Source organism: Odontesthes bonariensis, chromosome 22 (assembly GCF_027942865.1).
Source record: "Odontesthes bonariensis isolate fOdoBon6 chromosome 22, fOdoBon6.hap1, whole genome shotgun sequence".
Classification (NCBI taxonomy): Eukaryota; Metazoa; Chordata; class Actinopteri; order Atheriniformes; family Atherinopsidae; genus Odontesthes; species Odontesthes bonariensis.
Genome location: NC_134527.1, coordinates 1,495,966 through 1,640,144, shown reverse-complemented (window position 1 = coordinate 1,640,144; position 144,179 = coordinate 1,495,966). Strand labels below are relative to the sequence as shown.

Here is a 144,179-nt window from a genome sequence, read left to right as displayed (position 1 = left end):
AGATTTCCATTTCCTGCCATGGAAACGTGCTTTTTGTCCCCAGACAGGTCCCCACAATGCTAAACTCTAGCTTTTTAAGTTAAACTTTGATTTGGTCAGGGGCTATACTTCATATGCATTCAGAAATCAAACAAATTTGCAGCTAATAGCACATGACATGGCTGTGGGCTGGAGGAGATGTGACAGGAGGGCGGCAGCCAGTCAGTATTTATGCTAACAGATTCCTTTTGAAGTAACTGTACTCACAGGTGCCACATGAGCTCGTTGAAAACTATTTCATGGGAATTTTCAGCAGTGATGAACACATTAGTTAATGGAGATGGGCTAGAGGCGGGATTCAGTTCGGACTGGTTGCTAGTCCAACCAGTGCATAGAAGCAGAGGTGGGTAGAGTAGCCAAAAATTGTACTCAAGTAAAAGTACTGTTACTTCAGAATAATATGACTCAAGTAAAAGTAAAAAGTATTCATCCAAATAATTACTTGAGTAAGAGTAAAAAAGTGCTCGGTGAAAAAACTACTCAAGTACTGAGTAACTGTTGAGTAACGTCTGATTTATTTGTTAACACAAGCATTCAATCAGACAGACAAAAATACTAAATAATCATCTTTAGGCAAATTAGAGTTCATCCAATTGATAAAATAAATGAATTAATTAATTACAAAATAGCTTAAATTAAAATAATCCAGGTAAATTCAAGAACTTTAATAAAAAATAAGAGACTTAGGAAATGTTTAAAACATATGTAACCCATATGTAACCTAAAAAACAAACATTCACCTATCCATGGGGGAAAAAACGAGTTTAGGAAACTTAGCGCTACATGTTTCCTCAAGTTAGATGTTGAGTTTCTGCTGAAATGTGCGTTTGTTTTGGTTGACGCAGAAGACACATAATGTAGCTGCTGTTTTTTCACTCTTTGTAAGGTAAACATGCTTTCAGTATGAGGCCTCGTCTGCGTCTTCATTTCCCACCGTTGGTTCTGACATTTTTCATCTGTTTCTTTGTTTGTTTGCTACGACTGCTAATGCTAAAGCTAACCCGTCCCGCCGCTGAGATCGAGTATGGTCACGTGACCAGACTGCACGGCTGCGTCTGATTGGTGGAACACAGTCAGGTGGTAGAGCCTTTGGCGGAAGTCTCTCTCTCTGTCAGAATAAAACATTAAAATGAGGCGTACGCGGGGGATAAAAATAATGAGGCGTAGAATACCAAAGAGGTAAGAAGAAAAGTAACCAGCTCATTGTAGCCTAATGTAGCGGAGTAAGAGGACAGTTTCTGCTGCACACATCTACTCAAGTAAAAGGAAAAAGTATAGAGATTTAAAACTTCTCCTAGAAGTATAATGTTTTCAAAAACTTACTCAAGTAAATGTAAATCGTTACTACCCACCTCTGCATAGAAGTTTGTTAAATTATTTGGATTTGCAGAAGTAAAGCCATAGCATGGCTACCTCAGATGTGACCGAAGCTTAAACTGTTGCATCATCAAAGTGAGAAGGATCAATCAGCTGAGCCAAGCCAGAGGAAATGTTCCATTATGATTCCATTACCCTGAGAGGCTAACAGTGAGTTAGCCACAGTATGTGAACTATAGCCGCTTTCGGACAGACCGTTCTAAGAAAGTAGTTATCAGAACTACCCTCCTCGAATTTCGTTCTGATAACTATCCTTTCCCAGCGGAACTGTTTCAGTCTGCATTCGCACATGAGTCGGGACCTGATAGGGACTGATGCGCCGCGCGCAGCCGTCTGCTTCAGTGACGTGTTAGCCGTTAGCCGTTAGCCGTTTAGCGCTACATTCAAACACAAAACAAAACGGTAAAAGTAAGGAGAGAAGAAAAAAACACCACCAAGAAGCTAATATGGAGAGCGGGGAGTCCACTGTGTTTATGGTCTTCATGATGGTGATATTAATCATGGACAATCACATCAGGCGTCTAATAGCGAGGCTGGAAAAGCTCACAGAGAGAGTCAGGAGATACTTTTTCATTTCATGAAGGAAGAAAGGAGAGCAGAGCGCTGCAGACAAATGAGACCAGTGTAAATTTAACTTATTAAACACCCGCCGGTTGTGTCCGTGTATGAGGAAACATTTCAGCCGTGATAGCATGACATGGGGCGTAGCTACCGACCACCACACACCTCCGTTAGATTCGTTCTATAGAACCATGAAAAGACCCGACCTCGGAGAAGGAGCTAAATAGTTAAAGGAACTAAGGGAGAAAGCCCCGAGTTCCTGTATGTCCGAACACGGGAGAAAACGGCCCCGCGGATTAAAAGGTTATTAGAACTGCCAAAGGTTCCTACAGTCCGAAAGCGGCTAAAGAGTCCTGCCAATCAGGTTCTGAGGTCGTCACACGATGAGGACATTTTGTCCATTAGTCTCCTGGGACTGACAGGTTCCTGCACAGACTAACACCTTGTTGCAAAAGAGAGAGGCCTTTAATATGTGGCATTCCTTTTTAAATGCCACAACAAAACATGGGTGTCACTGCTCATACCTTGAGTTCTTAATGCAGACTACAGTGGCCTGCAACAGGATTCATCCCCCCCCCCCCCCTTGGCATTTTTTCATGTTTTGTTGCCTCACAGCCTGAAATTAAAATGGATTGTTTGAGAGTTAGCAGCATTTCATTTGCAGAACATGCCTACAACTTTGAAGATGCATTATTTTTTTAATTGTAAAGCAAACAACAAAAGAACAGAAAACTTCAGCGTGCGTAACTGTTCACCGCCCCAGAGTCAGTCCTTTGTGGAGCCACCTAAAGGCTGATTTAAGGCTGATTTAATGTCAGCCTTAGGCCAACATTCCTATCTATCTGTCGAGGAGACGGAGACCACGAAGGTTGTGATTGGTCGGCTAACGATATCATTTCCGGAATCCCTTTTCCGGTTTAGCTCCTTCCTCTCAGAACAACAACACCGCCATTTCTGAAAGAGTTTACTGTGTGCCGGTCAACATTTGGTCAGAATTATTTGCATTTCTACATCAACGAGCTCCAACTCCAACAACAGTCTTTCTCTCTCGGTCGCCATCGTTCTCTGTGAGGAGTGGAACGGAGCCGGAAGGTGAACAACCAATCAGCCACTTTCACCATAGACGTAAGAGATTGGGTCGTCTAACGTAGCGCCGCCTACTGATCGGGAGGTGAACTGCCTTTGGTATCCGACAGCCCGACGGAGAACTTTGAAAGGTTTAACAACCTCTGCGTGACCACGGAGAAGCATACTGAGGCCTTAAAGGGACAGTTTGCCTCTTCTGACATGAAGCTGTATAACATCCCATATCAGCAGCATCATTTCTGAACATCTTCTTACCCCCTGCTGCGTCCTGTGAGCAGAGTTCCAGCCTCGTTTTGGTGTTGATGAAGGTAGTCCGGCTAGTTGGCTGGGGTTTAAAAAATAAAGCGTTTTGCTTCTCAGAACAATATGCGTTCAACAGAGTAATACATTTGCATCACAAAATGGTTCTCCAGGAAAAAGTCAGACCTCACAATCTCTTGGCCCTATTTTCTCTCCCTTCGTATCGCTGCTTGCTGCCGCCTGCCGACAGCCGCGCCTGTTACGGTGTTTGCTGCTCGGAAGCAGGGGACCGCTCGCTCTGCACTTCGGTCTGCACAGTCTGTTTTCGGTGGGCGAAAAAGTTCAATTTTACAGTAACCATAAAGACTTTTTCTTTCAAAAGTAAGAGGACACGTACAATGTCTCCCGAGTCCTTTTTGGACCTTAGAATAACCAAACCTTAACTGCAATTTTATCACACCATAAAAACAGATTGATGTTATAACACCCTGGTGATAGACCATGAATGGTCAATGGGTGGTTTATGATCCACACAATACCATAAAGCACACAGTGTCACTCAATGCTCTTTTATAGCACATTTACATAAGATGCGTCATATACAAGATGCGCTATATTTGTTTGGAAATGGAGAAAAATGAGTAAATGCCAGCTGCTGAACATCAGATCACAAGTCTTTGGTCTGGAGAAGTTAGCAGTAAACATATGTACAATAATAACTGATACATTCAAAGGTTTGTGCATTACTGGTGACATTATGTATGTTTTTTAAAAGAAAAGAGATTTAAATAACCCCAGCAGCGACACAAATGGACAAATAACTTTTCAAGAAGGCAACTGAAATTATCAAAAAAGAAAACGATGGTGTCACTCAATGTTCTTTTATAGCACATTTACATAAGATACATATACATGATGCACTATATTTGTTTGGAAATGGAGAAAAATGAGTAAATGCCAGCTGCTGAACATAAGATCACAAGTCTTTGGGTCTGGAGAAGTTAGCAGTAAACATATGTACAATAATACTGGCATTACTGGTGATATTACACATGTTTTTTTAAAAGAAAAGAGATTTAAATAACCCCAGCAGCTACACAAATGGACAAATAACTTCTCAAGAAGGCAACTGACATGATCAAAAAAGAAAACGATCAATAAATCAGGGATGAGGGGAACAAGAAGTGAGCTAATGAGAGGGAAAGACGGCGATCATTGCTCCTGCAACAATCCGAATTGCACAGCGTGGATTTTTCCACATTTACTATTTAGTTCAGCTTGGTGTATTCGTCTGTGTGTGGTTCTGTCAGCTTTGTCCCTCAAAGAGCTGTTTTTCCTCGTCGCCTTTTCTTTTCCTAGAGAGGGAGAGAAAGAGAGGGAAAGAGAGCGAGGTTGGAGGATGGGAGGAAGGTGGCGGTGGTGGGGGGGCTGGAGCCAGCAGTCTGGAACAAGCATGACAGAATTTGAATTATAGAAGCAGCACAGCAAAGAGGAGAGAGGGAGGGGATGGGGTGATGGTGTTTCAGTGTGTGTGTACGTGAGTCTGTATCTGTGTGGCGAGGAAACACAGAAGCGTTTCAGCAGCCGAGGCGCTTATTCCGAAGGAGTCGTTGAAACGCTGTTTCAGAGCCGTGTTTCACAGCTAATTTTTCATTAATTTAATTTACAATAAAGACTGTTTGGTACTTGTTTAAATAACTAGCATCCAAACAAAACCCCATTGATTAAAGCTCTGAGGTACCAGTTGTAATCACCATCTTTTCTTAGCATTATGCCAACTTTATTCAGTGAAGTTAGATAGTATTTCCATCTTATTCAGGTTTTACCAAAAAGCTTTTCAGTTGTATTTCTCATCGATTCACACGAGGACCTATACAGCTTTCATTAGTATACATTCAAACTTACACTCAACACAATAGTGGTGGCATATTGGTGGTATTGTTGGAATTCAGAGTCTTGCCCAGTGACATGTTTTTGGGGGGCATTTTTTTCTTTGAAAGTAAGACAACAATCCAAGTAGTTCTGATGTTTCAGCACTCATCTTTAATTTTTAACTGTATCCAAATCTGAATTGTAGTCACATTAACGCTGAAACATGCAGAAAGGTGATATTTTAATTCTACCAACGCTGAACTGTGATGGCAATATGTTAGCTTGGAAGAGCTCGACATTAATGGGCTTCCCAAGCTCAGGTCATTGGTCCCACTGTGAAACGTGGAGGAATTTGAAATGAAAGTTAATGACCAAAAGAGACGCTTCAAAAGAGTGAAGAAGCCATTTATGTTATGGATCCCATGTCTAAAACTAGCTTTATATGCTACAGCAGGCTACGTTATCAACAGTCCTTCATGAAGCAAAATAACAAACCAATTCAAAGAAAAACAAGCCATTTCCAGGCCCTTTACTCAGAGTAACCCAACAACCCCATGAGAGTTAGCACTTGGCGACAGTGGAAGGAAAACCTTCCTTTAAACAGAATGGCACCTCCAGCAGAGTGAGTCTAAGGGTGGGTGGCTGCAGAGGAGTGCTCAGTCTATCTGTCTAAACAGCCTAAAACAGGCTGGACTGGATTCAGTGCCAGCATTGCACGCTACAAACTACATGCTTTACATTTTTTTGACTGATTTTAAAGGTAGAAAAGTTGTCTGCTCCCAAACCCATATTGGTTGCTGGCTAACCAGCCAGATAGCTAAATAAGTTGTTTTATTGTCATTGCATATTTCTGCACAATTAGATTTTGTCTGGCACCAACCACCAACTTAGCAGCATTATCAATAAATGATTAAACAGCATAAGCAATTAAACAAATTCAACCGTTGAAAAAAGAAAACAATAAAAACTGTCGTCCTTATGAGAACAGTTGTAGCTGAGGATTAGCTTAGGGTTAGGTTAGCTGAGGGTTAGCTTAGGGTTAGGTTAGTTTAGGATTAGGTTAGCTTAGCGTTAGGGTTAGCTTAGGGTTAGGTTAGTTTAGGGTTAGGGTTAGCTTAGTTTAGGATTAGGTTAGTTTAGGGTTAGGTTAGGTTAGCTTAGTTTAAGATTAGGTTAGCTTATGGTTAGGTTAGTTTAGGGTTAGGTTAGCTTAGGGTTAGCTTAGGTTTAGCTGAGGGTTAGGGTTAGCTTAGGGTTAGGGTTAACTGAGGGTTAGGGTTAGCTTAGGGTTAGGGTTAACTGAGGGTTAGGGTTAGCTTAGGGTTAGCTGAGGGTTAGGGTTAGCTTAGGGTTAGCTTAGGGTTAGGGCTAGCTGAGGGTTAGCTTAGGGTTAGGTTAGCTGAGGGGTAGCTTAGGGTCAGCTGAGGGTTAGTTTAGGGTTAGGTTAGGTTATTTTAGGATTAGGTTAGCTTAGCATTAGGGTTAGCTAAGGGTTAGGTTAGCTTAGGTTTAGGGTTAGCTGAGGGTAGCTTAGGGTTAGAAACCAGAAGTAACTTGTCCCAATAGGTTGTCTGTTGTAATGTGGTGCTATGAGCTCTATAAAATACCAGCCTGGTCATTAAGAGTTTTATATGCAAGGAAAAGGACTTTAAATTTTAGTTTTGGGTTCACATCAAAACAATGACGAGAAGTTCAAACTGTGAATAAGACCTCTGTTCCTGTTACAGTTCACACTGCAGCGTTGTGGTTTAGCTTGACACTTTGCACTAATCTACACTAAAAGTAACACAATCAAGGACTAGTTTGTTCTTCCTCCCACTGAGACGGGATCCTGAGCTCTAAAATACAAGATGAGTGGATTTCTTTTCTGGGTCCTTGAAGATGTTTCACCTCTCATCCAAAGGGTTTCAGCTCTCACTGAAATTCTTGTAAAGTTTTAAATATAGCGACATAGAGAGGTTCTCTTTGAACTGAATCTGGAGCAATTCACGGTATGAGTGATTTTCATGTGTTTGGGGCCAAAAACTTCTTCTGTTGTGTGTGTATTTAGAATGAGAAAATCTAAAGTTCTCTGGGGCTTTATGTATGTAATTCATGCTTGAAATTTTACTGACTGGTTCAGAGACAGTTGCATAGCTATTTACATTCATGCCATGCTGCCTCATGATGTTATCTAAACGATGCACCAAGTAAAAAGACTCCATCACTAACTCTCTTCTAAATGAACTGACCCAAAGCTAATCACAAGTGATGTTTCTGTCCTCTGATGACATCTTCAGATTGTCACGGCTAACCAGACGTTAAACTCGCTGTGGAACACAGAAGTCGGCCTAATTACCACCGGTGTAGTGAGACAATCTGACGAAAGCTGGTTGCTCCTGCAGCTCCTTAAGAGAGCAGGTGTGAAGGCAGGAAACCTGCCCAGCCCCACCGAAGACCCAGAAACCGCAGCAAAACATCACCGCCAAGCACGATCGTGCTGCAGATCACATATGTGCCAATGGTCATGTAGGCGTAGAGCAGAGATACTCATTGTGCGGCTCCTCAAGCTCTAATTGCTGGCTCGCACTTGCATAGTAGTTTATAACAATATGGTTACATATTCTTTATTTTTATTTGTTTTTATTTATTTATTTTTTATCTATTTTTAATTTATTATTATTATTTTTTCAAATAACATACAGCGAATACTGCACAGTATTAAGTATTTTTATTAAGTTTTTGTAGTATTAAGTATTTTTATGAAGTATTAATTAAGGCTTAATGGTGTTTCCTAAAGGGGGAAACTGTTAAACCTGGCAACGCAGCCCGCTTAAACCACAGAGCACGCTAGCTCCTTTAGCCAGCGCGAGATGCAGGCACCATGGATCGGTTTTTAATTAAAAAAAGGGCAAAAACCAGCACAAAAACCAGCACAAAAACCAGCACAGAAACCAGCACAGAAACCAGCACAGAAACCAGCACAGAAACCATGCTCATCCTGAATGTCTCATTATGATTACAACAACAAACTACAAACACAACATGAAGAAAGTCGAGGACATGCACGCCAGCTTCCGCTCATCCCAGTATTAAGGTAAATGTGGTCTGAATTGAAAATGTATTGGCTGTGTTGTTTCTTTTTTCTGTGGGATATTTTATATGTAGAAATGCATATTTACAAAAAGGGGACTTTAGTATGTTGTGGTAAAAGTGGCTCTTCCCTTGATTTTGCTGCCAATGTGGCTCTGGTGAAAAAAATAGTGAGTATCACTGATGTAGAGGGTAGCTTGAATGTTTCTGGCTGTGATGCCGGACAATCCAACTGTCAATGAGAGTTGAACTGCAGCTCATAGAGTTTGATTAGGACTGAGTAACAGTCTGAAAAATGCAAAAAGATCAAACTTGGGATCATGTGCAGAACATCTAGTTGAGCATGTAGATGCATTTGAACCCCAGCTGTTCTTATCTGGTCTTATTTTGGTTGGAATATTATGTTTCTGTGCATTTTAAAAGTCAGATTTTGGTCTGACTAACAACCATTTTTCTCCCAAGTGTCATGTAAACATGTTCAGTGATTGTTATTTTCATAAGATTTTGCACATTTGAAAGCAAATGTTATCCAGCAGTTCTGTCAACAGAGTCATTGGAGCCTTAAAGGGACAGTTCACCTCTTTAAAGGGACAGTTCGCCTCTTCTGACATGAAGCTGTGTAACATCCCATATCAGCAACATCATTTCTGAACATCTTCTTACCCCCTGCTGCGTCCTGTGAGCAGAGTTCCAGCCTCGTTTTGGTGTTGATGAAGGTAGTCCGGCTAGTTGGCTGGGGTTTAAAAAATAAAGCCTTTTGCTTCTCAGAACAATATGTGTTCAACAGAGTAATACATTTGCATCACAAAATGGTTCTCCAGGAAAAAGTCAGACCTCACAATCGCTTGGCGCTATTTTTGCCTCCCTTCATATCAGCTACCTAGCGATAGCCGCACCTGTTACGGTGTTTGCTGCTCGGTCTGCACAGCAGGCAGTGATATGAAAGTAGAGAAAATACTGTAGGGCCAAGAGATTGTGAGCTCTGACTTTTTCCTGGAGAACCATTTTGTGATGCAAATGTATTACTCTGTTGAACGCATATTGTTCTGAGAAGCAAAACGCTTTATTTTTTAAACCCCAGCCAACTAGCCGGACTACCTTCATCAACACCAAAACGAGGCTGGAACTCTGCTCACAGGACGCAGCAGGGGGTAAGAAGATGTTCAGAAATGATGCTGCTGATATGGGATGTTACACAGCTTCATGTCAGAAGAGGCGAACTGTCCCTTTAAAGAGGCGAACTGTCCCTTTAAATGGACACGCTCATCAGCCGTTAAGCTGCGTGTTCACTGCAAGAACGTTCTCCAGAAACCTGTAAAGGAACCTGCCGTTTCCTGGAGGAGTCGTTGGAACCAACAATCCTAAAACATTGTGAAGGGACATACCTTTACTCCTTTAGTTTGCTCAATCACCTTCCAGCTGACAGATACATGAGAAGTGAAGTACAGAAGTAAACAGCTTGGCTATTTAACTCTGTCTCTCACTATCTGCTCACAGTCAGTTCTGACAGCCCAGCAGGACGGAGCCTGCAGTTGTTTTGTAGTTGTAATTTGTCGGTATACAGCATCAGTAACACACACAAATCCATCAAAGTGCTGCAATGGCTGCCTAACACCAGAGCTGTTGTCTCACAGAGGACCTTCACACGGGCGTGGAGGTAAGGTGGAGTAGGTGTGTGCGTTGGAGGAACATTCCAGAGAAGAAAGAGAAAGAGAAAGGGATAGACATGGTTGTAATGACTGCATGCAACTCGATACTCTTGCATACTGAATATTCCCCCAGAGGGCTTTTTCCATTACCCCTAAAAGGGGGAGTCATTTAGCTGATCCAGCCCAGCTTTCCTTCTCTTTCTTTCTCTTTTCCCCTCTTTTCACTCCCTCCCTCTCTCCCTCGTCTTTGCCGTTTTTTTCCACAGACGCATTGTGCAAATGTAACCTTTTGCGAGGCCCAACCCCCCTACCCTACCACTCCCCATCCCCAGGAAGTTGGCTAGCCACTTTGCTGCCAAGAAATATGAAAAACTGGCAGGCTGCCCGTTTCATCTGCAAACACACAGTGAAAAGGGAGGGTGGATGGAAGCAGCGGGAGATGGAGGGGAGGGAGGGAGTGGAGGTGACACACAGGCGAAGGAAACGCCGCTGCCATGCTTACCACAAAGAAAGAAAAAAGATATTCAAAAGCAGAGCAGAGAGAAAGCCGGCTGCAGGGAGATAAGCAGGAATTCTTGCATGAAAAGGGGACTGAAGATAAATCATGGGAGGACGCTTGCTTTGCAGCGGATACACCGACATCGATGAGCGGTGTGAGCCGGGTTTACACATGAACGTGCACAGACACATGCAAATCAACCGGCTATCACGACCATTTCTTCATCCGAGTTACTGTGAACGCAAAATTTATTCCAACTATTAACGGGATTAGCTTTAAACTCCACAGCAACGACTGGGGAAATGTTCTTTAGTATTAATGCAGGAAGTTAAAGAAAGAATCTCTGCATCCCAACATAAAAACATCAGCTCAAAGTGAAGCCACCAAAGATAAGAACCGCTCATCAATGGTTCCTTCCTGCTGAAAGGACGGGGGTTGGATCACAGATGCTGCAGTCTGTTGGTTTCCTGGGAAACTTTTTATGTGTGAATTGGACTAATTTGGAATTTGATTCATTTAATTTGATTGGATTATGATTGTAACACAATGAATCGGCCTTGAGATGACATTTGTTGTGATTTGGCGCTTCATTGGCACCAGGAAACACTACCCTGATCCGCCCTCTGAGGACATCACCTCTTTCCTCCCAGCTCCTTATGCATTTATTTGTTTCCTAAATTGTCTTTTTTACCCCATTTGTATCGGTACCTAACTTACTGCACTTACTCTAGCACAGAGATCCTCATTGTGCGGCTCCTCGAGCTTTAATTGGTGGCTCGCACTCGCATAGTAGCTTATAACAATATGGTAACAATAACAATACATTTTTTCAAATAACACACAGCGAATTCTGCACAGTATTAGGTATTTGTATTAAGTTTGCGTTTTTGTTGTATTAAGTATTTTTATTAAGTATTATTTAAGGCTTAATGGTGTTTCCTAAAGGGGGCACACTGTTAAACCTGGCAACGCAGCCCGCTTAAACCACCTCACACTTGCACGCTAGCTCCTTTAGCTCCTTTAAACACAACATGAAGAAAGTCGAGGACATGCAGGCCAGCTTCCGCTCATCCCAGTAGTAAGGTAAATGTGGTCTTAACTGAAAATGTATTGGCTGTGTTGTTTCTTTTTTTGTGGGATGTTTCATATGTAGAAGTGCATATTTGCATATTTGTTTCAGAACTTAATCACATTTTAACTACTGATTTTATCTATTGTTCTATTTTCTTTCTTTTTTGTTTAAAATTTAAATCATGCTTTTTATTTCTACTGTTTTAATGCATCTGTAAAGCACTTTGAAAAACCTTGTTGTTGAATTGTGCCGTACAGGTAAACCTGCCTTGCCTTACAGCGCCTCTTCCTCCGAATGTTTCAGATGTCTGCGCTCGTATTCACAGCGAAGCCTTAAATTCAACATCCTTAACTCCCGTTGAGCCACTGCTCAGGCCAGAGATATTGTTAAATTTATCTAATAAACTGTGTTTCCATCCTTGATCACATTCAAACACTCAAAGGACTCTTAGTGGAATTCCAATAAAGCTGAAATAATAAACATCGTCCATAAGAATTAAATGTGAATTCATTAGAAACAGTCGAGCTGTTTGAGGTTATTAACACAAACTGTACGTTCAGAGCGGAGAACAATGAAAAAAACATCTTTATTCTGCTTTGACTTGGTACAGTTCTGTGTGCTGCTCTGATCATTGTCTGCCTGGAACTACTTAGTTAACCCAGCTGTGGTTAAAACTAAAGCTTAAACTAAATAAAATAGTTTTATTAATGGTTCTTTGTCATCTTTTCAAGAATCTGACGCTGACTGAAGTTCCCCACAGAATTCTACTGATTGATTTTTCAGAATAAACATCAGAACTGAAGTCCAGCCTGCTGTAAATTCGGCCTCTTTCACACCGTTTCAGCAGATTTCCCTTCAGAGTTACAGCATCCTGCAGGAATTCTGGATATTGTTCCCTCCGGGCTGCCTAATCAAGTCTTCTCCACATTCAGCCCTAATAACTCGAAGAAAATTGATTTATTTAGGATTTCTTTTCAGTTTCCAACACGGTTCATTCACCGCTAGAAAACAATAATTTGGACTCCTTATCTTCAACAACAGATCAATCTCAAACCTTTTCATCTCAGGTGCTGGAGGAACCATCTCTGCACAGTTGATATAATTTATGAATGATAAGAGTATTTCAAACAACTTCCAGGCTGGGTTTGAGACAGGCAGCACTTGTTGGGTTAACCAAAGCTCTACTGCTGCATACAGACGGAGGATTTAATAGATTTAATCGCTGCTTTTGATTCTGTTTATCACAATATCATCCTGGATTGGAATAAAGGACTCAGCTCCAAGTTTATTACAGTCATTCCTCTATTGCCCCATTTCCAGAGGTGGGCAGTAACGAGTTACATTTACTTGAGTAAGTTTTAGAAAACATTATACTTCCAGGAGTAGTTTTAAATCTCTATACTTTTTACTTTTCCTTGAGTAGATGTGTGCAGCAGAAACTGTCCTCTTACTCCGCTACATTAGGCTACAATGAGCTGGTTACTTTTCTTCTTACCTCTTTGGTATTCTACGCCTCATTATTTTTATCCCCCCGCGTACGCCTCATTTTAATGTTTTATTCTGACAGAGAGAGAGACTTCCACCAAAGGCTCTACCACCTGACTGTGTTCCACCAATCAGACGCAGCCGTGCAGTCTGGTCACGTGACCGTACTCGATCTCAGCGGCGGGACGGGTTAGCTTTAGCATTAGCAGTCGTAGCAAACAAAGAAAGAAACAGATGAAAAATGTCAGAACCAACGGTGGGAAATGAAGACGCAGACGAGGCCTCATACTGAAAGCATGTTTACCTTACAAAGAGTGAGAAACAGCAGCTACATTATGTGTCTTCTGTGTCAACCAAAACAAACGCACATTTCAGCAGAAACTCAACATCTAACTTGAGGAAACATGTAGCGCTAAGTTTCCTCGTTTTTCCCCCCATGGATAGGTGAATGTTTGTTTTTTAGGTTACATATGGGTTACATATGTTTTAAACATTTCCTAAGTCTCTTTTATTTTTCATTGAAGTTCTTGAATTTACCTGGATTATTTTTAATTTAAGCTATTTTGTAATTAATCAATTCATTTTCATTTATTTGATCAATTGGATGAACTCTAATTGGCCTAAAGATGATTATTTAGTATTTTTGTCTGTCTGATTGAATGCTTGTGTTAAAGGATAAGACCGGTTTTTTGACATTGGGCCCTTGATTTCACATTATAACATGATGTTCTACTCACCCCTGCTTGTTGTTGGTCATTTGGAGCTGTTCCGAAGATATTCGCGAGGCGTCTGGCTGCTCTCTTGAGATATTCGGCCATGAAACGGTTTCCTATGGGCAAGCTTATACAGGCACAAACTATGCTGTTTATAATTTATTAATTACTCTACACTAGCACTGATAACGTGGAGGTGCGTCGCTTACTTAAAAAAATCCGGGTTACTAATTTTGAATTTTAGCCGAATGAATAAATAGGCAGCAGGTCTGTGGGCTGTCTGTGGCAGTAACACGACGAGGACGTCAGTAACACCCACTTTACGACAAAAAAATCAAAATTAGTAACCCGGATTTTTTTTAAGTAAGCGACGCACCTCCACGTTATCAGTTCTAGTGTAGAGTAATTAATAAATTATAAACAGCATAGTTTGTGCCTGTATGAGCTTGCCCATAGGAAACCGTTTCATGGCCGAATATCTCAAGAGAGCAGCCAGACGCCTCGCGAATATCTTCGGAACAGCTCCAAATGACCAACAACAAGCAGGGGTGAGTAGAACATCATGTTATAATGTGAAATCAAGGGCTCAATGTCAAAAAAACGGTCTTATCCTTTAACAAATAAATCAGACGTTACTCAACAGTTACTCAGTACTTGAGTAGTTTTTTCACCTCTTACTCAAGTAATTATTTGAATGACTACTTTTTACTTTTACTTGAGTACAATGTTTGACTACTCTACCCACCTCTGCCCACTTCTGTAACTCTGAATAAACTTAATCTGGAAAGGCTCAGCTGACTTGTGCTACACCACCTGTTGTCAGTTCCTTCTGTTCTCCGGTTACATGGTAACTCTTGGCTTGCTTATTCAACCATAATGTACATTATCACATCAGTGGAATAAGTAGAATAGTAGTAGCTACCTCCCCCATCTACAGCTGGTTCAAAATGCTGCAGCTAGACTCATTACTGGTGCAAAAATAATAAGAATTATTATTAGTAGTAGTAGTATTTGGTGGTAATATGGGGAGTTTCATCTGAAAAAGAACCAGCTGTACAAATGTTTATAGATGGTTAATTCTAAGGTTATATCACCTCAATAATGACCTTAGTAATAGTAATTTATACTAATAGTAACATAGTTTTCAAGCCTGCAGTGTTGTGGTACACATGTGTAATACTGATCCAGTTCTAAAGCTTCTCTGGACCTTCTTCTCATCACAGAAGTCACACAAACGATGGCTTCCACTAACTTTGCAGCAAAATCTAAAACAGTCAAAGAGCAGATAAATGACACAGTATGCAACACAAACCTCATAAAGCTTTACAAACACACTGAACTCAAATTAAACTTTAAATGCAACAGCATAGCTTCAGCTCGCCCACCAACCAAGTTAGCATTAGAAAAGAGGAACACTATTTTCTTCTAGAAAAGAAGAACAGAGAAGTATGAAAAGTCAAAATACAGCCTGAAAAAATACGCTCTTTTGGGCCCTGGTCTGGCCCAGTCTGACCCAGTCTGGCTCTGTCTGGCCCAGTCTGGTCCAGTGTGGCTTAGTCTGGCTTGGTCTGGCCCAGTCTGGTCCAGTGTGGCTTAGTCTGGCTCGGTCTGGCCCAGTCTGGCCCAGTGTGATCCAGTGTGGCTTAGTCTGGCTTGGTCTGGCCCAGTGTGGCTTAGTCTGGCTCGGTCTGGCCCAGTGTGACAGTCTGGCCCGGTCTGGCCCAGTCTGGCTCGGTCTGGCCCAGTCTGACCCAGTCTGGCTCTGTCTGGCCCAGTCTGGTCCAGTGTGGCTTAGTCTGGCTTGGTCTGGCCCAGTCTGGTCCAGTGTGGCCCAGTCTGGCTCGGTCTGGCCCAGTCTGACCCAGTCTGGCTCTGTCTGGCCCAGTCTGGTCCAGTGTGGCTTAGTCTGGCTTGGTCTGGCCCAGTCTGGTCCAGTGTGGCTTAGTCTGGCTCGGTCTGGCCCAGTCTGGCCCAGTGTGATCCAGTGTGGCCCAGTCTGGCTTGGTCTGGTCCAGTCTGGCCCGGTCTGGCCCAGTGTGGCTTAGTCTGGCTCGGTCTGGCCCAGTTTGATCCAGTGTGGCCCAGTCTGGCTTGGTCTGGCCCAGTTTGATCCAGTGTGGCCCAGTCTGGCTCGGTCTGGCCCAGTCTGGCTCGGTCTGGCCCTATTTTTCATTCATGTGCCCTACTGGAATAGTGATGACATTGGTAAATTATTGGAAATGAAACGTGCGCCTATTCCACACAAGAAATGTGTAATAATTGTCATCACTAGTATGCCATTTTGTCTGAAATATTTCATTAAATGAAATGTATATATTATATATTAAATATATATCATATATATGTATATATTACAGTAGTTTTCTTACTTCGTCCTCTGTGGAAAGCATCAATTTTATGGCCGGTAAGAGCAGGCATGTTAATTTGATTTCAGTTCAGGAGGACCTGATGTTTTCTGCAGTTAAATAGAAAAAGATTGCAGAGTACGTCAGTCCCAGCTAATTATTAGCATAATCTACTTTTTTCTTCTATAAAAGAAAGCACTCCCAAAATGAAAGGCTCAGAGTTAACTTTAACCCCGATGATTGTTCACCAAATGACAGATTTGATATCAGTAAATATATTCGTCTGTATGGATATTTCTCCTGGATTTATGAGCTGCATCAACAGACCAAAGCAAAACGTTTAATCATCGGCCTGTTTTATATCCTGCTTGACAATATCTCAGGACCTCACAGCATTTTCCTTTGAGGAGAAATAATTAATAAATATTCATAGAGTTATATCTTCATAAACTATAAAATTTATTCTGCTCATTCAAACAGACCCTGGAACTTTCCTGGCACACGCACTCGTGTATCTTTCTGGGAGCTCTTCCTGTGGTTTTGACGTCTCCAAGTGATGCTCTTCCTGTCTGTTGCCTAGCAACAGCAGGGGAAAAATAGATGAGGTGATGAGTGAAGGTGAGCCCGAGGGAGATCGGACGAGAGGAAAGAGAAAGCAAATAGATGGGAGGAGGGAGAGTGAGGCACAGGGTATTATTTTCTTCTTGGCAAGCTTTCGTGGTTTGTTCCATTTCTGTTCTGAAATATTCTCTTTAAATAAAAAGAAAGAACAACAAGCAATCTGCGGCTGAATAGGAACAAGAGGCTAAAAGTGGTTTCCATGACACATTTAAGCATCTTCTGCTCTGTATTGCATAAAGGTTTAATCAATAATACTAATTATCTTAGATCTGGTGCATATTTCTTAAAGTAGATTGAAAGTATTGTATTTTAAATACCTTTAAATATTGGAGAAACATATATCTGTTTACTGTGTGTACACATTAAATATGTTGTTTTCTCTAAAAACTCTGTATTCTAAACTATAATTTGTGCTTTTACATATGAATGATGCCTAAAATAATTAGCGAGTTAACTCGTTATTATTGCGTTAATAATATTTTATCACACATTAACACAGTTTTTTTTATTATTATTATTTTATTTTAATTTTTTACAATTATTTTTTAGGGCTTTTGTGCCTTTAATGGAAAGTTCAGAGAGACAGGAAGCAGGGGGCAGTTTTGGATTCTGCGTACAAATGCGATTAATCATGATTAATCAGGGAAATCATGCGATTAATTAGATTAAACATTTTAATTGTTGCCCAGCCCTAAAAATAACACATGCTGAAACCAGAAATTTCATAAAAAATATTATTTTAAAAGTACAACTGGACAGATAAACTGTTATATAACATAAAATGTTTTAAAATGAAATGTTTTAGATTATTTTAGATACAACACAGAACCACACAAACTGGGCTCACTGGGAAATATGCACAACACAAAAATAGTTCCAGTTAAGTCGGAGGACACTAGCTGACATTCAAAGTTCATTTAATATAAAAGAATTTCCCATTTTCCCAATTTTCTTTAATGGCAAAACCTTAACATGCAGTTTTTAGCAGTGATTCAAACAGCAAGTGAAAGCAAATAAGTGAAATATCTGAACATTTTCAGAGAAAAATGGCGGTTTTGGAATTAAACTAAAGATCAGATACAGACTCTTGCTGTTTAAAAGTAGTAATCCCCATTTTATCAGCTTCACAAAATGCTTTAAACCTGTATATATGTATATATGTATGTCTGTGTGCACTAAAAAAAAAAAGGAGAAAATCCTCTCCCAGAACACAAAGAATAGATTAGAATACAGTTTCACAAACATCTGTGAAACTGTGTTGAATCACAACATGAGACAGGAATCCAAGAACAACCTTCTGATGATATCTTTGTCTTTGAGTGATTATCTCTGCACGCAACAACCTGGAACGTTTTCACGAGTCAAGGCAGATGGTCCACCTTTCTGAGTCTGACCCCATTAATGCTCCGGATGGGGGACAGAACCCAAGTGAAGATTAACTGGGATCCATTTGTTCCTTTCTATTCTGACACAGAGAGAGACTTCCGCCAAAGGCTCTACCACCTGACTGTGTTCCACCAATCAGACGCAGCCGTGCAGTCTGGTCACGTGACCGTACTCGATCTCAGCGGCGGGACGGGTTAGCTTTAGCATTAGCAGTCGTAGCAAACAAACAAAGAAACAGATGAAAAATGTCAGAACCAACGGTGGGAAATGAAGACGCAGACGAGGCCTCATACTGAAAGCATGTTTACCTTACAAAGAGTGAGAAACAGCAGCTACATTATGTGTCTTCTGTGTCAACCAAAACAAACGCACATTTCAGCAGAAACTCAACATCTAACTTGAGGAAACATGTAGCGCTAAGTTTCCTAAACTCGTTTTTCCCCCCATGGATAGGTGAATGTTTGTTTTTTAGGTTACATATGGGTTACATATGTTTTAAACATTTCCTAAGTCTCGTTTATTTTTTATTGAAGTTCTTGAATTTACCTGGATTATTTTAATTTAAGATATTTTGTAATTAATTAATTAATTTTAATTTATTTTATCAATTGGATGAACTCTAATTTGCCTAAAGATGATTATTTAGTATTTTTGTCTGTCTGATTGAATGCTTGTGTTAACAAATAAATCAGACGTTACTCAACAGTTACTCAGTACTTGAGGAGTTTTTTCACCGAGCACTTTTTTACTCTTACTCAAGTAATTATTTGGATGAATACTTTTTACTTTTACTTGAGTCATATTATTCTGAAGTAACAGTACTTTTACTTGAGTACAGTTTTTGGTGACTGTGAGGAGGTAAGCGATGGAAGCAAGGAAGCACAAACGAGAAGGATCCCAACTGAGTGAATCCCCAGAGTGACAGAGTGAGAGAGAGGAGGTCTAAATGAAAGAGAAGGGATCACCAGAAGGGAATATGTGTGGTGCCAAAGCTAAAGGGGGAGCGGGGAGAGGAGGCGGAAGGATCAATATCTAATTTCAGTGCTGAGCTCACAGTGGACGCTTTTCCAATAAGGCTTGGACAGAACACCAAAGTTTGACTAGGTGTGTATCCATGTCTACCTCTTTGTCTTCCGTCCGTCCGTCCGTCTCCCTTTTTGCAGCCAACTTCCATCTGTCTGTGTCCACCGGCTGACTTAAAACAGCTACTTTTATGTCACTTATTGTATTTCTAACCAGTTTTATTGGCCCAAAACATACTTGATACATACAGAGGTGAGTAGACCAGCCAAAAATTGTACTCAAGTAAAAGTAAAAAGTAGTCATCCAAATAATTACTTGAGTAAGAGTAAAAAAGTGCTTGGTAAAAAAAAACTACTCAGGTACTGAGTAACTGTTGAGTAACGTCTGATTTATTTGTTAACACAAGCATTCAATCAGACAGACAAAAATACTAAATAATCATCTTTAGGCAAATTAGAGTTCATCCAATTGATAAAATAAATTAAAATGAATTCATTAATTAATTACAAAATAGCTTAAATCAAAATAATCCAGGTAAATTCAAGAACTTTAATAAAAAAAAAAAAGAGACTTAGGAAATGTTTAAAACATATGTAACCCATATGTAACCTAAAAAACAAACATTCACCTATCCATGGGGGGAAAAAACGAGTTTAGGAAACTTAGCGCTACATGTTTCCTCAAGTTAGATGTTGAGTTTCTGCTGAAATGTGCGTTTGTTTTGGTTGCCACAGAAGACACATAATGTAGCTGCTGTTTCTCACTCTTTGTAAGGTAAACATGCTTTCAGTATGAGGCCTCGTCTGCGTCTTCATTTCCCACCGTTGGTTCTGACATTTTTCATCTGTTTTTGGCTACTTGTACTTTTATGAGTATTTTTTTCAAGTTTGTAATTTTACTCATACAATTTATACCATGTAATCTACTTCGCTACTTTTAAAATAAAAAGTCGCTACTGAGTTCTTCCACAATTTGAATTAATATTCAAACAGTCAGATTTTTTTTTTTTCCAATGCAAATCCTTGTTGGCCGACGCGTTCTCGGAAAGCGGAAATTTTCCGTCCCGCCACTAATTCGACTGCGACTGAAATCGAGAATCGTCAGACCAGGCAACGTTTTTCCAATCTTCTATCGTCCAGTTCTGGTGAGCCTGTGTGAATCAGAATCAGCTTTATTAGCCAGGTTTGAGTAAACAAACAAGGAAATCCGGTTAAACTTCACTCTCAAAGTACAACACTCAACAATAACATAAAAGAATAAAATTAGAACTACAGAACAGTAAGAATAGAATTTGAGTACGGGTGGTAAAAAAGGCTGTGTATGAGAATAAATACAGTATGTACATTTGCATTAAATAGATGCTATTTGGGTGCTAATTGTAGTCTAGTACTAGAGTAGTAGAGTACTTTGTATTTTTACTTGTAATTGAGTACAATTTAAGCAATGTAACAGGACTTGAGTACAAATTTTCAGTACTAAGTAAGATACAAAGCCTCTTCTGGTCTAAGAGGTGCTATATGCAGCGCTGAATGTGGTTTGAAATGAAAACAGGTCTTAGTGGTCAACAAGACAAGAAAAGTTTCTCTTTAAAGCTCAGACTCTCCATTTTTAAAGGTTTCTTTTATTGAACTGTGCAGCTTCAGTATTCAGGACTCTGGTTGGTTCCTTGTTAATTGTAATTTGCTGATACTTCAGTCTTTAATCTGCCCCTGACTAGTATCACGGAGCCTGTACAGCTGTGTTAACATGGAGGCATAATGCAGATTGAACAGGCTGTTGAACGGCTCCTCACATATATCCATGTAATCAATAGATAATTATGTTATAAAATTATTACAATGCTTGAAATTGCTATGCACTCACTCTCCAATAAACTAGTGAGTGACAGTTAAATTGGTGAATAGCAATTAAACACGAGGCTAATGTGCCCTTTTATTTCTTAATAATGTAATAACTCAGAATTACTTCAAAGCTGTTTGCTGTTGGAATCTATTTTACCGCCGGAGCCACTGATGGCAAAGGATTTTACTTTGGAAGCTTCCAAACTCAGTGAAATGACCATAAGAACTGGTCAAATTTACCAAATGTTTACTTTATATTAGGGCTGGGCAACGATTAAAATGTTTAATCTAATTAATCACATGATTTTCCTGATTAATCACGATTAATCGCATTTGTACGCAGAATCCAAAAATGGATCCAAAAATAGCGTATAGCTTTTAGCATTTAGTTTTATTTTAAATGTGCTGCCATATGAATGAAAGTGCCATAACATTTGTTGTGCAAACACACTTTTAACATCAGCATCTTTCTGTAGTTTTTATGTAGAAGCCTCGCTCCACTGTCTGTTTCCTTGAATGACTTGCTGCTATCAGTTGTGTGTTTTGCCTTTAAGTGATATTTTAGACTGGAACTACTACGCTGAGAAGACAATTCAACTTGGCAGTGTTTACAGATGACTTTGGTTCTGTCGACTCCGCCGTCTGGAAGAACTTTAAAATGAAAATGGCCGAGTAAAAGTTCCGTACCCTTCTCCATGTTTGGTGGATCCATTACTTTCTTTTCCTGTTCCACAGCAGACAGCAGCAGACTTTTACAAAATAAAAGCCTGTGAGTAACGGACTTTTACAAAATAAAAGCCTGTGAGCAACAGACTTTTACAAAATAAAAGCCTGTGAGCAACAGACTTTTACAATAATAAAAGCCTGTGAGCAACAGACTTTTACAATAATAAAAGCCTGTGAGCAAAAGACTTTTACAAAATAAAAGCCTGTGAGCAACAGACTTTTACAAAATAAAAGCCTGTGAGCAACAGACTTTTACAAAAATAAAATAAATAATAAAACAGGGGTGGTTTGTGGCATAGTGGGTTGAGCAGGCGCCCCATATACAAGAGGCTATATATCCATTCAATTCAATTCAATTCAATTCAAAAATACTTTATTTATCCCAGAGGGAAATTAAATGTTGATGAAGCTCAATTAAATCAAGGAGTTATTATAGATGCTGATGGCTGTGGGCAGGAAAGATTTCCTGTAGCGGTCCGTTTTGCATCCAAACTGAAGAAGCCTTTGACTGAAGAGACTCTGTTTTCCGATAACAGTCTCATGGAGAGGATGTTCAGGGTTGTCCATAATGCTCTTGATTTTATGCAAAATCCTTCTTTGCATTATTGTCTCCAGAGGTTCCACAGTCGTCCCCAGAACAGAACCAGCCTTCTTTATCTAGTATTAGGTCCGCATACTAGATTCTCTGAAATGTTGGGTATGCATCATGAGGTTACTACTCATACTCAAACTACCCAAGATGCAACGTAACGTGACGTCGCCGATCGTCATTTCCTGTCAAAACATCAGTTTCAAGCTAGCTACAACGAGGGTAGGTTCACTTCCTGTTTTCAAAACAAAAGCACCAACTGTATCGTAATGGCTTTCCCTATGATAAAAGGCAACGGGTATTTTATTTTGTGAAAATAACCGGAAGTGCGTTGCTCACTGCGGCTAGCTTTAGTAGCGCCGAATTCGTGGGAACAAAATTGTAAACAGCCGGTATTTTGTCAGGTTTTCAACACGTTGGGGATCTAACGACTACTTTCTCTCCTGAAAATGTTTCAAATGTTGCTAAAGTTTACAGAGTTTAGAGCTTAAGGGAAATCAGCTTCAGGCCGGCTGATTTCGGCTCGGGCAGGAGTGAAATGCATTGTGGGTAAAAGCTCTGGATACTGTCTGATCGATGAGTATGTAGTAGGTAGTAGGCGGTTTTGAACACAGCCAAGGTTAAATATGGAAATCTGAAGGGTTGTTGTCCAAATGAGAGAGTCCTACAGGGTCCAGGAGGTTTTCCGCAGAGGAGGGAGGGTCACTGGCTGTGGTGCAGAGGTCCAGAGGCGAGCCGGCAGGTTGTAAGTTTGAGGAAGTTTCCACAGGCGTCTTTTCAGGGAGGAGTCCACAGGACAGAGCAGAAAGGAAAGCACACTGGAAGGAAGAGGAGCAGAAGTCAGGAGAATGCAGGAAACCTGGATAAACATGTAGAACAAGAATCGGCCCGATTACCGAGGAGGGTGAGGCTGGCTGGTCCTGTAAGAGGGAGTCCTGATGAGCTGTGATGGCGAACAGGTGCGAAAGCAGGAGGCAAACTCAAGACTCAGAAACCAACACACCACCACAAACAAGCATGATCATGAAACAAATCTCCCTTTGAACAGGAATAAACCTCCATCAGAACCAGAACCAGGAAGGGCGGCCATCTGCCTGGACCAGCTGGGGGCTGAGAGGACAGAAAAGAGGGGACAACAAGCAGCGTAACACCAGGCCAGAGACACCTGCTGAGAGAGAGAGGCTGTGTTCGAAACCGCATACTGCATACTAATTAACTAATTACTACATACTGCATACTACATACTACATACTACATACTACATACTGCATACTACATACTACATACTGCATACTACATACTGCACACTACATACTTCCATACTGCATACTAAATACTACATACTGCATACTACATACTACATACTGCATACTGCATACTGCATACTACATACTACATACTTCCATACTGCATACTGCATACTACATACTGCATACTACATACTGCATACTTCCATACTGCATCCTACATACTGCATACTACATACTGCATACTGCATACTACATACTACATACTGCATACTACATACTGCATTCTACATACTGCATACTACATACTGCATACTACATACTGCACACTGCATACTACATACTGCATACTGCATACTACATACTACATACTGCATACTACATACTGCACACTACATACTTCCATACTGCATACTAAATACTACATACTGCATACTACATACTACATACTGCATACTGCATACTACATACTTCCATATTACATACTGCATACTACATACTACATACTTCCATACTGCATACTACATACTGCATACTGCATACTACATACTGCATACTACATACTGCATACTTCCATACTGCATCCTACATACTGCATACTGCATACTGCATACTGCATACTGCATACTACATACTACATACTGCATCCTACATACTACATACTACATACTGCATACTACATACTACATACTGCATACTGCATACTGCATACTACATACTGCATACTACATACTGCATACTACATAATGCAGACTACATACTGCATACTACATAATGCAGACTACATACTACATAGCTCAGTTCCCCCCAGCTGGGGCGCTGGTGAGGTCTGCAGGTTGTGTCTCTGCAGTCCTCAGCAGCAGTGCAGGATGGAGGGATGGAAGGGGAGTTTACTACCCTAAAACATTTATTAGAAAATGCCCCAACGCCCTGCTGTGCAGGAGCCACAACTGCGGAGCGTCAACTTTTCCTTATTTCCTCTTCTTTGATGCTTCTCAGCTGTGAGATCCTGGCCCAGCATCTCTGTAAGTGTCCCCCACACAGGGACACATCCCCTCTGCCAGGGTCTTCAGATAGAAAAACACCAAAAAAAAGTCTCCTTTTTTCAACACATTTAAAACTGTTGGATTTCAGTCAGAGTGTCACTAGCATTAAAATATTAAATTTACTTTCTTTCTAGTCTAAATGATATTACATGTGCTCCTCCGGACATTAAAAACCTCCTGATCCCAGAGATGATACTGAGGACACGACCTCTTTGTGTTCAGTGTTAGCTTCACAGGTGTTAGCTTCACAGATGTTAGCATCACAGGTGTTAGCCTCACAGGTGTTAGCCTCACAGATGTAAGCCTCATAGATGTTAGCCTCACAGATGTTAGCATCATAGGTGTTAGCCTCACAGATGTTAGCCTCACAGATGTAAGCCTCATAGATGTTAGCCTCACAGGTGTTAGCCTCACAGATGTTAGCCTCACAGATGTAAGCCTCATAGATGTTAGCCTCACAGATGTTAGCCTCACAGGTGTTAGCCTCACAGATGTTAGCCTCGCAGATGTTAGCCTCACAGGTGTTGGCCTCACAGATGTTAGCATCACAGGTGTTAGCCTCACAGATGTTAGGCTCACAGATGTTAGCCTCACAGATGTTAGCCTCACAGGTGTTAGCCTCACAGATGTTAGCCTCACAGATGTTAGCCTCACAGATGTAAGCCTCATAGATGTTAGCCTCACAGGTGTTAGCCTCACAGATGTTAGCCTCGCAGATGTTAGCCTCACAGGTGTTGGCCTCACAGATGTTAGCATCACAGGTGTTAGCCTCACAGATGTTAGGCTCACAGATGTTAGCCTCACAGGTGTTAGCCTCACAGATGTTACCCTCACAGATGTTACCCTCACAGATGTTAGCCTCACAGATGTTAGCATCACAGGTGTTAGCCTCACAGATGTTACCCTCACAGATGTTACTCTCACAGATGTTAGCCTCACAGGTGTTAGCCTCACAGATGTTAGCCTCACAGGTGTTAGCCTCACAGATGTTAGCCTCACAGATGTTACCCTCACAGATGTTAGCCTCACAGATGTTAGCATCACAGGTGTTAGCCTCACAGATGTTACCCTCACAGATGTTAGGCTCACAGATGTTAGCATCACAGGTTTTAGCCTCACAGATGTTACCCTCACAGATGTTACCCTCACAGGTGTTAGCCTCACAGATGTTAGCCTCACAGGTGTTAGCCTCACAGGTGTTAGCCTCACAGGTATTAGCCTCACAGATGTTAGCCTCACAGGTGTTAGCCTCACAGATGTTGGCCTCACAGATGTTAGCATCACAGGTGTTAGCCTCACAGATGTTAGGCTCACAGATGTTAGCCTCACAGATGTTAGCCTCACAGGTGTTAGCCTCACAGATGTTAGCCTCACAGATGTTAGCCTCACAGATGTAAGCCTCATAGATGTTAGCCTCACAGGTGTTAGCCTCACAGATGTTAGCCTCGCAGATGTTAGCCTCACAGGTGTTGGCCTCACAGATGTTAGCATCACAGGTGTTAGCCTCACAGATGTTAGGCTCACAGATGTTAGCCTCACAGGTGTTAGCCTCACAGATGTTACCCTCACAGATGTTACCCTCACAGATGTTAGCCTCACAGATGTTAGCATCACAGGTGTTAGCCTCACAGATGTTACCCTCACAGATGTTACTCTCACAGATGTTAGCCTCACAGGTGTTAGCCTCACAGATGTTAGCCTCACAGGTGTTAGCCTCACAGATGTTAGCCTCACAGATGTTACCCTCACAGATGTTAGCCTCACAGATGTTAGCCTCACAGATGTTAGCATCACAGGTGTTAGCCTCACAGATGTTACCCTCACAGATGTTACTCTCACAGATGTTAGCCTCACAGGTGTTAGCCTCACAGATGTTAGCCTCACAGGTGTTAGCCTCACAGATGTTACCCTCACAGATGTTAGCCTCACAGATGTTAGCATCACAGGTGTTAGCCTCACAGATGTTACCCTCACAGATGTTAGCCTCACAGATGTTAGCATCACAGGTGTTAGCCTCACAGATGTTACCCTCACAGATGTTAGCCTCACAGATGTTAGCATCACAGATGTTAGCCTCACAGATGTTACCCTCACAGATGTTAGCCTCACAGATGTTAGCATCACAGGTGTTAGCCTCACAGATGTTACCCTCACAGATGTTACTCTCACAGATGTTAGCCTCACAGGTGTTAGCCTCACAGATGTTAGCCTCACAGGTGTTAGCCTCACAGATGTTAGCCTCACAGATGTTACCCTCACAGATGTTAGCCTCACAGATGTTAGCATCACAGGTGTTAGCCTCACAGATGTTACCCTCACAGATGTTAGGCTCACAGATGTTAGCATCACAGGTTTTAGCCTCACAGATGTTACCCTCACAGATGTTACCCTCACAGGTGTTAGCCTCACAGATGTTAGCCTCACAGGTGTTAGCCTCACAGGTGTTAGCCTCACAGGTATTAGCCTCACAGATGTTAGCCTCACAGGTGTTAGCCTCACAGATGTTAGCCTCACAGATGTTAGCCTCACAGGTGTTAGCCTCACAGATGTTAGCCTAACAGGTGTTAGCCTCACAGGTGTTAGCCTCAAAGGTGTTAGCCTCACAGGTGTTAGCCTCAAAGGTGTTAGCCTCACAGGTGTTAGCCTCACAGGTGTTAGCCTCACAGATGTTAGCCTCACAGGTGTTAGCCTCACAGATGTTAGCCTAACAGGTGTTACCCTCACAGGTGTTAGCCTCAAAGGTGTTAGCCTCACAGGTGTTAGCCTCAAAGGTGTTAGCCTCACAGGTGTTAGCCTCACAGATGTGAGTCTGTTGCAGAGCCAAATATTTGATTATGATCAGGATAGCTCACATCATACTCAAACTAAGGGTTACCAACCTTATTGGTGGCTAAAATTAATCTAATCATTCTCACGCTGGTATTTTTGGCAGCTCAGGTGATGTGATTAAATCAATGGTTCCAGCAGGTGCAGTCACTGAGCCTCCTTCGATTCTTCTCCTGTAATGAAGCCTTTTGCTTGCTCCAAACATTTCCTGTTGCTTTAGTTGTAAATTTGCTGATAAGCGGTGTGTTTTCTCTGATCTTTTTTCCTTTGTAAGAGTTACTTACAGATCCTGAGTTGTTTTGGCTTCAAGCACTCTGATCTTGGGGTGTATTTGCAGGGGCTGGACAGTCACGGGAACTTGAAAATTGTTTCAAATCTACACTGCTTGAGGATTTTTTTTCATTATTCATTTTAAAAAAACAAAGACTTAACGGTCAATGTCTTAAAGAGTTTTTTATTTGAGCATAACAGCCTCCTTCATTAGAGAACCATGCTTATTAGAGTTGGAAACTATCTGCCAGGAAAGAGCTTCTTGCTCATCACTTGTTTTCATTTCAGTGAAAAAAGGATGATTTTATGTAATCATATATCATGTCATATTTATTTGAGTATTTCACCTTTAATAATAGGCTCTGCTTCAGAGTTCAAGCCTATATAATCTCTGCCAAAAGAGAGAAGGATTGAATCTCCAGATCTAAGTGAATCTGGATGTGCACACAGTTTCGTATGTATCTTTAGGTAATGAGCATCTTTTGTGTCGTTTTGGAGGCCTTCTGGTAATTAACAGGAGTGATTATCAACAGAGAGATGTCCTTTTCTTCAGCCCTGTGCAGCGTTGGCTTCTCCTGACTTCAAGCCTGTGAGCAACAGACTTTTACAGAATAAAAGCCTGTGAGCAACAGACTTTTACAGAATAAAAGCCTGTGAGCAACAGACTTTTACAAAATAAAAGCCTGTGAGCAACAGACTTTTACAAAATAAAAGCCTGTGAGCAACAGACTTTTACAGAATAAAAGCCTGTGAGCAACAGACTTTTACAAAATAAAAGCATGTGAGCAACAGACTTTTACAAAATAAAAGCATGTGAGCAACAGACTTTTACAAAATAAAAGCCTGTGAGCAACAGACTTTTACAGAATAAAAGCCTGTGAGCAACAGACTTTTACAAAATAAAAGCCTGTGAGCGACAGACTTTTACAAAATAAAAGCCTGTGAGCAACAAACTTTTACAAAATAAAAGCCTGTGAGCAACAGTCTTTTACAATAATAAAAGCCTGTGAGCGACAGAATTTTACAAAATAAAAGCCTGTGAGCGACAGAATTTTACAAAATAAAAGCCTGTGAGCAACAGACTTTTGCAAAATAAAAGCCTGTGTGTAACAGACTTTTACAGAATGAAAGCCTGTGAGCAAAGACTTTTACAAAATAAAAGCCTGTGAGCAACAGACTTTTACAAAATAAAAGCCTGTGAGCAACAGACTTTTACAGAATAAAAGCCTGTGAGCAACAGACTATTACAAAATAAAAGCCTGTGAGCAACAGACTTTTACAGAATAAAAGCATGTGAGCAACAGACTATTACAAAATAAAAGCGTGTGAGCAACAGACTTTTACAGAATAAAAGCCTGTGAGCAACAGACTTTTACAAAATAAAAGCCTGTGAGCGACAGACTTTTGCAAAATAAAAGCCTGTGTGTAACAGACTTTTACAAAATAAAAGCCTGTGAGGAAAGACTTTTACAAAATAAAAGCCTGTGAGCAACATACTTTTACAAAATAAAAGCCTGTGAGCAACAGACTTTTACAAAATAAAAGCCTGTGTGTAACAGACTTTTACAAAATAAAAGCCTGTGAGCAAAGACTTTTACAATAATAAAACCTGCATTAATGTGCGATAAAAAATTTATCAACGTTAAAGAATTAACGAGTTAACGCAATAATAACGAGTTAGCTCGCCCAACCCTATATATATTAAACAATATGATATATATATATAAAAATATGAATGTGTGACACTGACAGTAGCAGCATTCCACTGAGGTGGGCTTCTTCCAGGGTCCTGGTGGACTCCATGTGGGCTCGCTATAACAGCCGATGCAGAAGTATTTTCAGTTAAATTAGTCTTATCTGTCATTTTCTCAGTCAGTGGTCTTTAAACTCAGGCTCTTCAATTTAAAGTTTTCAAAGAAACAGCGAGCAAAATGCTATTTTAAAGCAGCAGCGAGGGAAAGCCTCCCATAAGAATCCTCAGTTAGAAGATCCCAGGCCATCATATTGTTTAATGTTCTGAAGGGAAACAAAAAGTAATGAACTGATCTTCATCACTGAGTGTTCAAGCCGAGCCGACTGCGGCTGAAGTTTTGTCTTTTTTAACTTTTCTATTTTTTTGTTTTTGGCACTGGAGCTCCCCTCGCTGGTGACTGATGGAGCCGACTGATGGAGCCGACACATGTCGAGGTTTACCGGTTCCAAAGCTTTCCCAGAAACTGATTTAACCAGGGACAGACGGGATAGGCTTGAAATCCTGGATATTACATTTTTATGATGGAGGTTTTGCTCTGGAGCTATAAATGGAAATATATTCATAAAAAAACAGCAGTTTTGTGACAGTACATGCACAGGTATCTAAATGTAGTGACATGTAGGTGCCAAAAGGTTACAGCTTCACAGCAAAGCAAAGTAGTAGTGGTGACATTAAACCTCCCAAACATCAGTCAGAGTGCTGTACTACACTGCCCTCCTGTGGTTCTCTGACGGAACTGCAGCTCCATCATGGAAACGCACCTTTTGACCAGTGCAAACCATTTATTGCCATTTAAAAATGTGGAATCACCATTCTGGAGGGTGCTGAATTATGGGGTTCCATTTATAGGGAAATTAAATCACATGTGTGATTTAATATGTTGTTAACACACCAGCAAACTGCCAAACTTCTGTTTTTTTAGAACATTTTTTAGAGGTGTTCACACTTTGATTAGCATCATCTGGTCATTACCGACCGGCTTAGTTCCTATAAAAGGCAGAAAGGCTGTTCTTAACTTTTCACACAATACTTCTGCAGTTTGGCTCAGATTTTCTTGTTAAAAAAGATAAAAACTTCCTGTAATATGTCATTTGCCTGGTTTAAACAGCTGGGAAAGACCAAATGATTATGTTTTGGTAGGAAAAACCTTGAAGCTGAAAGAGGATGAACTTTATTTTTAATGTGACTGGAAGTAAGACTTGAAGTTCTAGTATTTAGATCAATATATTGATAGAACTCAAATTACCAGACAAATATGGGTCTGTTCAAAGTAGGGCTGGGCGAGTTAACTCGTTATTATCGCGTTAACTGGTTAATTATTTAACGCCGATATATATTTTATTGCGCATTAACGCAGGTTTTATTATTTATTTTATTCTGTAAAAGTCTGCTGCTCACAGGCTTTTATTTTGTAAAAGTCTGTTGCTCACAGGCTTTTATTCTGTAAAAGTCTGTTGCTCACAGGCTTTTATTTTGTAAAAGTCTGCTGCTGTCTGCTGTGGAACAGGAAAAGAAAGTAATCGGCGGATCCACCAAACATGGAGAAGGGTACGGAACTTTTACTCGGCCATTTTCATTCTAAAGTTCTTCCAGACGGCGGAGTCGACAGAACCAAAGTCATCTGTAAACACTGCCAAGTTGAATTGTCTTCTCAGCGTAGTAGTTCCAGTCTAAAATATCACTTAAAGGCAAAACACACAACTGATAGCAGCAAGTCATTCAAGGAAACAGACAGTGGAGCGAGGCTTCTACATAAAAACTACAGAAAGATGCTGATGTTAAAAGTGTGTTTGCACAACAAATGTTATGGCACTTTCATTCATATGGCAGCACATTTAAAATAAAGCTAAATGCTAAAAGCTATACACTACTTTTGGATTCATTTTTGGATTCTGCGTACAAATGCGATTAATCGTGATTAATCAGGGAAATCATGTGATTAATTAGATTAAACATTTTAATCGTTGCCCCATCCTCCATTTTGGGTTAAAAATGAAAAAATAAAGAATTGCTAAAAGCTCAGAATGGTGCTAAACTGCAGGAATTAACAGAAACTTTTTGATATTTGACAAAAATTTGGATAATTCAAACATTTTTGATAAAACGTCTGTTTATTTACAGCCAGAATAAACCTCATGAAGTGAACTTTGAATCAGAATCTCTTTATTGGCCAAACCTTTATAAGCGTCGCTGCTGCAGCTGAACTGCACCCATCTGTGCTCCACGGCCGTCCTGTTCAAGGTCACAAAGCCTTTATCAGCTGACACAAAGATAGACCCTGAGTGGGTCACATGGGTAAAACAAAGACATTCAGACCTCCAGCTGAAACCTCCACTGAACCCGACCAAATCATGGATCATATCCAGAACAGCATAATAAATCATGGAACATATCCAGAACAGCATAATAAATCATGGAACATATCCAGAACAACATAATAAATCATATCCAGAACAGCATAATAAATCATGGAACATATCCAGAACAACATAATAAATCATGGAACATATCCAGAACAGCATAATAAATCATGGAACATATCCAGAACAACATAATAAATCATGGAACATATCCAGAACAACATAATAAATCATGGAACATATCCAGAACAGCATAATAAATCATGGAACATATCCAGAACAACATAATAAATCATGGAACATATCCAGAACAACATAATAAATCATATCCAGAACAACATAATAAATCATGGATCATATCCAGAACAACATAATAAATCATGGAACATATCCAGAACAACATAATAAATCATATCCAGAACAACATAATAAATCATATCCAGAACAACATAATAAATCATGGAACATATCCAGAACAACATAATAAATCATGGAACATATCCAGAACAGCATAATAAATCATGGAACATATCCAGAACAACATAATAAATCATATCCAGAACAGCATAATAAATCATGGAACATATCCAGAACAACATAATAAATCATATCCAGAACAGCATAATAAATCATGGATCATATCCAGAACAGCATAATAAATCATGGAACATATCCAGAACAACATAATAAATCATATCCAGAACAGCATAATAAATCATGGAACATATCCAGAACAACATAATAAATCATATCCAGAACAGCATAATAAATCATGGAACATATCCAGAACAACATAATAAATCATGGAACATATCCAGAACAACATAATAAATCATATCCAGAACAGCATAATAAATCATGGAACATATCCAGAACAACATAATAAATCATGGAACATATCCAGAACAACATAATAAATCATATCCAGAACAGCATAATAAATCATGGAACATATCCAGAACAACATAATAAATCATGGAACATATCCAGAACAACATAATAAATCATATCCAGAACAACATAATAAATCATATCCAGAACAACATAATAAATCATGGAACATATCCAGAACAACATAATAATTCATGGAACATATCCAGAACAACATAATAAATCATATCCAGAACAGCATAATAAATCATGGATCATATCCAGAACAACATAATAAATCATGGATCATATCCAGAACAGCATAATAAATCATGGAACATATCCAGAACAACATAATAAATCATATCCAGAACAGCATAATAAATCATGGAACATATCCAGAACAACATAATAAATCATATCCAGAACAGCATAATAAATCATGGAACATATCCAGAACAACATAATAAATCATGGAACATATCCAGAACAGCATAATAAATCATGGAACATATCCAGAACAACATAATAAATCATATCCAGAACAGCATAATAAATCATGGATCATATCCAGAACAGCATAATAAATCATGGAACATATCCAGAACAACATAATAAATCATATCCAGAACAGCATAATAAATCATGGAACATATCCAGAACAACATAATAAATCATATCCAGAACAGCATAATAAATCATGGAACATATCCAGAACAACATAATAAATCATGGAACATATCCAGAACAACATAATAAATCATATCCAGAACAACATAATAAATCATATCCAGAACAACATAATAAATCATGGAACATATCCAGAACAACATAATAAATCATGGAACATATCCAGAACAACATAATAAATCATATCCAGAACAGCATAATAAATCATGGAACATATCCAGAACAACATAATAAATCATGGAACATATCCAGAACAACATAATAAATCATATCCAGAACAGCATAATAAATCATGGAACATATCCAGAACAACATAATAAATCATGGAACATATCCAGAACAGCATAATAAATCATGGAACATATCCAGAACAACATAATAAATCATATCCAGAACAACATAATAAATCATATCCAGAACAACATAATAAATCATGGAACATATCCAGAACAACATAATAAATCATATCCAGAACAACATAATAAATCATATCCAGAACAACATAATAAATCATGGAACATATCCAGAACAACATAATAAATCATGGATCATATCCAGAACAGCATAATAAATCATGGAACATATCCAGAACAACATAATAAATCATATCCAGAACAACATAATAAATCATGGAACATATCCAGAACAACATAATAAATCATGGAACATATCCAGAACAACATAATAAATCATGGATCATATCCAGAACAACATAATAAATCATGGAACATATCCAGAACAACATAATAAATCATGGAACATATCCAGAACAACATAATAAATCATATCCAGAACAACATAATAAATCATGGATCATATCCAGAACAGCATAATAAATCATGGAACATATCCAGAACAACATAATAAATCATGGAACATATCCAGAACAGCATAATAAATCATGGAACATATCCAGAACAACATAATAAATCATATCCAGAACAACATAATAAATCATGGAACATATCCAGAACAACATAATAAATCATGGATCACTGATGTCACTGCTGATTCCGGGGCAACAGTTTTAAAAAAACAGAGTTCTTGGTAAATAACCTCATCATCGTTACTAGATATTATACAGTATTTACAAATGTCGATATGCCAAATCCCCACCTTCATGGCTTGCATTAAAAAATGATATATCCTCGTTACAAAAATGTCTGAAACATATAAATAATCCCCATGCAGATAAATTATACACACTCATAGAAAATCTTAACCTGTCCTAACCGCTTGTAACTGTTTAGAATGGACTTACCTTTTATTTTCTCCTTGTTTTTTATTTATTTTTTATTATTATTATTATTATTTATCCCCTTTTTTTATCTTGTGCATTTAAGATCCTTCAATTTTTTTTTTCTATATCTGGAGGTAGGAAAGAAAAAGAAGAAAGTGCAGAGGAATGTGGGGAGTTGTGTCAATCAACAGCCAGCAGAGGGCGCTGTGCGAGATCTGTGTCGTTAAAGCGCAGAGGAATGTGGTGTCCTGGTGCCAGCCAGCAGAGGGCGCTGTCATAGCTTCTTCGCCCTTGAACCAAATAAGGAAATGACGTGCCGCCCGTTCAGCGATGGTCTCAAATAGAAAAGTGAGTTCCAGACACCGGGCGGACGAGGGGTAGCGGGACCTGCCGGCGACAGAGGACCAGGTTAGTGTCGTTATTTATCGGCCTGAATCACAGAGTTTTACGGGGGATGGCGGCTCTAACCAGCTGATCGGCTCAGTTAGTCAGATATTAATAAGTTTGCGCGTCGCAGGGCCTCCAAAGCTTACTTATGTTGTAATGAACATAAAAAAAAACGAGTTTTAACTGTGAGGGTGAAAGCTGACCTACTGTTTAAAGTCTGCCTTAACAGATAGATGTTATTTAGATCGAAGTTAGCTTAATGTGTCATTTCTAGGTTATGCGTGTCCTCAACTTTCCACGTGCATTGAGTGAATATGACGTCACTGAGCTTTGGGAGCTGGTTTTTACTATGACCATTAAAAAAAAAAAAAAAAATACTATCAGAGCATTTATACCCGTAAGCTGTGGCAAGATATTTGTAGATTTATTTTAGATAATATATGCTGTGATTTTAAGCATCATTTTTGGTTTTATAAAGAGTGATGCTCCCACTGAAAAAGAATATATTTTAATTAATCTCATTTTAATTCTTGCTAAGTATTACATCCACAAATGTAAATTCGCCAAAGTGAAACCCAATTTTTGTGCTTTCATGATAGAACTCCAGAAGTATTTCAAGTCAATTTCCTCCTCTAGTAACAAGAAAGCTATCAAAACTATAAATCTAGTCTCCCACTTTGAAATCTTTAACTCAGTGTAATCCTTATTGTTCATGTCCCCTGGTATATTCTCTCTCTCCATTTATTATTTAAACTACTTATGTATGTATTTATTTTGGTATGCTTATTTGTTCTTCATTTATTATTAATGATACTTGTCATGTTTTTGCACTGTTTTTGCATCTTGTAAAGCAAAATAAAGTTGTATTAACAAAAAAAAACTATCAGAGCCTTTAACAGTTAAATGGTGTGAATCCCAGTCTGTGTGCTCTGTGCTGTGAGATGAGGTGTTTACTACAGACATATTAAACCTGATTAAACACACTGGTGTATGGATTTTTTGATCATGCTAATGATGGTAAAAGTAGGCTCAGAAATCCACCTTCCAGCCTCTGCCGGTTCCCTGTGTGTTGTGGAAACGTGTCACCCCTGTCCCGATCACAAGATGGTCGATGACAGCTGAGCGGCTGTAATGTGGCCACTTGGCTGTGAGCAGGTCTGCTGCCTCACATGCGCAGCAGCTGATGAGCACCAGGTTCTCTTAAAACAGCAAAGGAGCCCTTTAATTACGGCAGAGGATTGAGTTTCCACAGCTGTGGAACAGTTCCAAACTTTACTCGTATGAATAAACAGCCAGCAGTTTACAGATAAAAGCTTAAAAAGCAAAGAGATTCATACTTTAGCTCTAACTTGGTTTCATTATTTCAGGGTAAGTTTGACTCTTGGATATAATTTCCACTTCTTTACATTATAAATTAACTCAGAAGGTTCTGACCTGGGATTTTCAGCCTCATGTCATATTAATAACGAGGGTGCTTAGTGTATAAAGCTTGTCCAGTGACTGAGTCGTGTTTTTACTGTGAAGTGCAACAGGATGGGGGACATAGCAGAGGACCAGACCACCTTTTACTCCAATGCTGAGGACTACTGGAAGGACGTCCCCCCCACAGTGGACGGCATGCTGGGAGGTTACGGCAGCATCTCCAGCATCGACATTAATGGATCCAAGGCTTTCCTGAAGAAGTTCCTCGGTGTAAGATGGCAGCCACTTTAAATTAGAATACAGTTAATTTCTCAGATCTGTTCTTATTATTATTAATTATTGTATTTCTGCTTTTCTGTGGGTGATATGAAGCTGACATTCTCCTGTAAAGATGTCCTGAAAGCTGCAAACTTAAAACTTTGAGTCACATTTAAAAGTCTACGTTACGTTACGTTTCGTTAAGTTACATTACGTTACGTTACATTACGTTACGTTACGTTACGTTATGTTACATTACGTTACATTACATCACGTTACATTACATTATGTTTCGTTACATTACGTTACGTTACGTTACATCACGTTACGTTACATTGCGTTACGTTACGTTACATCACGTTACGTTACATCGCGTTACGTTACGTTACATTGCGTTACATTACGTTACGTTGCATTGCGTTACGTTACATCGCGTTACGTTACATCGCGTTACGTTACATCGCGTTACATTGCGTTACGTTACATTGCGTTACGTTACGTTACATTGCGTTACGTTACATTGCGTTACGTTACGTTACGTTACATTGCGTTACGTTACATCGCGTTACGTTACATTGCGTTACATCACGTTACATTACGTTACATTGCGTTACGTTACATCGCGTTACGTTACATCGCGTTACGTTACATCGCGTTACGTTACGTTACGTTACATTGCGTTACGTTACGTTACATTGCGTTACGTAACATTGCGTTATGTTACGTTACATTACATTGCGTTACGTTACATTACGTTACATCGCGTTACGTTACATCGCGTTACGTTACATCGCGTTACGTTACATTACGTTACGTTGCGTTACATTGCGCTACGTTACATTGCGTTACGTTACATTGTGTTACGTTACATTATGTTACGTTACATCGCGTTACGTTACATTATGTTACGTTACATCGCGTTACGTTACATTGCGTTACGTTACATCGCGTTACGTTACATTGCGTTACGTTACATTGCGTTACGTTACATTACGTTACGTTGCGTTACATTGCGCTACGTTACATTGCGTTACGTTACATTGTGTTACGTTACATTATGTTACGTTACATCGCGTTACGTTACATTGCGTTACGTTACATCGCGTTACGTTACATTACGTTACATCGCGTTACTTTACATTGCGTTACGTTACATTGCGTTACATTACATCGCGTTACGTTACATTGCGTTACGTTACATTGCGTTACATTACATTGCGTTACGTTACATCGCGTTACTTTACATTGCGTTACGTTACATTGCGTTACGTTACATTGCATTGCATTACGTTACATTACATTACGGTCATTCTGCAGACGGTTTTATCCAAAGCGACTTACAATAACTTACAACATCGGTAGGCAGAAGAACTTCAGGTCACAAGAAATCATAAGTGCATCCTTCCAAAACCAAACAGCTAAGAGCATAACTAGTGCTAGAGTAAGTGCGGTAAGTTAGGTGCCGGGACAAATGGGGGAAAAAAAGACAATTTAGGAACCAAATCAGTGCGTAAGGAGCTGGGAGGAAACAGGTGATGTCCTCAGAGGGCAGATCTGGGTAGTGTTTCCTGCAGAGATGGGTTTCAGCCTGCGGCCAAAGATGGGCAGAGACTCAGCTGTCCTGACATCATCCTAAGATCGTTCCACTGCGTAACATAACGACACAGTGACCGTCCTCTCTGTGAACATTAGCTGTGAACATTAACTGTGGAAGAACGGATACTCCGCTGCCATCTGGGCTGCACACACCCACATACCAAGCCTGTGAGCAGCATGTTCTCTGCTGGGCTCTTTGCTACAACTCATGTTGAGCTGAATATTTCATCTTCTATCCGAGCAAAACATTAACACATCTTGATTGTGAGTCTTATTTGAGACATTGTATTAATCCTTATTCATTCCCGGGCCAAAACATGCCACATGGCGATACTTTGTTGGTCCCCATTTAGCTCTAATTACGGCATGCTCTTGTTATGTCGTCACTTTGATAACCACATGGCCTCTGGTAGCTAATCCAGGTGGGAAAACGATGTTTTACGCTCCTTCACTATTTGAACTCAATGAATCCTGGAAAAGAAGGTGATCCAGTACACTCAATACACTCTCTGACCTCATTTTTTTGAGCCTGGAGCTGACCAGCTGAAGCTGATCGTTCCTTTAGTCAAACCCAGGTGGTAACAGTTTTTACTCCTCTTTTTTTAAGATAATTACAGAAATCTGAGCCAGAATCTGATCAGCAGCTCGTATCTCAGCCATTTTTTCCCAGCTAACTGTGTTGTGTCCTCTGCAGGACGGGGAGGGGAAGACGGGCGCAGACTGCGCCCTGGACTGCGGCGCGGGCATTGGGAGGATCACCAAGCGCCTGCTGCTGCCGCTGTTCAAAGTCGTGGACATGGTGGACGTGACGCAGGAGTTCCTGGACAAAGCCAAGCCGTACCTGGGAGAGGAGGCCCAGAGGGTGGGGAACTACTTCTGCTGCGGCCTGCAGGAATTCGTGCCGGAGGGTGGACGCTATGATGTCATCTGGATTCAGTGGGTCATCGGTGAGTCTGACGCAGTGACAGGATGAGTCTTTGGCTGTGTTTGAAACCGCATACTGCATACTGCATACTGCATACTACATACTACATACTGCATACTGCATACTGCATACTACATACTGCATACTACATACTGCATACTACATACTGCATACTACATACTGCATACTGCATACTGCATACTACATACTACATACTACATACTGCATACTGCATACTGCATACTGCATACTACATACTACATACTGCATACTACATACTGCATACTACATACTGCATACTGCATACTGCATACTTGCAAACGGCATACTACATTGATCAGACAGTATGCAGAGTGTTTACCCACAATGCATTTGGCTCCTGCCCGAGCCGAAATCAGCCGGCCTGAAGCTGATTTCCCTTAAGCTCTAAACTCTGTAAACTTTAGCAACATTTGAAACATTTTCAGGTGAGAAAGTAGTCGTTTAGATCCCCAACGTGTTGAAAACCTGACAAAATACCGGCTGTTTACAATTTGGTTCCCACGAATTCGGCGCTACTATAGCTAGCTGCAGTGAGCAACGCACTTCCGGTTATTTTCACAAAATAAAATACCCGTTGCCTTTTATCATAGGGAAAGCCATTACCATACAATTGGTGCTTTTGTTTTGAAAACAGGAAGTGAACCTACCCTCGTTGTAGCTAGCTTGAAACTGCCGTTTTGACAGGAAATGACGATCGGCGACGTCACGTTACGTTGCATCTTGGGTAGTTTGAGTATGAGTAGTAACCTCATGATGCATACCCAACATTTAGGAGAATCTAGCATGAATCCGGGAACTTCTCGCTTACTCAAACTCACATACTAACTCAGAAAGTTAGTAGGAGTAGTAGGAGAAGTATGCGGTTTGGAACACAGCCTTTATTTTCAGCTCAGTGCTGGTAAAACCTGATGTCTGATTCTTATTCTGTGGTTTTGCTGCTGCTTCAGCAGAACTCCTCAGTCCTTCTTCTTTAAACTTTGCTGTTTCCCCCTCAGGCCACCTGACAGACGATCATTTGATAGAGTTCCTGCGCCGCTGCCGGAAAGCGCTGCGGCCCAACGGCCTCATCGTCATCAAAGACAATGTGTCGTATGAAGGCGTGGTCCCGGACGAGGTGGACAGCAGCATGTGCCGCGACCTGGAAATAGTTCGCAGCCTGGTGGGCCGAGCGGGCCTCCGAATCATCAGCGAGGAGCAACAAACTAACTTCCCAAAGGAGATATACCAAGTGCACACTCTGGCTCTCAGATAGAGGACGAGGGCAGGAGGGAAGGCTTTTCTATCATTTTTACCAGCCAGGAGCACGGTTACGCAGCGCGGCTGTTTTTCTAACTCTGCTGCGTCATCGACAAACTTCCAGTCGCTCTGCGTAACATTTCTCTGCTCCGCACAAACATTAAATCCCTTCTTAAAGGGATAGTTCGCCTCTTTTGACATGAAGCTGTGTAACATCCCATATCAGCAACATCATTTCTGAACATCTTCTTACCCCCTGCTGCGTCCTGTGAGCAGAGTTCCAGCCTCGTTTTGGCGTTGATGAAGGTAGTCCGGCTAGTTGGCTGGGGTTTAAAAAATAAAGCGTTTTGCTTCTCAGAACAATATGCGTTCAACAGAGTAATACATTTGCATCACAAAATGGTTCTCCAGGAAAAAGTCAGACCTCACAATCTCTTGGCCCTATTTTCTCTCTCTTCGTATCACTGCCTGCTGCCGCCTGCCAACAGCCGCGCCTGTTACGGTGTTTGCTGCTCGGAAGCAGGGGACTGCTCGCTCTGCACTTCGGTCTGCACAGCTGCAGGTAGTGATACGAATTTAATTTATTATTTAATAAATTATTTACTATTTATTTATTATTTAATAATATTTTATCATTTAATAAATAATATCAAATAATAATAATAAACTACTACTTATTATATTATTAAAATAACAATATATTTTAATATATTAAAATAATATAATATTTGATCAAATATTATAAAAAATATAATATTTTCATAAAATATATTTTATACATGGCGCTAGCCGGAGAGAAAATAGGGCCAAGCGATTGTGAGGTCTGACTTTTTCCTGGAGAACCATTTTGTGATGCAAATGTATTACTCTGTTGAACGCATATTGTTTTGAGAAGCAAAACGCTTTATTTTTTAAACCCCAGCCAACTAGCCGGACTACCTTCATCAACACCAAAACGAGGCTGGAACTCTGCTCACAGGACGCAGCAGGGGGTAAGAAGATGTTCAGAAATGATGCTGCTGATATGGGATGTTACACAGCTTCATGTCAAAAGAGGCGAACTATCCCTTTAATGCAGACCGTCGTTAAAGTAGAGCACTGAAGTGTGTGCACGTCTGTCCTGGAGGAACTGTGTGTGTGTGTGTGTGTGTGTGTGTGTGTGTGTGTTTTCAAGTTTGTACAGTTTTATCTGACAAATAAAAAGATTTATATTGTTCTTACTTTTCATAGTGAACAGCAGATTAAACAGATTAAACAGCTCACGTTCTCTCCGCTGCAGGCTTCATCCAACATGGATGTGTGCACATTAAACCATCTGATGCAGGCTGCTGTCGGCCTGAGGCGTTAACCTCAGGAAAGATGCAGTAAAAGATCAACTGATACACTGATGGCGAAGTTTGTGAACCCTAAAACTTTATTATGCACCGACCTTTATTATGGACGTTCCTGGGCCCAAATACTCTGGTTCTGACTTTAGATTCCGGCTCCACGACATTTTTGTTGCCTCCTTAACATGATAAAAGTCCCAAGGTGGCGTTCCATCCTGGTACCTGTAGGGGGAGCCGTCCTCTAACGGTGCTTTCAGAGTCCACCGCTCATCTGTTGATGATGAAATGGATCCGTTCTAAAGATTAAGTTCTGCACAAACCTGTGAATGATGCACTGATCTGAATCAGGTGTGTTGAAGCATCTGAAACCTGCATTAAGGCTGAAGCTTTATTTCTATATTTCTGCTCTAAAGACGACAAAAAGATCAAATGTCACAAACAGTGATTCAGTATTTCTTTAAGAAATATTTCTGTCAACTTAAACTTGAGATTCTGGAACAATCCAAATGTTCTACTTTGATGTTTTATCCCTTTAAAACTCCTGAAATGAGAAACATTTGAAGGTTAAACCATCAGTTTGATCCAGCCTTGTTGGGGAATATTTCCTTTAACTACATTAAGTACATTTCAGAACTGCTCACAGAATATGTTCCAAATCGAGCTCTAAGATCATCAGGTGCTACTTTATTAAGTGTTCCTTGGATGAAATATAAAAAGATGGGTGAAGCTGCTTTCTGTTTTTATGCACCAATAATCTGGAACTTTCTACCAGTGTATATTCGTCAGTCAACAGATATTACAAACTTTAAAAAGCAGCTAAAAACACATCTATACACCCTCGCCTTCTACTAGTTTTATGGATTCTATTATTATTATTATTATTACTATTTGTATATTACATTTGTTGTTTCTCTATTGTGCTCTATTTTGTTGTTCTTGTGGTCGTTTTACTTTATTCATTTTGGATATTGATCTTATTTGTAAAGTACTTTGAGCTACATTTTATGTATGAAAGGTGCTATATAAATAAAATTATTATTATTAAATAAATAAATACATCAGACTCGTTGCAGCAGGTCAACGAGGAAGCAGTGAGACCAACACCAGCTGAAACCTCTCTGGGACAGTTTGCAGATTAAGATGGTTTATTAGAAGTTAAATCAGAATCATATCAGCAGTAAGTTTTATACACGCCCCCTGCTGACATATTAATGGGGGCATCATGTAGATCCAGCAGAATGTGAGCGCAGGAGTTCTGAGGTTTGATCAGGCCCAGGTCTCCCTCTGCAGCCGGCCCGTCTTCTCCATGGCCGCCAGCAGCTGCTCAGCTTCCTCGGCGGACATCCGCCCCTCCTGCTGGAAGGCGTCCTTCAGAGCATCGCACACGCTGGCCGGCATCTCTTTGGCATTGCTGCGCGGGAACAGGCTCAGTTTTATTCTTTCATCTTTATTTCCTTTAGTAGAAACAAGTCTTACACGCAATTTAAGGATGTATTTGAGGATGGCCTGACTCGATGAGCTTCATGAATAACAGGAAACAGAAGCTTTAATGCTCTGGACTCACCCGGCGATGTAAAAGCAGGCGCCTTTGTTGGCGATCAGGTCCCACAGCAGCGCGGCGTTCTCCCTCACACGGTGCTGCACGTATACCTTCTCCTCCTGAGCAGGGTCACAGGTCACAGGTTAGCATACAGCTTAGCATCCTCACAGCTTAGCATCCTCACAGCTTAGCATCCTCACAGCTTAGCATCCTCACAGTTAGCACCCTCACAGGTTAGCACCCTCACAGCTTAGCATCCTCACAGGTTAGCATCCTCACAGGTTAGCATCCTCACAGTTAGCACCCTCACAGGTTAGCACCCTCACAGGTTAGCATCCTCACAGGTTAGCATCCTCACAGGTTAGCACCCTCACAGGTTAGCACCCTCACAGGTTAGCATCCTCACAGGTTAGCACCCTCACAGCTTAGCATCCTCACAGTTAGCATCCTCACAGGTTAGCATCCTCACAGGTTAGCACCCTCACAGCTTAGCATCCTCACAGTTAGCACCCTCACAGGTTAGCACCCTCACAGCTTAGCATCCTCACAGGTTAGCATTCTCACAGGTTAGCATTCTCACAGGTTAGCACCCTCACAGGTTAGCATCCTCACAGGTTAGCACCCTCACAGGTTAGCATCCTCACAGGTTAGCATTCTCACAGGTTAGCACCCTCACAGGTTAGCATCCTCACAGGTTAGCACCCTCACAGGTTAGCATCCTCACAGGTTAGCATCCTCACAGGTTAGCATTCTCACAGGTTAGCATCCTCACAGGTTAGCATCCTCACAGGTTAGCACCCTCACAGGTTAGCACCCTCACAGGTTAGCATCCTCACAGGTTAGCATCCTCACAGGTTAGCATCCTCACAGGTTAGCACAGTCACAGGATAGCACCCTCACAGGTTAGCATCTCTGAGCAGCATTGAGCGTTTCCATCCCGTGCACAACAGGAATATTCTCACCTGATCCCGAGAGAAAGCAGTGAAGAGTAGCATGTGCTCGGCCTCCATCATCCGCTCCCACTCTGAGCTGAAGTAGAAGTCTTTGGACTCGGAGCGGCAGCCGAAGAACAGCACGTTGGCTGAAACAGGGGAGATGATGGAGGAGCATCAGATGGTGGAGAGGAAACTGACGCGCACAGCAGAGACGGAGACTCACCCTTTTTCCCCTCTACGCTCCTCTCCTGTAAGGCCGCCCTGAAGGGCGCCACTCCTGTTCCAGGCCCCACCATGATCACAGGCGTCTCCCTTTCTGTGGGGAACCTCAGACTTCCCTTCTTCACCCACAGAGGAGCAAACACCTCCCCTGAAATAAAACCGGCAATTTTAAATCTTTATCGACTCAAACAGAGAACAGTTTTCACTCTCTGGTCAGAGAACTGGTCCAACTGTCGCCTGTTTGGATGAAATCAGTCAGAAATCAGAGTATAAAAACATCCGATTTCACTTCTATAAGCTGTAACAGACCTTGTGTGGGGTCCAGCGAGGCCAACCAGGTGGAGCAGAGGCCTCTTCTGGGTTTGTGCATTTTGGTTTTGTACTGCACCACAGCCACGAGGATCTGCACCCTGTGCGGATGAGCCTGAGCAGAAGAGGGTTCCTGCTTCTTATACGCGCCGACACATCGTTCTTTACAGCAGCTGTTCATGTGTTACCTTCAGAGAGGAGGCGATGGAGAAGGAGCGGGGCTGGATCTCAGGGAAAAGGTCCAGGAGATAGTCCACTTTGAGTTCTGCTGTGGTGTGTGGAAAGTCTGCCAGAACCTGCAGCAGAACCACAGACGGAACAGGGATTTACACTCTTTTTCCTCCTGGGACCGACAGAACAGAATATCCGGGGTCCACACCATCATCCTCTGAGGCTGAGAGCTCTGTTATCATCCACTTATAGTATAAACGGCCACAAAAAAGATGGCAGAAAGTGAAAGAGAACTAGAAACAGCAGTGAGAATGCTTATGAGCTGAATGGGGACAGCTGATCGTGCTAAAAAAGCTGAAAATAGTTCAATTTTAGCAGGAAAAACTGTTGCTGAGGTATTGGTTGAAGGGATTTTGGGATTTTTGTTACTACCAAACTTAACATTGGAGTTACACTGGAAAAAATCTAAATCTGACCAAGTATATTTGTCTCATTGAGTCTCTCATTACACTTAATGTAAGACACAACTGCCTAACAAGCACCATTTCAGCCAGATATAGGGACTTGTTTGAAGACAAGACATCTGGAATATCTTGTTAAGTGAAAAAGTCTTGAAAACAAATTGTTTTGAGTCGGATTTCACATGAAACAAGCTTTTTTTTTCATTTGAAGAGGTTTTTAAGCTAATTTCAAGATCAATTTTAACTCAAAAGTCCTAAATATCACATCTTATTTCAAGAAATCTTTACAAGCCGATTTTCACTAGTTCCATTGGCAGATTTTTTGCTTATTTCAAGCAAAAACGTCTTTTATTTGTTGCTTTTTTACTTATTTTTGGAGGGACATTTTTTCCAGTGTAGTCAGAGAATTTGAGAGGTTGATCTCAGTTCAAGGCTCATAGCTGAAATTCTGTAAATGTGAGCTCTTTAGTAGTTACATTGGCCGAAAGAGGACAATTTTTCTTACATTTTAATGTATAACTTGCTTCTCTAAGTTAAACTGTATGAAAATTGGAGGTATTTGTTTGAAAAAACTGAAAAATTTGAAACTTATCAGCACGCACTCAGCTGTGTGCTCATTCATAAAAATCAAGAAGGAGCAAAAATGTTCATGTTTTTGAAACTGTCATATTTCAAAGCTGGCTGAAGATTTGAAAAAGCTGAAACAATTGGTAATAGCTGAATGTCTTGTGACCCATTTAAAGTTTGAATGGTGTCTCCAGCTGAAAGCATGCAGAAGTAGTTAGGTTGGAAAGAGGGAGATGATTTGGAAGAGCTGAAAGCAGTTTCCATTCATTTGAATGATGGGAAAATTTTAATAAAAGTTGAATATCTTAAAAAGTGTAAAAGTTAAAAACAGCAAAAATGATAGTTAGGTGCCAAAAACTGGCGGAATAATAATAATAATAATAAAGAGAAACAGGAACTTAATAACTATTAAAACACTGTGCTGAGGGTATTTCTATGCACTGAATCGGATCCGTCACCTCCAGGGCGGTGCGCCTGGGGCGGTTGCAGTAGCTGAGCAGCTCGTCCTGGCCCGCCGCCGAGCTGAACTCCGCCAGCTTCTCCCGCTCCAGCTCGTTGGTGGCGAAGGTGGACAGCAGCTCAAAGAAGGAGCGGCGGGGCACGGCGGCGATGTCCAGGTAGCTCTCCACCAGGTGGCGTACGGTGCAGGGCCGAGGAAGCCGAGCTGGAACTGAGAGGACACCAATAAAGGTCAAGGTCACGTTTATTTATACAGCACCTTACAACAACCCGGGCTGGCCAAAGTGCTTTACATAAATAAATAACAATAAAATCCAACAGATGCATTTAACAAAGAAATTCAGCAAGAGATAAAAACACCCAGGTCTGAAAGTCTGGGAGAAAAGGTGGGTTTTAAGAGTTGTTTTAAACATTTCCAGAGTTTCTGATGAACAAATATGCAGCGGTAACCATGGTAACCCATTCCAAAGTTAAGGGGCAGCCGCTGCAAAAGCTTGATGGCCTTTCGTTTTCAGCCTGCATTTAGGCACATCCAGGTAAAGTTTGTTTAAAGCAGACGTGTGGTCACCGTCCAGCCAGAGATTCACTTCTTTTCTTAACTATTGGAACCAATTCAATTACAATTCCACAAGGCAATGAGCTGAATTACATCGAATACTCCAAAACATATCAACATGCCACAGCCTGAGTTACAGTTAATTACTGGATACACACACACAGCCCTGGTTGCTGTGCCACGTAAATGAGCTCCTAGCAGTGACAGAAAGCTCATTTCCAACCTCAGTGTGCTGTAAACCTAATATTACTTATAGGGCTGGGCGAGTTAACTCGTTATTATCGCGTTAACTCAATAATTATTTAACGCTGATAAATATTTTATCGTGCATTAACGCAGTTTTTATTAGTTATTCTATTACTGTAAAAGTCTGCTGCTCACAGGCTTTTATTTTGTAAAAGTCTGTTACAACAGGCTTTTATTTTGTAAAAGTCTACTGCTCACAGGCTTTTATTCTGTAAAAGTCTGTTGCTCACAGGCTTTTATTTTGTAAAAGTCTGCTGCTCACAGGCTTTTATTTTGTAAAAGTCTGTTGCTCACAGGCTTTTATTTTGTAAAAGTCTGTTGCTCACAGGCTTTTATTTTGTAAAAGTCTGTTGCTCACAGGCTTTTATTCTGTAAAAGTCTGTTGCTCACAGGCTTTTATTTTGTAAAAGTCTGTTGCTCACAGGCTTTTATTTTGTAAAAGTCTGTTGCTCACAGGCTTTTATTTTGTAAAAGTCTGCTGCTGTCTGCTGTGGAACAGGAAAAGAAAGTAATCGGCGGATCCACCAAACATGGAGAAGGGTACGGAACTTTTACTCGGCCATTTTCATGTTAAAGTTCTTCCAGACGGCGGAGTCGACAGAACCAAAGTCATCTGTAAACACTGCCAAGTTGAATTGTCTTCTCAGCGTAGTAGTTCCAGTCTAAAATATCACTTAAAGGCAAAACACACAACTGATAGCAGCAAGTCATTCAAGGAAACAGACAGTGGAGCGAGGCTTCTACATAAAAACTACAGAAAGATGCTGATGTTAAAAGTGTGTTTGCACAACAAATGTTATGGCACTTTCATTCATATGGCAGCACATTTAAAATAAAGCTAAATGCTAAAAGCTATACACTACTTTTGGATTCATTTTTGGATTCTGCGTACAAATGCGATTAATCGTGATTAATCAGGGAAATCATGAGATTAATTAGATTAAACATTTTAATGGTTGCCCAGCCCTAATATTAGGTGAGACCAACACAGGGAAGTTGAGTGTTTCATCTACAGAAAATGATTTGAATAAACTGGGTGTTTTGTCCTGAGTTGGAAAACCTTCAGAAATAATTAGTTTTTAGCGCTTTAAAGACCAGGCGAAGCATCAAAATTGTGGAAATATCCCTCAGATGTACCTGCAGCCTTGTCCGCGGCACTGAGAGTGAAGCTGGCCTCTGGGTCCAACCGCAGCAGCTGACAGAACTGCTGCACATCCTCGGCTGCATTACAGGGACGCATCATCACCACGTCTCCAGCAGCAAACCTGCTCAGAGAAATCAGAGCTACAGAGATGAGGGCTCAGCTCCAGCAACACTTAGGCTGTGTTCTAAACCGCATACTTCTCCTACTACTCGTACTAACTTGCATACTAGATTCTCCTAAATGTTGGGTATGCATCATGAGGTTACTACTCATACTCAAACTACCCAAGATGCAACGTAACGTAACGTCGCCGATCGTCATTTCCTGTCAAAACGGCAGTTTCAAGCTAGCTACAACGAGGGTAGGTTCACTTCCTGTTTTCAAAACAAAAGCACCAATTGTATCGTAATGGCTTTCCCTATGATAAAAGGCAACGGGTATTTTATTTTGTGAAAATAACCGGAAGTGCGTTAGCTCACTGCGGCTAGCTTTAGTAGCGCCGAATTTGTGGGAACAAAATTGTAAACAGCCGGTATTTTGTCAGGTTTCCAACACGTTGGGGATCTAAACGACTACTTTCTCACCTGAAAATGTTTCAAATGTTGCTAAAGTTTACAGAGTTTAGAGCTTAAGAGAAATCAGCTTCAGGCCGGCTGATTTCGGCTCGGGCAGGAGCGAAATGCATTGTGGGTAAACGCTCTGCATACTGTCTGATCGATGAGTATGTAGTATGCAGTATGCAGTATGTAGTATGCAGTATGTAGTATGCAGTATGTAGTATGTAGTATGCAGTATGCAGTATGTAGTATGCAGTATGCAGTATGTAGTATGCAGTATGTAGTATGCAGTATGTAGTATGTAGTATGCAGTATGTAGTATGCAGAATGTAGTATGCAGTATGTAGTATGTAGTATGCAGTATGTAGTATGCAGTATGTAGTATGCAGTATGCAGTATGTAGTATGGAAGTATGCAGTATGTAGTATGCAGAATGTAGTATGTAGTATGTAGTATGCAGTATGTAGTATGCAGTATGCAGAATGTAGTATGCAGTATGTAGTATGTAGTATGCAGTATGCAGTATGTAGTATGCAGTATGCAGAATGTAGTATGCAGTATGTAGTATGTAGTATGCAGTATGCAGTATGTAGTATGTAGTATGCAGTATGTAGTATGCAGTATGTAGTATGCAGTATGTAGTATGCAGTATGCAGTATGTAGTATGTAGTATGCAGTATGTAGTATGCAGTATGCAGTATGTAGTATGCAGTATGTAGTATGTAGTATGCAGTATGTAGTATGCAGTATGCAGTATGCAGTATGTAGTATGTAGTATGCAGTATGCAGTATGTAGTATGCAGTATGCAGTATGTAGTATGTAGTATGCAGTATGTAGTATGTAGTATGCAGTATGCAGTATGTAGTATGCAGTATGTAGTATGGAAGTATGCAGTATGTAGTATGCAGTATGTAGTATGCAGTATGTAGTATGCAGTATGTAGTATGCAGTATGCAGTATGTAGTATGTAGTATGCAGTATGCAGTATGTAGTATGTAGTATGTAGTATGCAGTATGTAGTATGCAGTATTCAGTATGCAGTATGTAGTATGCAGTATGTAGTTTGCAGTATGCAGTATGTAGTATGTAGTATGCAGTATGCAGTATGTAGTATGCAGTATGTAGTATGCAGTATGCAGTATATAGTATGCAGTATGTAGTATGTAGTATGCAGTTTGCAGTATGCAGTATGTAGTATGCAGTATGTAGTATGCAGTATGTAGTATGTAGTATGTAGTATGTAGTATGCAGTATGTAGTATGCAGTATGTAGTTTGCAGTATGCAGTATGTAGTATGCAGTATGTAGTATGTAGTATGTAGTATGCAGTATGCAGTATGCAGTATGTAGTATGCAGTATGTAGTTTGCAGTATGCAGTATGTAGTATGCAGTATGTAGTATGCAGTATGTAGTATGTAGTATGTAGTATGCAGTATGCAGTATGCAGTATGTAGTATGCAGTATGTAGTTTGCAGTATGCAGTATGTAGTATGCAGTATGTAGTATGCAGTATGTAGTATGTAGTATGTAGTATGCAGTATGCAGTATGCAGTATGTAGTATGCAGTATGTAGTATGTAGTATGCAGTATGTAGTATGCAGTATGTAGTATGTAGTATGCAGTATGCAGTATGCAGTATGTAGTATGCAGTATGTAGTATGGAAGTATGCAGTATGTAGTATGCAGTATGTAGTATGTAGTATGTAGTATGCAGTATGTAGTATGTAGTATGCAGTATGCAGTATGTAGTATGCAGTATGTAGTATGCAGTATGCAGTATATAGTATGCAGTATGTAGTATGTAGTATGCAGTATGCAGTATGTAGTATGCAGTATGTAGTATGTAGTATGGAAGTATGCAGTATGTAGTATGCAGTATGTAGTATGTAGTATGTAGTATGCAGTATGTAGTATGTAGTATGCAGTATGCAGTATGTAGTATGCAGTATGCAGTATATAGTATGCAGTATGTAGTATGCAGTATGTAGTATGCAGTATGTAGTATGTAGTATGCAGTATGTAGTATGGAAGTATGCAGTATGTAGTATGCAGTATGTAGTATGTAGTATGTAGTATGCAGTATGTAGTATGTAGTATGCAGTATGCAGTATGTAGTATGCAGTATGCAGTATATAGTATGCAGTATGTAGTATGTAAGTATGCAGTATGTAGTATGCAGTATGCAGTATGTAGTATGCAGTATGTAGTATGGAAGTATGTAGTATGCAGTATACAGTATGCAGTATGCAGTATGTAGTATGCAGTATGTAGTATGTAGTATGCAGTATGTAGTAGGCGGTTTTGAACACAGCCTTACTTTCACGTTAAAATCTGGAAGTGCTCGACGTTACTCACTCAATGTTGGAGCCGGTGATGTCGAACTCGATGAGTCTCACGTCCTGGAAGTGCGACGGCTCCGTAACCCTCCTGTTGAACAGCATTCTGGCAGGAAAAGGACGAGCCTGGGAGGGCACGGTTTGCTCCACGCTGATCCTCAGCCGGTCATCCGTCTTCTCTGTCTCATCATCCAGGAAGAGGAAACTGCACGTTGGAGGGAGTCTGCGGCAGAAAGGGCGAGTTATCCAGTTACCGACGACATACTGACAACACGGGCTGTTAGAAGTGAAGAGTGAGGCGCTGTGAGGCATCACTCACGGCTCATCCTCCCTCAGAGGGGCGGCGGCGGCCAGAGACGGGTACAGAGCCAGCACTTTGTCCCAGAACGCTGCGAGCCACGGGTCGATCACTGCGTCCTGCCTGTTTAAGACATAAAGTAACAAATCAAATCAAATTTATTTGTAGTACATTTCATGTACAAACAGTTCAAAGTGCTTTACATAAAATAAAAGCATTGCAGCAGGGAGTGGAAGAAGCATTAAAATACAAAAAAGAATTTAAAGAGAAACAAATAAAATCATTTAAATGATTAAAAGAATATAAAGAGAAACAAATAAAATCATTTAAATGATTAAAAACGAGCAACAGTCCAGATAAGTTCAAAGATAGCGTGCAGATTTCATGCATAGACACATGAGAACAGAAATGTCTTTAACCTGGATTTAAAAATGTCTCCATTTGGTGAGAGTTTAATCTCCACTGGCAGTTTGTTCCACTTGTTTGCAGCATAACAGCTAAATGCTGCTTCTCCATGTTTAGTCTGGACTCTGGACTGGACCAGCTGACCTGAGTCCTTGGATCTAAGAGCTCTGCTGGCTTTATATTCTCTGAACAGATCACAGATTGTAAACCATCAGCAGGCTTTTAAAATCTATTCTGTGACTGACTTGAAGCCAGAGTAAAGATTTTAAAGCTGTGAACCAAAGACACAGCAGACATGTTGTCGTGAATACTTCCTGAAATAATCCTGTAATTTACTCCATCACTGTAACGCTCTTTTAACTGGACTTCCCACAAAGAGCATTAAACATCTGCAGCTCATCCAGAACGCTGCTGCTGGAGTTTTAACCCGGACTAAGAGATCTGAACACATCACAGCAGTGTTAAAATCTTTATTCTGGCTCTGGTTTTGGCCTTTATTCAGCATAAAAGTTGAATCTAAATGGGATCTGAATAAACCCCACCCCACAGTTCCTCTCCTGCTGCTGACAGATGATTGGAACAGTTGGGACCCGGATCTTACCCCAGGTCATGCTGATCGTCTGCCAGCCCCACAGGCATCACAGAGCTGGCCCCCAGCTGCAGGAGACGCTTGTGGAGCTTCTTCGCCACAAAATTGAACCTAAAACATAAAGCGATTGATTCTTTTACAGAAGTCTAAAATCTAAATCGTACTGAATATACGGCAGAGCTGCAGATGCAAAAAAAAAGGACTGACTTTGGATAGGAGGAGTCCCCCAGGCCCAACACTGCGCAGTCCAGCCGGCTCAGAGAGCCGACAGGTAAAGACTTCTTAAAGAGAAACCTCCAGAAACTCTGTGAAGACACGAGACACACAATTACTTTTTAACACAATGGATTTAATTGTGTTAAAGGGATAGTTCGCCTCTTTAGTTAGCCAACTAGCCGGACTACCTTCATCAACACCAAAACGAGGCTGGAACTCTGCTCACAGGACGCAGCAGGGGGTAAGAAGATGTTCAGAAATGATGTTGCTGATATGGGATGTCATACAGCTTCATGTCAGAAGAGGCGAACTGTCCCTTTAAGTCACACAGCAGTGGGCCCGACAAAAAGACTGATAATGGGGTGACTTATGGGTGGTTCCTCTGTTATATATCCTTCATTCCTTCATGTCCACCAACATGATGCCTCAGTGAGTCTAATCTCCAAAGAAAACGGTTTTCTTTATTCATATCTCGTACAAACAAACATTTTCCCATCCTTTCAACATTATTCAGCATGAAGCAGGTGCTCATAATGGCTGACTGGTGTTTATTACAGTAAATGATGCTCCTCCCTGTGCATCGCACCTTTTCTCTCTTCTTGGTCTGTTTTTACCTTCATATTGTCCGGAGGGTCTCCTTGTCCAGCGGTGGCACAAACAAACACAACCAGAGACTCTGAGATCAGGCCGGCCTGTGAAATGGAAGAAAATACGCATGTCAGCATGTCAGCATGTCAGCGTGTCAGCGTGTCCGTGTGATTCTCATCAACAACCAGAAGCTGAACTCCTCTCTGGACCTTAATCCCTCCCAGGCACCGGCTGCCTGGTGTCTGGGCCCCGTGAACATGACCAAACAAGAGCTTTCCTTCTTTGGGACACTTTACCAGCCATCATAGCTGATGTTTGTGGCTCTTTCTGCCTCTGGTTTGGTGTTCAGCAGGTGAAACGCAGCTCAGTCATGTTTAGATCATGTCATTGACTCAGATCCTGCATATTAGCTGCTTTGTGTTTTGGTTCTTCTGCCCTGTGAAGCTCATTCCTGTGGACTTTGGCTGAATCTCAGCAGCCAGCGTTTCCCTTCAGCTGCTTCTGCCTCCTGTGACCAATGACCCAGTGCCACTGGAAGCCATGCATGTTTATTTCACCACACTAACTCTACATGTTATGCATGTGATGTGACAGATTGTGACAGATTCATTAGAAATAGAAAATAGAAAAATACTTTATTTATCCCCCAATGGGGGAAATTCAAATTAGTCAAGTAACTCAAAAAATTATTTATATTTACAATGATTGTATATTAACAACAACAATAAAACCAATTCTAATAAAAAAATACTACAACTAATAATAATAATAAATGACTAAATAATTTTTTTTTAAAAATCAAATCAATTTGAGAAGAATTAAATTAAATTATTAATATTTACAATGATTGTATATTAACAACAACAATAATACCAATTCTAATAAAAATACTACAACTAATAATAATAATAATAATAATAATAAATGACTAAATAAAAAAAAAAATCAATAAAAAAAAAAAAAAATCAATCAATTTGAGAAGAATTAAATTAAATTAAAATATTTACAATGATTGTAAATTAGAACATAAATAAATAAATAAATGTGAGAAGAACTCAGCAGTCACTGTTAAAAAGCCTTATGGCTGTGGGAACAGAGGACCTCCTGAACCTCTCAGTCCTAATCATATTTTAACTACTGATTTTATCTGTTGTTCTTATTTCTTTCTTTTTATGTTTAAAATTTAAATCGTGCTTTTTATTTCTACTGTTTTAATGTCTCTGTAAAGCACTTTGAATCACCTTGTTGTTGAATTGTGCCGTACATTATGGGATGTAACAGAATGTCAAAGGTTTTAAAGTGTGAGCACTCGGGTAGATCTGGAGGTGGTTGAAGAGTTAGATATGATCAACAAACTAATGTTCGTGGCACTGAAATCAAATGTTGAAACTAAGTAAAAACACATACCACATTGTAGCTATCCAGAGGCATTACTCGGACCTTCAGCCACCTCCTCTTTGCCTGCCGCGCGATCCTTTGGGCCGTGTCCTGAGCTGTGCCCGTCTGGCTGCCATACAGGATGAGCAGAGCAGGAGGCGCCATTATGGCTGAAAGAAACTGATCAGACAAATCAAATGTTAGCTTAAAAAACACAACGTCATGGTCAAAGAAGCCATCAGGTGCCCAGTTTAGAAAGAGAAGAAGAGGAGAAACGGGCAAAAGATAAAGGGATGCAGATTTCTATGAGTGACATGAGTGACATGAGTGACGTAGGCTATAGGCTATCTGTTAGCCTCTCGCTAACATGTTGCTATTAGTTACGACTGTATTTGATTTTCAGTTTTGCTGAACTAGAATTAGAATTGAGGCATCATGTCATGCAGCTAATTTCACCCAAAGACATTGGCAACCTGGTCTGGTTTGTGTTTGCAACACAACAAAGTTAATGTTAATGCCAGCTGCAAACAGGGTGAAAACAGCTGCTACAGTCTGAGCTCTGTTGGTATCAGAACTGCAGGAATCTGTTTTTATGCTCCATAGAGTAGCATTTATTTATTTTTTTAGCTTTCTTCGGGTTATTTTTTAGGATTTTGAGGTTATTTAAGGATTTGTGATTGATATTTATATTCTGTATTTTGTTTATTTATCGTGTTTTTTCTCAGTTCCTTTTGTACCTTTTTGTATTTCAGATTACATATAATAAAATAATAATAATTATATAATATGTTGTTGTGTTGGTAAGTCTTTTAATTTTTTTTTGGGGGGGGGCAAGAGGATGGTTCGCCCAGGGCGTTTAAATCTAGCCAGGACCGCCTGTGGGGAGGACGCGTTGTCAATTCACTGAACACACTGTGCGCATATTTCACTTGATGACATGTTAATATAATACATCCATGCATGTAACATGTCATGTTAATATAATACATCCATGCATGTAACATGTCATGTTAATATAATACATCCATGCATGTAACATGTCATGTTATGTGCAGGAGGAATTGTTACAGGTCGTGTAGGCTAATGTTTTTAACAGGATAGTAGCATACAGTTATAGTATCATACAGTCCAGATAACATAACATGTGACATAATAAAGTCTCCTTTTTGCCCAGAAAGTTATTTTTTAAGCCAATAATTACAATAATTATTCTGACAGTATATCCCGTTTACAGTAAAGGTATTTATTAACTTTATCACTGTGGTTAGCCTAGCTAGATAACCGACCATCAACAAAACATAATAAAACACATTCTTCCGTGTTTTAATTTTCTCGTGTCACAGAAGAAGAGAGAACCGGAAACTTACCGCTGGTGTCCTACCGAACTATGACTATAAATAATGCTAAAAACATCTATAACTTATACATCTAATATAACTAATCTAAGTTACAGCAAGCGAATTCTGATTACGACTGTTCCCACCGGTTTACGGCACACTTTACGGCAGGTCCGTCACGCGGTGCGCGCTGCTATTGGCTCTTGAAAGCGCATTTAAAGACCTACGCAAAAAATCGGAGATTTTTGGATTTTGCTCAGAACTGCATTTATATAGACACACAGATACGCACGAACACGCACATTCATATTCAAGATTAGAACATTAAAACTTCAATATCAAAACCTTGCTTGAAATCATAATTATTTAGCCCGCTGCTTCCTTTAAATAATGATCCAAACTTAATATCTCAAACGAGTTTTTAAAAAACTGATGCTTTTCATTGCAACATTTCATCGTTTATTAAAACTGATGTACTGAATTACTTTTTTCCTTAGCAACAACACAGTCTTGATACTTTTTTAATGGAAATTTTTTTTTTTTTAAAACTCATAAAAATGGAATTTAGGAACCGTGTACCTGTAAATATTCCATAAAATTCCATTTTTCCACATTCAGCGTGGCTCTTTTTCCAGGTTCAATTCTCAAGATGAACGTTTCAATTTGTTTCCAGATGTTGCCGTCTGTGCAGCACACTGAAAAAAGTGAGTTTTTGGTGAAGTAAACTCTATTAGAGTAACTGTCATAACCTCTACCTTGTATTTCTAAGATTCAGTAAGAACTCGAGCTTCTTACGTAAAATTAAACATTTTATTAACGTAATACATGAATTATGGGGGAAGAGTAAGTTTTACTTAAGTTTCCTCATACAATTTAAATGTTTAATAGTTGTATGTACATAAACTTAGAAATACGACATAAACTTTACTCTGAAAGTGTATCGTTAAAATCTACTAAGTTACTTTATAACAGCAAATACTACATATATAAAAATTTACTTAAAATTTTGAGTAAAATGATGTTCCTGCCAATGAAAAACAAGTAGGCTTTATTTCATTTGTTGAAATAAATATAACTTAAAACTTAGATGTAATTAAGTAAATGTTATTTTTTATGGTAAGTAAAATTTACTTGATATTGCAGCATTAAATATTACTTAAAAAAACATTTGTAAGTATTTGCATTAAGTAAATCTTATGAGTTGTTTTTTTCAGTCTTCAACAACAGAAATAAAGACACTGGCCACAGGAATCTGACACATGTATTTATTTATTTATGACATTTTCTGATGACATGAAATGTTCATAATGAAGTGGAATCTCCTATAATGTGAACGATTGGTACTGATGCAGAGCCTGAAACATGCTGAAGAGGTAAGAGCACTTGATAGACTTGAACAGCATTGATGTGTTGATACATGCACTAAACAGTATACGTGAACTCAGAGGGATCAAATATGTCAGAGACAGAAAACATAAATGAAAGTGATCCATGTTATGCTGCAAACAAGTGGAACAAACTGCCAGTGGAGATTAAACTTTCACCAAATGTAGGCATTTTTAAATCCAGGTTAAAAACATTTCTGTTCTCATGTGTCTATGCATGAAATCTGCACGACATCTTTGAACTTATCTGGACTGTTGCTTGTTTTTAAATTCATTTAAATGATTTTATTTGTTTCTCTTTATATTCTTTTTTGTATTTTAATGCTTCTTCCACTCCCTGCTGCAATGCTTTTATTTTATGTGAAGCACTTTGAACTGTTTGTACATGAAATGTGCTATATAAATAAATTTGATTTGATTTGATGTTTTCATTGCCTTTTTTCTCTAAAACTACCAGGCTGAATTACATGACGCTCGTTGGAGAGTTGGAGCCCATTTAATCTGAGGCAACATGTGAATGTGTTGCTGCAGCTTCATTAAACTGGAGAAAATAAAGAGTCGATATTAAAGCAGCAGAGGCTGTAATATCATTTAAAAAAATCTGTTTTCTTCAGTATTTCTCAGTAGATCACAGATTTCATGTTGAATGGAAAAATGCTGCATATCGATCTTTCTGTGGGAGTCTTTCAGCCGAAGCTGTTCTGGTTCTGACTTAAAGAATCCATCAGCTTTTGTCCATGTGAGACTCGTGTTTATACTGCAGGAGCAGAGCTGAGGCAGCCCAAATAATCTGAAGGTTCCCTCATAAATTCAAACTTCTCTCAGGATACGAACTGGATGTTATTGATCATTGTGATTGTCTGATATGGGATCTGAATCACTCCGTCACTGCTGGAATTAAATCATTTTAAAGCAGATTTTTTTTTTAGCTTTATCTGCAGAGCAGTTGTCTTTTAAATGTATGCATGCATGTATTTACCTGGGTGTGTTCAGCATAACTGTGAGCAACAACGCTGCATCATCAGGTCAGACAAGGTTAAAACATCACCCTGTGTAAGACTGGTGCAACATACTTTAATTTAATTAAAAAAAACAATAAAAACACTCATTTAGAATATCTGGACACCAGATTATTGTTGAAAAAAAAGAAATAAAACAGTATCACTGAGTATTCAAAGGAAAGAAATATGTGGGCCTACTCCTTAAAAGTCCTGGATTACTATAAAGGTTCATTAAATCCTTCTGATTGGGTGAACACAGTCTGACATGTAACATTTTGGATAATTAACTTTAATATCAGGTTAGCATTAAGCTCACATGGTGAATATCTAGAAAGAGCTTTGCATTTCAGATTGAAAACAGGAAAACTAACGCTGATAAAGTGGAACAGAATCTTAGTCTTAGTGTGGTTTCAGCAGTTTCTGCCCCGGCCACAAACACCAGCCAAGTTCCTGCCCCGAGGAACCAGGATGAGAAGGAGGACAAGCAGCGAAAGGAACTGCAGAGCAATAACGTGCGGTTTGTATTATTGTTCTCAACCAGCAACGAAAGCAAAAAAAGCTTTAACAATCTATAAACGACATTTTATTCAACTCACATTAATGTTGGACTCGTGCTGCTTTGGTTGCCAATGCAGAGAAACGGATATAAAAAAAGACATCTACAAAGTAAAGGCACTAATTATTTGTGAATGTACAAGTATAGCAAGACCTAATCCCAATTATTCTCCTCGGCCCTTCAATTTAGCCCAAACCGCTCAGTTTCAAAGGCAAGATGCCCTTTTTTTACATTTAGGGATCACCAAGTATGGACCACTGAGCCTGGCAACCAATCAGAGCCATTCTGATGGTACAATGATCTCTTAATGCAGGGAAGTCCACATCCAGTCCTGCAGGTTTTAGACGTTTCCCTGATTCAACACACCTGATTCAGATAAAATGAACTCTTCAACAGATTGGCTGTGTTCGAAACCGCCTACTTCTCCTACTAACTTTAACTTTTTTTAAGTTCCCGGATGCATACTAGATTCTCCTAAATGTTGGGTATGCATCATGAGGTTACTACTCATACTCAAACTACCCAAGATGCAACGTAACGTGACGTCGCCGATCGTCATTTCCTGTCAAAACGGCAGTTTCAAGCTAGCTACAATGAGGGTAGGTTCACTTCCTGTTTTCAAAAGAAAAGCACCAATTGTATGGTAATGGATTTCCCTGTGATAAAAGGCAACGGGTATTTTATTTTGTGAAAATAACCAGAAGTGCGTTGCTCATTGCGGCTAGCTTTAGCAGCGCCGAATTCGTGGGAACAAACTTGTAAACAGCCGGTATTTTGTCAGGTTTTCAACACGTTGGGGATCTAAACGACTACTTTCTCACCTGAAAATGTTTCAAATGTTGCTAAAGTTTACAGAGTTTACAGCTTAAGGGAAATCAGCTTCAGGCCGGCTGATTTCGGCTCGGGCAGGAGAGAAATGCATTGTGGGTAAACGCTCTGCATACTGTCTGATCGATGAGTATGTAGTATGTAGTATGCAGTATGTAGTATGTAGTTTCGAAAACAGCCAAAGTTAAGTTCTGCACAAGCCTGCTGATGATGCACTGATCTGAATCAGGTGTGTTGGAGCAGGAAAACATCTAAAACCTCCAGGACCAGATGTGGACACCCCGGTCTTAATTCCTAAAAAAGAAAAAGGGGCAACTTACGTCTGCAAAACAGAGGGGTAACGCCAAGTGGGGGGCAAAGGGAAGGAACTGGAGTTCAGCCTAAGGCAAAGATAAGTTAGTCTTGAACAAGTGACTGGTATCATTCACTTGTCCCTTATTATATCATTAAAATAAAAATCTTAAAAAAAGAACAAGAAAATAAAGTACAACAGTCTTTGATACCAGAGGGGGAAAAACACACAGAAACCATTAAAAAGATCTCCAACAAAAATTGTTGCTGAACAAAAAAATGACAATATACAGTTTGATTAATACAGGAAAGTGTCTCAGCACCTTTTAAAAGCTTTTTTAATAAATGACAAAGTTCACTCACAGCAGCCGTCAGATCATGCATAAATAGAGAGGGCGGCGGCGGTCCTAGCTGTGATAGAGGCGTATACGGTGGGATATGCTGCTGCGGCACAGAGGGCAGTTCTGAAGGGCGTCGCTGCAGATGTGACAGCAGCACACGTGGCCACACGGCAGGAAGACCACCTGAGACTGCACAGAGGGGACGACAAGACACGGACAAGTTTCACTTCACCAGTTTTAATATCATTACAGGAAGTACAACAGAGTCGGAGAACAAGTCAACTAAATCTGTGGTTCACATTCTGGTTTTAACCAGCTCAGCTGATACATTCAGTGCAACAACAAGAGGAACTGTTGAAATTTAAAGAGGAATAAATCAATGTGGAAAGGTTTTTAGGTTATATTTATTCACTTTTCAATTCTTTGCATCTTTATTACTGTTATGTTTCCTGAGGGAAGCAGTAAAATCTGTTAAAAGACTGGAAAGCAACTGAGAAACAGCAAAAGCAAAATGCAAAAACTGGTTAAGTGGAAGCATTGGGCAGAGAATAATGATGACTAAAGGGAAAAATGAATAAATGCATGAATAAAAACAACAGAGGGACCTATAGAAATATAGATTAGTTATATTATTATACTTATTTCACAGCACACGGATATGTAGACAAACAAAAAAAATATAAAGCTATTTATAAAACACCTGAAGTGTCATAATATCAGTAAGTATGATGAGGGCTGACTGCAGCCGTCTGTGTTCTGGAAGCTGAATTATTTATTCATGCAGCATGAACCCAACAGCAAATATGCACACCGTGACGCGCACCGTGACGCGCACCGTGATGCGCACCGTGACGCGCACCGTGATGCGCACCGTGATGCACAGCCTGGTTAGCCGAGTTATATCCCAGTGATACCTTGGCCCTCGTATAAAAGCTTAGGCACAAGCTTAAAATAATACGCACAGTTTAACGAACCCTTTTTATAAGCAGGATAACACAGATTAATGCTGAATACGGTATAGTTAATAGTGTAGTTATCCCTCTCTGAACTGGCCGTGGGCTTTCTTACCCCAGTCTCCATGCAGACCACACATTCAGAACTTCCTGGTCCGTCCACAGGGGCAGGGGCAGAGGGGGTGATGGGGGTCCCGGGGGTGTGTGGGGGGCTGGGGGTCTGTACGGTTGAGGTATCGGGTGGAAACGGAGTGGACGATGAGGATGGAGCCGAGGGGGCGACTTCTGCTTCCTCCACTTCCTGGAACACTTTACAAGCTCCTGATGGAGGAGCAGAGCGTCAGTGAAACCCACATTTTACATTTTTACATACAAATGAATGGATTTTCAGTAAAAGTAACTTAAATGACAGTAATTATTTAAATCATAAAGCAAGGCCAGATGCAACTGCAAATCTAAAATAAAAATAAAAAGCAGATTCCTATTATTTAGTCTGAGTGATGACATCGTTTTTCTTTGTCATCAAACTTAAACTCCAGGATTTAAACATTTTAAACATCTTTTCTGTCTTCAGGTGAGTGTCAGCCTTTAAAAGCTTCTTCTTGGTGCAGTTTGTGTTTCCTGTTATATCAAAATAATCACTGCTGTTACCCAACAATAAGTAAATAAAAGTACCTTTCGGGTAGCGTTCTCTGGCCCAGTTCAGAAGCTCTCTCTGGATTCCAGATTCATTGATGCCCAGCTGGAAACAGACATGAATTAAGCTCCACTGTGCAGCCACCTCATAAGGCTGGTGTAACAAACGTATTACAAATTAGGGCTGGGCAAAGATTAAAATGTTTAATCTAATTAATCACATGATTTCCCTGATTAATCACGATTAATCGCATTTGTACGCAGAATCCAAAAATGAATCCAAAAGTAGCGTATAGCTTTTAGCATTTAGCTTTATTTTAAATGTGCTGCCATATGAATGAAAGTGCCATAACATTTGTTGTGCAAACACACTTTTAACATCAGCATCTTTCTGTAGTTTTTATGTAGAAGCCTCGCTCCACTGTCTGTTTCCTTGAATGACTTGCTGCTATCAGTTGTGTGTTTTGCCTTTAAGTGATATTTTAGACTGGAACTACTACGCTGAGAAGACAATTCAACTTGGCAGTGTTTAAAGATGACTTTGGTTCTGTCGACTCCGCCATCTGGAAGAACTTTAACATGAAAATGGCCGAGTAAAAGTTCCGTACCCTTCTCCATGTTTGGTGGATCCGCCGATTACTTTCTTTTCCTGTTCCACAGCAGACAGCAGCAGACTTTTACAAAATAAAAGCCTGTGAGCAACAGACTTTTACAATAATAAAATAAATAATAAAACAGGGACGGTCCGTGGCGTAGTGGGTTGAGCAGGCACCCCATTTTTTTTTTTTTTAATTAAAAAAAATATATATATATATATATATAAAAAAAACATGCGTTAATGCGCGATAAAAAATGTATCTGCGTTAAATAATCAATATGTTAACGCGATAATAACGAATTAACTTGCCCAGCCCTAGTTAAAACCAATCACAGCATATCAACGAGTCATCAGAAATCAGTAGTGAGGATGTGTTGATGTGTCACTTCTCAGTGGATGCTGGCTAAAGGTGTGGTGCTGATGCTACTCCAGACAGACCTTGGCCAGGTCAGAGGCTTTCATGTTGCTCAGCGCTTCAGTCGTCAATCGATGGTGAGCCAGAACAGGCAGGTAGTGCTGAGCCGACAGTCTGCACAGCAGGTTGACCAACTCTTTCTCCACGCCCGCCTCCTGCATGGAGATCCCAGTTTTACACCGTTCTTTACGTATTTCTATGGAAGCCCGTTGCCGCCACTTAAAGCAACACTATGTAACATTTCTACCTTAAAATAACAGCTTGAAAAAAATTGTCCGGCTAGAATGAGTTTTAATATTACGATTGGCCTGTCTCCTATGCCCTTCGGGGGTCTGAGTTGGAAAAACTGCGCTACGTAACTTTGCTGGAGCGGCCCGGGAGCTGAGCGGAAGTACTTTGACTTGCTTTCTGGCACACCTACCGCAAAAACAAATAGACCCCTCTCACGCTCCCAGGTATAAGGCTAAGCTAGCGCAACATTGTCAGTACGATCATCATGGCAGAGGCACCGAAGAAACAGAAGAAGACGTTGACTGATGAAGCAAGGAAGAGAAAGAGAGAGGCCGACAAAGCAAGAGACCGGACTAGAGTTGCTCTCGGAACAGCCTGTAGGGGGAGCTCCATAATGGGCTTTTTGAGAAGTTACATTGTATTACTTTAAAAAAAAAAAAAAATTTATGAGATAATTATGAGATACTAAGTCGAAATTATGAGATACTAAATCGAAATTATGAGATACCATCATCATAAAAACAGTGGAGATGACAGTGGACTTTAGGAGAAGCCCCCCCACTCTGCCACCCATCACCATCACCAACAACGCAGTGTCTGCTGTGGAATCCTTCAGGTTTCTGGGCCCCACAATCTCTCAGGACCTGAAGTAGGAGACCAACACAGTCACTACGGCCCAGCAGAGGTTGTACTTCCTGCGGCAGCTCAGGAAGCTCAACCTACCTAAGGAGCTGCTGATCCAGTTTTACACCGCCATTGTTCAGTCTGTTCTCTGTTCATCCATCACCGTTTGGTTCGGATCAACCACCAAACAGGAAAAGAACAGACTGCAACGGACAATAAGGTCTGCAGAGAAGATTATTGGTGTCAGCCTGCCCTCCATCCAGGATCTGTACCTGTCCAGGGTCAGGAAACGGGGAGGTTACATCTCTGCAGACCCATCACACCCTGGACACAAACTGTTTAAACTCCTCCCTTCTGCAAGGCGCTACAGAACTCTGTACGCCAAAACAGCAAGACACAGGAACAGTTTCTTCCCTCAGGCTGTCTCTGTGTTAAACAGCTAAAACTGGACTTCAGTGTTTCATCCTTGCACCATGCACCAATTTGCACTTCTGATTTAATCTTGTTCTATGTCTATTTTTTTGTCTATTTTTTTTGTAATTGTTGCACTAAAGAGAGCGAGGTGTAACCGGAGTCAAATTCCACGTGTGTGTCCACATACCTGGCAATAAAAAGCGATTCTGATTCTGATAAATATGAGATACTAAGTCGAAATTATGAGATAGTATTTCTAAATGTATTTTTATTAAGTGGCGGAAACGGGCTTCCATATATTTCTGACTGCGTTCACCTGATGTGTAAAATACCTGCATCCGAAGTGACAGAGGTTTAGCATCCAGGAGTCTCTGGTACTGGATCATCCAATAGTTCTGCTGGTTGGACTCAGACTTCAGTTCCATCTCCACCTGAGAAAACAATTCAACGTCTGTATTAAACACTGAATTATTTATTCATTCAGTGAAGAAAAAGACGGCAAGAGAAAAGCAGTGGAGCTGCTCAGAAGAAGGTAATGAAGAGTTCTGGGGTGTCTTTGAATGGGCCTGTTCCCGTTTAAAGGGCCCCTGCCTTCACTTTACACACTGGAACAAATCAAAGTCTTACCAAGTATATTTGTCTCATTTCTAGTCAAAATATCTCATTACACTTAATATCAGACACAACTGCCTAACAAGCACCATTTCAGCCAGATATAGGGACTTGTTTGAAGACAATACATCTGGAATATCTTGTTAAATGAAAAAGTCTTGAAAACAAATTGTTTTGAGTCACATATCATATTAAACAAGCTTTTTTTTTTTTTACATTTGAAGAGGTTTTTAAGCTAATTTCAAGATCACTTTTATCTCAAAAGTCCTAAATATCACATCTTATTTCAAGAAATCTTGACAAGCTGATTTTCACTAGTTCCATTGGCAGATTTTTTTTTTTGCTTATTTCAAGCATAAAACGTCTCGTATTTGTTGTTTTTTTTAACTTATTTTTCGAGGGGAAAAGTTTCCTCACCAGAACCTGCCGCAGCTCCTGCTCCCGCTGGTCCCGCTGCTTCAGCAGCTGCTGCAGTAGGTCGCTGAGGGCGGTGCGTTGCTCCACCAGGACTTCCTGTGCACACAGACAGAACCGCATCACACACCCAGCAGCAAATGGTGTTTATAGGTAGAAAAAAAGACAATAGTGTGCGTCAGAAATAGGACGACACCATCATCGTCTCTCATTTGCAGCTCAATTTATGAAATAAAATGATAGAATTTGCCATCTGACTTTAGCACTAAACACACGGGAGAGCTGAGGCTGATGGGAGTTCTTATTTCAATGGCTGTGTTCGAAACCGCATACTTCTCCTACTACTCATAGTAACTTTATGAGTTAGTATGCGAGTTTGAGTAAGCAGAAGTTCCCGGATGCATACTAGATTCTCTGAAATGTTGGGTATGCATCATGAGGTTACTACTCACTCAAACTTCCCAAGATGCAACGTAACAGGACGTCGCCAATCGTCATTTCCTTTCAAAACGGCAGTTTCAAGCTAGCTACAACGAGGGTAGGTTCACTTCCTGTTTTCAAAACAAAAGCACCAACTGTATCCTAAGGCAACGGGTATTTTATTTTGCTCACTGCGGCTAGCTTTAGTAGCGCCAAATTCGTGGGAATAAAATTGTAAACAGCCGGTATTTTGTCAGGTTTTCAACACGTTGGGGATCTAAACGGCTACTTTCTCTCCTGAAAATGTTTCAAATGTTGCTAAAGTTTACAGAGTTTAGAGCTTAAAGGAAATCAGCTTCAGGCCGGCTGATTTCGGCTCGGGCAGGAGCGAAATGCATTGTGGGTAAACGCTGTGCATACTGTCTGATCGATGAGTATGTAGTATGGAAGTATGTAGGATGTAGGATGCAGTATGTAGTATGCGGTTTCGAACACAATTCAGTTTAGCCGAGTGTGAGGACTGATAAACTGAAAAAGGTTTGCTTATAGTCATTCTGAGAAGCCTGAGATCTCACATCCAACAACAGCTGTTTCAGGACAGAACTCGAGTAAAACAGGAACACGAGATAAGCCCAGGTTTACAGCACTTCTTACAGGGGAAGTCGTCCACATCATGGAGAGCGACTAATGCCGGGAACAGGAGGGATATTTAAAAAACTTCCCACAGGAAGCGCACAAACATGACTCCTGGAGTTAAAACGGTACGAGAGCTGTAGTTCTCTCAGAAAACCACAGAAGAAATGTCAAGAAAAAAAAAACAGGAACAAACTGGTGAAAAAAAAGGACTGAAAGCATTTCTCAGGGTAAGTGTGAGGGTTGCTGGTTACTGCTCAGACTTCTGAAACATCTTTCTGAGCTGCTGGAAGGACTCTGTTATGGTGCATAACCAGCAGCTAACTGAGCTTTCCAAAGCCAAAGTAATGCCAGGAATAAAACATACAAATCAAGGTGAGCTGAAGAGGAGACATCTAGGATGCAGAGCAGGAACAAAATGGAGACAAAGGAGGAGGAAGTTCAAAACATTTCTTCCCTCGATCATCATGGGAAATGTGAGAGTTACCTGCTGATGCTGTGTGTGACATCATCAGGTGAGTTGTTGCAAAATAACACCCAAACCCAGTGATGGAAACCTCTGAATACATCTCCCACACTTTCCTCTCTGCTACATCTTTTCAACTCTCTTTCTTTACATTATATTGTGTCATCTTTCTATGACAATGAGACATCTTTACTAATAATTCATCCTGCAGAAAAAGATAATTTCCCTTCAGGGATTAATCAGATATTACAGAAGTGAACTGAACTGAATGTCAACCTAAATCACATCCAGAAATGTTGTGCTGGAAGATATTCTGCATGCTTTTTAACAAGAGTGATTCATTATTGTAACATCCAAAATAACACCCAACAGTGGGTGTGCATTAAGAGTGGGTCAAAAAACATGTTAAATATCAGCCGGGAAAGTAAGAAAAGTCTATTTCTGACTAAAACAAAAACAGCTGATGGACGTTTTAGTGCCAAACATCCAACAAACATGGAGTCCTGACATGGTTCGGATTAAAATGTATTTTCGTGGAAGTCACCATGAAAATACTAACAAATAAAACATCATCCATGCAAGAACGATCGAGACAAACAGAAAATGCAAAGACCAGCAGCAAAAGCCCAAATCTTTGCTCCTGAAAGTGGAATTTCACCCTTTTTTCTCCTGTTTTTAGTTGCATCTCTACGCTTTCAGCATGTCATGCTGCTTTACTTGTGATTTTATGTTGGAGAATGTTAAACTGCTGCCATGAAGAGATGACATGAAAAACAATGAAAACTATGTGATAATCAAACGGAAGATGGAAGAACACATTCATGTAAATGTGGGAAGGCAAAAGAAAGAAGGCGGTGACACCCACCTGCAGGTTCTCAGTGTCCAGATTGCGTCTTTTAATCTCCAGTTTAGTCAGCTGCATTAATTCACCCTCTATGAGCTTGATCTGGGAACAGTGGAGAGGCAGAGATGAGGCTGGCAGGGAGAGGGAACATGCTGCTAATGCAAAGTCAGGCTGAATGAGCTGATGAAATGGAGCTCAGTTACACCTCAGCAGTGTTTTACTGACACCCACCAGGTGTTTGGGAGAAACAAACATGTAAAATTTGAATTTTTTTGTTGTTAGTATGAGTAAAAACTGGGTTGTGAATGAGTTGTAAGAAAAAATAAGTGAAACAGTGTTTGCAGTCTCTGTATTCTACGACTTGCATCATGTCATTTTTTGGTCATTTTTTGGCCGTTTAGCAGAAGCAGAAAGAAGCTCCAAACACAAAACCGATGCATCTGCCGCCTGCTGACACAGACCTGGTTGCGGATGTAGCCGTGAACGGCATCTTTCTGCAGCTGCAGGGCTTGGAATGCAGCTTTCTGCATCTCTTCCTGCAAAAAAAAAAAAAAAAAAAAAAAAAAAAAAACAATCAGAGGACATGTTGCTGAAAGCAGCCACTCCATCACTCAGTGAGGTCACATGGCACTGAAAGGATTGGATTATTGGCTAGATTACAATCAGACTGAGTTATTAAATTCATGTATACACCTTAATCTGACTGTAAATTGGATCAGATCAGATTAAGGGCTAAATTACGATAAATCCGAGTTATTAAGTGCATGTAGACACCTTAATCTGACTAAGAACTGGATCGGATGGGATTCAGACCCCGAGATAACTGGGTTGAAAGTCACTCTAAACCTGCTTGTAGACGCTGAAGCACGTGGTGAATCAGACTTTGCGTTCTGCGCATGCTCCAGATGTTTTCCCGGGGTCGTGACCCGGAAGTCAAAGGAGACGATATTCCTGTTGTTGTCGCCGTCAGAAAGAAACAAACAACGCGATGGAGAATGCTCCGTTGGGCATCGAGTTTGTGCAACAAGCAGCTCATCACAGAGCAAATGTAGAGGGACGTAGCTTCATCTGGCTCTGCGTTCTCCATCTTTCTCCAATGCCTGAGTTTGTTGTTGTTGTTGGTGGTGAAGAGGTCAACAGGAAGTGGCTCTATTAGCAACAGCTGGAATGGGTACAGCACCACCTATCATACCGGGGTATGACACGCTTTGTGCCTCTGATCCCATTCATTCTCCGCCATATATCCAAGGAGAATTACCCTTGCTTAGCTCAGTCTGATTGTAATTTAGCCAATAATCCGATCCTCTCAGTGCCATGTGACCCCACTGAGTGAGGTTTTCTCCACCAGGCTTACTGAGAACTGCGTACCCATGGCAACACCTACCTCCTGTAAGATCTGGGCGATTGCTTTGGATTTGTCTAAAACTTGGAGAGACAGCATCTTGTCAAACTTCCTGTCCAAAGTCTCCATACTGTTAGAGGAAGAGGGAGGACATTAATACGTGTTTCTGTGAGATCCAGATGAGTTTGCAGGGCTCCGATGTGATGCGTGCAGAGTGCGTGTTTCACCTCTTGCAGGCCTCAGAGACAAGGCTCCTCCTGCGAAAGTCGCTGGCCTCCTGAACCAGGCTCATGGCGCAGCTGTCCGACAGCATCTTCTGCATGGCCGCTGCACTCATAGAGAACATGCAACACAATGTAAGAAGCAAAGTCCGACCCATACTGGATTTATCAGGAAATAAAGCTGATCACAGTTCATACGGGGAACAACTCATTAATGTGACCATTTGGATGCAATGAGAATTTAATCTGTGATACATTACAAAGCATTAAAATCAAAAGTAAAATGTGCAAAACTGTGGAAACCTTAATGATGGATCAGTCAACAGACTCATCAAATGAAGTTGTTTAGAAACACGGTTAGCTTATACCATACCTGCCACCTCCCTCCTCCTCAGTGAACTGGCCTCTTCCTGTGTGATGGCAGTCAGATGCTCCATGCGGATCCTGTGAGGAAAAGTCAGTGAAAACACTTCAACTCCTCTGCTAAAATATGATGTAACTTCAGCCATTGTGCTGGAAATGGAGTTAAAAGTAACAATCAAATATAATCTGAATAAATGTGGAAATTTCTGTAATCCAATCTAAAATGATCTTTTTGTTCCACACACACAGTTTTTGTGAATAAAAATCTAAAATCCATTTGAAACATTTCTAAATGTCATCTTATATTCGTGCTGTGTTTATGACTACTGCTGCAGTTCGAGGGCTTGGGTACAACCAGTGAGCTGAGCAATTTTATCCATACTGCGATATATATCAATATTTCGTTTCCCAATAAAGTATCGATTTTTTTTAAATTTAAATTTCTTTATTTTTTTTTTTTAAAGCAAACTTTATTGAAAAGTCAAACGTTACAATTAGTGAAAACACAGAACATTATGGTAATACAATACAATGCCAGGGGCCTTGGACCACCGGTCCAATCAGCGACGATTCATGTCAAATCACACTGTCCCTTTTTTCCCCCAGAAAATTATGCAAGTGTATCGAATCGTATCGTATCGTATCATAGGCTGAATATCGTGTATCGTATCGTGAGATTCCTGTATCGCTACAGCCCTACTGACATAAAGCTCTGGAGTTCTGGACATGAGGTCTGATGATGATATCACACAGTGAATTTACTCATTCAAACAACACTTCATTAACTGCGTTTCACAAACTGTGTGAACAGGAGGGATATTCTGAGGGAAGTTCTGATGATCAACGCCTGCTGAATGAAGGCAGACTCAGAAAAACATGTCCTGTAAACTGTTCTTTCTACAGTTTTCCTCACATGTACTTTCATCGTGTTCTCGTTGGTCTTCCCCTGAAAGCACTTTGTGCATCTCACCTGGGAAGCGCTCCATAAACAGGCTGAGTTTGGTACAGAGAAAACAGTTGGACGGCAGCAGTTATGTGCTGCAGTGGCTCACATGTCTGAGCTGTGACAGATTATCTTATGGATCAGCAGCGTCTCCACTCACCGATCTGCCTCCATGGCTTGAAGAAACTCTGCACTCTTTTTCTGCCTGCAAGGACCCAAACAAATGCACCGAAGTTAACACACTGGAAAAAAATCAAAGTCTTACCAAGTATATTTGTCTCATTTCTAGTTAAAATATCTCATTACTCTTAATATAAGACACAACTGCCTAACAAGCACCATTTCAGCCAGATATAGGGACTTGTTTGAAGACAATACATCTTGAATATCTTGTTAAATGAAAAAGTCTTGAAAACAAATTGTTTAGAGTCGGATTTCATATGAAACAAGCTTTTTTTGACATTTGAAGAGGTTTTTAAGCTAATTTCAAGATCACTTTTATCTCAAAAGTCCTAAATATCACATCTTATTTCAAGAAATCTTGACAAGCCGATTTTCACTAGTTCCATTGGCAGATTTTTTTTTGCTTATTTCAAGCAAAAACGTCTTTTATTTGTTGTTTTTTTTACTTATTTTTGGAGGGGCATTTTTTCCAGTGCAGCTGTGGAAAGCATCCAACAGCTTCTGAAGTTAAAAGACTGAAGCAGCTTTCCTCTGAAGTTAACAGACTGGAGCAGCTTTCCTCTGAAGTTAACAGACTGAAGCAGCTTTCTTCTGAAGTTAACAGACTGAAGCAGCTTTCCTCTGAAGTTAACAGACTGAAGCAGCTTTCCTCTGAAGTTAACAGACTGAAGCAGCTTTCCTCTGAAGTTAACAGACTGAAGCAGCTTTCCTCTGAAGTTAACAGACTGAAGCAGCTTTCCTCTGAAGTTAACAGACTGAAGCAGCTTTCCTCTGAAGTTAACAGACTGAAGCAGCTTTCCTCTGGAGTTAACAGACTGAAGCAGCTTTCCTCTGAAGTTAACAGACTGAAGCAGCTTTCTTCTGGAGCTTTTACCTGTTGTTGTCCATCAGCATGCTGCTGATCCGCCCGCTGATGCTGTCCTCAGCTTGCCGGACCTTCTCCAGCACCAGCAGCCTCTCGGCTTCCTGAGCCCTCTGCTGCTGGCTGAAGCCCAGCTCCACGCGCTCCTGCTCCTAAACATCAGAAGGATCAACCTCAGCCATGCAGAACACGCCAACATTCACAGGTAATTAGTTATTTGGAAGGGGTTGTTTCAGTGCTGGCAAACACAAAAATAAGAAGAACTTAAACCATTATCAATCCAACTTCTGTGTTTATGATAATAGCCAGTAATTTTAACCCGGCACGAGACTCTGTTTCTGTTAGGGCTGGGCAACCATTAAAATGTTTAATCTAATTAATCACATGATTTCCCTGATTAATCACGATTAATCTCATTTGTACGCAGAATCCCAAAATGAATCCAAAAGTAGCGTATAGCTTTTAGCATTTAGCTTTATTTTAAATGTGCTGCCATATGAATGAAAGTGCCATAACATTTGTTGTGCAAACACACTTTTAACATCAGCATCTTTCTGTAGTTTTTATGTAGAAGCCTCGCTCCACTGTCTGTTTCCTTGAATGACTTGCTGCTATCAGTTGTGTGTTTTGCCTTTAAAGGTTGTGTAGGGGATCTTTTTCTGGAACATTTTTTTACATATTGCTTGAAATACTCTTCACACCCCCATTGCAACCAATTAATTAAAAGTTTTGACACAAATATGAAAAGTTTTAGTGACCTAGAACGTACAATCTAGGAAAAACAGTATCCAATCATACTGAACGGACCGTTCACAATGATTGGATTCTGATGCCGTCTATCAAACTGCAATCTGCTCCTCCCTCCCCCTCCCTCCCCCTCCTTCCCCCTGTGCGCGTACCCTGCTCCGTGAACGAATTACGCGTCCAGAAGCTTGGCAGGAAGCTAAACTAGAGCCAGCTTGGCTAGCACCTAGCATTATTAAACGTATAGTTAGCATAAACGAAATACTAAATATGGCAACGATCGATGCTTGCTGTCAGAACAGCGCTCGTGCACCTTCGGGCTCGTGCTCGTTCATGTACTCTAGAGGCGTGCCTTCGGGGGGAAAGTGAAGAAAAGGGTTGGGACTTTTTACCGGTGTATTTTCAAAATGCAGCTTCGCTGGACTCCAAAATCCAGGATCTCCTTCCCTAGTGATATTTTAAAAGTTGTTTTCACTTGAATTAATAAAAGTAACAAAGTTAGCATTCATATGGACAAATGCTCCTTGTATCATATAACTAAGACACAATAATACTAATAATGATAATAACTGTAATAAGAAATGTTTAAACTTTGACTTGGCAACACTATCTGAGGTTTGTGACTAAACATTAAAGCCAAACGTAGACTTGATGTTAAACATGGGAAAACACTCAAAGTTTCAAAGCATGAGGAGTTATTTAATTTTATTCTTTAATTTTATTTCATTTTATTTGTTTTATTTAATTTATTATTTCAATTCATTGTATTATTTGATCTAATTTAATTTATTGTTTTATTTCAACTTGTTTATTTTATTATTTTATTTCATTTAATTTATTCTATTTTATTAAATCTTATTTATTTTATTTCATTTAATTTAATTTATTTTATTATTTTATTTAATTAAATCTTATTTTATTTATTTTATTTTGTTGCAATTTCTTGTGAACCTTTTATCTATTATGTCTTTATTTATGTATTTATATTTAAAGTGCTTAACAAATAAAGTTAGATTGGAGTGATTTATTTTATTATTTTATTTAATCTCATTTGTTTTATTATTTAATTTAATTAAATTTATTTTATTATTTTATTTCAACTTATTTATTTTATTTTATTTATTCTATTTTATTATTTTATTCAATCTTGTTTATTTTATTATTTTATTTAATCTCATTTGTTTTATTATTTAATTTAATTTAATCTATTTTATTATTATGAACCCTGAATAAACTCTATGAGACAGCAGCTGTGACAGACTTGATGGATATTTGGTAAAAGCCAACATGGGGAGTACCTGTCGGACTGAATTGAGGATGTTTTCCTTGTGGATGTTGTTCATGAGCAGAAGCTGGGTATGCTCCTTCTGCTTCTGCTCCAGCTGCCACTCAAAAGCCAGTTTCTCCTGCCGTTTCTGCTCCTGCAGAAAAGATGCAAAGCTCAAAAAGTTGAATTACAATAAACTAAAACAAGCAGTGAGTAAGTAAAAAAGCTTCTGCTCAGGAAATCTTAATGCGTTCCACTTTAGGAGATTTAATTACCATTTAATAAAGAAAGAAAACTGTTTAACTCAGTACAGCAGAAATATTAGTGACTGTAAGTGTGTGAGATGGTGTCACAAACCTTTCTCTGCTCATAGTCGCTGAACTTATTCTGCAGAAGAAAGAGAATAAAGGTTGGAAGCAGCAATTAAAAGTGTCCAACCTTCCATAAAACTTCCTTTAAACTTTTAAACTGCGTACCTTCCAGGCCTCTTCCACGCCGTCCACACAGTCTGAGCTCTGTTGGGCGCAGTCGCTCTCCAGCACTGGCAGGAGATACTGGGATGGCGGGCAGTACTCCTCTCCCAGCTCTGGAAACCATAGCAACCATTGAAAATCCAACAACGCATTTTCAGTGGCTGTGAAGCATCCAACAGAATGTGCTTCATTCATCCATTATTCTCCCTGAGAGCAGCAACATGTTGTGGAGTAAAGTAAATCTTTGGAATGTTTTAATTCCTTTCACGTTGAATAAGATTTAATCAGAAGCCCAGAGAGGAAAGGCTGATGAGGAAGTGCAACAAGGCGGTGATGGATAAACGTGGCGCAGATTGGAAACACATCTGAGGGAACATCTTTAAAAACATCAGAACAGTCAATGAGTGGTGGAGTAAACTCAAGTGAAGACCTTCTAAAGGCGGATTTAGAGTCGACGCGTCGAGCCTTTTCCCGAAGCTGCCCCCAGGCTCTGGAATAAGCCCCCCGTCCAGCTGCCTCTTATTTCTGACCTGGGCCTCTTCACATCTAGGCTAAAATATAAATTATTGCTTTTACTGTTCTTTTATTGTTTTTATTTGTTTTCACTTCTTCTCTTTATTTATTACCTGCTGTAAAGCACTTTGGCACACCGTAAGGATTGTCTGTAGAAATAAAGTACATTTACTAATAACATTTGCACAAATATCATCATAGTACAATATAATGTAAATGATCCGTATACCCTTTATTTCTTATTGGTTCAGTCTGCTCAGTTAAATTAATTTTTTTACCTTTATTGTTAAAGGTACAAATCTGTTTTTATTTTATTTAGTTTACTGATTTTTATTATTATTACTATTATTATTATTATTTACCCTACTACTCTTCATACTGTAGATTTGTATATAGCTAATGTTTATTCTCTATTTTTATTCTATTTCTATTCTAATTCTATTGTATTTATTCTATTTTCTTGTTAAATGTACGCTGCTGCTGCAACACAATAATTTCCCAAATTGGGATGAATAAAGTACTTATCTATCTATCTATTTACAATAATCCGATCCTTTCAGTGCTTGTAACCCCACTGAGTTACAAGCACGGGCTTCAGGTTATAGCCTGAAATCACACCAAAGTAATCTGGACTTTGTTTTGCTTGCTGCTCCCCACTCAGTGCGACTGTGGCTCCGTTTAAAAGCAGCATTCAGCATCCTGATATGAACCGTACCTGCACACAGGAAGCGCTGGATGCTCTCTGTCCCCTCGGTGCACACAGACGTGGGGGGGTAGGACATGGTGGCAGCATCCAGACACAAGCTCTGTCACAAAGAAGCACGGTTTGTGTGATATTCACATCTTGAGCTTTCCAACATTAACAGAAGTTAGAAAGCCAGAACACGCACCTCTAAGGTTCGGATGTGAGCCAGAGCTTTGGGAAGCTGCACGATGTTGTTGTCCCTCAGGTCCAGGGTGCGCAGGCTGCTTAGGGAGCCCACAGCGCTCAGCAGCTCACTCAGGCAGTTCCCTGGTCCACACACATTAAAGCACAACATTAAAGCACAACATTAAAGCACAACATTAGCTGAGGCATCTCATCTCACCCTGCAACAAGCAGGCGGGGAACTTCTTACCTTTCAAGTTGAGCGTCTGCAAATGCCGAAGATTCCCGATGGACTCTGGGAGGGCCTTCAGACGGTTCTTCTCCACATTTAGAATCTGACAGAAAAGGACCACATGGACATGAGGAGCAGGATCCACGTCCAGCCGTTTACCGGGAGGAGCTCAGGGTGGGCTTACCTGCAGGGAGGTTATTTTCCCAATGTCCTCTGGGAGGGAGGTGAGCTTGTTGTCATGCAGATCCAAAACCTTTGAGAAACACAAAGGAAAGATCCCTCTGAGGTCATTTATTTTATTAATTTGTTTCATTTCATTCATTTTATTATTTTATTTTATTTATTTTATTTAATTTCTTCTATTTTATTTTATTTTATTTAATTATCTTATTTATTTTCATTCTATTCTATTATTTTATTTAATCTTATTTGTTTAATTTCATTTTATTATTTAAATTAATTTCATTTAATTTTATTTTATCATTTCATTTCAATTAATTTATTTTATTTTATTTTATTTTATTTCATTTAATTTCATTTATTTTATTATTTTATTTGACCTGAGGCCAGGTGCACCGAGGAGGTAAGGGCATGGAGGTATGTGGAGTAAAAACAACAGGATGGGGGCCGCGGCATCATCAGATCCATCAGTAGAACAGAGCCTGAGCAGCAGCTGCTGGGGGAGCTGAAACTAGGGCCGGGCGGATCAATTTAAAGTATCGATAGACTAAACATGGAGAAGCAGCATTTAGCTGTTATGCTGCCAACAAGTGGAACAAACTGCCAGTGGAGATTAAACTTTCACCAAATGGAGACATTTTTAAATCCAGGTTAAAAACATTTCTGTTCTCATGTCTATGCATGAAATCTGCACGATATCTTTGAACTTATCTAGACTGTTGCTTGTTTTTAAATTCATTTAAATTATTTTATTTGTTTCTCTTTATATTATTTTATGAATTTTCATTATTTTATTTGTTTCTCTTTATATTCTTTTAATCATTTTAATTATTTTATTTGTTTCTCTTTATATTATTTTATGTATTTTTAATGCTTCTTCCACTCCCTGCTGCAATGCTTTTATTTTACGTAAAGCACTTTTAATTGTTTGTACATGAAATGTGCTATACAAATAAATTTGATTTGATTTGATATCGATACTAACGTTGGTATTGGGTATTGATCGATACTTGTGTGATGAGATCGATTCTTAAGTTTCAGTTTCTCTTCTGTACAACTCCTGGGGCCTTGTGTACAAAGACATGTGTGGATTTCCTACTGAAACACGGTGTACGCTCAAACCCAAAATGCCCTCCAATGCACAAAAATATCCGGATGTATGAATCTATGCGCACGCATGAATCCAAGCACATTTCCTTTGTACGTCCCAATCAACGTGGAATTGAGCGCACATGTCGGAGTACCCGACTCCTCCCTGTCCACGCCCCCACATATAAATATGCACTTTATTTGCACAACTTACTTAGTACATTTCAGATTAGCACCCCAAAAGGGAAATTTAAGTTTTAAGTTTTCTATAAACATTTCTGAGTTCCTTAATAAAAGTAATTTTATTTGCCTGAAAACTTAATAAACTAAATTAATAAACATGATTAATTAAAGAAAAACTTACATAATAATTAAATATTCATGAAAATTCAAGTTTTCATTCAAATTTGCATATTGATGATGTGTTCACTTAATAAATTATGATGCATTGCTCTCCCCAACACAAAAGTAGATGGTAGTAGTAAGAAGTATCGGTAATACTGGCCCTGTATTTACTTAGTATTGGATCGATACCAAACTTTCAAAAGCAGCTAAAAACACATCTATACACCCTCGCCTTCTACTAGTTTTATAAATTCTATTATTATTATTACTATATATATATATATATTACATTTATTGTTTTTCTATTTTATTGGTAAATTCATTTTTCCATTTTTAGTACGAAAAATGAATCCCGGGTCGGGAATGAGATCCTTCCCCAAGTGGAGGAGTTCAAGTATCTCGGGGTCCTGTTCACGAGTGAGGGACGAATGGAGCAGGAGGTTGACAGACGGATCGGTGCGGCGTCTGCAGTGATGCGGCTCTGCACCGGCCCGTCGTGGTGAAGAAGGAGCTGAGCCAGAAGGCCAAGCTCTCGATTTACCGGTCAGTCTATGTTCCTACCCTCACCTATGGTCACGAGCTGTGGGTAGGGACCGAAAGAACGAGATCCTACCCTCACCTATGGTCACGAGCTGTGGGTAGGGACCGAAAGAACGAGATCCTACCCTCACCTATGGTCACGAGCTGTGGGTAGGGACCGAAAGAACGAGATCCTACCCTCACCTATGGCCACGAGCTGTGGGTAGGGACCGAAAGAACGAGATCCTACCCTCACCTATGGCCACGAGCTGTGGGTAGGGACCGAAAGAACGAGATCCTACCCTCACCTATGGTCACGAGCTGTGGGTAGGGACCGAAAGAACGAGATCCTACCCTCACCTATGGTCACGAGCTGTGGGTAGGGACCGAAAGAACGAGATCCTACCCTCACCTATGGTCACGAGCTGTGGGTAGGGACCGAAAGAACGAGATCCTACCCTCACCTATGGTCACGAGCTGTGGGTAGGGACCGAAAGAACGAGATCCTACCCTCACCTATGGCCACGAGCTGTGGGTAGGGACCGAAAGAACGAGATCCTACCCTCACCTATGGTCACGAGCTGTGGGTAGGGACCGAAAGAACGAGATCCTACCCTCACCTATGGTCACGAGCTGTGGGTAGGGACCGAAAGAACGAGATCGCGAATACAAGCGGCCGAAATGAGTTTCCTCCGCAGGGTGTCTGGGCTCTCCCTTAGAGATAGGGTGAGAAGCTCGGTCATCCGGGAGGGGCTCGGAGTAGAACCGCTGCTCCTCCGCATCCAGAGGAGTCAGATGAGGTGGCTCGGGCATCTGGTTAGGATGCCTCCTGGACGCCTCCCCGGTGAGGTGTTCCGGGCCCGTCCCACTGGGAGGAGGCCCCGGGGAAGACCCAGGACACGTTGGAGAGACTATGTCTCTCGGCTGGCCTGGGAACGCCTCGGGGTCCCCCCAGAAGAGCTGGAGGAAGTGGCCGGGGACAGGGACGTCTGGGTCTCTTTGCTCAAGCTGCTGCCCCCGCGACCCGATCCCCGGACCAGCGGAAGATGATGGATGGATTTTTAGTACTTTATCTTTAATTTATATCTATTTCCTCCTCACTGTTCTATTGTACTCTATTTTGTTATTCTTGTGGTTATTTTACTTTATTTACTTTGTATATTGATCTTATTTGTAAAGCACTTTTAGCTATATTTTGTGTATGAAAGGTGCTATATAAATAAATTATTATTACCAGATTTTACAGTATTGCACAGCCCTGGCTGAAACATTCCCCGACAGAAAGGCTTTTACTCCACTAAAAGCAGAACTCTGGTTTACCTTTAAAGTGGCGAGCGTGCTGACGTCACATCCTTTGGGCAGCAGACACCTCAGCTCGTTGTGATGGAGGATGAGCACCTGAAACCACCACGTGCACGGTTGTTAAACAGCATATTAAACAGAGGACAGAGTTTAATATACTGCACAGAGAATGGGAATGAATTCAAGCCCGTTCCCTTTCTGAAGCTTTAATCGAGTTAAAGATGCAAACCTCTGTGCGTCTCCTCCTTTAGAGGTGAGAGTTATTCCATAAACACAGCTTAGCATGTTGATCTGACTCAAACCTTATGAGTTAGTGTCAAAAACTGCAGCTCCATTCATCTATCAACATCCCAAATGTGCTAAAAGTGATGCGCTTTGAATCCTCTCGTAATGATAATTATCATGTAATTCATTACATTAAATGTCCAATAAATGCATTTATTCTTCTAACTTTAAAGCTTGAAACAGAGTTTTTACTGACCTTCTTCTGTAGCACCTTACAGATGGAAAAGGCACTGGATGGGACCTGTGGCAGAACACATCATAGATCAATAAATAAATAATAATTACTTGTACAACTACCCACAGACAGGATGAGAGGATGAGAGGAAAATCCTTTTCTCTCTTCAGCACCTGGCTGAGCTCACATTTCAGAGCTCTGAAACCTTTTTTAAATGATCTTCAGATCAAACAACAAGATTATTTATCAGCAGAAAGGCTTGAGAAAAAGGTTTTTTATGAAGCCACACAGCTGGAGCTCAGAAGGAAGAGCAGCCGCCCACCAATCGAATGTGCAGCGTTGAAGCGCTTTGAGTGAAAAAGCACCATAAAAGAACAGATCAACACATCGATTAAAAGCCAAATCAACATCATGAACAGAAATCAGGAGTGAATTATGTTCTCTGTTGATCTACAGATCCACTTTGTGGGTTCACTCTCACTGCTTTAGAGTCTAAATGTAATGAAATTCTCTAAGGCTCCCTCTTTATATTCTCAGTTATTTGCTTCCTTTGTGGCTTGTTTGCTATTAGTGTATTAAAAAAAAAGTGGTGGATTTTATGTAGAGACAGCAGTGTGGGGATGCATTCATCTCCAGCAGACTCCATCACTGTAACGCTCCTTTAACTGGACTTCCCACAAAGAGCATTAAACATCTGCAGCTCATCCAGAACGCTGCTGCTGGAGTTTTAACCCGGACTAAGAGATCTGAACACATCACAGCAGCTTTAAAATCTTTACTCTGGCTTCCAGTCAGTCACAGAATAGATTTTAAAAGCCTGCTGATGGTTTACAATCTGTGATCTGTTCAGAGAATATAAAGCCAGCAGAGCTCTTAGATCCAAGGACTCAGGTCAGCTGGTCCAGTCCAGAGTCCAGACTAAACATGGAGAAGCAGCATTTAGCTGTTATGCTGCAAACAAGTGGAACAAACTGCCAGTGGAGATTAAACTTTCACCAAATGGAGACATTTTTAAATCCAGGTTAAAGACATTTCTGTTCTCATGTGTCTATGCATGAAATCTGCACGCTATCTTTGAACTTATCTGGACTGTTGCTTGTTTTTAAATTCATTTAAATGATTTTATTTGTTTCTCTTTATGTTCTTTTATGTATTTTTAATGCTTCTCCCACTCCCTGCTGCAATGCTTTTATTTTATGTGAAGCACATTGAACTGTTTGTACATGAAATGTGCTATACAAATAAATTTGACTTGATTTGATTTTGATTTAATGGGAGTGATGGTATTCTTATCCAGCTGGTGTTTGTTACATAAAAAAGTTATTTTAAATCCCACCGATAAGCAGCTTCAGACTCACCTCTGAGAGCTCACAGCCGGATATGTCCAAGATGTCATCAGCACCTGCTTCTTTGGACTGAAGATGAAAACATCATTGAAAATATATCATCTGCAACACGAGCACAAACGCTGATAACCTACAGATAACCTAAAGAAAACCTGCAGATAACCTGCAGATAACCTGCAGAAGCAAGCCGGGCTTCCCCCGGCTGCGAGACCCTCTTCTTACCCTGCACAGCTGATACTCAAACCTCTTCTGAGAGTCGTCACTGGGCTTCCTCTTCCTGAAGAACAGAGGCATCCTGTGGTCTCTCTGCCTGCAGCGTTTCCCCTCTGCTCCTCCGCCGAGTGAAGAGCCGCTCCAGGGAACAGGTGGAGAAGCACAGACCACCCTGCCTGCACAGGGTCAGAGTAAAGACAGCTAAGTATCATGGCTTAACCCAGCACAATGACCCATCTGAAGACTGAAACAAGCGACACATTAAAGGAAAACCCAACACAAAGTGACTTATGGAAGGCGTTAGGCCACCATGTGCTGCCAGAAAAGATTTAATTCACCTTGGATGTAGTTCAATGGAGGGACAGAACTTCTAAATGAACCAACGGAGCCAAAACATGCCAGAAACATGCCAGCAAAATGTACCGCACAGCAGAAAAGAACTTGGTTTTATCAACCCTCCGTCTGCAATGCTTTTATTTCATGTGAAGCACTTTCAATTGTTTTGTACATGAAATGTGCTATATAAATAAATTTGATTTGAATTGATTTGATTTGATAGCCCGGATGTGAAATAATCTAAAAATTAACCTAAAACTATGAAATTTGATTATTTTAATTTTAAAGACAATTTTGAACTTATTGAAATTCGCATCTGTTAATTCAAATCAAATCAAATTTATTTGTATAGCACATTTCATGTACAAACAGTACAGTTTATGTGAAGTGCTTCACATAAAATAAAAGCATTGCAGCAGGGAGTGGAAGAAGCATTACAAAAAATAATATAAAGAGAAACAAATAAAATAATTTAAATGAATTTAAAAACAAGCGACAGTCCAGATAAGTTCAGATATACAGGTAAACAAATGATAATGTAGTTATATTATATCTAAAGCAGGGGACCATCAGGGGATACATTTTCCGGCATAACACCGGTTCATGCCGGGGTTGATGTTTGTTAGCTGGGCCTGTGGGTGTGGAAGTGGGCGGCCGGGAGGGAGGATGTTACAGACCTACTCTTTGGCAACTTGTACAAATCTTTGCTAATCTTACTAGCTACCGGATTATTAAAAGGCTAAACGTATATAAATAACAACCCAACAAGGTTAATGTTAAGCTTTCCCATTACAGTTCACCAATCTGGCGACATTTAGTGAGCAAACACAGGCTAACAAATGTAGCATGTAAGCAAAAAAAAAAACAGAAACTATTTATCACCACATCATTATTAAGTAAAGTTAGACTTCAGCTTGGTTTATACTCACAGACTCAGTGCTGAAAGGTCGCTGCTACTCTCCCGTTTAAAGCTAAATATGTTCCGATGACTGCTAACGTAACCAAAAACGTCAGTTGGCGGATCGAACCTGTCGTAAGAGGTTAAATGAATATATAAAGGTTAAATAAATCTGTCTAATTTCACGAGCTGCTGTTGTGAGTCAAACAAACGACAAAAAAATGCCAATAGTTCCTCTCTGAGCCCTGTTAGGATCACGCCTGTCGCTATTCAGTGATTAAATTAATCATAATAAACCGATGCTGCGTTCGGGTTACATCAGAAGTTTGATACCGGAAACCAGCGCCTTTTACTCAGTGACGTAGCAAGCTATTAAGAGCAATACATTTTAAAAAACACAATATGCTTTACTTAACTCTTTAAAGACCAAATAAATATAAAGAAAGTTTACTGAGAATGGTTGGACAGTAATTCATTAATTAATGTAAATTGGCAGATGTGGAAATAAACAGTTATTGTTCGCATCTGTCCAAATTCCGAGGTTAGTGAACGCACCACTGACTGTATGACGTCTTCTTCTGTATATTTTTTTTAGTCGTTAAAACTGGCTGTTCGGTGAATATCGCCCTCTACAGGATGTGGTGTGTGTGTGCAGGATAGCTCCAGGGGGGAAGTTATTTCAGTTGGCTGCGCCTTCCGTTTGTTTACTTTTTCAAAACTCTTCACACAGTCAAAGAAGAAAGAAAGAAAGTCAGAAACTGTTACTAAGGCTAAACATCCTTAGTATGGAGAAACGGATAAGATCCGTAATTAAAGCAGAAAGTCTCCCTGTGAACACGACAGAGAAACACTTAAAAAGTCCAGAAATATTTTTTTTTCTCCTTCTTCTACCGAATTAAAACTGAAAGTAAATCACTGTTTCACTTCCTTTGTTTCACAGCTGAACCTGTTTAATTTATCTAGACTGTTGCTTTTTTTCAAATTAATTAAAATTATTTGATTTGTTTCTTTTATTCATTTACGTATTTTTAATGCTTCTTCCACTCCCTGCTGCAATGCTTTTATTTCATGTAAAGCACTTTGAATTGTTTTGTACATGATTTGATCTTAGAATAGAATAGAAAAATACTTTATTCACCCCCCAATGGGGGAAATTCCAATTAGTCCAGTAGCTCAAAAAAATTATTAATATTTACAATGATTGTATATTAACAACAACAATAATAATATCAATTCTAATAAAAAATACTACTACTAACTTATAATAATAATAATAATAATAATAATAATAATAATAATAATAAATGACTAAATAAAAAAATAAAATAAATATATATATATTTTAAAAATATATATATATTTTTTAATATAAATATATTTAAAAAAATTAATTTCATATATATTTTATATATATTTTAAATTATTCTTTTCCCCTTTCTTAATATATTTCCATCATGAGAAATCCATCATGAATTATTCTGAGGAGTCTTCCACCATGTTATTAATCAGTTTATGGGCAGCTGACAGCCTGGCTGATGAAGACACACACCATAAAACAGGTCCATCATCTGTTTACTTTTACCTTTACAGATGCAGCTCAAAATATTCCATAAAGATGAAAACTGCTTTATTAAAACTATATTCCGTGCTGTTTCTCTGTAAAATATTCCACATTGCACCTGGACAGTTTGTCCATTAGAGGTCAGGCTCTTCAAATTATTGCTGTAATCACGGGAACCAGCAGGTTCTGCATGTGGCAACAACAACAATCTCTTTCATGTCACTGGAAGAACTCTGAGCAGCCTCCACCTCCTTAAAGCTTTCTTAGATGTGTTTGAATTAGTATTTTTCTAAACACATATTTTACAATCATAGCAGCTGTTTCCATTTGGATCAAAATAACACAGTCAGTTTGAGCCGTGCTTTATGATTTCTCACACATGCCAGTTTCTGCTAATATGAGAGTATGAAGATAAACAGATGACCTGTGAGACGGTGGATCCCTGAGCAGCCTCGTCCCAGACAGTAAAACTCGGCTGTGCTTATTATGGGCCCCTGCAGGTGTGATGTATGACTGTAGTCCAGACCATAGGCTTAGTTAAACCACAAGAGGCACTTACGCTGCTATAAATAACCACATAATTAAAGGTGGTGACAGGAAACTGACACTGTGGTTAGAGCAGTTTTCCCCAGCGCCCTCGCCTGAAAAAAAAAAAAAGAAGCTTCTTATACACGACAGCCCAAAGCACCAGCGCATCCAGAAAATGATCAAATGCAGGCTGAGCAATAGATGTATTCGTTTCATATCATTAACGAGTGTCCTTTCGTTATTTCTGGGACTCCAAAGCCAGTTTGTGGTGAAACTGATGTTCTGCACAACACTGATATGTTGCTGTCTTTTACTGGCATTAAAACCAGGCTCCTCCACACATCACGTCACAGAAACTCTTTAATATTTACTTATTTTTTGGTTCATTACTTATTCAGATATATAAGATATTATGATTATGTGACAAAGCTGCCTGTGGAGCACAGAGTTTGCACTGTATGATGCTGCTGTGAACATAAAACCAGTTCATTGTATTTACACTGAAAAAAATAACTCATAAGATTTACTTAAAAAAAAAAACCTTCATAAGTATTTGCACTCAAATGATTTAAGTAAAATTTAATGCTGCAATATCAAGTAAATCTTACTTACCGTAAAACATAACAGTTGTGAAGATATGAAGTAATTAATTCCATCTAAGTTTTAAGTTAGATTTATTTAAACAAATGAAGTAAAGTCTACTTGTTTTTCATAGGCAGGAACATCATTTTACTCCAAATTTTAGGTAAATTTTATATATCTGTAGTATTTGCTGTTATTAAGTAACTTAGTAGATTTGAATTATTTTCTTGTGCTTGATATTTTAGTTTACTTGATTGCATTATGTTACATTACTCACTAAAATGAGGTAATCATTACCATTATTCTTTTGATAAATGTTACCAGATAAATGTTACCAATACTCTATGCATTTAATTATGGCTGGGCGGTATACCGTTAAAAAACCGTGATCTCGGTTCACACCTACACAAGGTTCGCTTTTTGATGAGAGACGGTTTTGTTCTGTTTTTTTTTTTTTTTCTTAACGAGCCGCCTAAAGGCTCGTGTATACTTCGCAGCAGTGTGTAGCAGTGAGCTTGTCGCAGACACGACGCAGTTATTTTTGATTTATGCCTTGAAGCGCTGTCTGCGCTATGTTAATCCCACGCCACAACGCAAGAGGGACAATCACGAACAAGCTAGGATTGTGGGTGTTACGTTACGGAGGTCATTCAACAACAATGGCGACTGGACGAATGCGCACTTTGATTGAGATGCAGCTGATCGATCGAGAAATAGAAGAAATATTGCTACTACTGGAGCTGGCAGAGAGGCGAAAGAATCGTCACGGTTAGCACGGTTAGCGTCACCATTAGCCGGTTAGCAAACCGGAAATACGCATAGTGTAGAGCGGATGTAGAGTTGACCAATCAGAGGCCTCCTTTCTCTCCTCCTGCGGCGATGTCTGCGGCACTGTCGCCCAAATGAATAGTTCTGAATAATTTCCCCATTTTTGTCAGAGTTGTTGGTAATAGTTCAGTCAATGGGTCTTCTCTGTTTTTATTACAGTGTTCTGGATAACACAGTGTGTGTAAATGCCTGTTGTAGGTGAACTTCATATAGTTCATTGCAGTTCATTTTAGAAGTAAATGGCTCCTCTGTGCTTTTTTATTTTATAGGTGTTCTGACAAACAGAATGTGTGAATATCTGTTCTAGGTAAACTTCATGGAGGTTATAGCCATGGACATTGTGCACATTGCACATTACCAAAACAGCCTTGGCCGTATTAGTCATGCTGTATTTTATGTTAAATATTTTTGTTAAGCAAACTGAATAATAGCAGAAATTGACTTTGGATTTGAGTTAAATAAAGATTTAAATTTGTTTAAAAAAAAACGTGCAGAAAACCGTGATATTATTTTTTATTAAAAAAACCGTGATACTCATTTTTTCCAGAACCGCCCAGCCCTACATTTAATATATATATATTAATATATTTATATATTTATCACATATCAAACACAAAACTACCCTGCACACACACACCATATCCTGTAGAGGGCGATATTTATCAAACAGCGAGTTTTAACCACAAATTACAATGCAATTAAACTGTTTATTTTTTCATTTTAAACAGAATTTGAATTGTCCAATCTTTTATGGGGCAGCCTGGAGTTCAGCCTCACCCTGAAAAAAAGTGACTTTTTGGTGAAGTAAACTCTATTAGAGTAACTGTCAGTATTTTTAAGATTCAGTAAGAACTCGAGCTTCTTAAGTAAAATTAAACATTTTATTAACGTAATACATGAATTATGGGGGAAGAGTAAGTTTTACTTAGGTTTCCTCATACAATTTAAATGTTTAATAGTTGTGTGTACATAAACCTAGAAATACTACATAAACTTTACTCTGAAAGTGTGTCGTTAAAATCTACTAAGTTACTTCATAACAGAAAATACTACAGATATATAAAATTTACTTAAAATCTGCCTATGAAAAACAAGTAGACTTTACTTCATTTGTTTAAATAAATATAACTTAAAACTTAGATGTAATTAAGTAAATGTTGCTTAATATCTTCATAACTGTTATGTTTTATGGTGAGTAAAATTTACTTGATATTGCAGCATTAAATATTACTTAAATCATCTGAGTGCAAATACTTACAAAGGGTTTTTTAAGTAAATCTTATGAGTTTTTTTCAGTGCATCAGCCTCACATCAGACTTAAATCAGCCTCACATCAGCCTTAAATCCGCCTTAAATCAGCCTCACATCAGACTTAAATCAGCCTCACATCAGCCTTAAATCTGCCTTAAATCAGCCTCACATCAGACTTAAATCAGCCTCACATCAGCCTTAAATCCGCCTTAAATCAGCCTCACATCAGACTTAAATCAGCCTCACATCAGCCTTAAATCTGCCTTAAATCAGCCTCACATCTGCCTTAAATCAGCCTCACATCTGACTTAAATTCGCCTTAAATCAGCCTCACATCAGCCTTAAATCAGCCTCACATCAGCCTTAAATCAGCCTCCCATCAGCCTCACATCAACCTTAAATCAGCCTCACATCAGCCTTAAATCCGCCTCACATCAGCCTTAAATCCGCCTTAAATCAGCCTCCCATCAGCCTCACATCAGCCTTAAATCAGCCTCACATCAGCCTTAAATCCGCCTCACATCAGCCTTAAATCCGCCTGAAATCAGCCTCCCATCAGCCTCACATCAGCCTTAAATCCGCCTCCCATCAGCCTCACATCAGCCTTAAATCCGCCTTAAATCAGCCTCCCATCAGCCTCACATCAGCCTTAAATCAGCCTCACATCAGCCTTAAATCAGCCTCACATCAGCCTTAAATCCGCCTCACATCAGCCTCACATCAGCCTTAAATCAGCCTCACATCAGCCTTGAATCCGCCTCACATCAGCCTTAAATCCGCCTTAAATCAGCCTCCCATCAGCCTCACATCAGCCTTAAATCAGCCTCACATCAGCCTTAAATCAGCCTTAAATCCGCCTCACATCAGCCTTAAATCAGCCTCACATCAGCCTTAAATCAGCCTTAAATCCGCCTCACATCAGCCTTAAATCAGCCTCACATCAGCCTTAAATCAGCCTTAAATCAGCCTCACATCAGCCTTAAATCAGCCATAAATCAGCCATAAATCAGCCTTAAATCAGCCTCACATCAACCATAAATCAGTCATAAATCAGCCATAAATCAGCCTTAAATCAGCCTCACATCAGCCTTAAATCAGCCTTAAATCAGCCTCACATCAGCCTTAAATCAGCCTTAAATCAGCCTCACATCAGCCATAAATCAGTCATAAATCAGCCATAAATCAGCCTTAAATCAGCCTCACATCAGCCATAAATCAGTCATAAATCAGCCATAAATCAGCCTTAAATCAGCCTCACATCAGCCTTAAATCCGCCTTAAATCAGCCTCCCATCAGCCTCACATCAGCCTTAAATCAGCCTCACATCAGCCTTAAATCCGCCTCACATCAGCCTTAAATCCGCCTTAAATCAGCCTCCCATCAGCCTCACATCAGCCTTAAATCCGCCTCCCATCAGCCTCACATCAGCCTTAAATCCGCCTTAAATCAGCCTCCCATCAGCCTCACATCAGCCTTAAATCAGCCTCACATCAGCCTTAAATCAGCCTCACATCAGCCTTAAATCCGCCTCACATCAGCCTCACATCAGCCTTAAATCAGCCTCACATCAGCCTTGAATCCGCCTCACATCAGCCTTAAATCCGCCTTAAATCAGCCTCCCATCAGCCTCACATCAGCCTTAAATCAGCCTCACATCAGCCTTAAATCAGCCTTAAATCCGCCTCACATCAGCCTTAAATCAGCCTCACATCAGCCTTAAATCAGCCTTAAATCCGCCTCACATCAGCCTTAAATCAGCCTCACATCAGCCTTAAATCAGCCTTAAATCAGCCTCACATCAGCCTTAAATCAGCCATAAATCAGCCATAAATCAGCCTTAAATCAGCCTCACATCAGCCATAAATCAGCCATAAATCAGCCATAAATCAGCCTTAAACCAGCCTCACCATCACATTTTAGCACTATGAGGTCATTAAATTGATGTAAAGTGCTTCATAAATAAAATATATTATTATTATTATTATTATCAGCCTCCATCAGGCTGACGTCACATTGAAGCCACACCTTCTGCATGATGTCAGGAAGGAGTTGCAGCTCTTGGAGTTAAATCCTGAGGAGGCTGTTTGGTGGCTGCCGCAGGGACAAAGCGCAGCAGCTTATTGGCTTCCAGTGAGCCGTCGGTGGGCATCTGAGAAGCTGCTTTAAATTGATTTAAATGGGAAAAGAGACAACGAGCTTCACGAGCTTCACGGAGAATATAACAGCTGGAAAGTTGCCGGCTTTTTCTTCCGAATCTCCCGGATTTTAAGCTGAAAGCGAACGGAAAACGAACTGCCAACGCGGGTTCTTTCAGTGCTCAGTGCAAGTTCAGAGCAGTGAGGTAAGTTGAATTCTTACTTTTTTTTTAATAAAGCGAGCCCTCTGCCGTGCACGCGGAATCCCGGCATTTATTATGGAGGTGGGCTCTTATTACGGGGGTCTCTGAAACTTGAATCAGGGTCAGAAGAGTGAGAAGAGGTCTTTTTTAAGGATTAAAACCGAATTATTGGCTCATTATCTGATAACCACACCATGCAAATCATCATATATTTCTGCTGCATACATATAAGATGAAGATAAACTGACTTTTAATCATCTTTAAACTATGCTGCCGCATATTTCTGGGGTTTATTTCATCAAAATCAAATCAAATCAAATTTATTTATATAGCACATTTTATGTACAAACAGTTCAAAGTGCTTCACATCAAATAAAAGCATTGCAGCAGGGAGTGGAAGAAGCATTAAGAATACATAAAATAATATAAAGAGAAACAAATAAAATAATTTAAATGATTAAAAGCAAGCAACAGTCCAGATAAGTTCAAAGATATCGTGCAGATTTCATGCATAGACACATGAGAACAGAAATGTCTTTAACCTGGATTTAAAAATGTCTCCATTTGGTGAAAGTTTAATCTCCACTGGCAGTTTGTTCCACTTGTTTGCAGCAGAACAGCTAAATGCTGCTTCTCCATGTTTAGTCTGGACTCTTTAGAAGTTAAGCCCAAAGTAACAGATGTAGCCTTAAATTATCATTAATAAGTAAGGATGGTTGGTCATAGACTTTTTCTACATTATTCCTGCAGTTTTTATCATTACTGAGCGCAGTAGTAAATATATATATATATATATATATATATAGTAGTATAACATGGCATGATAACATCTGTAGAGAGCTCCCTTTGTGAAAGGGTATTTTCACGCATCTGCATCAGGAAATAGTTCCCTTTGTGTTCATTAAAAAGAGGAAATAGATTTACATATTTAAGACTGTTGCTGCCTGAAGGCGATAATAACTCCAATAAATAAAAGTTATTATAAGCAGAATAAACTGAATCTGAACAGGTTTTTTGAGGCAGACACACAATTTGGTTTTAATTTAGTCAGTAATAAATTATGAGTTGACTCAGTGTGTCATGGTGTGATGATGCAACCTCTTATCACCTTTGACCTGTAAGTTTTATTCTCATGAAAACACAGCTGTTGTCCTGCAGTCCACAGGAGAGATAATGATGTGAAAGACATCAGAATGAGTTTTTATTGGCTCATCATGTTCCTTTTCATAAACTCCTGTTTTACTGACTGCTCGGTGGCTGTAGCTGCTCCTCCAGCTGCCTGCGTCCTCAGTGGGAAAACGTTCCTGCAAGTTTGCTTCAACAGCATCAGTAATAAACATTTAGAACATCCCAAATGATCGGCCCAGTTTTCACTCTGTCCCCAGTAGCTGTTGCTAAACTCAGTTGCATCTTTGCAGACAGAAATCCGGGGCTGGGAAAGCTTGTATTTTCTATTCATTAGCCTGAATGTGTGGAATAACGGAGGGATTACTCGTGCACATGCATGCAGGTTGTTGATGCTGCCTCCGGCATTCCAGCTGTGGGCTGAGGCAGGTGAGCAGATGTGCTGCTGTTTGCAGCTGATCAAAGAAAACAGCCTCCCAGGGACCATGAAGCAGAGAAAGTGACGGTCAGACATGCACGTCCACCAGAGGTGTGAGCAGAATGGCATGTGTGGGGGGGCAGTTAGCTCATCTGGGGGGGGCAGAAAACAATACCTGAGAAGAAAAAAAAAAAAAAAGGTGGAAAACCACTACTACAACTTCAAGCATAATAATAATAATAATAATAGTAATAATTCAATTCGGTAATGAAAATATGGTTTATGAAGTTTTCTTTTGTTTTTTGTTTTTTTTTTGTAAAGGAATGTAGAACAGCCAACTCCAGCTTTTTATTACCTTAATTAAGTCTACATTTCAGATCATTATATACAACAAAAACATCCGAAAATGTGAAAATCGCCTTTTTTTTCAGCAGCAAGGGGTTAAGGTTACGGAGGAGGAGGGGGGGGGGGGGGGGGGGGGGACGACACGATAACAAAAAATAAATAAAGCTATAAACTTTGCAGATATATTCTTTTTTTAAATCACCACCTGCATTTATTCTATCAATACAAGACACAAACAGAGATAATGAATCGTGGCCTTTTTTCTGGCCAGTTTTCTTTGGATGGACAGGGCATTTCTCGGGGGGGCAGGACTTGTTCCTGGGGGGGGCAGTGCCCCTCTGAAGCTCTCTGAAAACACTGAATTATTGGCATTTTCCAGAGAAAAACTCGGACACCACCTACAGTAGGAGCTGATTCCATCGGGCTCATTCTCAGACAGGCGAGGCGGGTTCATATTCTACATGCTGTTCCCATTATTAGGGTCAGGGGAAAGTTGGGTTCATCACATCTCATTCAAAATGCAGCTTATGATAGTGTCAACAAACACATGTTAGATGTGGAGGAGGCTCCGAGTTATTAAAGCAAGAATTTAGGATGATGTCATGTGAGGTGTGACGAGTCATTTCCTGCTGATGGAAGACCAAAAGGCTCAGAGTCTAAGAGATGTAAAAGAAAAGAAAAGAGGGAAACTTGTGCTTTAGGTTCGGGAGGCTTTTAGTACAGCGAAGATAAAAAAGTTTCAGCAGCAGAAGCTCATTTATTCCAAACAAAGAGGACACAATCCCACGTTTCAGAGGCTTGGAGCTGGGTTTGCTTCTCATGGAGGTCGGATAGTCGAGCCTGAAAACGCCGCCTCTGGCTGCTTTAAGACATCTTAGAATAAAACATGTGAGTTAAGACTGTTTAAGGTGAATCAAACCTGCTCTCAGACTGAAATAATTACTGCGACAGCAACTGTTCCACATGAGAGAATTCTTCCAAGATTGTGAGAAAGTGAACTGAACAAAGTTTACAGGAAAGACGTCCCGTTCCAGATGTGCTGCTAACTGAAGCTCAGCAGAGAAGTTCATGTCACTACTGTGCTATTAAAGGGACAGTTCGCCTCTTTTGACATGAAGCTGTGTAACATCCCATATCAGCAACATCATTTCTGAACATCTTCTTACCCCCTGCTGCGTCCTGTGAGCAGAGTTCCAGCCTCGTTTTGGTGTTGATGAAGGTAGTCCGGCTAGTTGGCTGGGGTTTAAAAAATAAAGCGTCTTGCTTCTCAGAACAATATGCGTTCAACAGAGTAATACATTTGCATCACAAAATGGTTCTCCAGGAAAAGTGAGACCTCACAATCTCTTGGCCCTATTTTCTCTCCCTTCGTATCACTGCCTGCAAAGCACATTGAGTTGCCTGTGGTATGAAATGCGCTATATAAATAAAGATGCCTTGCCTGCTGTGCAGACCGAGCAGCAAACACCGTAACAGGCGCGGCTGTCGGCAGGCGGCAGCAGGCAGTGATACGAAGGGAGAGAAAATAGGGCCAAGTGATTGTGAGGTCTGACTTTTTCCTGGAGAACCATTTTGTGATGCAAATGTATTACTCTGTTGAACGCATATTGTTCTGAGAAGCAAAACGCTTTATTTTTTAAACCCCAGCCAACTAGCCGGACTACCTTCATCAACACCAAAACGAGGCTGGAACTCTGCTCACAGCACGCAGCAGGGGGTAAGAAGATGTTCAGAAATGATGTTGCTGATATGGGATGTTACACAGCTTCATGTCAGAAGAGGCAAACTGTCCCTTTAAAATTTAAACTTTATGTGAAACATCACGTGGATAACAGCCTGAGGCTGACCTGGGCTTGTACCTGTACGCTCATGAAAAGCAGGATCTGCCTGAATAAACTCAGTTAGTTGAACTTTAATGTGAAGCTTCTCAGTTCATTCGACTGAAATCTGAAATCTGGGCCGGAACATTCTGCCAGAGCAAATAAAATATGAACTCATGAACCATTATCTCCGTTCTCTGAGCTTTAACTGCGACATCTCTGCCTGCAACGATGCATCTAAGCAGGTATCAGGTGCTGCAGGCACAGCTGATCAGTGCTCAACCAGAAACTGTAATAATACGTAATAAGCTGTAATAAGCTGTAATAATACGTAATAATACGTAATAAGCTGTAATAATACGTAATAAGCTGTAATAAACTGTAATAATACGTAATGCGCTTTAATACACTTTAATAAGCTGTAATAAGCTGTAATAATACGTAATGCGCTTTAATACACTTTAATAAGCTGTAATAAGCTGTAATAAACTGTAATAATACGTAATACGCCTTAATAAGCTGTAATAAGCTGTAATAAACTGTAATAAGCTGCAATAAACTGTAATAATACGTAATACGCTTTAATAAGCTGTAATAAACTGTAATAAGCTGCAATAAACTGTAATAATACGTAATGAGCTTTAATAAACTGTAATAAGCTGTAATAATACGTTATAAGCTGTAATAATATGTTATAAGCTGTAATAAGCTGTAATTATACGTAATAAGCTTTAATAAGCTGTAATAATACATTATAAGCTGTAATAAGCTGTAATTATACGTAATAAGCTTTAATAAGCTGTAATAATACATTATAAGCTGTAATTATACGTAATAAGCTGTGATAATGCGTTATGAGCTTTAATAAGCTTTAATGATACGTACTCGCAGCCCACTGGTTAATTTCTCAGCTGGCCATTTGCTTCCTGACAGGGTAGAAGTACACAGAGGCACGAGGTCACAAAGTAGATAAATTAAAGGAAAAGATTCTAACATCAGAGAAGCTGTAATCTGAGGATGTTTGACATCTTTGCTTTAGAATTATTTCAGAGGTCCGGACACCTCACAGAAGCTCTGAACCTGCACTTTGGTGGTTCAGTCCAGCTGCTTTGTGCTTCGGGGTGGCTCCGCCGTCATTCAGGGAACACTTTAAACATCAGCTGTCAGTGAATCCGCTCTCTGCTGCACATTTTCAGGACATAAAGGAACACAGGAACACAGAAATAACTCCAGGGCCTTTCAACCGTAGCTTTGTGCTAAGAAGCTTGGGGCCATTAACTCGGGGTTGCTGGAATGTGAAACTCTGCATAAAAACACACACAGAGTTCTCAGAACAGAGCAAACAGGTTCAAAGTTTACGTTCAGCTTCCTACATCTTGTTTAAGCCGTTAACGTGTCACCAGAGGAGGGTTTGGCCCTCCGGTGTGTTCTTTCTGAGCCTGATTCAGCTCATCAATTCTTCTTCACGTCGTTCAAACATCAGAGACAAAACTTCAGCTGAAAACTAACTGGCTGGAAGTGAAGCCGCTGCACAGTTTCCAGCAGGCAGCATCCACACTACTCCTCCTATTCTGCTTTTTCCATTACAAAGCTGCAGCGATTTCATGCACAGCTGGGAATAATATTGCTTTTGAGTACAACCGAGGCAGTGTGTGCTGCTCAGCAATGAGTCAGCAACACTTCCTCCTCAGCCTCGTCCATGATTTATAATTAGAGCCAACAACAACAGAAAATAATTGCAGGGATAGAATTCATTTTCCAAATGAGCAACAGCAGCACAATTTGTCCTCCAGAGCGTCTAATTTCAGCGGGGCCGTGTTTAGCTTTACGACGAGTCTTCCCACATGATTATTGGAGACTGCAGCAGCTGGTGCTCTGCTCTCCACCCCGGCTTTCTGGGGCAGACACCTGGCTCTAATCAGCCACAGGAACAGCATGTTAAGAAGCCCAAGGCCGCCTTAAAACCACAAACAGCCGCGTGCAGCCGGACCCGAGCTCGTTAGAGAGGCTCCGATCTGTGGAATAAAGAGTGTGACCGCTGCTTTAATCCAGGAATCTGTCATAATGCAACCTCTGAGCAGGAGAATCCATCCATCTATCCATCTATCTATCCATCCATCTATCCATCTATCCATGCATCTATCTATCCATCCATCCATCTATCCATCTATCCATCCATCTATCCATCTATCCATGCATCTATCTATCCATGCATCTATCTATCCATCCATCCATCTATCCATGCATCTATCTATCCATCCATCCATCTATCCATCTATCCATGCATCTATCTATCCATCCATCTATCCATCTATCCATCCATCTATCCATGCATCTATCCATCCATCCATCCATCCATCCATCTTCTATAAGCGGTTAATCTGTCGGTTGGGTCGCGGGGGCGGAGCCTATCCCAGCGGTCATAGGGCGAGAGGCGAGGTACAGCTGGGCGGGTCGCCAGTCCATCACAGCGACAAACAACACTCACTCCTAAAGACCATTTAGAGACAGTTAACCTGACTGCATGTTTCTGGGTGGGAGGAGGAAGCCGGAGAGAACTCATGCACTCACAGTTCTAATCTTTCAAACATACTGATAAACACAAAGCCAGTAACTTACAGTAAATTGTTTTATGTCGAGTTTCTTCACAGGGTGAGACGGGTTGTTTTAAAACCTCCTCAGGAGGAAGGTCGGCGGTTCGACTCCCGGCATGTCGAAGCGTCCATGAGCAACACACCGAACCCACGTTAAACCTAAAAGGACTCGTGTCTTATCTTTCTGGTTCCTGCTTCAAAACGTTTCCAGTTTACAGATAATCAGCATTATTAAAGAAGTTTCTTGTAAATATATAATCAGCAGAAAGGCCTCCACAGTACTGAGCTGTGACCCATTAAATTAAATTGCTTTTGCCAGCTCCAACCATCTGTTTCTGACCACTTCTGCCCCTCTGTCCTCAGGCTGCTATGGTGAACAGCAGGGTGGAGGTCCCCACCGTGGCAGTGATGGGGGGCGGCGGGGGGGGCGGCGGCCCGGTCCTGCGCCGGATGCGGAGGCCGGATCGCCGACCGCTTCCTGCTCTTCTCCATGGAGCGCTACTGGCACACGCGCTGCCTGAAGTGCTCCTGCTGCCACGCCCAGCTGGGCGAGTACAGCAGCACCTGCTACAGCAAGGGCGGCATGATCCTCTGCAAGAACGACTACATCAGGTGAGCTCCATGGGCGCCATGGCAACGAGATGCTTTAAAGGGACAGTTTGCCTCTTTTGACATGAAGCTGTATGACATCCCATATCAGCAACATCATTTCTGAACATCTTCTTACCCCCTGCTGCGTCCTGTGAGCAGAGTTCCAGCCTCGTTTTGGTGTTGATGAAGGTAGTCCGGCTAGTTGGCTGGGGTTTAAAAAATAAAGCGTTTTGCTTCTCAGAACAATATGCGTTCAACAGAGTAATACATTTGCATCACAAAATGGTTCTCCAGGAAAAAGTCAGACCTCACAATCTCTTGGCCCTATTTTCTCTCCCTTCGTATCACTGCTTGCTGCCGCCTGCCGACAGCCGCGCCTGTTACGGTGTTTGCTGCTCGGAAGCAGAGGACTGCTCGCTCTGGACTTCGGTCTGCAAATAAAAATGAGGCGTAGAATACCAAAGAGGTAAGAAGAAAAGTAACCAGCTCATTGTAGCCTAATGTAGCGGAGTAAAGCCTAATTTATGCTTCAGATGCAGAGCCTCTGACGCTCGGACACATAGCCTCTGCGAGCGTCAAAATCTTGACCACTCCCCCACGCAGAGGCTCTGCGCGCGTTCTCGTGCACCTCAAAAAAATCCTGACTACGCAACAGACGCACGCAGACCACCAACGGAAGTGCGCAGACAAAAGCGGCTGTGATTGGTCCTCGTCACTAGAAATTCTAGGTCGAGGTTGCAGAACCATAACATGAAAAGTGGTTCGCGACCAGAGCAAAGCAACACGTCAAGACGATAGACGCAGAACTGTAATCTGCCCTTAAGAGGACAGTTTCTGCTGCACAAATCTGTCACAGCGGTTGGGTTGGTAGGACATGGATGCAGACTCAGAGGTTTAAGGCAAAAAGACTGGGGCTGTGTTCGAAACCACCTACTTCGCCTACTTCTCCTACTACTCCCACTACTCATACTAACTTAAATTTTTTTTAAGTTCCCGGACGCATACTAGATTCTCTGAAATGTTGGGTATGCATCATGAGGTTACTACTCATACTCAAACTACCCAAGATGCAACGTAACGTCGCTGATCGTCATTTCCTGTCAAAACGGCCGTTTCAAGCTAGCTACAACGAGGGTAGGTTCACTTCCTGTTTTCAAAACAAAAGCACCAATTGTATGGTAATGGCTTTCCCTATGATAAAAGGCAACAGGTATTTTATTTTGTGAAAATAACAGGAAGTGCGTTGCTCACTGCGGCTAGCTTTAGTAGTGCCGAATTCGTGGGAACAAAACTGTAAATAGCCGGTATTTTGTCAGGTTTTCAACACGTTGGGGATCTAAACGACTACTTTCTCACCTGAAAATGTTTCAAATGTTGCTAAAGTTTACAGAGTTTAGAGCTTAAGAGAAATCAGCTTCAGGCCGGCTGATTTCAGCTCGGGCAGGAGGGAAATGCATTGTGGGTACGCTCTGCATACTGTCTGATCGATGAGTATGCAGTATGCCGTTTGCAAATATGTAGTAGGTGGTTTCGAACCCAGGCTGAGCCGGATGACAAAAAACTGTGGAAAATAAAACATGACTAAGGAAAAACAAAACAAGGAACATTACTTGGTATAACATAAATAACACTTAACTTGGAAGGCGTAGCTTGACGTGGCATGGGAGTGGTGATATCGGGGAAAAGATTTCACAAAATGATAAGGGAGCCTGGGAACTAAATAGTGAGTGGGTGATTGTGAATGAGTGCAGCTGGGGACAATGAACAGGTGACGTGAGTGACAACTAATGAACTGGGTGAGGGGAAAAAACAATGGCAAAACCTAACCTAACCTAACACAAAACTAAAAAACTAAGACATGACAACCTAAAACATGATAAAACATAAAACTAAAAACATGGGGAAAACCCCATGGACGTGACAAAATCTACTCAAGTAAAAGTAAAAAGTATAGAGATTTAAAACTACTCCTAGAAGTACAATGTTTTCAAGAACTTACTCAAGGAAATGTAACTCGTTACTACCCACCTCTGCATACAACATGACTGTGAGATGAGCTATAACAGCGATGGACCTTATTTATCTGTCCGGTAATAATACAGCAGCTTTCAGGATCTCTTTAAACAGATAAAGCAGTTACTGTGCACTCAATGCACACCAGTAAGACACAGGCACAGATTCAGTCGAACAAGATGCCACAGCACTTTGGTGTAAAATTTAAATAAAGAACTCACAGAAAGAGGTCTAAAATGAAATATAGGTGGAAAAAACTCAAATTGTGCCCAGATCAGAGCCCATCCGGAGCCTGTGCTGCCCTGAGGCGACCTCAGGATCGGGTCAGCCTTCAGGCAGCTCAGGCAGCTCAGGCTTGTAACTGACACTGGGATGTTGTGTGAGTCTGAGTGGGCTTTAATTAAAAAGGACAGCGATCCTCCTGGGTGCGCTCATTAAATGACTGTTTGGATTAAGATTAAAAAAAGAAATCCATTACTCTGTGCAGTCATTTAAGAAGAGATGTTGGGAGAGTGAGTGAGAAACTCCAAAGTGGTCCAGGAAGTGTCGGGGGGGGGGGTTTATAAGAGGGGGTAATGATGACACCAGCATCCTACTGAAAGGTCAACCTGCTGACTCTCTTCCAGATAACGACCGACCGCTGCTCTGTGCTGGAGCCCAGAGAATATGTGTCAACATTTAAAAGTTGCCAAGTGTTTGATCGAGAATTGTGAGTGTGTCCCTCCGACTTTGCAAAGCCAGAAACAAACATCTGAAGCTGAGAGGTTCACAGTGTCGCACTGAATCTGTTTGTGTCAAACATTTCACTCGAGTGTGAATTTAAGGCGTGCAGACACAATCCCACTCATTTAGACTGCGTTCAGACCACGGTTTTTAAACCCCAGCCAACTAGCCGGACTACCTTCATCAACACCAAAACGAGGCTGGAACTCTGCTCACAGGACGCAGCAGGGGGTAAGAAGATGTTCAGAAATGATGTTGCTGATATGGGATGTCATACAGCTTCATGTCAAAAGAGGCGAACTGTCCCTTTAAAATGTAATTTTATATGAAACATCTCATGGATAACAGCCTGAGGCTGACCTGGGCTTGTACCTGCACCTGTACGCTCATGAAAAGCAGGATCTGCTTTTTGCTTAAAATAAGCAAAAAAATCTGCCAATGGAACTAGTGAAAATCGGCTTGTCAAGATTTGTTGAAATAAAATGTGATATTTAGGACTTTTGAGTTAAAAGTGATCTTGAAATCAGCTGAAAAACCTCTTCAACAGATTCAAACAAATTCTCTATGATCTGGGAGCCTTTTATTTCTCATTTTGAACAGGAGCTCTCCTTTGCTCCAACATAGCACCCCCCCCCTTTTTTTTTTTAAATTTTTTAAATTTGTTTTAAAATCCATGTATTTATTTTTATTTCTATTTTTATTGTATTATTGTTGTTATTTTCTATTGGTTTATTTATTTTAGAGTGTCTGGGCCACATGGGTGGTGTTATGTTTGATGTTTTGCATTGGGGTGATTTGTCTTGTTGTCATCTGTCTATAGTTGAGACAGATATTTGTACATATATCTTGAGTCCTGTTATTTAGTTATTAATGGGATGTTTGTTGTTTGAATAGAAAAATCAATAAAAACACTTTGATTATAAAAATCTCTTCAAATGAAAAGATATATATATTAAGTGTAACGAGATACTCAATAGATAGATAGATAAATACTTTATTCATCCTAATTTGGGAAATTGTTGTGTTGCAGCAGCATACAGTAAAATATATGTAAACAATTAAAGTAAAAACAAGCAAATAGAATAAAATAAAATAAAATGAAATGAAATGAAATAAAATTAAAATTAAATAAAAATAGTGAATAAACATTAGGTATATACAAATGAGACAAATATACTTGGTAAGATTTAGATTTTTTCCAGTGTAATATGGGATGTCATACAGCTTCATGTCAGGCCTCTGAGGCAGGGTTTTACAGCTGAGGACATGTTGATGTGATGCTGATGGTGCTGATGCCGTGCTTGTAAAACAGTGGAAGTCTCAGACTTATGCCTCAGTTGTAACTGCAGGCTGTTTGGACACAGTGGAGCCTGCAGTGCCTGTGGTCAGTCCATCCCTGCCAGTGAGATGGTGATGCGAGCGCAGGGCAGCGTTTACCACCTCAAGGTCAGTGAGCCCAACTACACGTAGAATCACATCATTGAGCAATTTACGCCACCAAATCAGAGTTTTGTCCTAACAGGCTGATAATGAATAATAACAGATGAGGCTGTTATTCTTTTTGTAGTGTTTCACTTGTGCCACCTGTAGGAACCGCCTCGTCCCCGGTGATCGCTTCCATTACATCAACGGCACCATCTTCTGTGAGCACGACCGGCCGGGAGGAGGCCTGCTGAGCGGGCACGCCGCACCGCTGCAGGCCAACGGCATCATGTCCGACCAGAAGGTGAGAGGCTCGGAGGCCCTTTTATTACACCGTCATCTCTATATATTAGGGCTGGGCAACGATTAAAATGTTTACAGATGACTTTGGTTCTGTTGACTCCGCCGTCTGGAAGAACTTTAAAATGAAAATGGCCGAGTAAAAGTTCCGTACCCTTCTCCATGTTTGGTGGATCCGCCGATTACTTTTTTTTCCTGTTCCACAGCAGACAGCAGCAGACTTTTACAAAATAAAAGCCTGTGAGCAACAGACTTTTACAAAATAAAAGCCTGTGAGCAACAGACTTTTACAAAATAAAAGCCTGTGAGCAACAGACTTTTACAATAATAAAAGCCTGTGAGCAACAGACTTTTACAATAGTAAAATAAATAATGCGTTAACGTGCGATTAAATATTTGTCGGCGTTAAATAATTAACGAGTTAACTCGCCCAGCCCTAATATTGAGCACAAAAAGAGTAACAAGCAGATACAATTAGGGTGATAAATGGATCTTCATGCCATCATAGATTAGTTATTTCCCGTTGAGTGTTCATGACTCAGCGAGCTCCCTTAACTGTGACTCAGCAGGTTGGACTGTGGTCCACCAGTAGGATGAATCCACCACTGGATGAAAGCTAGGGCTGAGCAATTTTATCCATACTACGATATATATCGATATTTCGTTTCCCGATAAAGTATCGTTTTTTTAATTAAATTTTTGTTTTTTATAAAGCAAACTTTATTGAAAAGTCAGACGTTACAATGAGTGAAAACACAGAACATTAAGGTAATACAATTCGTTTCTGTTTGTCTGGCGGTGTTGTCTTTCCGGGTCAAAGGTCGGACCAACGGTCCAATCAGAGACGATTCATGTCAAATCACACCGTCCCATTTTTCCCCCAAGAAAATGTATCAAGTGTATCAAATCGTATCGAGTCGAATCACATCACATCGAATTGTATCGAATCAAATCTTATCGAGTTGTATCGTATCGAATCGTATCGAATCAAATCTTATCGAGTTGTATCGTATTGAATCGTATTGAATCGTGTCGAATCAAATCTATTCAAATCGTATCGTATAGAACCGTATCGCATGGAACCGTATCGAATTTTATCGAATTGTATCGTATCGAATCGTATCAAATCGAATCGAATCGAATTGTATTGTATCGAATCGTATCGAATCAAATCGAATCGTATCGAATCAAATCAAATCGTATCGAATCGTATCAAATCGTATTGAATCAAATTGAATCGAATCAAATCGAATCGTATCAAATCGTATTGAATCGAATTGAATCGAATCGAATCAAATCGAATCGTATCGAATCGTATTGTGAGATTAGTGTATCGCTACAGCCCTAGTGAAAGCATCAGAATTAGGACAGTTTTGCATCAGAAATGCAGCCTGCTGTCAGGAGCGACCCCCCCGCTGTCCTCACATCAGAGCACAGTGACAGGAATCCAAGGTTTTCAGTCACCATCAGAAATGAAGGAGTTGAGTTCCATCTGGGCCAGATGGAACTCAACTCCTTCATTTCTGATGGTGAACAGGGGGGTTTCTGTACTGCAAGCTGATGATTTTAACAAGTGTGAAAGGTTAATGGTTTATAACCAGTGAAACCCACTTTTAATCATAGTCTGCAGAGAGGCTGGAGGAGCAATGAAAGGATGCTGATAATCATCTTCATGGGACACGTTATCTCTGATGCTCTGCCAGCGAACAAACACAAAACCTGGTTGTGTTGACCTGGAAAAAAAGTTCATCATCTATACTTCAAGCTTGAAGATGATCTAAGTCATGAAAGTCGTTCATGAATCCAGTAAAACTGCTGTCAGAGTGACTGCAGCTTGATCCAGATTCCTTCTAATGTCAGCACATGTTGCTTATTTCCCCCTCAGTAACCAGCTCTCATCACTGTTTACAGGTCTGCTGAGGAAGGAGGATGGAAAACCAGATGTGCCTTTTCCTCCATCTGTCTCCGTCATCTTATTCGTCTGTCATTGGTTGACCTCCCTCCACCCTGTTAGACCGTCACTCCGCTGCTCGAGTGCATTCAACCTGCTGAGGAGTTATTCCAGGAGCAAAAGTCCAGCGCTGTGGTTGGAGGTTAAGGATGGAGAAGACCGACCTTATTTATACAGCAGACTGTTTTATCCGTCAGCGCCGGCATTCCTGAAGAACTGTTCTGGAATTATCCCGTTTGTGTGATTCATCCTTTGCTTTTACCCGACCAGCAAGTTACAGCGGACACTAAAACCGAGGGAGCTCCAGAGTTACGGGACTGCGGCAAGGAGTTGAACTGCATCTCAGTCACTCAGGCACTGACCATTGCTTCCATGATCTGTAGGATTCCTTGTAAGATATGTAGGATTCTATCAGATCTGTAGGATTCCTTGTCAGATCTGTAGGATTCATTCTAAGATCTGTAGGATTCTGTCAGATCTGTAGGATTCCTTGTCAGATCTGTAGGATTCCTTGTCAGATCTATAGGATTCCTTGTAAGATCTGTAGGATTCTGTAAGATCTGTAGGATTCCTTGTCAGATCTGTAGGATTCCTTGTAAGATCTGTAGGATTCTGTCAGATCTGTAGGATTCCTTGTCAGATCTGTAGGATTCCTTGTAAGATCTGTAGGATTCCTTGTCAGATCTGTAGGATTCCTTGTCAGATCTATAGGATTCCTTGTAAGATCTGTAGGATTCCTTGTCAGATCTGTAGGATTCCTTGTAAGATCTGTAGGATTCCTTGTCAGATCTATAGGATTCCTTGTAAGATCTATAGGATTCCTTGTAAGATCTATAGGATTCCTTGTAAGATCTATAGGATTCCTTGTAAGATCTGTAGGATTCCTTGTCAGATCTGTAGGATTCCTTGTAAGATCTGTAGGATTCCTTGTCAGATCTGTAGGATTCCTTGTAAGATCTGTAGGATTCCTTGTCAGATCTGTAGGATTCCTTGTCAGATCTGTAGGATTCCTTGTAAGATCTGTAGGATTCTGTCAGATCTGTAGGATTCCTTGTCAGATCTGTAGGATTCCTTGTAAGATCTGTAGGATTCTGTAAGATCTGTAGGATTCCTTGTCAGATCTGTAGGATTCTGGAAGATCTGTAGGATTCTGGAAGATCTGTAGGATTCCTTGTAAGATCTGTAAGGATTCCTTGTAAGATCTGTAGGATTCCTTGTCAGATCTGTAGGATTCCTTCTAAGATCTGTAGGATTCCTTGTCAGATCTGTAGGATTCCTTCTAAGATCTGTAGGATTCCTTCTAAGATCTGTAGGATTCCTTGTAAGATCTGTAGGATTCCTTCTAAGATCTGTAGGATTCCTTGTAAGATCTGTAGGATTCCTTGTAAGATCTGTAGGATTCCTTGTAAGATCTGTAGGATTCCTTGTAAGATCTGTAGGATTCCTTGTAAGATCTGTAGGACTCCTTGTAAGATCTGTAGGACTCCTTGTCAGATCTGTAGGATTCTGTAAGATCTGTAGGATTCTGTCAGATCTGTAGGATTCCCTCTAAGATCTGTAAGGATTCCTTCTAAGATCTGTAGGATTCCTTCTAAGATCTGTAGGATTCCTTGTAAGATCTGTAGGATTCCTTGTAAGATCTGTAGGATTCCTTGTAAGATCTGTAGGATTCTGTCAGATCTGTAGGATTCCTTGTAAGATCTGTAAGGATTCCTTGTATTGTAATCACAGCTGATGGTATCCACCCTTCCTCTAACAGGCAGCTGAACAAACAAAAATCTGTTGATGCTTTCTGGACTGTACAGCAAACACATCTGGAGATTGAACTCTTCAAACCCAAAATTAGGTATTTTCTCATCATATATTCTATGTAACTGTGCACCATAAATTCTTAAAGGTGTCTGGAGATCACTTTAAACAACTCCATGTCAGCTAACCGCCGCATTTCTCAGAGACTTTTCCCATCAGAAAATCCATCAGTTGTTGTTTTTAAGTCACTAAAATAAATTCAGGCTCACAGAACCTCCCCAGTACATCAGTCACTATTTGAATAACTTTGAAAAAGTGAATGTTGTGGACTGATAACAGATGGTTCCCATGTTGACTCTAAACTGTCCCTGACTGACTGAGCGTGGATGGCTGCGTGTCTCTGTGATGGACCGGCAGCCTGTCCAGGTCTACCCCGCCTCCCTCCCACAAGCACGGTGGTGGAGGGCTGATGATCTGGGCTTGTTCTGCAGCCACAGGACCTGGGCACCTTGCAGCCATTGAGTCCACCATGAACTCCTCTGGATACCAAAGTGTTCTAGAGTCAAGATGTGAGGCCGTCTGTCCGACAGCTAAAGCTGGACTGAAACTGGCTCATCAACAGGACAATGATCCCAAACACACCTGCTAATATTCAACAGGAAGGCTGAAAAAGAGAAGAATCGAGCCTGTTCAAATCCACCTCGACCCATTGAACTGCTGTGGCAGAAACCAATGTTGGCAGCAATCAGTGAACTGAAGGAACATATAGAAGAATGGGCCAGAATCCCTCCATGATGATGTAACGTCACACAAAAAACTGTTCAGTTGTTGCCGCTAAATGTGGTTGTACAAGGTAACGTATCATGTGGTGTGCTTACTTTTTCACTCTGTGTCTGTATTCTTGCTTAGTTGAATAAATGATGGTCCTGTGTAATATGCAATGTGTTGTGTCTTTGATTTATTATGTCCTGATTAATAAAACTTTAGAAATAAAGTAAAGATGAAACAACAGCCTGCTCAGACGTTATCAGACAGTTTTATTCAGACCTTGGATGGATGACAAATTCCAGCTTATGCCAAAAATCTTCTCCATTGCAAAGTCTGCAGATATCTGCCCATGACTGTATGTAATATTTAATTAACAGTCTTTAGGCTGTGTTTAATGGAACTGTGGCAACAATTCCCCTTTGAGTTGCTGCCACACTGAGTTTTCTTTCTGCTTCTCAGAGAAATCGCACAGATTACTTAATTTATTGAATAACATTGTGCATGGATCAAAATCCAGAGCAATGAGTAGAAATGAGAAGCTTTTTACCAGGCAGTGACTGTCGTGGATACCTAAAAATATTGTCATATAATCTTTAACCTGGATATATACAAACAAGTGGAACAAACTGCCAGTGGAGATTAAACTTTCACCAAATGGAGACATTTTTAAATCCAGGTTAAAAACATTTCTTTTCTCATGTGTCTATGCATGAAATCTGCACGCTATCTTTGAACTTATCTGGACTGTTGCTTGTTTTTAAATTCATTTAAATTATTTTATTTGTTTCTCTTTATATTCTTTTAATGCTTCTTCCACTCCCTGCTGCAATGCTTTTATTTTATATAAAGCACTTGTTTTGTGTTGTTTTGTACATGAAATGTGCTACAAATAAATTTGATTTGATTTTTGATTTGATATATTCACCACTGTCATTTTTCAGTTACATTTGATTTAATTTCTTTTTTTTGTTTGTTTAGTTCTAAGCTGAGTTTTATTTAGTTCAACTAAGTTAACTGTTCAGTTGTATTTTTTGTTGTATATATTTTTTTTTGCTACACGCGAAGCAGAATAAGCACCTTGTGGTGATTTTTTTGGACAAACTGCCGTGAATCTGCCTCCTACTTATGCCGCTTTGGTCAGCTTCCCAACACTCATATATATATATATAATACATAATCGTGAATTTTATGAATACTGCACATTTTGGTTACAAAGCTCTTTAAATAGCAGAAATCTAAAGTTTGATGTTGAAACGGTGGCGTGACGTGTGGCAGCAGCTCTTAGTTGTCTTTTTTTTTTTCTTTTTTTATATTTTTATTATTTTAGCGGCAATGTCAATGTCTTTTTTTAAAAAATATACAATATGTTACAGTTACACTTTATACACCACCCCTTTTACAGTGAAGACAATACATGCTATTTCCTCGTTTCAATCTTGCATGACATGTGCACGCCGTGAATTAGAAAGCGCCGATATCATTACATCCACATTGCTTTGTTTTCTCAAACCCTGCAAAAAACTCCCCAAGCTTTAATGTATATTTACTTCTTGGTTTGACCACTCCCGAAATAAGCCCAATTTAAAAAAATAAAAAATAAAAAAACCCAAAGAACCCCAAATAAAACGTTTAATACCAAAACATGACAAAATGAAGGCGTGAGAATACATTTGACCCCACAAACCACCACCTGTTACTACCAAAATGCTGCAGTTTAAAGTAGGCGCTGTTTACAGTTGATAACACACTTCATACCAAATTTTGCACAACTACTTTCTGTTTCTAAGCTTAGTTATAAATACCAAGTGTGTCATTTAAAAAAAAAAAAATTCTCCCTTTCCTTCCTTCCCTTCTGTTTCTCTTCTCTTCTTCTTCCCCTCCTTTTTCCCTTTCTCTCTTTCTTTTCCTTTCTCCCTTTCCTTGCTCTTAGTTGTCTTACTGTGTGAAGTTTGATATTTTCCCTCTGGCTGCGTGGGTTTTTCTCCAAGTTCTTGAGTTTCCAACCACAGCCCAAAAACATACAGTGCACGTTAGGTAAATTCATGAGTTCTGAGTGTGAGCAGATGTGGTTGTCCTTAGTTACAGAGTTTGCTCCGGTGGTCTGACGACATCTCCAGGATGCAGCCCGCCTCCTGACGAATGGCTCGTCTGACAGATTCCAGGCCTGAAGTGGGCTTAAAAGATGGATGGCTAAAATAAAAATAGTGTCAAAATTAAACAGAACTTATATCTCTGAAAACCAAAGCACACAAAAAGCAGAAAAAGCCAAGGTCTGCTTAAGTTCTGAGCCTGGACACAGTTTAGATGTTTCCCTGATTCAGATGAAATGGATCTCCTCAAAGATTGTTAAGTTCTGCTGATCGTGCATGATCGTTACCGTTAACTTTTAGCTTTAATTCAGGTTATTCTATTCTAAATAGAACTAAAAACAAACGTATTCGTTTCAAACGCCATGCGAGTGATTGCACTGAAGGTGGAACAGGCGCGCAGCAGCGAGCCGGAGTTGTTTCAGTCTGACGGGTGAATAAGAAACACTTGTGGTTCTTAGACAAACATGGCTGATTACCCACAGGAATGGGATTTCAAAGGCCTGAGCTGAGACCATTACAGAAGCAATTAAAGTGGGATGTGCTGGAGGCCTACACGGGCTTTAGATGCACTCCAGTGTTGCAGCCTAATGAGGCCTAATCTGGTGAGCTGGTCTAATTAAAAGGGAGGGAACTTTTTCCTGTGGACACCAGGCAGCCAGCAGTTTGTGCTCTCCACAGCCGACTTTAACCCAAGAAAAACCCTAAATACGGGACAGAAAACATGCATTGTTTTCAACCATAAAAACGCTCAAATTACAGCTTCTAATTCTGACAAAGTCTCTGAACTCTGATTGCTTTTGGGAACAATCTAAATGCCCTTAAATGAGCTGTATTCTTATTTGTACACTTAAGGAAACTGTAAGGTGATCCCCTCCCTGATTCTACTGATCGCTCACTCCTTTTCTCCTCGTCCATGTGTGTCATTTTGTCATTAAACCGAGCAGAATTACAGGCTGAAAGTGAAGCACGGCGGATGAGTTAAAGGCACACATGAGCAGCCAGCTGCGACTGCTCAAATTAACCGGCCAGGAGAACCCAGCAGCTCCCTCTCACAGGGTTAGTCCAATTAGCTTCACATTCACAGCAACAATGAGGCTTTTAATGCTAGCTTTTCAAAGTTCTTTCATAATAACTGAGGGCAAACACATTCCTTTGGTTTCTCCCTGTAAAACCGAGTCGCACCAAGTTTCCCCGGACTTGACTTTAATGTTTTGCCTTTGTTCGTCAGGCTGTTGCACAGAAAACTTTGTGTTAATTCAGTGCAATTCAGCCAAATCACACGTTCACACTTACCTGTTGTTGTTTATAGAAATAGAGTTTTTCTCATTTTGAATTATGTACATCATGGGCAGAAGAATCCTTCAGTGCTGTGGTGGTAACTCACTGAAAACCCTTTGTACTAATTATTTCTGTTATGTGTGGACAAGGATCTCATTGTTGCAGCATTTCTTCAAATGTTCTGTCCCAGAGATCATGCAGCAGCTGTCTTCAGACTGAAAGATCGGCGGTTCGACTTCCCCGGACCACGTGTCGAGGTGTCCTTGGGCGAGACATTGAACCCCACGTTGCCGAGCAACGCTTCCATGGATATGTGAATGTGTGACAGATGCACTGGAAAAAAATCAAAGTCTTACCAAGTATATTTGTCTCATTTCTCGTCAAAATATCTCATTACACTTAATATCAGACACAACTGCCTAACAAGTACTATTTCAGCCAGATATAGGGACTTGTTTTAATACAATACATCTGGAATATCTTGTTAAATGAAAAAGTTTTTGAAAACAAATTGTTTTGAGTCACATATCATATGAAACAAGCTTTTTTTTTCATTTGAAGAGGTTTTTAAGCTAATTTCAAGATCACTTTTAACTCAAAAGTCCTAAATATCACATTTTATTTCAAGAAATCTTGACAAGCCGATTTTCACTAGTTCCATTGGCAGATTTTTTTGCTTATTTCAAGCAAAAACGTCTTTTATTTGTTGTTTTCTTTACTTATTTTTGGAGGGGCAATTTTTCCAGTGTTAAAAGGCCGTGGCCTGTAAAACTGTGCAGACTCAGACTAAGACCTGTGTGGATGTGTGTGAAAGCTCTTTATAAGTACAGACTGTTTATCATTGAAAAGGATGGCACTCCACAGCCGACATCTCGGCCACTTGCTCACTCTTTTACTTTACAGAGGACTCAGTGAGGAATGGGGCAGACACGTGCTGATGCATTTCAAACAGCACCAGCTGTCCTTAATAATTACTCAGAGTCATTTATTCCACAAACTGCTTCAATTCCCGATCAGGGCATTCCTCCAGCAACCTCGGTTCTAACGTGAGCAATCCCAGTGAGAGGGGGTCCATGCAGAGGGTATGGTGTGGTATGGTGGAGCTGGGACGACAGGGTTTTACCCATCAGGCATGGGCGTCAATTGGGTTTGGCAGCTGCCATACCTTGGCTCCAGGGGAAAATGTAAATGTTTGTTTTTCTTTTTTTCTTTTAAATGAATTTATGGAATTAGTCTGTGTCAATTTGTATTGATTATTCTATTATTTAATACATATAAATGAACTACAAATGAAATTCTGAACAACACAATCAATTTATCTAAGTATCATCTTCCCCAACACTTGTATCCCCTTTTGAAATGTGGTATCTCCCAGCCCCCCCCCCCTCCCTCCCATGAGATGACGGAGCCTGGAGGTCAAAGCTGATGGCTGTGTTCGAAACCGCCTACATACTACATACTACATACTGCATACTACATACTACATACTACATACTACATACTGCATACTACATACTGCATACTACATACTACATACTACATACTACATACTGCATACTACATACTACATACTACATACTGCATACTCATCGATCAGACAGTATGCAGAGCGTTTACCCACAATGCATTTCTCTCCTGCCCGAGCCGAAATCAGCCGGCCTGAAGCTGATTTCCCTTAAGCTCTAAACTCTGTAAACTTTAGCAACATTTGAAACATTTCCAGGTGAGAAAGTAGTCGTTTAGATCCCCAACGTGTTGAAAACCTGACAAAATACCGGCTGTTTACAAGTTTGTTCCCATGAATTCGGCGCTACTAAAGCTAGCCGAAGTGAGCTAACGCACTTCCTGTTATTTTCACAAAATAAAATACCCATTGCCTTTTATCATAGGGAAAGCCATTAGGATACAATTGGTGCTTTTGTTTTGAAAACAGGAAGTGAACCTACCCTCGTTGTAGCTAGCTTGAAACTGCCGTTTTGACAGGAAATGACGATCGGCGACGTCACGTTATGTTGCATCTTGGGTAGTTTGAGTATGAGTAGTAACCTCATGATGCATACCCAACATTTCAGAGAATCTAGTATGCATCCGGGAACTTAAGAAAAGTTAAAGTTAGTATGAGTAGTAGGAGTAGTAGGAGTAGTAGGAGAAGTAGGCGGTTTCAAACTCAGCTGATGTTATTAGCAGGATTTGTTGTTTGCTAATTAATGTAAAATATGAAAAGAAAGCAGAAAACTTTAGATTTATTTATCACCAAAAAAAGGGTGATGATGGGTTCAATGTTGCCCCAGCGGCGGAGGAAGGAGGACCAGGTAGTGAAGGCGGGATTCAGGCTGTTAACGAGGCTGTCCACTTCAGCACCTCCGCCGCTAATGCTAATGCTAATGCTAATGCTAATGCTAACAGGGAAACGGAGACGAGTCCATTGTTATGTTAGCGGCTATGTGAGTGAGACTGCATTTTTACACAGATAAGCTACATAGCAGACTTTTGTGGTGATTATTTGCTGTATATTTATTGATTGATACTGTAGTCATGTGACTATAGTGACCTTGCCATACCTTAGAGAGCCGATGCAGGTTGTGCAAAGAGGCCTCAGACAGTCAGTCACATGGAAGCAGGATGTACGGTGCAGGCAGGTGTGGAAGGACACTGTGCAGGAACATCTGTATTCAGCATAAAGTGGAAGTCCCAAAGTCAAAGTGGGAGAAACAATATGTTTATGCAGAGGTGTACAAACCCAACTGGTACCTTCTGAACATTTTTATCCTCATCTTGCATGTTGCCGTGTTGCTAATTGGTTCTTGAGTTCATCAAGCTAATAAGAAAGATGCAGATGAGGCTTGATTGGTTTGAGGGTGATCTGGAATCTGCACCGTGGAAGGAGACTGAGAGACCCCCCCCCCCCCCCCCCTCCCCTACCTTGCTTATCAAGATATGGAGATAATTGCAATTAAACTGATTTGCATGCATTAATTAATTTGTGGCATGCTTTCCACCATCGCAGACATGGATTAAATAATTGATCTTTTATCAGCACAGACAGGCAGTAAACTGATAGCTGCATTTATAACTGTCTGCTTATGATTGGCATTTATTTTTCTGCCTACTTAGGTCGCTGAATTTTATACACCTGGATTCAAAAAAAGGAAAATTTTCTTTTGCTTGCAGTTTTATGGAGACATGTGGAGCCCTTTCATCAGCTACATTAAGGACTTTGATTTAATAGATGAAGAAGTGGATGACTAATCTTTGTGGGCAATGCAGATCCTGACCTTGTAAGATTTGTATGTTTTCTCTATATTTGTGTCTTATTTTGCATTTATTAATAACACTTGTTTGTATATAGATTATCACCTTGGTTAACAGTAGGATCATCCTTGTTTTGAGTGTTATGTTTTGTTTTACTTTTACTTGTCTTTAAACAAATGCAGCGACTTTTTGTATGGAAGTTGAATGAAGATATACAAATGTAAAGGCTGTATGTAAAAGTGTTAAAAACTGAAAATAAAAATAATATGGCAAAAAAAAAGACAGCTTCTTTCCAACCGCTGTCAGAGCCATAAATTCAATTCAATTCATTTATATTTATATAGCGCCAAATACAACAAATGTCATCTCAAGGCACTTAGATAATAAAGTCCAATTCAAGCCGATTGGAATTCAATTCATTGTAATCATAATTATTCATTAAATAATCCAATTCGTTCATATAGAACCAATTAAAAAACAATGGTTTTGCCTCATATTGCCTCCTTACGATGAAGGGCAATATACTGGTTTTCTCATAAGTGCAATATTGTGTTTAAATACATAACCATATTGTTTTTATATTGTTTTTTATATTGTTTTTATATTGTTTTTCATATTGTTTTTCATATTGTTTTTCTATTTAGTATTTATACTTTTTTTATATAGTACATACTGTCCCTTTATAGTTATATTGTAGGTGTATTGCACTGTGCAGCCTGTGAAACTGTATGAACAAAGACATGACTGTGAACGGGTGAATGTGGCATGGAGCGCTAAAAGGGCTCTGAGAGGTCAGCCAGGTTAGAAAAGAGCTATAAAAGTATATATTCACAGTGCCGTGGTAAAGCAGTGGAGCAGATGGAAAGTATTGATATCCTCAGGAAGCAGAAGCGTCAGCACCTTTCTCTCCTTAATTTAGCTCAGCTCTAAAATATCACCAGAGACTGCGGTTACTTATCATAATTACTCATTACTTATCGCATAGGTAGAAAAAACAGGAGAACCGACACATTCAGCCGCCACCAGGTACCTGGAAAACTTTGTGTTTTTCCATAGTTTATACCCCTGATTGTGTTGGAGTCACAGCATGCAGTCAGTCATCTGTGCACATTTTTACCTACATATGGTCCAGTAGGTGCTCCATCTACCAAAATAAATATTTTTCTAAATATTTTATCATACAATAACGCAGGTTTTATTATTTATTTTATTTTGTAAAAGTCTGTTGCTCACAGGCTTTTATTCTGTAAAAGTCTGTCGCTCACAGGCTTTTATTTTGTAAAAGTCTGCTGCTGTGGAACAGGAAAAGAAAGTAATCAGCGGATCCACCAAACATGGAGAAGGGTACGGAACTTTTACTCGGCCATTTTCATTTTAAAGTTCTTCCAGACGGCGGAGTCGACAGAACCAAAGTCATCTGTAAACACTGCCAAGTTGAATTGTCTTCTCAGCGTAGTAGTTCCAGTCTAAAATATCACTTAAAGGCAAAACACACAACTGATAGCAGCAAGTCATTCAAGGAAACAGACAGTGGAGCGAGGCTTCTACATAAAAACTACAGAAAGATGCTGATGTTAAAAGTGTGTTTGCACAACAAATGTTATGGCACTTTCATTCATATGGCAGCACATTTAAAATAAAGCTAAATGCTAAAAGCTATACACTACTTTTGGATTCATTTTTGGACTCTGCGTACAAATGCGATTAATCGTGATTAATTAAGAAATGTTGAAGTGGCCATTCTTAATTTTTCAGGTCGTCTCTGATGAGCAGTTTCAACACAAACATGTTAATAAATGCAAATGCCACATATTAGACCTTTCTTCCAGTTACTATTGCAGAAATGGCAGGAAAAGACTTGGCAACTGCCTCCTGAACTGACCTACATATGAAAGGGACGAATTTCATTCACCCTTTAACCAACTGACATATACACACGTGTTGTATTCCCAAATCTCCAACAAATTATGTGAAAAATGTTGATGAATGAATAAGAAAAACAAGAAAAAGAATACAGGTATATAATCAGTTTTGTAAAGTATAGAGTGAGCTCAGCAGAATGTGTCTTAACAAGTCCACAGCATCTGAAATTCATGACATGTGATCATAAACATTCCAAATCCATGAAGAGAAAATGACGGGATTTGTAAAGTCGGAGTACGGTGTTGGAATGCCACATGCCACACAACAATAAAAGCCATTTCTTACCTCTCCACCACTCCTCTCCTCTGGCAGAAAGCGGTTATCAGGGCCATTCAGCCTCTTTGTTTTCTCATTGCTAATGAGGCGTTTGTGTAACAAAGAGCTCTAAAGGGACCATTGTGCACTCATTGTTGCATTAGCTCCTCTGGGAGCATTGGGCATTTATTTTATTCATTTAAAATTCTAAATAAAAGGATATCCCCCCATGAAATGCACCATCATGTTTTCAGGGACAATAACAATCCATCCATTTTCTACAGCTTCAGGGGCTCCAGGGCACAGGGGCCTTTCCCCAGGGGACACCGACTCGTTCCCAAGCCAACCAAGAAATATAAGCCGCATTCCCACTGTAGGAACCTTCTGCAGTTCCTAGAACCTTTTCAGGAACGGGGCCGTTTTTTCCCTCATTCGGACATACAGGAAGTAGGGACCACGGCCCTCGGGAACTAGGGACCACGGCCCTCAGGAACTAGGGATCACCGTCCTCGGGAACTAGGGACCACTGCCCTCTGGAACTAGGGACCACGGCCCTCAGGAACTAGGGATCACCGTCCTCAGGAACTAGGCACCACGGCCCTCTGGAACTAGGGACCACGGCCCTCAGGAACTAGGGATCACCGTCCTCGGGAACTAGGGACCACGGCCCTCGGGAACTAGGGACCACGGCCCTCTGGAACTAAAGACCACGGCCCTCAGGAACTAGGGATCACCGTCCTCGGGAACTAGGGACCACGGCCGTCTGGAACTAGGGATCACCGTCCTCAGGAACTAGGGACCACGGCCCTCTGGAACTAGGGACCACGGCCCTCAGGAACTAGGGATCACCGTCCTCGGGAACTAGGGACCACGGCCCTCGGGAACTAGGGATCACCGTCCTCAGGAACTAGGCACCACGGCCCTCTGGAACTAGGGATCACCGTCCTCAGGAACTAGGGACCACGGCCCTCTGGAACTAGGGACCACGGCCCTCAGGAACTAGGGATCACCGTCCTCGGGAACTAGGGACCACGGCCCTCGGGAACTAGGGACCACGGCCCTCTGGAACTAAGGACCACGGCCCTCAGGAACTAGGGATCACCGTCCTCGGGAACTAGGGACCACGGCCCTCTGGAACTAGGGATCACCGTCCTCAGGAACTAGGCACCACGGTCCTCAGGAACTAGGGACCGCGGCCCTCGGGAACTAGGGACCGCGGCCCTCTGGAACTAGGGACCACGGCCCTCGGGAACTAGGGACCACGGCCCTCTGGAACTAGGGACCACGGCCCTCTGGAACTAGGGATCACCGTCCTCAGGAACTAGGCACCACGGTCCTCAGGAACTAGGGACCGCGGCCCTCGGGAACTAGGGACCGCGGCCCTCGGGAACTAGGGACCACAGCCCTCAGGAACTAGGGACCACGGCCCTCGGGAACTAGGGACCACGGCCTTCAGGAACTAGGGACCAGGGCCCTCTGGAACTAGGGACCACGGCCCTCGGGAACTAGGGACCACGGCCCTCGGGAACTAGGGACCAGGGCCCTCTGGAACTAGGGACCACGGCCCTCGGGAACTAGGGACCACGGCCCTCGGGAACTAGGGACCACGGCCCTCGGGAACTAGGGACCGCGGCCCTCGGGAACTAGGGACCACGGCCCTCGGGAACTAGGGACCACCGCCCTCGGGAACTAGGGACCACCGCCCTCGGGAACTAGGGACCACCGCCCTCGGGAACTAGGGACCACCGCCCTCGGGAACTAGGGACCACGGCCCTCTGGAACTAGGGACCACGGCCCTCAGGAACTAGGGACCGCGGCCCTCAGGAACTAGGGACCACCGCCCTCGGGAACTAGGGACCACCGCCCTCGGGAACTAGGGACCACCGCCCTCGGGAACTAGGGACCACCGCCCTCGGGAACTAGGGACCACGGCCCTCGGGAACTAGGGACCACGGCCCTCGGGAACTAGGGACCACGGCCCTCGGGAACTAGGGACCACGGCCCTCGGGAACTAGGGACCACGGCCCTCGGGAACTAGGGACCACGGCCCTCAGTTCCTGGAACCATTTCAGCTCCTTCTCCTCAGCTGGGTCTGTTCTGGTTTCCATAGGAACACATCTGACGGAGGTGTTTGGTGGTCGGTAGCTCCGCCCCTTGTCATGTTGTCAGGCTGAAATGTTTCCTCGTACGACACGGACACAACGGCCTGTACAGACATGTTTTAATAACTGTCAATAAGCGTACTTTTATCTTTAACGTTGTCCAACAAAGGCTAATAAAATCTTAAATTCTTATTGTGCTTATCTCAAGTGTTCCATCCAATCAAATTGGGTCAGCAGTAAAATAAGTAGTTTAATTCCAAAGACAACAGAAGAACTTGTGTGAGGTCTGTGGATCTCTGCAGCACTGAGCTATACCCCTGATATCAACTGATTTTCTTCTTAAATTAATTGTAAAGTGGGAACTTGAATTAGGCTTGTTTTGGTGGGTTATGAAGGGGGGGATGGGATAGTAATTCCATCCAATCAGAGTACTTTGAATAATTAAACTGATCAACTTAATTAGCTCAATTAAGTTGATTTGACCACAGAACATTGCCATATGGTGCGAGGAAACAAAAGAGGGGGGAAACTAATTAAAAGAAAAATAATGAGGATTTTAATTAACTGGTTCCCCAGACGTCAGCAAGCAGGGATGTGGAGTTGTAATTAAAAAGTCCTGTAGTGCTGGCAACATTCTCTCCATCCCTGTTTTAATAACGACAAGGGCTCCATCCATCTAATTAAACCTGTAAATGAATTTGCAACATTAAGGGTCCCTGCTTGAGCTTTACCCCACACCTCCCACAGCAAACCCTCTGGATGATTCTCATAGTTCTGTCATGAAGGAAAGGGAAGGAGGAAATGTGTCTGAGTCTGGCTCGAGCTTCAGAAACACAGAGCCTGAGATGAGGCAGTGATGATCAGAAACCTGGATCTGTGGAAGCTTTCAGCCACACGAGTCTGTGTCAGTGCACTGAAAAAAACAACTCACAAGATTTACTTAAAAAACCCTTTGTAAGTATTTGCACTCAGATGATTTAAGTAATATTTAATGCTGCAATATCAAGTAAATTTGACTCACCATAAAACACAACAGTTTTGAAGATATGAAGTAATTACATCTAAGTTTTACGTTATATGTATTTAAACAAATTAAGTAAACTCTACTTGTTTTTCATAGGCAGATTTTAAGTAAATTTTAAGTAAATGTTATATATCTGTAGTATTTGCTGTTATGAAGTAACTTAGTAGATTTTAACGATACACTTTCAGAGTAAAGTTTATGTAGTATTTCTAGGTTTATGTACATACAACTATTAAACATTTAAATTGTATGAGGAAACCTAAGTAAAACTTACTCTTTCCCCATAATTCATGTATTACGTTAATAAAATGTTTCATTTTACTTAAGAAGCTCGAGTTCTTACTGAATCTTAAAAATTAAAAAAGGTAGAAATTATGACAGTTACTCTAACAGAGTTTACTTCACCAAATAGTCCCTTTTTTCAGTGTCTGATGGTATATAGAGTATAGGACTAAGATCAGGGAAAAGATCACATACAGCCATGCAAAATAGAGTTTTACATCCTCAAAGCTTCCATAGGAACTCAGGGTTAGCAGCAGTAAGGCGCTGCTATTGCACTGAATGAACTGATCATCAGTACGTGTTACCTCCTTTATGGGTGTATGACAGTTAAAGGACCATTTCCAAACAATTTGGAATCCTTGTTTCTACCGTGAGAAACAATATTTACAAGTGAAGAACATCTAAGACAGCTGAATGTTTGCCAATTCCTCCCAGAACTGGATGTATCAGAAAGGTCACATACACAGGAGAAAAGCCGAGTTTAAATTGTTTGTGTTCAGCCTATTTATCATCATTCCTCTGAAGGACCAAATCTTTACACCCTCCGTCACCCCGGATAGGTTCAAATCAAACGCTGATACCTCTCATTTAAAAACACGCCGACCCTTTGCTGTGGCTCCACGCTGCAGTCAGCTGCTTCCTGTTTGCTTTTAATGGATTTACCATCCCATAAACTCCCACTGCAAGGCTGGAAATACACTTGCTCTTTCACCTCGTGTTCACAAACCAATCGTCTCCGTTCTCAGGGCAACCGCTCGCATACTTACCCATGTAGCGCGCTTGTAACCGGAGGATTCCAAGCGTAGACGGTGTGCACGGCCTCGCAAGAGTGGCGAGAATGTCTCACTCGTTCTGCCAATGAGAGAAACTGCCAATGAAAAACATTGAAACATCAAAAGAAACAACCCCCGACACATACTGCAGCTTGGATACACGTAACGTTCATTTCTGAGGACGCGCACAACCGAATGTAGGATACGCAAAGCAGCCACGATAAACACGAGTATGTGTAGCTAACAGCAAGTATATTTCCAGCCCAAAGAAGCATAAAGACTTTGTGAATTTTTTTTTTTAAATTATAAAAATTGATAGTGGAGAATTAGCCTGGGAATTCCCATGCTGGCAGCGGACACAACGTTACCGTTCGATGCAGCCTTAGAAAGTGTTTTAAGTAGCTTAGAACGCAAGTTTACTTTTAAAAAAGAGCAACGTTTGGCGTTGAAAGATTTCATTCGGTCGAATTTGTGTCGCTCTACATACGTCATCTGGTATAAGTGATACAATTGGCTATGAATCGCGCGCAAAGCAGCATGGGAAGAACCAGACGCCATTTGATAGACATTCGTAGCGCCCAATAAACGGCTCTAGGCATTTGTAAACCACGCCTCAAATACGAGAAAATGCACACCTAGTTCCCAGACCGCCATCTCATCGAGATGTGGACGCGTCAGCCAGGCTGGTAGAGATTAAGAACAACCTGAAGTTTCTCTTCAGCGCTGTAGCCAGACTGATGAAGAGAACCAGCTGCCAGTTTGGGAGGCAGAGCCTTCAGTTATCAGGTGGAGGGAGGGTGCTGGCTGTGGTGCAGCGGTTCTGAGTCGGCGGCAGGGCGAGCAGGCAGGTAGGGAAACAGGAAGGTGTCAGGAATCCAACAGTGAATGCCAAGTCCTTAGCGTGAGAATTCATAGTGAGGAGAACCGACGACGGAAGAAAACAAGAAGGCAGGGTAAGGACTCGAAACTAACTGTCACTGGACCATAGGCCTAATTACCACTGGTGAAATGAGACAATCTGAAGGCTGGCTGGCTGACTCCTCCCCGGACCTACTGGAAACCTGCTCAGCCCCACCTGAGGCCCAGAAACCCCAACAACAACAACAACAACAACAACAACAACACAGCCAAGCATGATCGTGAAAAATCCGACAAAAGAGGTCCTGAACTGTGAGCAGAAAATAGAGAGAATTGTTCCCAACGGCAACATCCCAACTCTTTGGATTGTCCTGCTGGATTGAAGAATATTTCCTCCAACAGTTGACTTAAAAGCTTTATACTGTTTTTCTACTGATGTATTATTTTATGATTTTATTTCTTCTTCACACAAACTTCATATGTATTTATTTTGGCTTTAATCAAACAAAACGCAGTGAAGTGAGTCTCAGGTCAACGTTACCTTCAACAGAAAAACACATGTTGGCCCACACACTCACATGACTAATTTAACTGTAAAAAGGGGTAAAAAGGGAGATTTTTCAGCAGCCTGTGGTGATGAGAACAAGCTGTGAGGAACATGATATATTGGCGAGCAGTTGACCTTTCATGAGCCCACAGTCACCTGCTGCCCATCACCTTCATCCGTCTTTATTACGCACCGTACGGGTTTCACTCGGTTTGGTTTGGGTGAATGTGTCAGAGCCTCTTCCCCTCTTTGGATTGGCAGAGGGGGACGGCGAGCTGGTCCTCAGCAGGCCCACCAGGACTACAGGCTTTCATTAGCACTCTGTAATTAGGAACAGATGCAATTTGCAGCACGGCGCTCAACTCTCGCAGTGACTCACACTCGAGAACTCGCTTCTACGGAGGCTCATTGACACAAACTGTATTTCAATCACAGACACGAATCTGAGCCCCGCTTCATGTCACAGGCATGTAAACGGGCAGCTTTACACCAGCGTTCCACCTGGAACCTTTTCCTTTCCACGTGCGTTTGGCCCTTTTACATCAAATATCTTTAAAAATAGTTAATTTAGACATGCATTAACCGATATTTTTTAGGGCTGGACAACGATTAAAATGTTTAATCTAATTAATTTCATGATTTCCCTGATTAATCACGATTAATCGCATTTGTACGCAGAATCCAAAAATGAATCCAAAAGTAGCGTATAGCCTTTAGCATTTAGCTTTATTTTAAATGTGCTGCCATATGAATGAAAGTGCCATAACATTTGTTGTGCAAACACACTTTTAACATCAGCATCTTTCTGTAGTGTTTATGTAGAAGCCTCGCTCCACTGTCTGTTTCCTTGAATGACTTGCTGCTATCAGTTGTGTGTTTTGCCTTTAAGTGATATTTTAGACTGGAACTACTACGCTGAGAAGACAATTCAACTTGGCAGTGTTTACAGATGACTTTGGTTCTGTCGACTCCGCCGTCTGGAAGAACTTTAAAATGAAAATGGCCGAGTAAAAGTTCCGTACCCTTCTCCATGTTTGGTGGATCCGCCGATTACTTTCTTTTCCTGTTCCACAGCAGACAGCAACAGACTTTTACAAAATAAAAGCCTGTGAGCAACAGACTTTTACAAAATAAAATAAATAATAGAACAGGGGTGGTTTGTGGCGTAGTGGGTTGAGCAGGCGCCCCATGTACAGAGGCTATAGTCCTCGCTGCAGCTGGCCCCGGTTCGAGCCCCGCATCGGACGGCCCTGTGCTGCATGTTGTTCCCCCTCTCTCTGCCCCCTGCTTCCTGTTCCTCTGAACTTTGAAAATAAATAAAACCTGCGTTAATGCGCGATAAAATATCTATCGGCATTAAATAATTAATGCGTTAACGCGATAATAACGAGTTAACTCGCCCAGCCCTAATATTTTTTATTTCCCAGGAGGAAACCACGTGAGAAGCAGGTAGAACATTTTATGGAACATTAACCGTTTAGTTGTATTTCATCAGATTAACAGTTATTAAATAAATAAATTGATAAAAGACGGAAAAGCAAAGCCAAGACAAAATGTTTTAATGAAAGTTAATGTTGCATCTGTCGGCCTGGTGTTAATAAAGTGGCCAAAGTTTATATAATCTGACTTTGATTGAGTTTTTTTTATGTGCAGTGACCTTTATTTATTTATACTATCATTTTGTTTCTTAACATATTGAAAACTGTAGCTTATGTTTGTAAGTTTAGAGATGAAAGTCAAAGGGAAACAGTGCAAAGCGCCAAATAATAAAAAGTTTAGGATCTTTTACAGAAACGCTTCAAAGTTGCTGCTTTTATCTGATGTTTGTTCCAGTGCTTTTTCACTCAGATTTAAGTTAAAATCTTCTCTCTGACTCAGCAGATCTGATCCTTTTTGTTTTACTGATCAAACTTCACTGTCTTGTAGTAGAACGAAGGCCCGGCCAATCAGATTGGAGGAATGGCTGTTCATGAAATGAGCTAAACTTACCCTGCGGCTGCTGTTCTCCTTATCTGATCCATTACAAAGTCACGTGAGCGGCCATACATGCCCGGGGCATCACATGACCTCATTCAGGTCCCATTAATGAGCTGGAATGCACTTCCTGTCTTTCTCTCGGTCCCTTTGCAACACATTCATGTGGGCCTGATGAGTCCAGAAATCAGTCTCCTCAGCCGAGGTTTATAAGATGACTGACCCTGGGAAGAGAAGAAATGTGAATATAAAACTCGTACTTTTTTTTCAGGCGGTGGGGGTCATCAGTATGTTATTGGTGTAATTCTGGGAATTTAAAGGTGAAATCCGCTGATGGGACACCCCAACATGTGGGGAAAAAAGTTTTATTTAGCTCAGTTTAACCCTGAAATAAAGCCTAAAAACACTCTGAACTTTTAATGTTTGATCTACAGAAGCTGAATAAAAGTATGTTCCTTCAAACTTCTGTTTATCACCATAATTCATTTTTCTTTTTTCCTCGTGGGCCAACATACCTGCAACCCTACACTTCTGTCCTTTTGCTAACCCCTCAGCCTTCGTTCCCAGCTCCCCTCAAACGTCCCGATCGTCCGTATACAATATCACTTATTTCCCTAATTGCCTCATTAAATTGACACACAAGTCAGGACCAAGGCTGAAGCGAGCACCCTAATTAGACACCTAAACACCAAGCCAAGGGCGTTTTATAGAGGGGCACTTTGGGGAATGTTTTAATGAGGACATAGTGCTGAGAATAGCTTTACAGTCATCTGTTGACGTAAGAACTGCACCTGGTGGCCAGCACTCCCCGACCTCTCACATGCTGCTGCAGCTCTCCTTATCAGGACACTGCGCTCATTTCCATTCTTTGTGGAGAAGCCCAGCCAAACCACGACCGCAAACAGAGAGGATTCATGCTCAGCCTCAATCTTTGCCGACTCACACCTTACCCGAACGCAACCCTGAACCACAGACGTGGGGTTCTGCCTCATTAGGACGAGCTCAGTGTTTACACCAGAAAGGGCCCCAAAGAAGCAGCAGAAATCAGTGTGCACACTTATACACGAGAGCAGTGATTCTCACTATTTATTTCACAATGTTTCACATTTGCAGCAAAATCAAGGGAAGAGCCACTTTTACCACAAAATACTAAAGTCCCCTTTAGTAAATATGCATTTCTACTTATAAAAAATCCCACAAAAACAGAAACAACACAGCCAATACATTTACAATTCAGACCACATTTACCTTAATACTGGGATGAGCGGAAGCTGGCGTGCATGTCCTCGACTTTCTTCATGTTGTATTTGTCGTTTGTTGTTGTAATCATAGTGAGACATTCAGGATGAGCATGGTTTTTGTGCTGGTTTTTGTGCTGGTTTTTGTGCTGGTTTTTGCCCTTTTTTGATTAAAAACCGATCCATGGTGCCTGCATCTCGCACTGGCTAAAGGAGCTAGCGTGCTCTGTGGTTTAAGGGGGCTGCGTTGCCAGGTTTAACAGAGCCCCCTTTAGGAAACACCATTAAAGGGACAGTTCGCCTCTTCTGACATGAAGCTGTGTAACATCCCATATCAGCAACATCATTTCTGAACATCTTCTTACCCCCTGCTGCGTCCTGTGAGCAGAGTTCCAGCCTCGTTTTGGTGTTGATGAAGGTAGTCCGGCTAGTTGGCTGGGGTTTAAAAAATAAAGCCTTTTGCTTCTCAGAACAATATGCGTTCAACAGAGTAATACATTTGCATCACAAAATGGTTCTCCAGGAAAAAGTCAAAGCTCACAATCTCTTGGCCCTATTTTCTCTCCCTTCGTATCACTGCCTGCTGCCTATTACGGTGTTTGCTGCTCGGAAGCAGCGGACTGCTTGCTCTGCACTTCGGTCTGCACAGCAGGTAAAGGAAAGGAAAGAAAAGGAAACAGAAGGAAAGGAAAGGAAAGGAAACGAAACGAAACGAAAGGAGAGGGAAAGAAAGGAAAGAGAAGGAAACAAAACAAAAGGAAAGGAAAGGAAACAAAAGGAAAGAAAAGGAAACAGAAGGAAAGGAAAGGAAAGGAAAGGAAAGGAAAGGAAAGGAAAGGAGAGGAAAGGAAAGGAAAGGGAAAGAGAAAGAGAAGGAAAGAAAAGGAAAGGAAAGGAAAGGAAAGGAAAGGAAAGGAAAGAAAAGGAAAGGAAAGGAAAGGAAAGGAAAGGAAAGGAAAGGAAAGGAAAGGAAAGGAAAGGAAAGGGAAAGAAAGGAAAGGAAACAAATGGAAAGGGAAGGAAAGGTCTGACTTTTTCCTGGAGAACAATTTTGTGATGCAAATGTATTACTCTGTTGAACGCATATTGTTCTGAAAAGCAAAAGTCAGAGCTCACAATCTCTTGGCGCTATTTTCTCTCCCTTCGTATCACTGCCTGCTGCCGCCTGCCGACAGCCGCGCCTGTTACGCTGTTTGCTGCTCGGTCTGCACAGCAGGCAAGGCATCTTTATTTATATAGCGCATTTCATACCACAGGCAACTCAATGTGCTTTGCAGGCAGTGATACGAAGGGAGAGAAAATAGGGCCAAGAGATTGTGAGGTCTGGCTTTTTCCTGGAGAACCATTTTATAATGCAAATGTATTACTCTGTTGAACGCATATTGTTCTGAGAAGCAAGACGCTTTATTTTTTAAACCCCAGCCAACTAGCCGGACTACCTTCATCAACACCAAAACGAGGCTGGAACTCTGCTCACAGGACGCAGCAGGGGGTAAGAAGATGTTCAGAAATGATGTTGCTGATATGGGATGTTACACAGCTTCATGTCAGAAGAGGCGAACTGTCCCTTTAACCCTTAATTAATATAAAAATACTTAACTGTCCCATCACTAGATGTTCCTGGCTTGGACGATTGCTCCATTGATCTCTGATATGTCTAACGATGCTAACGATGCTAACGATGCCGTCTGTGGAGAAAGAGCAGATAATAAGACAGATCTCTGCCTCTCTGAGGAGGTCATTACTTCCACCTCGGCCTTTATCTGCTCGGGTGTCGGCGGCCTCTCAGAGAAGGTCCAGGCCTCGGCTCGGGACGCCTCAGAGACACGTGCAGAGCGCCTCCAGCTGAGCGGAGGGCACAAAGGGCCCATTCATGGGAGCCAAGCAGGAAACAGCCATGCATCATGCTTCCTCCTGGAACAGGTTTCCAACAGCTTTAACACTTCAGCATCTTGTTCCTCTCATGCAACACAGTTACCGTCGGCCGGGCTCGTCAGCTCAGCTCCACATATTTTAATCATAAAGACATAAATACAGTATTCCACTTCATAGGCGTGATCTTGGTTAGCCTATAGCTGATTTCTGCAGATAGCAGACGAATGCATCCATAAATCCTCTCAAGTTCAATGACACCTCAATGACGCCTATATAATTACTTTACACACAACCTTGAATTATGTGTTAATCTAAAGCTACACGGGCTGACCAGACTCTTAATTCATAAATAAAGCCATTAGAATCAAGAAAGCTGCAGAATCCACAGAGACGTGTTTCAAATTACACCAGGATAAGGCTGCCATCTGTTGAGTAAATAAACTTCTTCACTGGCTGTGAGGTAATGCAATTTAATTTGATGTAATGTGATAGTCATCTGTAGGAAATTGCTTGTGAGCATCAAAAGCCACAGAGGCATTAAAAGGGAAAGCAGCTGGGTGACCAGCTGACTCTGAAGCTCAGGAAGAAGGCTCAGTTTCTGCAGAATCTCCCGTCTTTCAGGTCCTTACCCGTCACTGATCCAGCTATTCTCCCACACCAGCTCTGTTCTCCCTGTTAACAAACCAGCTGACTTTATCCTGCATTAAATATAGAATGATTAAGGGTTTGCACTTATATGGCAGCTGTTTAACCCGGTCCAGGTTCTGCAGTTTGTTTGTCGTTGACACAAATCCTCTTTATCATACAGAAGAAGACAATAAAAGGACAGTAATTATCAAATCAAATCAAATCAAATTTATTTGTAGCACATTTCATGTAAAAAACAATTCAAAGTGCTTCACATAAAATAAAAGCATTGCAGCGGGGAGTGGAAGAAGCATTAAAAATACATAAAAGAATATAAAGAGAAACAAATAAAATCATTTAAATGAATTTAAAACGTGCTAACTCACACTGACATTAGCTGCCTTATTCAGACAGCATGGCCAGAAACAGGTGAAAGAAACGGGGTAAAACAGATCTGAAATGACCAGGATGTAACAGCTTCTGTGCAGAAAGCTGAAGGAAGCACTGAGGATGAGGGATGCTCCAAAGCTCCCCGCCCTACCTGTGAGTGATGCACACACAGACAGATCAGCTGTTTACCTCTCCAACAAGCCAACGTTGGAATGGAAACAAGAGATTTTGTTTAGGCAACAACTCGTCCTTTCCCTGAAGGGGAATAATGTGCTCATTGAATGTTAAAAAGCATCTCCAGATCTCGGCTAAAAGGTCTAAAGACACATTCAATAAAAGGGCAGTTGGCCTGTTGGCAGGCGCCGCCGGCTACAAAGAGGACACTCTTTACTGACCCGGCTGATAGAGATCTGCACTGACATTTCCCTTTCCTTTCTATCTGAAAGAGCCCAGCACTGACATTAGCTAAATGTTTCAAAGGCCCCAGTCAAATTGCTCTTTTTGATATGCAGTCGGGCCAGCCCTCTTGGGCCCCTTGGCATGGGGAATCATATAAAAAGAGGAGATTACAACGAGCATCTAAGACCGGGACGATTTTCAACAAAGCAGGGAAGACGATTTAAATACAGATGGACGAACATTCCTGTCCAAGCAACATTCAGTCATTCCAAACATTCCCGCTACGATGCTTTACCGTTAAAACTTCCATAAAAACGTGTCTAACTGTTACGTTTGTGTTGGAGAAACTCGGCCAACAAGGTTCAAAAAGTGGAAGATTTTAGATCAACAACCCCGATAAAAAGTTACTGAATCAGGGTGAAAATAACTTTTAGTGGATTGAAACTAGGGCTGGGCAGCGATTAACATGTTTAATCTAATTAATCGCATGATTTCCCTGATTAATCACGATTAATCGCATTTGTACGCAGAATCCAAAAATGAATCCAAAAGTAGTGTATAGCTTTTAGCATTTAGCTTTATTTTAAATGTGCTGCCATATGAATGAAAGTGCCATAACATTTGTTGTGCAAACACACTTTTAACATCAGCATCTTTCTGTAGTTTTTATGTAGAAGCCTCGCTCCACTGTCTGTTTCCTTGAATGACTTGCTGCTATCAGTTGTGTGTTTTGCCTTTAAGTGATATTTTAGACTGGAACTACTACGCTGAGAAGACAATTCAACTTGGCAGTGTTTACAGATGACTTTGGTTCTGTCGACTCCGCCGTCTGGAAGAACTTTAACATGAAAATGGCCGAGTAAAAGTTCCGTACCCTTCTCCACGTTTGGTGGATCCGCCGATTACTTTCTTTTCCTGTTCCACAGCAGACAGCAACAGACTTTTACAAAATAAAAGCCTGTGAGCAACAGACTTTTACAAAATAAAAGCCTGTGGGCAACAGACTTTTACAAAATAAAAGCCTGTGAGCAACAGACTTTTACAGAATAAAAGCCTGTGAGCAACAGACTTTTACAGAATAAAAGCCTGTGAGCAACAGACTTTTACAAAATAAAAGCCTGTGAGCAACAGACTTTTACAAAATAAAAGCCTGCGAGCAACAGATTTTTACGCTTTATTTTTTAAACCCCAGCCAACTAGCCGGACTACCTTCATCAACACCAAAACGAGGCTGGAACTCTGCTCACAGGACGCAGCAGGGGGTAAGAAGATGTTCAGAAATGATGTTGCTGATATGGGATGTCATACAGCTTCATGTCAGCAGATGCGAACTGTCCCTTTAAGACAGCAACAGACTTTTACAAAATAAAAGCCTGTGAGCAACAGACTTTTACAAAATAAAAGCCTGTGAGAAACAGACTTTTACAAAATAAAAGCCTGTGAGCAACAGACTTTTACAAAATAAAAGCCTGTGAGCAACAGACTTTTACAATAATAAAAGCCTGTGAGCAACAGACTTTTACAAAATAAAAGCCTAAGACATTAATAAAATAAATAATAAAACAGGTCCGTGGCGTAGTGGGCTGAGCAGGCGCCCCATGTACAGAGGCTTCAGTCCTCGCTGCAGCTGGCCCCGGTTCCAGTCCCGCATCGGACGGCCCTGTGCTGCATGTTGTTCCCCCTCTCTCTGCCCCCTGCTTCCTGTCTTTTTGAACTTTCCATTAAAGGCACAAAAACCCCCAAAAAAATAAATTAAAAAAACTGCGTTAATGCACGATAAAATATTTATCTGCGTTAAATAATTAGCTAGTTAACGCTATAATAACGAGTTAACTCGCCCAGCCCTGGAGAAAATCTTTGAAAAACACTTCAATAAGATCTTTGATTGCAACACGCTTAGATGCACAAACACGCCGCCCGAATTCTAACATTTATCTGTGTGACAGAGACAGTTTAGCAGTCATGATTTAAATCGTGTTGCCATAACTACGCTACTGTTTATCAGAAATTAAACATATAATTTAAAGGAATTCCAGAGAAAAAGCACAGACATGGCTCAGACATAATTAGCGAGTTAACGCGATAATTAGCGAGTCTACTCGCCCAGCCCTAATTGAAACTAAATATAATCGAGTCAAGGTGAGTCGCACTCAACACACATCACCTGCCTGCATGGGTGGTTTTAATGTTGTGGCTGATAACTGTACAACACATTCACTGAAGATTTATTGTAAAGATTTACTGCAAATGCAAATATGAAAAGGTATCTGAAGAGAAAAACCAGTCGCCCCTGATGAACTTTCTGACTTTACAACATGAAATGTGGCCTAACGCAGACTCTGGCCATCGAGCTGCTTGATCTCTTGAGCTCAGGGGAGCGAGCCAGCTGTTCCCTGACTCATGGCTGAGGCCCACACCAGGTCCGAGCTGCTATTTCTGACCTGACAGAACCAGCAACCCACCCCAGGACATCCACTCTGACACCTTACTCCATGCTGCTACCTGCTGGTAAGACAACTCAAACAGCTTCAGCCTGAAGAGCAGCAGCTGCACATGGCTTTTTGTTTTAATGTTAATCCCTTTAACACGTTCATCTGACTTCATGAGAAGCTGTTCAACAGCTCGTTTCCTGTGCAGTGGCTGTGAAAGTGTTGAGTTGTGAACCAGAGGTTTGTAGTAAGTCGGCACATAAAGTACGCCTTATATTTTTTATTTCATTTTATTTTATTTATTTTTTTTTTTTTTATTATTATTTTTTTATAATTTTTTTTTTTTTTACTTGTCTGTATGCTGCAACTGCGAAGTAATTTCCCAGCTGGGATGAATAAAGTAGTAATAGTATAATGTGTTATATTCGCATACATAACACATTAAAAGTAGAAATAAGTAGAAAAAAGTAGAAATTCTTCTCAGCAACAGACGGGTTTTCTAGGCCTAATCTGGAAGATTTGCCAGAAACTGTAAAACTGCGTTTTAAAGCATTTTTATTCCATTTAACCTCTGTAGGCAGCAATAGCTGCAACAATCCAATCCAATCTTATTTTATTTATAAAGCACTTTACAACAACCTCAGTTGACCAAAGTGCTGTAGATAAAAAATAAAAAATTAAAATTAAAAGAATAACAACACTGTCTGATCCCCGTCTGAACCAAAGACCCGGTGACTCGATACCCCATTCTTCTGTGGAAGGCCGACGGGGAAAACCTGGGATGCCGTCTCTGTTCCCAGAGGACTGAGACTTCCTGAATAACGGGGTAAGCCCGCTGAGGAGCATGAATGCCAGAGGTGGAGGGCTGAGGCAGAACACCAGCAGCAGCCTGCGGGGGACACGAAGCATCTCGGAGGGATTCAGGCAGAGAAGTGATCCAGAGAAGGAGCCAGAGCTTCATAGATGCTGAACAGTCCCAAACGGAACAGCTTACATGGCTCTGAAAGGATCAGATTATTGGCTAAATTACAATCAGACTGAGTGATCAAGGGTAATTCTCCTTGGATATATGGCGGTGAATGAATGGGATCAGAGGCACAAAGCGTGTCATACCCCGGTATGATAGGTGGCGCTGTACCCATTCCAACTGTTGCTAATAGAGCCACTTCCTGTTGACCTCTGCACCATGGGTGATAATTTGATGAGAGTTTTGATGACCAAGGGGAGCGCACGACTCACAGAGGACTGGGACACCCCCGATCTGTCTCCAATCTCCCTCTGAAAGGTTCTAGGGGCCAAAAATCCAAGGGTGGTGAGGACCTGGACGTGTGGTGGAATTGGGTTTGATCGGCGTGTTTCTCTCTGGCGTTGCGGCTCCAGCAAGCTGCATATTTACAACAGCACAGTCCTTGGTGATCTAAATCATGATGTCAGCCATTTGTCTGTCTCCACATGGATATCTACACGTTCTCGGAACACACGCTCTCTTCCAAAAGCCTGACGCACTAAGGCATCCAAAAGTAGAGAGTCAGCCGCTGGTTACACTTCCCATTGACCTTGTTATATACAGAGTCAAATGAACCTTCAATTAGTGCATAATTTAAGTCAAACAGAATAATGTCAGCATAATTATGGGGTATAATGTATATTTATTTATGTTTGCTTCAAAGTAATTAAATATACAATCCATTAGTCAAGCAAACTTGATTGGAATAACAGCGGACTATTTTAGGAAACTCCTACGACAGGTCTGGATCGCTCGTAAATTCTGTTCGTACCTGAAAGAAAACAGAGAAAACAGAGAAAATATTCTCTAAATATATACTATACACACACATATATTTATAACTATACCCATAAATAAATATATACCATATACTAATTAAATTACAATATAACAATTAACCCTATTCTATTCATGTATTTATCCCTCATCGTCCTCTTCCATGTACTTGTTTAAAAATATTTTTTGTACCTTTTTTTAAACAGATTTTTGAACAAGTAGAACTAAATTCCCTCTTGTAATTACATTAAAGTTATAAGTTTTGTATGCAAAAAAAAGGATGAATTGATGGAAAATGTGAGACTCATGAGGGAAAACATGGAAATTGGTTAATAATTTTATCATTTACTCTTCATACTGTAGATTTGTATATCGCTAATGTTCATTCTCTATTTTTATTCTATTTGCTTGTTTTTTCTTTAATTGTTTACATGGGATGAATAAAGTACTTATCTATCTATCTATCTATCTATCTATCTATCTATCTATCTATCTATCTATCTATCTATCTATCTATCTATCTATCTATCTATCCATCCATCCATCCATCTATCCATCCATCCATCCATCTATCTATTTTGTTCATTCCTGAGCTCCAGCTACAGTTTGTTTTTAGGAATAATGGTTGGTGTTTAAAAGCGTATGCATCATGAGGTTACTACCAGAGAGTCTCTATTATGAGGAGAGGGAAAACTGGTGGCTATTTCCGGGTGGTACTGCACTCTAGGGGCGCCAACGAAGCAGTGCAGAGCACGCCGAACTCTATGGTGGTACTATGAAATCCACCTTAGATGCAGCCATTGCTTTGGATATAATTTTTTATATTTTTTCATTTTAATTTTCCTAAAGGCAGAATAAATTATCCTTTCAAACGGCACTTGGTTTGATTTTTTAGACTCACTAGATTTGTTTAAAATACACATTTATTGTCAGTATTGCATCCCGAGTGACGTCACGCATGTGGCATCACTTTACGGCATGGTCAGTCCTAGCGCTGAGCTAGCAGAGAGGGGTTAGCTCAAATAGTTACAGATTTCAGCACAGCCCTTTTACATAATCTCTGACTAGCCTCTGGTTTAGCTTTGGTTGTTGTTAGCGGCACCAGGTTAGCACTCTGGCACAGTGGACGAGTGCCGTAAAGCAGCCGGTCGTAATCTGCCGTGCGTTCTTCAGATTCCGTTAGCTAGATGCTAGCGGATACTGACTCGCAAATGCCAGACCTGTAAGAAAACAGAAAGCTATAACTCCCAGGTTATTGTACTTTCGATATAAATCCACATCCCTCTGTCAGAAATCACAGTATTATTTTCAGGTTTCAGTCGCTAGCGGGGACATTTTTTGAGTTAGCGCCAGCCCTATGGAAAATGGTCATTCTGCACTCGCTCGCCAGCGCCCCCAGAGAAAATCAACTGAACTGCGGCCAAATTTTTTATAATGGGGCGAATAGGAAGTGGAACGGCTGTCTGTAAAAGGGCTGTGTTACTACTCATACTCAAACTACCCAAGATGCAGCGTAACGTGACGTCGCCGATCTTCATTTCCTGTCAAAACGGCAGTTTCAAGCTAGCTACAACGAGGGTAGGTTCACTTCCTGTTTTCAAAACAAAAGCACCAATTGTATGGTAATGGTTTTCCCTATGATGAAAGGCAACGGGTATTTTATTTTGTGAAAATAACCGGAAGCGCGTTAGCTCACTGCGGCTAGCTTTAGTAGCGCAGAATTCGTGGGAACAAAGTTGTAAACAGCCGGTATTTTGTCAGGTTTTCAACACGTTGGGGATCTAAACGACTACTTTCTCGCCTGAAAATGTTTCAAATGTTGCTAAAGTTTACAGAGTTTAGAGCTTAAGATATGTAGTATGGAAGTATGTAGTATGTAGTATGTAGTATGTAGTATGCAGTATGTAGTATGGAAGTATGTAGTATGGAAGTATGCAATATGTAGTATGGAAGTATGTAGTATGCAGTATGGAAGTATGTAGTATGTAGTATGTAGTATGCAGTATGTAGTATGTAGTATATAGTATGGAAGTATGTAGTATGTAGTATGCAGTATGGAAGTATGTAGTATGTAGTATGCAGTATGGAAGTATGTAGTATGTCGTTTTCCTGGAGTTTATTAGCAAAATTGTCCACGATGGAAATTCAGACCTCTGTGGGCTGTTGCATCGGTGTTCACCGCGATCATTTTAACTCTGATCTTATGTATATTTAGTCTAAGCTCATTTTTACTGTCTCAGAGTAGATACTAGGCACAGAATTTGCTGTGTTCACTGCAGCAGAGATGTATCTGTGGTGGTTTCCTCTGCACACTGAATCTGAACGCTGGCACAGTGGATGTGTTGGTTGGGATAAAGCTGGTGTGAAACCTGAGTTTCATGGTTGTCCAGGTGCAGCACAGGCACTCCCAGTCCTCTGTCCTCTAGTCTCAAACATGAAAAGAGACTGAAATGGACCATTAAAGCTGCGATGTGGAGAGACACTCTCTCCCTCATGAAGCCGAATCCTGGGAGCAGTGCAGCACACAGAGAGCTCTGGGGTCCTGACAGCCCCCGTGGGGGCGCATTTTGATTGATGGCCAGGATTCCAAATGTTTTTCTTCCAAATCAGTGGGAGTTTAAGTGCCTTCTGCATGTTAATACCAAACAAAACATTAGCAGGAGAGGTCCCAGCGCAGACTCCCTCTCTGCTGATTTCATCACTCATCTCTCCGTGAGCCGCGGGGGGAAAGATGGCCAGAGGACTGAAAGCAGACACCGTTACAGACATAATGACGGGAGATTTCCACAACCATGGCTGTGCTTTTTATCTGGAATTCCTTTAAATTATATAGTTTAATTTCTGATATACAGTAGTTATGGCAACAAGATTTAAATCATCACTGCTAAACTGTCACACAGATAAACGTCAGAATTCGGGCGGCGTGTTTGTACATCCATGCGTGTTGCAAACAAACATCTTATTTAAGTGTTTTTCAAAGATTTTCTTTAGGGCTGGGCGAGTTAACTCGTTATTTTTTTATTTCTATTTTTTTATTTTTTTGTAATTTTATGACATTTTTTTGGCACCATTGCACATATAGAAACTGTCATTTGGGGATATGGGGGTGGCATTTGTTCTCTCGTATTTATTTGAAGTTAATTAGCTCTCAATATCTTTTGGAACTTATTGTTATACTGTTATTAACTCGTTATTATCGCGTTAACTCGCTAATTATTTAACGCCGATAAATATTTTATCGCACATTAAGGCAGTTTTTAATTTTTTTTTAATTGTTTTTTGGGGGCTTTTGTGCCTTTAATGGAAAGTTCAGAGAGACAGGAAGCAGGGGGCAGAGAGAGGGGGAACGACACGCAGCACAGGGCCGTGTGATGCGGGACTCAAACCGGGTTTTTATTTTGGCTTTTATTATTGAAAAAGGCTGTTGCTCACAGGCTTTTATTTTGTAAAAGTCTGTTTCTCACAGGCTTTTATTTTGTAAAAGTCTGTTTCTCACAGGCTTTTATTTTGTAAAAGTCTGTTGCTCACAGGCTTTTATTCTGTAAAAGTCTGTTTCTCACAGGCTTTTATTTTGTAAAAGTCTATTGCTCACAGGCTTTTATTCTGTAAAAGTCTGTTTCTCACAGGCTTTTATTTTGTAAAAGTCTGCTGCTCACAGGCTTTTATTTTGTAAAAGTCTGCTGCTCACAGGCTTTTATTTTGTAAAAGTCTGCTGCTGTCTGCTGTGGAACAGGAAAAGAAAGTAATCGGCGGATCCACCAAACATGGAGAAGGGTACGGAACTTTTACTCGGCCATTTTCATGTTAAAGTTCTTCCAGACGGCGGAGTCGACAGAACCAAAGTCATCTGTAAACACTGCCAAGTTGAATTGTCTTCTCAGCGTAGTAGTTCCAGTCTAAAATATCACTTAAAGGCAAAACACACAACTGATAGCAGCAAGTCATTCAAGGAAACAGACAGTGGAGCGAGGCTTCTACATAAAAACTACAGAAAGATGCTGATGTTAAAAGTGTGTTTGCACAACAAATGTTATGGCACTTTCATTCATATGGCAGCACATTTAAAATAAAACTAAATGCCAAAAGCTATACGCTACTTTTGGATTCATTTTTGGATTCTGCGTACAAATGAGATTAACCGTGATTAATCATCGAAATCATGTGATTAATTAGATTAAACATTTTAATCATTGCCCAGCCCTATAATAAACATAAATGATAATCTGTGATTTGTGTGATTTTCAACATGTCTTAAGTGTTAGAAACTCGTCAGAGTCTCATCCAACAAAGAAAAACAGAAACTTGGAGCAGCCATCAACTCCCCACGGCTCTCTGAGAGGCTCCAGAGAAGCTGCCGCTGAAATCCGCCTCAGGAGAGCGGCGGAGGGATGGAGCGCCGCTAATGGCTCGATGTGGCCCCCTGACTGTGTTCGTCTCAGAGCAACCCGAGCTCATCCTCTGCCTACTGGGCAGCTAATGCAATTACAACCTGGGATCTGCAGGGGGCTCCCTCAATCTGTGTGTGTGTGTGTGTGTGTGTGTGTGTGCAGAAGCTGGATCTGGTAGGTCTCATGCTCAGAATCTTCGGTTAATCAATCATCGGGGCGCCTTAATGACGCCCTGCTGCTTGCCTAATGTCTTCTGGCAGCGGCGGCCCGCAGCTGGCAGAGAGCTCACGCAGGCATGCATATGGCCGCCTCAGCTGAGTGACAGGACCCCTTTCCTGCGTGCTGCCCATGCACGTTTAGATGCCATCAGCCACACACAGCAGCCGCCGGCGAGCGGTGAAATGATGTTGTTGGGAATGAAAATGAGAAAAGAAAGGAAGCAGAAGAGGATCCGTTGGCCAAAAGCATCCTGAAAACTGTGCAACACGGATAATGTTGGACAAAGCCTGTTATAATGAAGTGAAGTCAACATTTAAGAGAGATAAAAAAGCCCTCATATATCAGAAGATACTTAAAATAAAGTATACTCTGAAGTTTATGACATGAAAGGTGAAAATAAAGCTTGTTTGACACCAGAGAACATTTGGATTCTGAGTGCAAAGCGAACACTTTTCCTGGGCCTTCAGTCCTGCATCTGCAGGGTTTCTGGTTCTACCGGCTCTGACTTACAGTGGTGTTGATGGGGCTACGACCCCCAGACTGTGTTCGAAACCGCCTACTTCTCCTACTACTCCCACTACTCATGCTAACTTTAACTTATTTTAAGCTCCCGGATGCATACTAGATTCTCTGAAATGTTGGGTATGCATCATGAGGTTACTACTCATACTCAAACTACCCAAGATGCAACGTAACGTGACGTCGCCGATCGTCATTTCCTGTCAAAACGGCAGTTTCAAGCTAGCTACAACGAGGGTAGGTTCACTTCCTGTTTTCAAAACAAAAGCACTAATTGTATGGTAATGGCTTTCCCTATGATAAAAGGCAACGGGTATTTTATTTTGTGAAAATAACCGGAAGTGCGTTGCTCACTGCGGCTAGCTTTAGTAGCGCCGAATTTGTGGGAACAAAATTGTAAACAGCCGGTATTTTGTCAGGTTTTCAACACGTTGGGGATCTAAACGACTACTTTCTCTCCTGAAAATGTTTCAAATGTTGCTAAAGTTTACAGAGTTTAGAGCTTAAAGGGACATTATGTAATTTCTTCCCCCATCTAGTGGTGCAATTTTATTTTGCAAAGTCGAATGAATTTGCTCTCTAGCGCCTCGCGTTTTCAAATGTGCGTTGAACTACGGCAGGCGGCATGTGTCAAGATTCAAGAAGCTCACGTTGCCTTTTCAATTCTCTTTTTTGCTTTTTTGGCGACGAGGATCCCTTCTCCTGTGGCGTGGCATAACTATGGTCTTCCATTGCGAACAAAAGTGCAGGCCGTTCAGGCTGGTTTATACCAGAGCATGTCTAATGGCGTAGACTGGCTCTGTTTATACCTGCGTGCAAACGTGACGTCAAAATGGGGAAAACGCGATTCGAGGTGCTTTATGTCCCTCTTGGCACTTCGTTGTTTTTCATAGACCGGAAGGACATGGCAGCCTCCATATGTATGTATGTAGTATGCAGTATGCAATATGTAGTATGTAGTATGCAGTATGTAGTATGTAATATGTAATATGTAATATGTAATATGTAGTATGTAATATGTAATATGTAGTATGTAATATGTAATATGTAGTATGTAGTATGTAGTATGCAGTATGTAGTATGTAGTATGTAGTATGTAGTATGTAGTATGCAGTATGTAGTATGTAGTATGTAGTATGCAGTATGTAGTATGTAATATGTAATATGTAATATGTAATATGTAGTATGTAATATGTAATATGTAGTATGTAATATGTAATATGTAGTATGTAGTATGTAGTATGCAGTATGTAGTATGTAGTATGTAGTATGCAGTATGTAGTATGTAATATGTAATATGTAATATGTAGTATGTAATATGTAATATGTAGTATGTAATATGTAATATGTAATATGTAGTATGTAGTATGCAGTATGTAGTATGTAGTATGTAGTATGCAGTATGTAGTATGTAATATGTAATATGTAATATGTAGTATGTAATATGTAATATGTAGTATGTAATATGTAATATGTAGTATGTAGTATGTAGTATGCAGTATGTAGTATGTAGTATGTAATACGTATTATGTAGTATGCAGTATGTAATATGTAATATGTAATATGTAGTATGTAATATGTAATATGTAGTATGCAGTATGTAGTATGTAGTATGTAGTATGTAGTATGTAGTATGCAGTATGTAGTATGTAGTATGTAATATGTAGTATGTCGTATGTAGTATGCAGTATGTAGTATGTCATATGTAATATGTAATATGTAGTATGTAGTATGCAGTATGTAGTATGTAATAAGTAGTAGAAGAAGAAGAAGAAGAAGAACTTTTATTTATATAGCACCCTTCACAGATAAAAATCACAAAGTGCTTTACACAGTAAAACAAAACCACCAAGATATGGATACACAATAAAAGTGACATCGAGCCAATCAACTAAAAGCCTGTCTAAAAAAGAATGTCTTCAGCTGCTTTTTAAAATAATCCACAGACTCCGCCTCACCAAGGGACACAGGCAGCTTGTTCCACACTTTTGGAGCAAAAGCCTGGAAAGACACGTCTCCTCTAGTTTTAAAGGAAGTCTGTGGGACCATGAGGAGGTTCTGGCCTGAGGACCGAAGGGAGCGGCCCGAGCTGTAGGGACACAGCAGATCAGAGACATAGGTGGGGGTCTGGCCGGGAAGGGCTCTAAAAGTCAACACTAAAATTTTAAAATCTATACGAAATTTGATCGGCAGCCAATGCAAGGAAGATAAAATTGGCGTAATATGAGTCCGTCTGCTTGATCCTGTTAAAAGTCGAGCTGCTGCATTTTGGACCATTTGAAGACGATTTAAAACAGATTTGTTAAAACAAATAAAAAGAGAATTGCAATAATCCAAACGTGAAGAGATAAAAGCGTGAATCACAATCTCCAGTTCAGAGTTGGACAGGATTCGCCTCAACTTTGCAATATTTCTTAAATGATAAAAGCAGTTTTTTACTAAGTGTCTAGAATGGCAGTCAAGAGACAAAGACTGACCAAACCAGACACCAAGATTCCTGATGCTCGACTGAACGAACAAGCCCAGAGAACCGAGGTGATTCAGGACCAGGGGAATTTTTTGCTCTGGAGCAATAATCAGAGTCTCAGTCTTTTTGCTATTTAACTGGAGGCAGTTTTCAGTGAGCCAGTTATTTATGCTTGAAAGACAATCCAATAGCTCAGACAGTTTGTGCAACTCTGACTCCTTAAAAGAAAAATACAATTGAATGTCATCTGCATAAAAATGATAGGAGACATTTTTAAAATTACTAATGACTTTGCCAAGAGGGCTGATGTACAGCAAAAACAAAATGAGACCAAGAATTGATCCATGAGGGACACCATACTTTAAAGTAGAAACATCAGACATTATATTGTTTACATAAACAGAAAAAGTCCTATTTGACAAATATGAGGACAACCACTGTTATGGTGTTTGCTGCTCGGTCTGCACAGCAGGTAAAGGAAAGGAAAGGAAAGGAAAGGTGTGACTTTTTCCTGGAGAACCATTTTGTGATGCAAATGTATTACTCTGTTGAACGCAAATTGTTCTGAGAAGCAAAACGCTTTATTTTTTAAACCCCAGCCAACTAGCCGGACTACCTTCATCAACACCAAAACGAGGAAGTAAAATGCATTTCATACCGTGTTACAAAAGCTCTCACACTACAGAAACTGAGTTTCTAAGCTAACATGCTAACATGCTAACCTGTCCAGTGTTTGAGCTGGATGTGCTTATGCAGCCTGTATAACGAACCCTGCGTGGAAGTTAAATCCTTCTACAGAAGCTAACTTGTGTGTTAACCTGAATAAATCACCAACACTGAGCAGCTGCAGCTATAATCTAACTTTAAAAAGTCCTCTTCCTGCTGCAGCCACATGCAAAGTGAGGCCACGTGGCAGATTCGGGGCTCATGTTTGTGAACGCCAAAGACAGCCGAATATGCTGGGAGCAGGACTGCAGGGAATGGATGCTTCTGCTTGCTTTTAATGACCTCCGCAGAGCACAATCACACCAGCGACTGAACAAGCTCTCAGGAGGACGGCCCGTCTCCATCTGAAGTGACATTTAGACCGATCTGATTCCACATTTGCCCCGAACAAAGCCAACTGAAGCCGAGCGCTATCACACCGGTCAGAGAGATAAGTCTCTGTGCCCAGCTCGCTAAGGGCCTGCTGGGGCACCGCTGGGGCCCCGCTGGGTGGTACTTCACCTGCTGGTGTCTCCTGGATGCAGCCCATCAGCGGCGCTGTGTCTGTGAGGCCATTTGCATGCAGGTGGCTGCAGGATTCAGCCCATCTGTGTACTGGAATGCTTTCTAATTTATGTTAGTTGCTGTTGTCATCCTGTCAGCGCGCACACTCTGCTCCTCACCAGAAGTGACAGCGGAGGAGCTCTGGAACTAAAACAGCAATTCATCATCCGAGCACGGCTCCAGTTTGACACGAAACAGGCTTCTGTTGGACTGAGAGTAAAAACGAGCTGCTACAGGCTCATATATCTGAATAAATCCCATGTAGCACACAGGAAAAAGGGTTCAGGTTTAAGATTTTTACACAGATCTGTGTGAACTACATGGACTGAGGTTAGAAAAGATGTAAAAAGCTGTTTTATCTTTATAGAACTCTTTATAGAACTTAAATACAGTAAACGCCCTGCATGCATGCAGAATTTCACAGAACATAAAGTACACAGCTGCACTGTTTTAGGTGGACATCATTAATCAAATCAAATGTATTTGTAGCACATTTCATGTACAAACAGTTCAAAGTGCTTTACATAAAATAAAAGCATTGCAGCAGGGAGTGGAAGAAGCATTAAGAATACATAAAAGAATATAAAGAGAAACAAATAAAATTATTCAAATGAATTTAAAAACCAGCAACAGTCCAGATAAGTTCAAAGATATCGTGCAGATTTCATGCATAGACACATGAGAACAGAAATGTTTTTAACCTGGATTTAAAAATGTCTCCATTTGGTGAAAGTTTAATCTCCACTGGCAGTTTGTTCCACTTGTTGGCAGCATAACAGCTAAATGCTGCTTCTCCATGTTTAGTCTGGACTCTGGACTGGACCAGCTGACCTGAGTCCTTGGATCTCAGAGCTCTGCTGGCTTTATATTCTCTGAACATATCACAGATGTAAACCATCAGCAGGCTTTTAAAATCTATTCTGTGACTGACTGGAAGCCAGAGTAAAGATTGTAAAGCTGCTGTGATGTGTTCAGATCTCTTAGTCCGGGTTAAAACTCCAGCAGCAGCGTTCTGGATGAGCTGCAGATGTTTAATGCTCTTTTTGGGAAGTCCAGTTAAAAGAGCGTTACAGTGATGGAGTCTGCTGGAGATGAATGCATGGATGAGTTTCTCCTGGAAACCTTTAATTCTGCTGATGTTTCTGAGGTGGTAAAAAGCTGCCTTGGTGACAGCTTTGATGTGGCTGCTGAAAGTCAGATCTGAGTCTATCAACACTCCGAGGTTACCAACTCGCTCAGTGATTGTAAGGTCCCGAGTCTCAAGATATTTACCAACGCTGACCCTCTTCTCTTTGCTCCCAAACAGAATGATCTCAGCATAAATGTATGCTACGAGCTTTAAACTACGTTTAACTGTAACTGGAATGGAATCATATTTTTACACCATGATGAGACTTCAGAGTATAGTTGCAGTTTATGTGGTAGTATCTAACTGTGGGAAACAATATAAATGCTGCATAATAATGACTCTAATTCAGTATTACATGAAATAAACTTCAGTTTTTACAACCAGCTTATTATCAGAGTGTTGCAGGATCTGTGCGTCTGTCAAACATCTGGAGGTTTGTCATTAAAGTGGACGGATAGAGGCTCTTATCTTTTGTTCTGCTCATAAACAGCAGTTATAAGGGTATGGATCTAATGCTGCACAGAAAGTGGTGAAGAAACTGGGATTTTACCAGCTGAATAAAACTGGATGCATCAAACCAAGAGCTTGAAAGAAGGGTTGATTGTTTAATCAAGATGTTATGATATGTTGATGGGATTAAATTGTCTTTTTCTGAAGTTTTGCTGATAAATTCCTCTAATAATTGCACAGCTCAGATACTCTAATTATCGTGTAAAACATGTTTGACACAAACCAGGCGAACTCTCCACATTGAAAGCTCCCCTCCAGCAGTTATTAATGTCATTAAGCTTTTTATATTTATAGGTTGTGCCATTAAAAAAGATTCTCCTGGTCTTAAAATAGCTCAGACGTAGCTCTGCCCCCCCCCTCAGTGAACAGGGATCCATGAATCTGCACATATGACCTAACCTACAGCTCAGCTGCCCACCTTTTTTTATAGACTTTCTTTATTGGAGGCAATTTCACAGGTACCAATGTAGCAGTACAGCGCAACAGAGAAGCCTTCCCTTCTATAATTTTTCCCCGTTTTTTTATCCCTCCCACAATCCCCCCCCACGCAACAGAAAAGTTCTACGAATTCAATATCAACATATAAACAGAACAAAACACATACAAACACATGAATATGGAAAATGACAAAGTAAACTAGTACATTTAAATAAAAATGTTAAAAAATTAATTAATTAATTAATAAAAATAAAAATAAAAAATGAAAAAAATAAAAAATAAATATATGGGGGGCTCAGTCGTCGCAGTCAGGCAGAGATGTCAAAGATTCAATATAGTTTAAGAGAGGTCTCAAGTCTTTTCCAAAGGACCTGAGGAACCATTTCTGGAAAATCTGAGCTCTTCAAGTTTAATGGACAGCAGCCCCTCTTTCACCCACCTGCTGTGAGACGGAGGCTGAGGGTGTTTCCACTTGAGAAGTATGAGTCGCCTGGCCAGCAAAGTGGCAAATGCAAGAACAGTTTGCATAACTTTAGATGCCAGAGGCTGCAGGGGGGAACCGAATAGGCCCAAGAGGGGATCCGGAGAAATAGTAGTGTTGTAAGCTGTGCTAAGAGTTTTAAAGATTTCAGACCAAAATGTGGCGAGCCTGGGACAAAACCAAAACAAATGGGAATGGTCGGCTGGGGATTGTTTGCACCTGTTACAGGAATCGGTTATATTGGAGTAAATCCGAGATAGCCTCAAATTAGTGTAATGAACTTTGCGCACAACTTTACACTGTAGAAGGCCGTGCCTCGCACAGATTGAAGAGGAGTGAACCAGCCGTAAAACTTGTTGCCAGTAATGATCGGGCAGCGCGGTTCCAAGCTCCTGCTCCCAAGAATCCTTGGGACCTGTGATGTGAAGTTTTTAAAGGTGGATGCTGCTGATGTTTGCAGCCTCTATGATCAGCCAGGCTCAACACCAGCAGCCTGTGCTCAGCAGCCTGGCCTGGCCTGGCCTGGCATGGCCTGGCCTGGCCCCCGTGGCTAACAGCTAGCATCCTCATGCTCGGCCCTCACAGTGCATGCAAATTAGTTGGACAACCTCGACCCACGAGCAGTCTGGCCTGGTTCCTAAATCTTCTACGTTGAACATACCAACAGTCACAGAAAGTCAAAGCCAACAGCTGCAGCATAGAAGGAGCATTTATCTGTGAAACTCTTTAAAACAGGCCTGAAAATCTTTCTTTTTACCCAATGTTTTTAATAATCTCCCTTTAAATGCTCTGTCCTGTTTTTATTTGTTTTATGATCCTACTTTCACTACTTTTATTTGTGTATTTTATTTGCATTTTACTGTCCCTGCTTTTGATCTTAATATTTGTCTTTTATCCCACTGCAGCTCTTTGAGATTTTGTTGTAAATGTACAGTGCGTTATAAATAAAATGTATGATTATATTATTATTATTATCATTATTATTATGTTGGAACACATCATTTTATTAGGTTTAAAACTGGACTCTCACATCAGATAGGTGAGAGGTTTCTCTGTTAGGATATAAGACTTCAGCTTTCAGTTCAGCTCAATAACACAAATGTTAAATAAATCTCATAATATACAAGAACAGAATGAGCTACTTATCAATATTTGCTGCATGAATTCTCCAGGAAGTGAGAACATGTTCAAATGTCTCTTCTAACAAGTGGTTTAATTCTTAGGTTTCAATCCAATTAGGATTAATCTTGCTCTTATGTACATGATATTGTCTTTAACTGTAACCAAACCTTGTGTTGATCCTCCACCTGAGGGAGGACGCTGCCACCTGGTGGACAGATGACAGCGGTGCAACGTGGGCTCACATCTGTGGAACATCTGTGGAAGCATCTTTAGGTTGGAGAGGTGAAACTAAAACAGTCAGAAATAAGAGCACGGGACTTTATTATGTGATAATATTGTATAATATTATTATTAATATTATTATATTATATAATATGTGCATGTTTTTCCTCATCTGTGTGGGAAACATACTCGTCTTACTGGATCCTGTGAAATACTGCAGTTATGGAGGAAGAGCAGGCGTCTGCTGGTGGTTTAACTCGTGTGAAAAGCCTGTAAAATGTTTACACTATTGTTCACTGGACTGCTTCGTGTTGGGGCCATGTTGGCCTTTAATAAGGAAACATGGATGTAATGTAACATAATGTGGCAGCTCGAGCCCCAGAAAACTAAGTCCAATTAATCTGATGAGATTAATGAGATTAATCTGTTTATTAAATCTCCAATTAACCCTTGTATGGTATTCGGGTCAAATTTACTGTTTTCAAATTTCTTAAAAGAAGAAAAATGGTAAAAAAGTATACATTTTATTTACCTGAAACTCAACAGCATGAGCTTATTTTCTGTGATAAACATGTATAAACAAAAACATGCTACTATACCCCACATTTACATCCTTCATATGGTCTTCGGGTCAGTTTGACCCGCATACACAGAGACACATAATTAGGGGTGGGACGATATGCTTTGGTCACAATTCGATTGCATAACGATTCTTGATAATTGCGATTCGATATAATCAGTAATTGCAATTTTCTTCCTCCTTAAAAAAACAAACAAGTTGAATCATACACTTCTAGAATGAATGTCGTTCCCATAAACGATGCACATCAGTCTGTGTCAGTCAGTCCAGCAGCCGACATTTATTTCAACTGAGCCAAAAAGAGGCATTTTACAGTTACAAAATTAATTGAAATGTCCACACAGCACAAATGTGGGCTAGTTTTAATATGACTTAATGTAATAAATTGATGAAGCTTTTCGGGACACGGATATGATGTAATATAATCGATTCAGGGGAGAAAAATTGATTTTTAAAAGCATC

General features: G+C 40.7%; 4 protein-coding genes across 4 annotated transcripts; 2 read left to right on the top strand and 2 right to left on the bottom strand.

The window, feature by feature from the left end:
• The first annotated feature begins 34,797 nt into the window (after positions 1 to 34,797).
• On the top strand, positions 34,798 to 40,578 carry ntmt1 (N-terminal Xaa-Pro-Lys N-methyltransferase 1). Its single transcript, XM_075456193.1, has 4 exons — positions 34,798 to 34,906; positions 36,410 to 36,577; positions 38,856 to 39,108; positions 40,124 to 40,578. The coding sequence occupies exons 2-4, from the start codon at positions 36,419 to 36,421 to the stop codon at positions 40,378 to 40,380; spliced, it is 669 nt and encodes a 222-aa protein (XP_075312308.1). The 5' UTR covers positions 34,798 to 34,906; positions 36,410 to 36,418; the 3' UTR covers positions 40,381 to 40,578.
• A 2,241-nt stretch (positions 40,579 to 42,819) lies between these two features.
• On the bottom strand, positions 42,820 to 56,167 carry ndor1 (NADPH dependent diflavin oxidoreductase 1). The gene is made up of 15 exons (XM_075455293.1): positions 56,037 to 56,167; positions 54,700 to 54,849; positions 53,319 to 53,396; positions 52,696 to 52,793; positions 52,501 to 52,599; positions 51,516 to 51,617; positions 51,216 to 51,419; positions 48,296 to 48,423; positions 46,356 to 46,567; positions 44,887 to 44,994; positions 44,699 to 44,813; positions 44,391 to 44,537; positions 44,195 to 44,313; positions 43,257 to 43,351; positions 42,820 to 43,103 (listed from the first exon to the last, which is right to left on the bottom strand). Exons 2-15 carry the CDS (start codon positions 54,832 to 54,834, stop codon positions 42,959 to 42,961), a joined length of 1,785 nt encoding a protein of 594 aa, XP_075311408.1. The 5' UTR covers positions 54,835 to 54,849; positions 56,037 to 56,167; the 3' UTR covers positions 42,820 to 42,958.
• A 1,090-nt stretch (positions 56,168 to 57,257) lies between these two features.
• On the bottom strand, positions 57,258 to 82,691 carry lrsam1 (leucine rich repeat and sterile alpha motif containing 1). Its single transcript, XM_075455391.1, has 25 exons — positions 82,399 to 82,691; positions 81,143 to 81,309; positions 80,933 to 80,989; positions 79,596 to 79,640; positions 79,133 to 79,210; positions 75,864 to 75,932; positions 75,698 to 75,782; positions 75,470 to 75,591; positions 75,295 to 75,385; positions 74,070 to 74,179; positions 73,951 to 73,980; positions 73,625 to 73,747; positions 71,595 to 71,734; positions 70,698 to 70,742; positions 69,605 to 69,675; positions 69,238 to 69,337; positions 69,053 to 69,140; positions 68,130 to 68,204; positions 67,690 to 67,770; positions 65,309 to 65,404; positions 64,612 to 64,710; positions 63,034 to 63,165; positions 62,037 to 62,103; positions 61,477 to 61,682; positions 57,258 to 60,597 (listed from the first exon to the last, which is right to left on the bottom strand). The coding sequence occupies exons 2-25, from the start codon at positions 81,212 to 81,214 to the stop codon at positions 60,475 to 60,477; spliced, it is 2,205 nt and encodes a 734-aa protein (XP_075311506.1). The 5' UTR covers positions 81,215 to 81,309; positions 82,399 to 82,691; the 3' UTR covers positions 57,258 to 60,474.
• Positions 82,692 to 96,126: 13,435 nt separating this feature from the next.
• lmo4a (LIM domain only 4a) lies at positions 96,127 to 103,304 on the top strand. Its single transcript, XM_075455587.1, is given in 5 exon segments — positions 96,127 to 96,177; positions 96,179 to 96,369; positions 100,434 to 100,530; positions 100,652 to 100,810; positions 102,718 to 103,304. Coding segments are annotated over 5 exon segments (507 nt in total). The 3' UTR covers positions 102,727 to 103,304.
• The last annotated feature ends 40,875 nt before the right edge of the window (positions 103,305 to 144,179 follow it).

Excerpts from the sequence above, each read along its gene's own strand:
- ntmt1 (XM_075456193.1), top strand. The coding sequence starts at position 36,419 with ATGGGGGACATAGCAGAGGACCAGACCACCTTTTACTCCAATGCTGAG. Across the intron at positions 36,578-38,855 it reads TCCTGAAGAAGTTCCTCGGT|GACGGGGAGGGGAAGACGGG; the intron begins GTAAGATGGCAG and ends TGTCCTCTGCAG. Across the intron at positions 39,109-40,123 it reads CTGGATTCAGTGGGTCATCG|GCCACCTGACAGACGATCAT; the intron begins GTGAGTCTGACG and ends TTTCCCCCTCAG.
- ndor1 (XM_075455293.1), bottom strand. The coding sequence starts at position 54,834 with ATGGCGCCTCCTGCTCTGCTCATCCTGTATGGCAGCCAGACGGGCACA. Across the intron at positions 44,814-44,886 it reads CCATCGCCTCCTCTCTGAAG|GCTCATCCGCACAGGGTGCA; the intron begins GTAACACATGAA and ends TCTTCTGCTCAG. Across the intron at positions 44,538-44,698 it reads CTCGCTGGACCCCACACAAG|GGGAGGTGTTTGCTCCTCTG; the intron begins GTCTGTTACAGC and ends GTTTTATTTCAG.
- lrsam1 (XM_075455391.1), bottom strand. The coding sequence starts at position 81,214 with ATGCCTCTGTTCTTCAGGAAGAGGAAGCCCAGTGACGACTCTCAGAAG. Across the intron at positions 69,676-70,697 it reads CAAGCCATGGAGGCAGATCG|GATCCGCATGGAGCATCTGA; the intron begins GTGAGTGGAGAC and ends TTTTCCTCACAG. Across the intron at positions 63,166-64,611 it reads CTCTGTCACTTCGGATGCAG|GAGGCGGGCGTGGAGAAAGA; the intron begins GTATTTTACACA and ends ATCTCCATGCAG.